Source organism: Benincasa hispida, chromosome 7, assembly GCF_009727055.1.
Source record: "Benincasa hispida cultivar B227 chromosome 7, ASM972705v1, whole genome shotgun sequence".
Lineage (NCBI taxonomy): Eukaryota > Viridiplantae > Streptophyta > Magnoliopsida > Cucurbitales > Cucurbitaceae > Benincasa > Benincasa hispida.
The window spans coordinates 26,928,037-27,072,215 of NC_052355.1; the positions used below are offsets into that span (position 1 = coordinate 26,928,037).

A 144,179-nucleotide genomic window follows, 5' to 3' on the forward strand; every position below is an offset into this window, starting at 1 on the left:
TGAAGTTCGTCTTGCACCCTATGTCCCAAGCTATTTACCCGATCTTACCCCTAAAATGAGAGGCTTATTGAGCCAACGCTGTTGAGCTGCTCTCACCCATGCAGATCTAAGGATAATCCTAAATAAACAGGAGTTCATAGCTAGCTCAGAATTGAGATTGAGTTATCTAAGTCATCAAATTTGAATTAGTCAGTTTTAAACAGTAAACGGTGTTATAAAGTAAAAGTGACTAAGTCGTGGTCCAGTCTTATACAAACTCATTGCATATGATGCCCCCACTCACATATCTCTATATGAACGATTCAAGATCACATCGTTTGTATTAATTACAAGTGGGTCGCATCCATAGTGTCCCCATAACAATGCGTCAACCTTATCCCTATACTATAGACCTTTTTAGACTATATACTCGAACTCGATCCATGTTTTATGTCATCACATAAAGTTCGAGTCTACATTAAATAGCCTCAGGACCTTAGTTTATTGGATTCAATAACAATTTTATCGAAAAACAAAACAGAATATATTTATCAATTTACAAACTACGAGTTTTAGGACATAAAATCCAACAAGCGGTCATTTGAATTATATGGATGAGAGTGGCAAGATCGCCGACTCAACAAGCCTACCATTTTGGGGATTCGTTTGATTGGAGAGTTGGGAATACAACTACACAAGATGAAATTCACTTCTTTCCCAAGGCAGGGGTAAGTAGATAAATTGCTCCCTTAAGGGTTGATTCCCGGTCTTGAACGTTGTGGCGCTACACCCTCTCCTAGCCCGAGAGGGGTTTAGTCATAATGGGACTACGATCTATTATTCATTAGAGGGATCAGTGGTACTTAAGGAGTTAGATGTAATTACAGGGGCAAATCGATAATTTGGCTTAGCTGTACTTATGAGTAATTTGTGAAGGGTCATCGCACTGTTGATTGGTTATATCTAATGGACACAGAAATATATCTGTAGTGCGAAGAGTACAACTGTTGGTCTTTAGTGGAGTGTCAGACAGTTAACGGATGGTGAATAATGTAATTAAAGAGTTTAATTAATTATTCATGTATGGTTGGAGCTTCAAGCTACAGGTCCATGAGGTCCCCTTGGTAGCTCAATAGGATTAAGATGAGAATCCGTTTTTGGATTAATTTGAATTGTTCAAATTAATAAAGGGATTTAATTATATATGATATTATTAAATTGTTTTCAATTATTTGCGATATAATTGTCATAATATCTTTGATACATTATATCTTAATGGGAGGAAATAAATATTTCAATGAGATTCAAATATAGTTTCTATGAATGAGATTCATAGATATTAAATTTAATATAAATATGATTTATATTAAATATCATATAATAGAGAAAAGAAACTATAGTTTATATTGTATGTGATACAATATTAAAACTATAGCTTATGTGTTTAATATGACATATAATTTAATATAAATATAATATAATAAGTTAGTTATCATATTTATTTATATTATTTATTATTATTTGACTAATATTTTCTCTCCGCCCTCTTTAGTGGGGTGGTTATTCTTTATGGCAAGAAGAATAAAAGAAAAATCGTTTCTTCTTCTTCTTCTTCTACAATTTCCATTAAATGATTGAGAGAAAAATTACAAAAGTATTATGTAAATTTTCCTTGTGTGAAAGCTTTCTCAATCTTCTTCCTCCTTCACATTAATCTTCCCCTCTAAACCAAAATAGTTAGAGCCCACCACCCGAGGATTCTATTGTGGTTGTGTCCGATTTTGGTTCGAGTTCCACCTTGAAGAAGATCTTCAAGTTGTACGTGACTGTTCAAGGGAAATTCATGAAGAAAAGGTTCTTCAAAGGTAATGTATCTTGAACTATTTTCTTGTAAAAGCATGCTGTAATTTAATTTTAAATGCATGTTTGTTGTATGTTTACTGTAAACTTTGTATTCGATAATTAATGAAATTTAGTCAAGCTGCTTCCGCTCAATATTCTCCTCACAAAAGTTCCTTTTCCCTCAAAGAGTATTTCTGAAACACCTTTTGAGTTATGGAGAGGAAGTAAAGGTAGTTTATGCCACTTCATAATTTGGGGATGTCCAGACCATGTGCTAATGGCAAACCCCAAAATGTTGGAACCTCGTTCAAAAGTGTGCCTATTTGTAGGCTATCCCAATGAAATGAGAGGTGGATACTTCTATGATCCAAGTGAAAATAAAGTGTTTGAATCGACAAATGCTACCTTCTTGGAAGAAGACCATATGAGGGATCATAAGTCACGAAGCAAAATTATTTTAAGTGAAATTTCTAATGAATCTACTGAGACTTCAACAAGAGTTGTTGAAAGGGCTGATATATCAACAGAAGTTGTTGATGTTAGTTCATCTAGTCATCCATCTCAAGAGTTGAGATTGCCTCGACGTAGTGAGGCGTTTATGAACCCACTTTACGCTACATGGGTTTAACAGAAGCCCAAAGCATCATAATTGATGATGGAGTTGAGAATCCATTGTCTTATAAACAAGCAATAGAAGATGTTGACAAGGATGAATGGATTAAAGCCATGGATCAAGAAATGGAGTCGTTGTACTTCAATTATGTTTGGAGCTTGTAGATCAATCTCATGGGATAAAACCTATAGGTTACAAATGGATCTATGATAGCTCGTAGAAATGCAAGCTATTGTAGCCTTTTGCTTAGAATTATGAGGGCTAATAAGCAGAATATGCGTTGATAATACTAAGAATTCATGTGAAAAGTGAGCTTGCATCAAGTAGCACCGAAAATCCTCACTAACCCTATACCATGCATTATTCCGGGTCAAAGTGACCATTTTTGCAGATATTACAGGAATTGATCGCATGCGTCAGTCCCAGACTACTGCAGGGTTGACCGAATGAATACCAAGACCACAAAAAGGGATTACTTTTTCATAACGGTAAGTAAAGCAAACAAATGTAATTGTTCGATCTTCCATTTTTTTTCTTTTTCTTAGATATCAATAAAGTTCATAGAGATTAAACAAAATATAGAAATTAAACTTGATCTGCTAATTGAATGACTTGCGGATCATAAATCTTAGTCTGGTAATATAATCTATTGAAGACTTGAATGGAACATACCAATATAGAAGTCATCAACCCAAGGGATCCAAATCCTAAAACCATATAGATAAAAGTTAGAAATTAAATGGAGAAAATGCAGGCAAGTATAACTTTTTGAGTGATTTCCTAAACCAATAAAGCAACCACATGAAAGAAATTTCAAAACCAAAAAGCAATGTGCATAAGGTATGTGTTCAATCTTCACACACCTTGAGCTAAGAAATCACTCTGAACATCTCCATCATAGTTCTTGCATGCTCAGACATAACCTCCTTCACTCGTAAGTGCATAAGCCACCATATCATCGATGAGACGATGTTCATACCTTTTGGGTTGATTAGTTCATTACATAGGATGTTGCGTCCACAGAGTGATAATCGTGATAGAAGTCTGCTCGCAAGGTAGATGGAATGCGTTGGCACCTTAGGAGAAATAAGCATGAAATCATACCTTGGAAGTATCAACATGATAAGATGAAGTTGACATTGCCTATACCGGGACAAAGATAGCAGTGAGGCAAAACGTAATCATGAAGACTGTCGGCGTTTAAGCTCTATAAATGGTACCTTGGACCTTCACTCAAGGCATCCGAGCTTCTGCCTTAAGGCAGATGCTTGCGATCACAGATGAGAGCATGAGCGAGATTTTCTTTGAGGATTCTTCACCTCCACAATCCATCGTGTAGCCTAGAGATAGGACGTATGTAGCAACCCACCGAGAGGTGTGCGTTGTGCGAGTATAGTAAGATAATCTTCTTCGCTTAGATGTGAGACGGACAGACAGCAACGCTTTGTCTATGAGCCGTTGCAATGCTTGTCTATGAGCTGATTAGCCGCGATTAACCACCTGAGAGGGTGAGTGGTGGAACACACCAAAGCAAAGTATGCATTGTTCCTAGAGATAGACACGATCTTATGTGACGCAACCATGCATTATAGAGATATAAACATGCGGCTGGCCACCGAGAGGTGTGCGATGCGTTAGTGTGGCGAGCTGGGATTACTCGGGCGGCCTAACATAATGAACATTGGTATGCATTAATGACCGTTGCATCTCTATCAATTCTCATAGTTAAACTTTCATTGCTCAATCTGTTTAGTTAGGAGTAGGAGTAGCACATAATCCCTTAACTTCTGCCTTTTTACTTTTATTCATCGCCTCAAACGCATTGCTTCACAAACACTATTTAGTTACAAGTCCCTGATTCGACTTCAGATTACCCCGAGAAACTTGCGTTCTCGTTATACTTGGCGAGAAAGAAGAAAACTTGTGACGGGAATGCATGGTCATCGCATACATGCTTAAACGCATATTGTATATTTTTCTAGTCGAACGCATGACCATCGACACATGGAGATCAATGTATAGCATAAATTGCATATTTATTTTCCTTTCCTCTTTCGAATAAAAAAATCTACAAGAGGAAAATAGGTATAGATGGAAAGGTACAAACCTTTAAAGTTAGACTTGTGGTAAAGGGTTATACCTAAGTTAAGGGAGTGGACTAAGAAACTTTCTCACCTATTGTCATGTTAAAGTCTATTAGAATTCTCTTGTCCATAGCCACATATTATGACTATGAGATATGAAAATTGGATGTCAAGGCTACCTTTTTGAATGGTAATCTTGAAGAGACCATCTAAATGAGTCAATCGGAAGGATTCATAAAACAATATCAAGAGCAAAAGTTTTGCAAGCTTAATCGGTTCATTTATGGACTGAAACAAACATCTCGATCTTAGAATATAAGGTTTGATGTTTCGATCAAGTCTTATGGTTTTGATCATAATGTTGATGAGCCTTGTGTTTACAAGAAAATCATCAATAGCTGAGTAGCTTTCCTCGTGTTGTATGTGGATGATATCCTACTCATTGGGAATGATGTAGGTTTTCTGATTGATGCAAAAAAATGGTTAGCCGCCTAATTCCAAATGAAATATTTGGGAGAGGCACAATTTGTTCTAGGGATCCAAATTATCAGGGATCGGAAGTACAAAAGGTTGGCCTTGTCTCATGCATCATATATCGGTTATAGGGATTGTCAGTCGATATCAGTTTAATCCAGGATTAGATCACTGGACGACGGTCAAAACGATCCTCAAGTATCTTCTGAAGAACGAGGGACTATATGCTCGTGTATGGAGATAAGAATTTGATCCTTATAGGTTACACAGACTCTGACTTTCAGACTGATCGGGATTCTCAAAAATCCACATCAGGGTCAGTGTTTACTTTATATGGAGGAGTTATAGTATGACGAAGCATCAAGCAAGGATGCATTGCAGACTCCACTACGGAAGCCGAATATGTAGCTACTTATGAAGTTACTAAAGATGTTGTATGGCTTAAGAAGTTCCTTACTGATTTGAATGTTGTTCCAAATATGTCTTTGCCCATCACACTTTATTGTGATAATAGTGGTGTTGTGGCAAATTCTAAGGAACCTAGGAATCACTGAAGAGGTAAACACATAGAGCAGAAATATCATTTGATTCGAGAGATTGTGCATCGAGGTGATGTGACTATCATGAAGATAGCTTCGGAGCAAAACGTTGATGATCCGTTTACGAAGGCTCTCATGGCTAAAGTGTTTGAGGGTCATCTAGAAAGTCTGGATCTACGGGATATGCGATATAGTCTAGGGCAAGCGGGCGATGTTATTGGGGTATAGTGTATACCTAGTTTATTGTGATTTTGTACTTTATTTGTATTATACATTAGGCTCCTTAAGCTTTAGGACAAGTGGGAGATTGTTGGGATTAGTGTCCTAAATCTCTTGTAATCTCGTAGTTTGTAAACTTTATATAAACATATTGTTGTTAATAAAATAAGTGTTATTTTATGAAAATAAGTGATATTTTATAAGCATATACTCAATCTAATAAACTAAAATCCTAGGTTATTTTATGTAATTTAAACAAGTATGTAGAGACATACAAGTGGATAATGTTTAAATAATTACCTAAATGGTCTGTAGTAGATGGATAAGGCTGAGTATCTTATCTTGGTGACACTACGAATACGACCCGTTTTGTAGGTGTTACAAGTGTTATAAAGTAATACAAATGATTTGATCTTGATCATTCTTGTGGAGACATGTGAGTGGGGTATCCTATACAAAGAGTTGTATAAGACCAGACCACAAAATGATTAGTCTTTTTATATAACGCCGTTAATGATAGAGACTTACATTTCATTAGGATGACCATAAGTGACATGACCTAAATCTTGAGTAAGTTGTGAACTCCTACTCATGAAGACGGTCATTTGAGGGTGAAAGTGGCCATATTGCCAACTCAATAAGCCTACCATTTTGAGGATTTGTCTAATTAGGGAGTTGGGAACACAACTACACAAGACGAAATTCACTCCTTCCCCGATGATGGGGTAAGTAGATAAATTGCTTCCTTAGTGGCTGATTCAGGGGCTTAAACATAGTGGCCACACCCTCTCCTAGCCTGAGAGGGACTTTGCATAGAGGGATTATGTCTTATTTCATGTAATCGAGTCTATAATTCTCTGTGTCGTTCGTGATGGAGCTCCGACTTCGAATCGATGAATTTTTGGAGTAGAACAGAGCAAATGAGATGAACAAGCAAAGTAGAGCAGGCTTCTGCCGTGCAGCGTCGCGACGCTTCTATCACGGCGTTGTAACGCAGCGACAACATAAAAGCTAGTGTTGTGACGCTTCGGATGGTCAATGTGTGCATTTGGATTCTACCAAATTGTGGGTTTGAATCTTCCCAGCGGTTTCTTTGCAGTTTTTTCTTTTTATTTAATTATTAATTGTAATAATTACTTATTTATTGTATTTTCATTAATTAAATTAATATAATTGTTATTTTTTGTTGGATTGTATGTCCTAAAACTTGCAGTTTTTAGAATTAAACATTTTCTATTACCAATAAAGATGTTATTCAACATTTCTTCAATAAAGTTGTTATTGAATTTATAAACTACACTTATAAAGACTAAACACAATAAACTAAGATCCATGGCTATTATATGAATATTTGAACTTTATGTGGAGACATGAAAATGGATCAGGTTCGAGTAAATAGTCAAAATGATCTATAGTATACGAATAAAATTGGGTGCCTTAATCTGGTAACACTGCAGTCCACTTTGTAGTTGTTATAATTTGTTATAAGGTACTACAAACAAAGTGATCCTGATTCATTCATATATTGACATGAGGAGTGGGGGCATCCTATGCAGTGAGTTCGCATAAGATCGGACCAAGAAATAAGTCACTCTTACTTTATAACGATGTTTACTGTTTAAGACTGACTATTTCACTTAGATGACCTAGGTAATTCGATCTTAATCCTGAGCTAACTATGAACTCCTATTTATTCGGGATTGTTCTTAGATTTGCATAGGTGAGGGTTGGCTCAGCAACACCGGCTCAATAAGCCTTCCATTTCAGGGGTAAGACTGGGTAGATAACTGGGAACATAAGGTGCAAGACAGAATTCACACCAACCTAATTTAGGGATAGAAGGAAGGTTGTTCTCTTAAGTGCTGAATCCTAGTTTTGAGCAAGGGATCTCACCCTCTCATTGCCCCGAGAGGGATCCGGTTTAATGATTGGATCACAAACCAATTGTTCATTAGAGAATCAGTGGAACTTAAGAAGCAAGACGTAATTTCGGGAGTAAAACAACATTTGACCTAGTCATTATTATGAACAGTCTATAAAGGGTCGACTTACTAATTATGGTTAAATCAAGTGGACAAAAATATATCTACAGTGAGGAGAGTGCAACTATCGAGCTATAGTGGTGTGACTCGATAGTTAAAGAAGATCGATTAGTTCGGTCTAAAGAGTTTTAGCCAATTAATCTCAAATCATTGGAGCTCGTGATTTGTAGGTCCATAAGGTCCATTTACTAGCTCGTAAAACATGAACACCTTGAATTAGTAAATTGAGTGGATTTGGAATGATATCAATTTGGAGTGTTCACATTTAATTTCAATTTGACATGTTCAAATTGAATTTAGGGTTTGAATTTGAATAGTTCAAATTCAAATTAAGGTTTGTATAATTATATTCAATATAATTAATTAACGTTTAATTTATCAAAATTAAACAAAATTTGAGAGTTTATAATATTTAAATATTAATTACATGAATATGATTTATGTTTAAAATTAGGTGTTTGATTAATTTAATATTTAATATTAAATTATTATTTAATTAACTAAATTTTTTTAATTAATTGAAATAAAATTAATTTTCATTTCTTATTCAATTTCAGAAATTGAATATTGTTTTTTTTAGTTTAATTAATTTTGAATGAATTAAAATGAAGATTTAAATTAATTCAAATTAATTTTGGAATTAAATTGAGATAGTGGAAAGATCCACAATTTTGCTTATTTTGGTGGAATGATCTCACTGAAACACCTAATCCTACTTCTTGAGTGTTTCTTGAAGTATCATATTGCTGAAAAATTTAGTAGATGCATGTAATGGTTACGTAAAACTCTTCAATTTTACACAAAATGTAAAGAGAACGAGAGGAAAAAGTTCCTGCTAAGTTCTTCTTCTGCACCTGAAAACTTATCCCTTTCCTTTCACAAATTCAGCTCAATTCTGAGTTCCACTACTCAAATTCAAGGTTGAAAATAGTAGAGAAGATCTATCGACGGTTCACTGAAGATTTGAAGCTGAGAATTTGTGAGGAGCTTAGATTGGAGAGGAATTGTTCTAAGGTATGTGTTTCCTGAAACCATCTTATTATCCGATGAACATGCTAATTTTGATGTCAAAATTAAGAAATTAGAATGTTTAATGATCCTGTTTTCTTCCACTGCATGTTTCTGTATTCCAACAATTTTGGCTCAGCTATACGGACACAGAACAACTGTCGGTCTTTAATGGAATGACCGGCAGTTAATAGATGTTAAGTAATTTAACTAAATAGTTTAATTAATTATCCAAGTACCATTGGAGCTTCAATCTAGAAGTCCATAATGTCCCCTATGTAACTCAGATTTAATTGAGAATTATTTTTGGATTTATTTGAAGTGTTCAAATTAATTGAGGAAATTAGTTATATATGATATAATTAATTAAATTAATTATATGTAACATACTTAATATAATGTCTTTGATACATTATAATATAAGGTAATATGAGAGGAATTGGAATATGATTCAAATACTAATTATACAAATGAGATTCCTGTAATTAAATTTAATATAAATATGATTTATATTAAATACCATAAATAAGTTGAAAAGAATTAAATATTTGAATATGATTCAAATATTAATTATATGAATGAGATTTGTATAAGTGAGTTTAATATAAATGTGATTTATATTAAATGTCATGTATTGTTGAAAGAAAATAGAACTATAGGTTATGTTGTATTTGATACAATATAAAACTATAAGCTATATGTTATATTTGATATAATATATAGTGTATATATATAATCAAGTAGTTATTATATATATTATTCTTATTAATTGAAATTAAATTAATTAAAGGGAAGGAGTTACAACTCCTTTCATCCATTGGGTTGCGGAAGAATGAATGGTCTCGATTTATCTTCTTCCACAATTCTCAGCTTTGGAAAAAGTTTACAGAGAAGAAAAAATCCCCTCTCTTCCTCCTCTCCATCTCCTTCCCTCTTTCAAAACCCTAAAGCATAACCCACACCTCCTATCATTCTTAATCCCTAAGGAGAATACACCATTTGGTGGTGTCCCTTTTGGAGGAAGGATTTGTTTGAGGGAATTCTTGAAGAATCATTCTTGAAAGCTAAAATCTTTCTTCTCCCTTCCATTTAATTAGAAAAGCATGTTGTAGATTAAATTGTAATGCATAATCCTTATCTTTTAATTCTCTAATTCTTGTAAATTCCGTGAAAAACAAAAATTGGGACTGATCCCCACATTATGTTGTGGGAACCTTCGTTGGTTTTCCCTTAAGTTATATCATTATATTACATTTTAAAAATGATAAACTATATAAATGGTAATAATATAAACAAAAAAAATATGCATATCATAACAAAATTTGTAAAAAAATAAAAAAGAATGAGATAAAATAAAATATGATAAGGATATATTCAAATAGATATTGTTGGAGAAAAATAAGGGAGAATCTCTAATCATAAAACATAAAAAATGATGGTTAAAATCGTATAACTTCATATTACAATTAAACTGTATGTGTAAATATATATTAGTTAATCTCATAACTCTACATTACAATTATACTGTATGTGTAATATATATTTAGTTAATTTCCAAAGCCCATCGAAGGCAAACTGGAAATACGTCTTTATATTACATTTTGAATCTAATATTAATATGTTTAAACTAATGAAAAAACATGTAGATAAAAATGAATTTGGTAGCAAAAAGCTAAACTAATTGAAAATGAGTTAGATAAACCAAATTTGATAATAATGTGCTCATAAGGTTTGAGAGAAGGATCTGTTTATACTAAATTATTGTACAAATATAGTGTATTTGCAAGATTCACATATACATTAGAGAGTAATAAACTGCCATAAAAAAATCATGACTCCATGACGTCCACCGCAGCTGTGGAAGTTCTGATTCTCTAAGATAAAGAAGATTTCATCTTCTTTTATCGAAAAATGAAGAATACTGATTATAATAATGAGAACAGATGGATAGGAAAATCAATGGATCGATAGACACATTTAATAAAATAAAAAAACGAGGATGAAAAAAAAATGAAATTAAGAAAGAATAAACAGATGTGTAAATTCAATCTTACTTATGTGTTATTAACAAATACAAGATTTTTAGATAAGAAAGGTAAAATAACTAAAGATATATTTCAAAACATCAACAATTGTATAATAATACAATAATATAATATGAAATAAAAATATACACTAATAACCGTAAAAAAAATGGAAAAATTGAATCTAAAAACAATATGATTAAACAAAGGAAAAAAAGAATAAAATGTGAAATGAAGGTAAACAAATCAATAGAAATATATCTTTAGCTATTAGATTTAGATAAAATTGAATCTTGTGGCAAATAATTAAAGAAATTGAAACATAGGAAGATAAAATCAAATATGAAGAGAAAAGATAGATACCAAACAGATATTTAAGTAAAAAAAAAAAAAGAAGGAAGAATTATATATTTAAATAGAAATCTAATAACTCATAGTTTTACCATCTAGGGTTTTGTTTATTTAGCTTTTTTTATTGCAACAATAGGTTTGAAATCTAATAACTTAATAATTACACTGTATCCATAATTGCTTCCTTACATCAACTTCAACAATTATCGTGTATTTATAAGAACATGAACGACAAAACAAACGGCTCCATTAAAGACAAAACAGGAGTTAAGAAAATATCTGATACGTGATCTACACTTGATTTGTAAAAATTCTTATTATTTATTATTTTTGAGTTTTGAGTTTTGAGTTTTGAGTTTTTACATTTTTTCAAATGAAACCTAAATGGTGTCTATATATTCCAATTAGCCTCAACGGAAGGAGGTGGAAGTTAACAAGTAGGTTGGGCTTGATGGGCCAGTCAAATAAGGAGCCCAGTCCAAATACAGTCGGCCCAAAACATCGGTAGTTTACCCAACCTTCGCTCGGCCTCGGCCAGGCACTTAACTTCACGAAAAGGAAATCAGAAACCCTACCTCTTCGCTATATAATATAAATAAGAAGCCTTCATCGACATTTACAGAACCCTAACTAAACTCTCTCTCTCTATCTTCCGCTTCCCATTGTCTGTCTACGAAGAACGATGAAGATCGTCGCTGCTTATTTGCTCGCCGTTTTGGGAGGCAACTCCAGCCCTTCTGCTAAAGATTTGAAGGATATTCTCGGATCTGGTAAATTCCGTGTATCTCTCTCATTTTCACCCCCATGTTTTTCTTCGATTCAATCGTTTTTGGGGAATTTCTGTGTTGATGTTTGTTTAATATGTATTGTTGGTTTTGTAGAAATATTTTGTTATTTGGTTTCTTGTTCTTTGATTCGCTTCGTTGCGATTTCAAGCTATGGAGTTTCGTCGTCGATGGTTTTGCAGTAGCGATGGTTAATTGTTCCTATCTCATTGTGGGCTGTTCGACTTTAAATTTTGTTTAATGTTCTCTTAATTTTATTTGTCGAGGAAATACCTATCTACGTACTGTTTGTCTTGATTATTGTCGTTCTTTAACGTAGTTCTTTTAAAATAATTATCTCGTGCATGAGAAACAATAAGAAAAATTGGTGGTTATCTGTGGTTGGACATGATTAGATTTGAGTTTTATGAAATTTGTATCTATCCTACTTTTCTCGATGGTTTAAGAGATTGGAGCTGGGTTTTGACTATTTCTTTGGAACAATTCTACGTCACACAGTTATTTGGCGTTAACATGATTATCGTTCTAATTGGTGTTATTTGAAATGGTCATGTTTTAATGCCTTTTATGTTATATTTCCACAGGTTTTTTCTTCTAATGTCATGTTATGTATCTGATTTTCATTTCGCACCTATACGTTGGATATTGAATTACATGGAAGTCAAATGTTTTGAATGGTGTCATAATTTATCTTTCCTGAACCACGAACCATTTTTCAGTTGGAGCTGAAATTGATGAGGAAAGGATCGAGCTTTTGCTGTCTAATGTTAAGGGTAAGGATGTTACAGAGCTCATTGCATCCGGAAGAGAAAAGCTAGCATCTGTTCCTTCTGGTGGAGGTGCTGTTGTGGCAGCTGCTGCCGTAGGTGGTGGCGGCGGTGGTGCCGATGCCCCTGCTGCAGCTGAGTCAAAGAAAGAGGAGAAGGTTGAAGAGAAGGAAGAATCAGACGATGTAAGTTTTCTAAATCTTTATGAATATTGTTGCTTGGAATTGCATTTTAATGGTTGAAGTTCTCATTCTTAACCACTGGAAGCAAAATTCTGTCGAACATATATTGAAGGAAATGCCAAAAGATACTCCACCTTATTGAAAGGCTGAAACATCTGACAGCATGAATGCTCTTTGTTGGTTCTGTAATATGTTTCAGCCTATAAACACCACTTCCATTTAGTTTTTGATAATGAACTGCAATAATCATCTGGTTATCTATCATTGGTTTATGAACGATAAGCTTATAAGCACCAACTCCATCCATAAGCTTCTATGTTATGTTCTACCCTTCGAAAAGAAAATAGTTTAGAGGAAAACCATAATCTGAAAATTTTGGAGGAAACAGGTAAAAATTTTGAAATAAGAAATGGTTATCAAATGGATCTTTTTCTTTATGGACCATCATTTCAGTTCGTGTAATTTCGTCTAACTCCCTCCCTGTTTAATGTTTTGCAGGATATGGGGTTCAGTCTTTTCGATTAAGTATAATGACAAAGTTGAATGTTCAGAGATTTTTCAAGATTTTAGATTGGAATTTTTGTTTTTCACATGTAGTTTTTTAACATTATCGTGGTGTTATGATGAGCCAAATGTTGGTACTTTTTTTTAAGTTAATGAATTTTCGTCGTAATTTTTGGATGCTCTAAAATATCTGTGTTATTATATGAGAAAAAAATGGAATTGCTGCTATGACTTGAGTAAATTGGAGGCCAAATTTTCTGTTGCTGCCGTTCCCTCATTTCCATCGTCTAACCAGAAGGAGAAACTGCAAGGGCTAAGGTTCGGTTTTAATTTTAAAATTCATCAATAATTGTTAGCAACTATCCTTATAGGAAAATAATCAATTGTGAAATGAAGGAAATTAGTTTTGGTAAATAATGTTGAATTATTATTATTATTATTTTTTAAGAAAAATAACGTGTAATTTCGTCTAACTCCCTCCCTGTTTGGATTGTTATGATTAGCAATCACTAAATAGAATTGCTATAGAAAATATTCAATTTGTCCAGTGTAGATTATGAGCAATAGGTGTAAAATTCTTTTTAGAACATGTTATTTAAAGAAAAAACTGACGTTGAGCTACTAATTAATTTAGTATGGGATTTGAAAAGTGAGTTACAATTTACTACTTCAGACTTGAGTTACAATGTTGTTGTGTTCATCAAATAATAAACGTGTAATGGCTATTGAAATTGAAATGGAAAATATTTTTCTTCCATAAATAGGTTTAACAAAATGCAATGACGTAGAAAATTCTTCTTAACTTTATTTTTTCTACAATTTAGACAATCACAAATGGATGAAGGCTAGACCTAACTAAGCAAGGTAATAAAAAAGATTGGGTTGCCATCTTTGTATGTGTTGTTTGGGTTGGAGAACTGACTAACTCAAATCTTAATTGGTCCAAAACATCCTTAATAACCCACCATACTATCAAATTAATTGAGCTGTTCGAAAAATTGAGTTACACCCTACAAGATTTATTTTAATCACGACATAAATTTACATCATCGTATTACAAATTCCACACTGAGGTCTCAATCCTAGGGAGTTACAGAACATCATCAATTAAGTTGATATGTGTATGTTATCTACATATATGTGAATAAGCCTTCTATAAACTCGACTTAACCACTCAACAAATGGTAGATAACAAATCCGCTACGCTACAACTGCCTATATTAAGTATTGAATTTCGATATATGCTACGACTTAAACTATGTAGGTTGGATTTGAGTTTTTCTGGCCACGCTTTCTTTTCGGGCTGGCACTGATCATGCAAGAGAATGCATTGACAAGATCCGAGTCCTCTTCGGTTATTAAAATTTTGGCCTTACTCGGCTCAGCAAGCAGGAGCTTGCCTACAAGGTAACCTGCAATTGACCATGTTTGATATAGGCGTGCTTGTTTCCCAATGAACCTTCCTTTTTTCGTGTCGTAATATTCGGGCCACTTGTCTCTAGCCAGACGTCTCTCAGCAATCTCAATGGCTCTTGCTGCAATTTCTGGTCTGTTCATCTTTATGCATGCAACTGTGAGCTGAAAATGGTAGATAAAAAAAAACTTCCATATTATATTTCACATTCTTGAGTCCAAAGACAACGGAAACAAATGTAAACATACATAGTAACGCCCTTGTTGAGGAGAGTTTCAAAAGAGAGAGAGAGCAAATTTTGAGTTGAAGCAAGGATGAAAATATCCGTCGATATATCGATATATCCATAAATCGAAGAATCCAACATCGATATAATCCATGTACATCTCTAACATCTTTTATAGATGCTCGTAACAAAATGTCATCTATTTAGTCAAACATGGATCTGAGTACTAGTAATAACAATATTTATAGCTTAGTTTGGGAGTAAAATCTACTTAATTATTAATATAAATAAATTTTATAAATTTCGTGATTTACAAAAATATCCGTTAATATTGATATTTTATCGATATATCCGTAAATTGAAATCTTGATATCGATATCAACATCGATATTTTAATCTTTGAGCCAAAGTTTGACTTTGAATAGATCGGTTCGCAAAATGATTGTTATAGAGAATAAAGTGAACTACGTATACTAATTGAGTAATCAAAAGTGATCAAGTTCTTCTAAACTTCAAATTCTAATGGAGTTTTGCTGGATTTTTAAGGGTCGAGCAAAATAGTAAGATCAGAAATTTGAGAGTAACATACCTGCCACAACAATGTTGGCCATGAACCTGCATTGTGGTATGACCATGGCCTGCATTGACAGAAACAAATTTTGATTTCAAGAAAACAGGGAGTATTTTTTTTCTTCTAATGAATCTCAAAAGTACCAAGTCAAGTAAATTACGTGTTCTTGGGATCGCTGCCAGTGATAATCTGCCATTCCTGACCTTCAAGAGCAGGGTAACAAATTTTGAATGGCATGTCTGCAACTAAATCCCCCCATTTGGATTCAATGAGATCCAAAATGGCATGGGATTGGCCTATTGTAGTAAGACTACTTACGATGGACCACAAATTTCCTAGAGAAAAGAACCGGAAATCCATGTGAGCCGGCTGCAAATTTCCAATTAGATAACCTCCTTTACTAGGCATCCATTCCACCAACCAGGAAGGAATTTGATCTGGGTAGATGTTGAATTTGTTGACTGCATCGTATGAATACTCTTCTGTCTTGTAACGATAAATTTCATTTAGTTTTCTCAAATCAACCCAATAATACTCTCTGATATGAAATGAAAGAGCCACCAAACGATTATTAAGCGCACGGATAAGATCAGCTGATCCGTCCTCAGGAGCAAGCATCTCTCGTGCACAAACTAATGCTGAATAAAAAAGTGCCTACAAAGGAGGTAAAAACAAATATGTTTACACTTCTATGTAATTTATAGAGAACAAACCTTAATATAGACATTATGACCAGTGAAATCTAAGGTGTATAAAGTAAAAACATAAACTTCTTAGAATGCAACTGCGAAATCATACTGCATACCGTTAATTCTTTTAACATGTTCACTTTCAAAATGTAAATGGATAAAATGAATCAGTGAATCACAGGCAAGCTCATAGGATTACTTGGCTCAAAAAATTTAACCATGGGCAGCATATCAAAAGGGGGGGAGAATCCACTACAGAAAGGAGTTTGCTTTAATAGTAATGACAAAGTCTTCGAAATTGAAACCCAAAGAGAAATATGAAACCTCACTAAACACTAAACATCACTAGGGTCCCTTCCCTCCACACTTATAAAAACTCTATTGTTTCTCTTCCCCAAAGATCCCATAGCAGAGAACACACCCCATAAACCACAAAAAGCAACCCTTCTCACTGAAAGACGAATGGAGGAGGAACTCCCCGATCGAGGTGATCCCATTGAAAAGGAAGGTATTGTTGTAATATATAGGCTATTCATGGTTACTGAATCCCCTTTTCTCTTCTTACATTCTGATCCCATGGCAGCCATTTAACATATTAATCTCCTTTTCTCTTCTTACATTCCAATCCCATGGCAGCCATTTAACATATTACAGGCACAACTTCTAGATCATAAGCAATTAAAATTGAGAATGCTGAAGAACTTGGTCGCTCCTTACTTGGATTTCTAGAGGGTGACCATGAATTCCCATACGACGATCTATCATACAAGAACCGTCAGTTACCAATAAAGTAGGGAACATATCGAAGCCATCGGCAAGACAAAGCCTCAAGATCATTTTGATCCCAGTTTGGACATCAACTCTCTCCTGAACTGAGAGATCACCAGAGCATTTTCCATATGCACGCAATAAAATTATCCACCACAAGCCTAAGATAAAGAGGTAGATGAGTGACCTTTTGGATATAAAAATACAATGGGTAAACTTTTTTTCTAAAGGAAAAAGGAAATACTTGATGGTCTATGTACCTGAATCGACAGGTGCAACACGGCCAATTGCTGCCTCCCCAAAGTCAGGATCCAAAACCTCTTCTGTTGCTGAGTCATCACCATCTAGAGGAACTGTTCGGACCTTAAAACTAGCAGGCATCAATCCTTGACCAGGACTGTGACAGTCCATAGTTTTCTCCCAGCTCTATTGAATAATGAATCACAAAAATTAATCAGAGACATAAAAATAATGGAAGGTAACTAAACATGACCTTCATGAGTTACCTGATTGATGTACATATACTTAGATTACCTGCAACTGAAGCGTGTGGAGGATAAAATTGCGAACAATATCGTATTCTCCCTTCAATAAAAAAGCTATACCAGAAGGTATGAAATCACGTATAAAGACCTGATCGTAATTCAGTAAATTAGAACTAGTAGGGTCCCTTGCAGCAATCGTTCCAATTGGACTGCCACAGTAATAAACAATGGATTCCCGAAGCAAGTCCCATGCCTCATCCTCAGTCGACTCAATACTAATCTTATGAAAGGAATCTCCAACTGCTCCATTTGTGCCAATAGAAATTGAATTCTTAATTTCAGGTTTTGCAGACTGAACATCTTGAACCTCTAAAGCACTTGATCCATTTGGTATGTCCACAAACCATGTTCCATTTCCACCTTCTTGATTCATACCACTTGCACTTTTTGCTTCTTGGCATCTGCAACTGTATAATAGACGACGACTACATTTTGCTTTCCCACTAAAGCCTGTGTCTATTCCCTGAATTAGCCTACTCGGGCATTTTGACAAATACCTATTTCTCAAGACCCCTTTCTTCACATATTTCACTCGTGATTTAAAAGAAAATTTGCAATCCAAATTGCTCGAATACGGGTTTGAACACACAGCCCGAGGTATGATCCCTGAAAAGATTTGCAGGGCTGCTTCAGATGTGCCCATATCTGAAGAAATTACAGATCCCAAATATCTGATCTAAATTAAAGTTTCTCCAATGCCAACGCTGGGCTATTGGTTTTTCAACTCCACTCGAAGAACAGGAATACTATCTGCACAGAGAGAGATTGAACCCAATCATCATTAAATTAGAAACATCAAAACATTTAAATTACAGGGGACAAATAGAACTTCAAACGAGTGAATCAATCACATCCTAGAAAAGCTTGTCGTAAAATAGCATATATTTCTTCAACTTTCTGCTCCAAAGAAGAAGGAACATAGCTGAGATAATACAAAAATTTAGGGTCAGAAAGTCTAAAAGCTACATATCGAACGATTTTTTAAGTCGACTGAATCCTCAAAATCTGAACTTGTAATATTACTTTCTTCGATCAGGTTAGCTAATATCTAGTAAACGATTCACAATCCATTGTTGAAACACCGAGTCTATAACTGTATAGTAAAAAAAAAAAAACCACGGCATCTTCTGCAATGGAGATTAGATTCGAACAAAATAAGAAATGCTATGAACATGGAAAATAATAAAAGAAACAAATACAATAACCTTCAAAGCTCTAGTTTAATCACCTAAAAAATTTCTAAAACAGAACTCATAGCATTAATCTAATGTGTAAATCAAATTTCGACGAACTAATTAGAAAAGATAGACGATACTTGGGGGCCAGATTGGATACAAAGAAGGAATGAACAGAGGAAAACGAAAACACAGAAAGTTAATTGAACAAAAATCATCGAAGACAGAAGTAGCAACTCACCGAATTAAATGATGCAATAATTTAATTGGAGCAGAAATATGAACAAATTTTCGGAGCTTTCGTGAAAGAAGAACAGAAGAAGAAAAAAAGACGATCAATGTGTTAAGCCCACGAAATATAAAGCATGTTTTTTTCACAAATCCGTCAAGCGGACGAAAGAGGCAAAAATCAACCTGTATTCTTACGTGAACTTTTTTTTTTTTTTTTTTTCTTTCCCGCCCTGTAATCTTCTTGTCCACATCTCCACCATTTTTCTTTTCCAATGCTCTGATTTTTATAATAATAATAATTTTTTTTTTTAACATAGAACCGTTATAAATATAGATATTAGATTTAAAATATTAATGTATATAATATAATATTAAAAAATTTATAAAAATGACCAAATTTAAATAATCTATACCATATTATTGGTAGGAGTCTATCAGTATATGGGAAGAATCGCTGATTGGGATCATAGAAGCGTATTTGTCTATATTTATAATTTTATTTAAATGATGTTACATGGTTATTATTTCTAAAATGCTACTAATTACAATTATTCTAAAAATATAGGTCTGTACCTTTATTTTTGTGTTTTTTAAAAAAAATTAATTATGCCAACAATTTTAAAATCCCGTTTCACTTTCCCAAATTTCTATAAATTCTAAAACCTTTCTTTTTTATGAATTATGTACCCTCGATGAATATCAAACAGCGATGTACATGGGTTGAATTAGGGAGATTTTTTGGACCAACTCAAAAATTCGAATTGATTTGGCTACCCAAATAACCCAAACAGAATCTCCAATCCAACCCTTAAAATTTAGGTTGGATTATCGCGTTATTTATTTACTTTTTTTTTAATTACATTTTTTATTAATTAAAATTCTTAAATTTGTATACATTACATATTAAAAACTAAAATTTCATAAAACCCAAATGTTAAATATCAAAATCCAACATATCTAAAATTTTAAACAAACATCATAAAATATATGAATTATAATATTTATAATTATAGTACATATTTTTTTAATAATATTAAAAATTCGAGTTGGGTTGGATCAACACGAATTTTGAAAATTGTAACCCAAACCCGACCCCGACCCAATCCAATCCAAAAAAATCATAAGAATTTCAACTCAACCCAATCCTAAATTAGAACTAGCCCAACCCAACTCAACCCTTACAATTTGAGTTAGATAATCCGGGTTTCTCGGATTATCGGGTCATTTGAATACCCCTACTTAACACACTATCTTTTCAAGAAAAACACCCAAACACTTTATCATGTACAAAAATATAAATAATAAAAGAAGAAACAGATATAAATATTCCAATAATTGAACTATTAGCTTGACAATAACACATAATTGATCAATAATTATGGTTCAACCAATAATGGCTGTGTTTTACACATTGCAAAACTATGGAGCCTGCATTTGTTTCGAATTGACAATAATTTTACATTTCTTACAATTATGATAGTTTTTGTTTGAATATTTGAAACAAGGATATCATGTTTTGCGTACCAAACACTCACACATGTCCGAAGCTTTACCACTCATTGCCAACAAAAAGCTTCTACTTCTATACATGTTTGACCATAAGCTTATCCAATTGCTCCCCCCTTTCACGTGAGGAACCATAACACTCCTTTTCATTTTTCAAAATTATGAAAATATCTTTAAATTTTGCTTTTATTTGAAAAATACAATATTAACCTTAAACCTCTGATAAAGACTTACAAACTACTAGAATGAGAAATTGAGACTTGAGAGGTATGCCAATGACTTCAAATAATGTGGAGTCTTGAATTCTAATTTTTATTTCAACTTACCATCTTACCATTCAAAGTCCCAATTTTCATCCAACATTTTAATGGATCTATGCTTCAATAGTAGCTTTGAAAAGATGGTAAAAGTTACGGATAATATTGCAACTTTGATAAGAATATAAACACTTTTTCAACAAATAGAAAAATTCAAGAAGATGAAGAAGATGAAGATGAAGATGAAGATTTTATTTTGTTTTAAAAAAAGAAATAATAAAAATGGGGNAATAACTAAGATATGTTTGAAATAACTTTCAAGTGCTTAAAAAATATCTTTTAAGTGAAAAAAAAAAATTAAAAATCAATTTTAATCCATAAACTTTCATATAAGCAACAATTTAGTCCCTGAACTTTAGATTGTAATAATTTAATTCTTATACTTTCAATTTTATAACAATTTAGTCCATAAACTTTACTGTATAACAATCTATTCCTTGAATTTTAAAATTTGTAATGTTAGAAATTAATGTTAAGGTTTAATAAAATTTCATACAAAAATAAACCGTTAAACTAATTAGAGACTTAATATTTTTTACAAAATACAAAGTTTACAGCATAAAGTATTAAAAATTGACGTCAAATTTTGATAAATTTTGTTACGTTAGGAACTAAATTATTACGATGTCAAAAGTACAATGACTAAATTATTATATATTAAAGTTCAGGGATTAAATTGTAGTATAGAGACAAATCGTTACCAATCAAAATTCAGGGACTAAATTGTTACTTTCATGAAAATTCAGGAACCAAAAGTATTTTTTAACCAAAAAAAAAAGTTCTTAAAAGCCTTGAAAAGTCATTCTAAAGAGGTTCAAGATCTCACTTCACCTATACACTAATTCAAGAAAATTGAATAGAACACTTAAAGAAGCAGAATTAGACTGCTAGTGGGGCACACTCACTACAAGCTGAAGATTCAACCAAACAAACAAAGAAACAGATTACAAAGCCTTATTATAGTCCTTAAACCTGGATGCAAAGATTGAAATAAATATGGTTCTCAAACAAAGGCTTATCCATTCCATGGGGCAAAATTTTGGGTAAAGGATAGCTAAGAAGATTACAAGCAGAATCAAGAGTTCTCACATATATGCGTGTATTATATATATATTGAGGCCAAGACATGAAAGAGAGAAGTATAGTTGGGAAAGCCAATGTTCTGTTGAAAGCCACATGTAACAAAACCTGATCTAAGTTTTCAAGAATCAGAGGGGAAAGAAAATTGATAAGAACTTAAACCACTAATAAGCAGATAGCACACTCATTATATTTTTTTATATATATTTTTTCCCTTTTTTTTTTTAAATCACGCAATTAAAACCCATAAAATGCTACACAATAGAGGAGCTATATAAACACTCTCCTTAGGAGGATTGGTAGAAGAATCAGGGAACAAACCCAACATCTTTGAAGTATTCATGCTCAAGGGCACTCCTGGCAGTGACTCTTTTGGTGGGATCCAAGCACAGCATTTTCTGAAACATAATGGACAACTATTTCAAGACAGAGATATAATAGTAAAGGGTACTTGCAATGAGTAGCGGTCTTAAGACTAGTAATTAAGTGTATAACAACATTTTCAAAGAATTGTAAATATAGCAAAATTTATTGATAATAGACTCTATCGTTGATAGACTCTTATCAAAGATAGAGTCTATCACAGATAGACTCCGAAATCTGGATCTAAATTTTACTATATCTACAAATTCTTTTACATTGTGTTACATTTGCCAATACTTTGGATCTGATTGCTATATTTGAAACTGATCCTATAATAAAGCATATACCTTTTACTATTGCATGCAATTAGATATATTGATCATAATCTCTTCGGTAGAAACCAAGAATTTTCTCATTTCTAATAGAAGTAATGTGAACAACAGGAAAGGACCATTCTAGCATCGCATCAGGCATCGAATTTGAAGGTCTTTACACTAGAGATGTTTATATTATATCTTTTCCTAAGGGATAGATTTTGAAAAATAGGATCAGATTGGGGGAGCCAGATACATACTGTCAGCATGTTACAAATTTATGGTTAACAACACTGGCTCTCACTTCCGTCCCTCCTTAAACCAGAAAAACAGAGAACAGCCAAAAAAAGAAAAGGAAATAAAGAAAACATTGACTACCAACACTTTTTGATCCAGATCATGTGATATCATAAATGAAGATTTAAATGAGAAGGAACAAAAAAACAATTTGGTATTACTCCCACTTCCCCAGGCCTCAATGAAAAAGGATATACTTACAGAGAGAAGATCAATGCCCGCGGCTTCAAGATTAGGAACTACAGAAGCCAGGTCCTGTGCGAGTAGAGAAGGAGGAAAGTCAAGCTTGTGACCATGGAATATAGCAAACCGAACAATGATATTTTGGTAAGATAAGAAAAATATGAAATGAAATTATGTGAAATTAATTACCTTGGGAGGCCACTTGGGGAAAGCAGATTTAAAATCAGGCAAGGATGTAACACCAGGCCACGTATCTTCATTTGGAGTACCCAGAACTCTTTGTATCCCCATACAAAGAGGTTGGTTGAAAGCATGAATATGTTAGTATAAACAGACAGAGACTCGGATGAGAAATATTGCTTGGTGCTATCCTAATCTATTTGTTTTAGGTGCTATCCTAATCATACTATTATGAACAAAACTCCGAACCCAATCACTCCTTTTAAGGGCCTAATTTATAGAAACATATTCCATACTCTCCATCATTGCAATTTGCACATACATATAAAGACGCAGTAGCCAGATGAACCAGGTTTTGTTGCTTAGAAACTATTTCATTGGTGAATGAAATTATCCAAAGAGATACAAAAAGATCCCATTTAAAGGGAGTACAAAAGACGTTTTTGTTGCCTTTATTTTTCAATTTCCTATATCCTCTCCCCTTGAGGAAAAGGGGAATTCATACGAAAGAAATGAAAAGAAAATCCAGCCACCAAGAAAACGGAGAACTCCTCCCTCGCCAATGGAATAGAGAGTTTTTATTATTATTATTATTATTATATCCATTAGTGTTTGGATTATCTTGCACGCATCTTGACTATAGGAAAACTACCAACTCTGGTAAGACTAGTCGGATATTTAAATCCTACCTAAGTGATTACCATGGAGAGCTCCCAATTGTAACAATATTATGATACCAACAAAATAGCATGCTAGTGTATAATCCAATTTAAATTTTGTAAATAGATTGGACTATATCCTCGTAATGAGTGGAGGACAGATGCAAAATAAAGCTACTTACCTAAATATCTTAAACAGTTCATCAATCTCAGAGTCTCCAGGGAACAATGGCCGCTGATTAACCATCTCAGCAAATATACAACCCACTGACCACACATCCACGGGGGTGGAATAATGTCGGGAACCAAGTAATATTTCTGGTGCTCTGTACCAAAGGGTCACCACCTAGACAGTTCCTCCAATTATTATTATTAACTTGAGAACACGACAATATAACAGGATGATGCATCAAAGAAAAAAGTCGTAGACAAATTGAATTACGAAGGGAAAAAAATTAAAAAGAAGATGATAAAATGTGGGACCTACACTAACGGAACAGTTATAGATGCCATAAAAAAAAGGAAACTAATACATTTTCCAAACCTTAGTAGAGTTTGGTGTCAGGTCAGGAAAAATGTCCACAACACATTCTACTTTCAGCAACACAAAGAAACCTATTGAGATTGTCCTTTTGACTTCTTTTGGGAGGGTAAGAAAAATCAACAGCTTTATTTTGTCATTATATTTGTTCAACGAGTAAATCTGAATTTTCTCACTAACAAGTTGTTGAAAAGGCGAAACAAAATAAAACCATCAAAATGCATGACTGTGACGTTGCACAGGCTAGAAATCTGAACCCCATGGAGATCATGTTCTCAAGCACACTTGCAGTTCTCTTTCAAACATGAAAAAATAGATGAACCCAATTAGGTTTTCTAGCTTCATTACATTTTACTGTATGACGTCCCATCACTCTTGAACAAAAGCCTACTGAACATTTTTCAAAAAAATTAGATTATATGGCATTTTTGTTCTTCTGATTAATACATAGGCTCAGAAAGTTGCTTCATGATTCAAGGGCTTCTTCTATAGATCGCTGAAGCCAAAGCTAATCATTCCTGCCAATGTTGTCATTAGATGGAAAACTTGCCCTAGACTTACCTAGCCAGTTTCCATATGGCTCGCCTACACCCATTTAATGAAATTCTCCTCATTAATTATGATTATCTGAAAGTACAACCAACTGCACATCATATTAGTGCTCCAACTTATGTTTCCAATATATTTTTTCTGAGAAATAAATTGTAGCACAATGTCAACATTTAAACGAAAAAGAGCCGAGGACACAAATTCAATATCCCAATAAACAATCATGCAATGAAATAAATTCACAATACAAAAATTGAAAAGATTATCATCCAGTGTATATTCATACCTCGTGTGTGAATGTTCTAACAGGAATACCAAATGCTCTTGCCAGTCCAAAGTCAGCCAGCTTCAGGGCATTGGTACGACGATCAATCAGTAGATTTTGGGGTTTTAGATCTCGGTGAAGAACTCTATGAGAATGACAATATGCAATGCCCCGAAGAATTTGATAAAGAAACATCTGCATGACATAAGTGGAAAAGAACTTTTCGTTAGAGTCTTGCTGCACCATTATATTGATAAACCAAGAGTTATAACAAGATCAAAGGAAAATCTCAGGAAACGAATGAATGAAACAAAATAAAACTGAAGAAATAAGCACCATTCTGCATTGATACAAAAAATGTAGCATCAAACCTATTCATGATATCAGTTAGGAAGGAGAGGGTATTGTATATACTAAAAAGGACTACCATGACCAACCTTGACATAGTTATAAGTTGCTCGAAAACTATGAAAATACAAATTATTTTTTCCAAAGAATTCTTTTTAATGATTAAGAAATCCACAAAACTAGGATTTTTTTTTAATATAAGAACAAAACTAGGATGTTAAACGAGATGTGCACCTCATGGAAGATAAAAATACAATATTCTAACCAATCCACCCTCTAATGTTATGTTGAAATATAAATGAGAAGTTACAATCCATATTAATTAACATAGAGGGCAGGTAAATTAAAAATAAAAAATGCAGCCACTCACTTTTACTTGGCGTGGATCCTTTGAAAATTCAGGAGAGGAGTCCATATGCTTCTTCAAATCCAAATCCAGGTACTCAAAAACAAGATACAGGCGCTTCTCGCTATGCACTACATCTTGTAACCTACAGACAGTAAACCAATTGTAGACTACATTGTCATACGTATATAAAAACATCACAGATGGAAATGATTTGGTTTCCAGGACAATTTGATTATACACGGTAACAAGAAGGTAGAGTGCAAGTGCCACTTTAACCGGTGTGATAGACCATAGAAAAGGTACATGACATCAAGCCCATATTTATTTGCCTAATTGCAAACTACTGGAGAATAGGTAATAAATTGACGGTCCCTTTTAATTGAGAACTACATATATATCAGGATTACCTACATGATAGCTATAACAGAAAGAGAAGCTGCATTTGAGATAAATAAATTACACATAGTCCACCCCATCTCCGTGAATTGAACAAATAGTTTCTACATTGGGCTCCTAAGACTAAGAGAAGTTAAAATTGGCAGTGGCAGATGGCATTTTATTGCAACATTGTCTTCAAACACAATAGTTTTCCAATAAAAAGAAAGGCTGCTTTAAAATTCAAACTAAATTGGAAAAAAAAACTCATACATGGAGCAGATTGAAGAAGCATGTTACTTACAATGTTGTGCAAAAATTGGACAGTTATTAGTTGACTGAGGGTAGATAATTAACAGTGACACGTACCTTACAATGTTGCCATGCTGCATTTCCTTCAACAGTGAAATTTCACGAATGGCTGTGCTTGGCACTCCCTCATCTTCTTGCTCCAAACGGATCTTCTTCAAAGCAATAGTCTCATTAGTGACGCGATCGCGTGCCTTGTAAACTACACCATAAGTTCCTTCTCCAATCTTCTCAACTTTCTCATACTACGAAGCCAACCCACATCGCGAATAAGAGCAACAATATTGTGCTAAGAAAAAAAATGAAAAACCAAACAGAAAAACAAGCATTTCAAATCCAAAAAATCATCGCTAACCTGTTCCATCGAGTCGAAGAAAAGTGTCAAAGGCCTCAAAGCTTAAATCCTACAAACAACAAGACAAAGAACGATGTAGATTTAGTGCAATACAGACCATATAACATTATAAATAACAAAATGATGATAAGAAAGCGAGAATGTCAGAAACGGCAACGGACACCACTGAAAAGGCGAAGAAAACAGATTCGCACAGGTCAAGGACCGGATCCGCGTTGAAATGGAGTCAACTCAGTCATAGTAGACTCGGTTGAACTCACTAGGACCACATTGGAAGCAAGCATTTCGAAAACGGAGTTTAACATCGGAATTTCTTCAATCAATCGCTCATTTTCACTTCATTCCTTTATCATCTTTCCTTACTTGGAATTCCAATTACCATTAGACTAAAAAGCAAAGTAGAGCAAAAGCATCTAGGAACCAAATTAAAGAAGGAATAACAGAGAGAGGTGAAATGAAAAACAAGAACCAACCTGCTTGAATCAAAGCCGAACCCGTCGGAATCGGAGACGGTGTCGGAGCGTAGAGAGGCGCAGTAAAAATGGCGCCGCAGAAGAAAGTAGAAGAAGAAGAGGAGGAGGAGGGGAAGGAAGGAGACTGGGTATCTATGTAATTTCACTTTGGCTGAACCTTTTTTTAATTTATTAATCATTCTATTGGCTACGATTATTTTTGGATTTTAAGGACCTAAAATCTTTTTTTTCCCTCAATCTTGTGGATATTTCGATTAATTTTACGGGACAATCTTTTTAGATCTTTATCATAATATCCTTATTTACCATTATATCAATCTATGATGATTAAAAACCTAAAATTTTGAACTTGTATTTATAATTAAAAATGCTATAAATTAGTTTTAAAAAACAGTAAATGATAAAAATCTTGAGTATGATGGTAGTTGTAATTACATATTCAAACATTTTCACAAACTTAAAATAATTGTAGAAATCAAATCATCAAACTTATACAATTGTTACAATTTCTACCATTATAAAGTTTGAGAGTTCTAAGGACTCGTTTTTTATGATTAAAAAATTTGATGATATAATTGTCACTATCACTTTACCTTTTGGGTAGTTTATGCAACTTTAAAATTTAAAATAAAAAACTATCAATTAGTTATCAACTGACTGTCGTTATCATTTTACAGGTCTAAATTTTGGTTTCCATTGTTATTGAACTAAAATAATTATAATTTTATTTTATAAATTACAAACATTATTTTAGTTCTCAAAACATAATTTTGTATTTATTAAAAATAAATACATATAGTTCAATTAAACATTATAAAGTTTGTGTTTGCAGTTTGTTATGAATTTTTCCAATTCACATAGTATATATATATATATAATTGAAAAGTAATATTTTAGTTTGAAAGTTGAAAAATAATCAGCAGAAATTTAGCCATGAAAGTTGAGATAAATACCGTGTAAGATTTCGATTTTTAATTGAAAATATAAGATGTGATATAATAAACCATTTAAGCGCAAAAAAATATATATTTATAAATTAGATTGGAGACCACCTCACTTTTACTTGCGGTCTGGCACGTGCGAGAGCAAATAAGGAAGAAACGAGACAATTAGTACCTAATTTGTCTTAAATTCAAATTTATATCTCTAATTTTTTAAAGAAGTAACGAAACTTTTCATTTAGTTTCTTACTTGCCATGTTTACCCCACGAAAAAAAAAATCATTGATAAATGACGATTTAAAAAGTGGGTCTCAATCAATTCTGTTTGTTGACGTTTATTGTGTATTTTATATTTTTATAGATATAGACATATGAGACCCATTACATAATATATAATAAAAAAATACAAATAGATTGACGAGTGAAATGTGACCAATTCGTGAATGTGTCACATTTACCATTATTGTTATCATTATTGTTCAAAATCAAACTGTAATAGTAAACGTGACAAATCTATTTCCTTAGTTAACGTGATAAAAAACAATCAAATTGCATTTGTGATTCTGACCCGTCACGATTGATCTATCAATGAAATTTCAGTATAAGTGTATCAATTTTCATTATATATTGGTAAACGTGACCTTAATTCTTAGTATTAAGTTACGCTAATCAGAGAGAGGGAAAATCATAGCTCACAAATTAGGTATTGGTAGTTTTTATATAATTTCAAGTTGATATTCATAGTTAATCCAAATATAGCTTAGTAGATAACATATCCATTATCATCTAAAAAATTGATCACTCAATCTTCCATCTCACAATTATTTGAGTTATTTGTTTTTTTTTTCTTCTTTTTAATCTTTATAGTTCTAAAAGCTTCGATATATTTTTTAGTTATAACATTAATTTCAATTCATTCTCGTGATTCTAAAAAGTATCAATTGGATTTTATGAATTGACCATCGCTCTAATTTGGTTAAATTAGAGCTATGGTCTCTAAATTTCATTTTATGCCTAAAAACTTTCTTTGATATATATATATTTTTTTAATTCCCATCCACAAATTAATTCAACCAACATAATTAACAATATGAATGGTTTTCGAAGTTCTGTTAAATTATGAAAACCACCCAGATGAAACTTTTAAGGTTAGTTTTCTTATTTTAGTTAAAAAGATTTGAAATTTGTTATTTGCTTTAAAAGTTACAATATTACCCTTAAATGAATATATGTTTCAAAATCATCCTTATAATAGAATTCCTTTAGAATATTATAGACAAATTGAGACTTTGAACGATGTGGCAATAAGTTCAAACAATATGGTGATTCAAACTTTCGTTCTACATTACCACCACATCATTTCATGTCACAATTTTTATAAAAAAAATCTATAAACATAGTTATGTAACATCTATGAAATTTAGGATTAAGATTAAATTTTTTGAAGATACAAGAGTATTTTTCAAATCAATGGTAAATTCAAAGTTATTATTATTATTATTATTTAACCCACTTTTAAAACCATAAATACTAAATTGAAAACTTCGGTTATATATATAGAGAGAGATAGAGTGAGAAAGGTCAATAAATTTAGCACGAATTGGCATATGTCAATACTTTGGTTTATTCTTTTTTCGTGCTTTTGGTTAAAAAGAGGTAGTGGTGTTCATGCATTGAGTTAGATAGGATTGAAAGACTTTATAGACTTAATCAATTGTTCGAGTTGTAAATTTCTTCAACCTAAATAACCTTTATTAAAAAACAAACTCAACCCAACCCAACCATGAAATATTTGGGTTGGGTTGATTCGGATTAATTAGGTCATTTATTTAAAATTTTGTTATAAAAAGAAGCAAAACGTAAATATGTAAAAATCTAATTTAGTTATCTTCATATATTGAATTAAGATTAACAACTAAATTTCATTTGTTTATCTAAAGTGCAAATAAACTATTTTCAAAAGTTTTTAATTAATAAATTATTAAAAAAATATTGAAATGAAATAAAATTAAAATCAATATATATAAATTTTATATCAGTGAACTCATAAACCAACCCAATCTATAAAATTTTTATTTATTTGAACCCAACCGAATACAAGTCACGGATTGATGGATTTTTTTGAACACTAAAAACAGGTGAAGGGGAGCAACCTCAGCCAAGGAGAGAAGCAGCTTCCATAATGCTCGAGAGTCGAGGTAGTGGGCTGGACCAGAAATGATAGGCCCATATGAGCCCAGATGTTAGCCTTTTAGGCCCACTTTTTCAACTTTCCTTGTCGCTTTAATGCCAAAGGAATTTATTCATGTATTTATTTATTTTTAATTTTCACATTATTAGCTTTCCCATTTCCTTGTGATTTCTGGGTTATTTATTTCTCTCACTCTTTTTATGATCGATTTTTTCTTCCAAAATTTTAAATAATAGTAAAATAGAAGAAGAAGAAAAGAAAGAAAGTTATTGTTGATGTGAACAATTCATATGGCTATGGCCTCCTCGTGATATGCATGATTTTTTTTAAATTCCAATTATAGAAAAAAATGTCAAGACTATCTATCGATAAAATCTAAAAAATAGTGACAAACACTGATTGACTTCTATCGACGTATATCAGTAATAGACTTCTATCAACCTCTATCAAATAAAATTAAAATTTTATTATTTTGTGTAAATAATTCTTTATTTTTCTATTTTTAATTTTTTTTTTTATCTTTTAGATTAAATTATATATTCCTTTCATGTATTTTTCTCCTACTCAAAAAGAAATCAAATAAAAATGAAGACAAAGAGGAATGTTGGCCAAGAAGAGCACAGGAGATTCTACCCCATATTTTGTTGTCATGGTCAAAGTCACTCATCATATACGATTGAAACTTTGGAAAAAAAAAAAAAAAATCAGAAAATTGCAAAGGTGGCTGAAAAGAAGATGGAGAATATATATGTTTGTTTTGAAGTTAATTTGTTTTTGTTTTTAAAGTAAATTAATAGCTTTTGTTTGGTTAGTTTTTTTAGCCACACAATCAACCAAAAGTATAATACTGTCAACAAAATAGAGACTTGATGTGTGTATTAACGTCACATTTATCAATTCATAATAAAAATTGATGATTATAATAGAATTTCGATCAAGTGTAATGGACTAAAATCGCAAATATGATTAAATTATTTTTAATCACGTTTACTTATAATTATAAATTTACCACATTTACTATTACCATTTATAATAACGACAAATTTGACAGATTCATATTGTAGTAGTACACTAATGATGATAATAACAATAATGTAATTTCAAAATGCAAACAAATTGATCGCTTTTTATTCGTCAATCAATTTGTGTTTTTTTATTATAGATTAGACAATGAACCCCACATGTTATGTACGAGTACGAAAAATAGGATAAACAACAATAAACGTAATTCATTGAGGCCTATTTTTTAGATTACCAATCATTTATTCTTTTTTCTTCAGTGTAAATATGACATAAGTTAAAAGCTTGTCTATAATAAATTTTTAAGTGCTTAAAAAATACTTTAAATAAAAACGATGTATTTTTAGATATTCGAAAAGTTATTCCAAACATGACCTAGATTTAACTTTGCGCGAGAACATATAGCAAGAAGGTGATGTCTTTTTCTTGCGTGAAGCAATGTTTTTGGCTCAATCACCAATCAGATGGATTCGTGTTTAATTTATTGACCAAGTGGGGAAAGCTTTCCCTTCAAATTTGACAACCTAACCACTTGCAGCAGAGAAACAGCGACAAATTAAACTTAAAAAGGAAATTCTGAAGGCCTCTCTTCACCATACTCTAGATTTTTTAAGTAATTGTAAACATGACAATCAGGTCTAAAATATTAATAAATATAGTACAATACAAAAGAATATGTCAATATAGCAAAATCTAGATTTGACTCTTGAAGCCTATCAATGATAGACTATACCACCGGTAGGAGTCCATTAGCAACATAGTTCATCACGGATAGATTTTGCTATATTTGCAATTTTTTAAAAATATTGCTATGCGCTTAATTATTAACCTTAAAAGTACTACCCCTTACAATTATCCAAGATTTTTGTTTTTTTTTCTTTTGAAAGTGAAAAAAATTAAGTTTTAATTCTTGATCTCTGTCCAACTTCAATATTAAATAACCTCCCTCCTAGTAGTTTCAAATCTCTAACTTTTGTTTGAACTAAAAAAAGTAATTAATTTATTGAGCAAACTGCGTGTTAAAGATTCAAATTGACTTAATTTCTCCTCATTCTTTTAGGGAGATTTTCAAAAATAAAAATTAAGTAAAACTATTTACACAAAATAACAAAATTTATTATTATTTTTTATAGAAGCTGATAGAAGTGTATCAATGCCTATCAGTGATAAAATTTATAGAAGTCTACCATCCATGCTATGTGATAGACGCCGATATAAGTCTATCTTTTATTTTACCATTTCTTTAAATGGTTTGACAGTTTTGTGAAAAAATTCCTATTTTTTATGTACTATTTTTTCTGGGGATATAACTGCCCATTCATTAACTGTACGACAGTTTTCACTAACATCCTCTAAAACTTAATAAAAAAGAAAACAAATATTCAGACATGCTCAGTGCATTGCACAAGTGTATTCCCTTTCAGACATTTTCCAAGGAAACAAACCTGTAGTTACAAAGAGAGGGAATTTGAAAGAAAGTTTTAAAGCAAAAGCAAAAGGCGAAAAGCTCTGGCCATCTAAAAGCACACAACCAGACCGATCAATATCACTAAAGCAAACATGTACATTCGTATAAAGAAGAAATAGGCTTGCTTTCCGAGGAGCTGCAGAAAAGAAAAGAAAGGCCATTGATTAGGAGACGAAGATTAAAAGAGAAAAGCGAGAAAATTATGACGAGTAAGAACGGAAGCGGAGGAAATGATCGGAACGAAGACGAGATGATGTCTAAACTGACCATATCTACATTGCAAGCTAGGGAAGAGGAGATTGAGAAGAAGAAGATGGAAGTAAAAGAAAAGGTCGAATTTCAATTAACCCGTGCAGAGGAAGAAGCCAAACGCTTGGCACAAATTTGGGAAGTAAGTTTAACAATTACTCTTTCATGTAACATACGTAAAAAGGGTCCAAGTTTTTACCGCCTTTGGTTACAGAATTATAATGTAAATTCTTGTATTGATTACACTTTATTTATTTCTCAAGAAACAAAAGAATTAGTCGCATGTATGAATATACGACGAGATTTATGCTTTATAAAAAAAAATAAATTAATTAAAATACTCAAATTTCTAGGCTGAACAAAAATTTGTTCCTGGAATAAAACTGTAATATAATTAATTCTTGATGCAGAGGGATGAAAGTATATAGTACACTGAATTTATGCCAAGCCTCCATTCTGCAATTACCACCCCAAATTTTGTTTCCCTTTTCTCAATTCTTTATAAACTTCAATAATCTTCATTTGGAGTTCAATTTATATCAAGTGGAAACTGATAGAACTAAGTTCTTAATAGTAGGATCAAAGAAATTACGGAGAAACAAATCATAAAATTAATCCTTATAGTTAGTTTGAATTTTGAGTTAATTTTTGTAAAATTTTATAAAACAATAATAATAATATTCATTTTGAAACTCTTTCCAAAATTTATAGAAGACTACCATGAAACTAAAATTTCTTCGAAAAAGTTAAGTGGGCTAAAATAAACTTAAAAATTTTTAAAACTAGATATACTAAAATTCAGAGATTTAAACATATATAGGCTAAATTGAGCACGATCAAAACTATGGGGAACAAAATGATATTTCTAACCCTATTTTTTTTTTCCAAAAAGAAAAAAGTATCGTACAATTGAATTTCAAATTCTCGGCTATCAAATAAAACCTCCAATGTAATTAAATAGAAAGCAATATGCATTTTCTTAATAAACACAGAAACATGTTACTATAACAATGTTGTGGATAATGAAGGAGCTGGAGGTAATGGGAGATCCAATGGAAAAGGAAGTTGGTAATGTGCGAAAAAGAATCGACACGGTCAAGAGAGAACTGAAATCTCTGGGACAGATTTGCCAAAAGAAGGTGCTTCCTCAATGACCAGAATTCTTTCGACTCATATTTTTAAGATTTCAATAATTTGTATAATTGTTTCAAAGCTAATTTTATAAAGAAAGTTTCAGTAAGAAATGGAAGATATAAGTTAAAAGTCAATTTCCCCCCTAAACAAATGGTAATAGGAAAAAGAGTGTAAGGAAGTCCAGGATATATTCAACGAAAAAAGCAACGAGAAAGCTCAGCTGCTCGCTACACTAATGGAGGTATATAACTTTCATCATCTGTAAATATTCATGCATTTTCTTGGCAACCAAAAGTATTTTATTAATTTGTACATGGCCATAATCTTATCAGCTGCTGGGCCAGAGTGAGAAATGGAGGATGAAAAAGCTCGAGGAGTTGAATAAGAATATAGAATCAACAAACTGATCGATGAGTGCATCAAACGAAAAGATATGAATAACTATAGTCGTATCAGTAGCACGTTACTTTTCTTTTTAACTTTATATTTCTGAAGTGTTTAAAGATAACATTCAGGCCATATTCCCTATGCAAGACTAGTAGAGAGTCTCTGATCAATATCATAATTAGAATCAACAATATTATTATTATTATTTTTTTTTTTGTACATTTTCCCTTCAAATTTTACTTGGTTTTAGGTCTTTGGATTTTGAAAAAGATATATAGAAAGTAGATAACAAAATAAAATAAAATAAATAATAAAACAACAATATAGTGACGAGCATAATGTTCATAAGTATAATTTTCACAAATCCAAAACAAAAAAATTAAGGTCCTATTTGATAATCATTTGAATTTTTGAAAATTAATCCTATAAACACTACTTTCGTATGAGTTTTTTTTTTTTTTTTTTTTGTTTTGTTTTGTTATCTACCTTCTAACAATGTATTCAAAATACATGCCAAGTTTTGAAAACTAAAAAAACACATTGTTTAGCTCCCGTTTGGTAATCATTTGATTTTTTGCTTTTATTTTTTAAAGTTAAGCCTATTTCATCCACATTTCTTATAATGATTTATATCTTTCTTAAATACAATGGTTAAATTCTTAGCTAAATTCCAAAAACAAAAACAATTTTTTGAAAGCTATTTTTTTAGTTCTCAAAATTTGGCCTTGTTTTTTAAACCGTTGGTGAAAGTAGATAACAAATGAACAAATTTGGAGATGAAAATAGTGTGCATAAACTTAATTTTAAAAAACAAGCACAAAAAACAAAATGGTTAACAAACGGAGTCTTAACAACTTATTTTTGTTTTTAAAATTTGGTTAAGAATTCAAGTGTATTATCAGGAAGAAATTGTGACGTTTATCAACCCTTATAGTTTAAAGAACAAACCCCGGGATGGGTGAATGTGTATGGATAAAGTTTTGCTCCGCCCCAAGCAAATTAAACAGATGGCCCATAAGCTATATAACAAATAAAATATGCAAGAAATTGAAGAAAAAAGAAACTATCATTTTTTCCCCTTCCTCTTTTAAACAATCTTTTAAGCATTTTTAATAGAAATTGTACTTAAAATCATGGACTGAATAAAATGATATGCACGACATGGGCCATATTCTGGCTGCAAAAGGCTCTCAGATCATGAGAATATGCATGAACGAAGGGATGACTTACAAAATACGACGGAGAAAGCATCAATCAGGTAGACGTAGCTGCTTGTACTCTGCCAAAAGCTTAGGGATATCGTCCATACGTAACTGTGAATTTAAAAAAAAAAAAAAAAGGAATAAAAAAATATATGATGGCTAAAAATTCAGTGAGAAAAGAATGATGTTTCATAAGAGAAACCTGGATAGAATCAGAATAAACACATACGAAGATTAGAATTGTGTGAGGCGTATATGCTTAGAAACCAATATTTTCGTAGAATTAGAAGTCTTTAACTTCCAAGTCGTTTAAACATTTTTCAGTCATTTGGTCTCTGAACAGCACCTGTTAATTCAACTTCATAGCTCATATCTTTTATACTAACTGAGAAGAGAATCTAGACATAAAGCAAGCTCGAGGCAAAATTCCATCACAAATTCCATCACACCGGAGAATTTTAAGAACCATTCCCTACACCTATCATGAAAATCAAACAGTAGTATATAAAGGACTAAGAGAAAATGAGTTCAATCATTTGTCTCCTACTAGTTTCCTTGACACCCAAATATTATAGGGTCGGACAGGTTGTCTCATGAGATTAGTCGAGGTGTCCATAAGCTGGCTCGGACGCTCGTAGATATAAAAATTTAAGGGGGAAAAAGATCAAATAGTGTGTACTGAGGGTTGGGGGGAAGGCTGGTTTGATTTCCATGTGACTTTGTACCATATGTAAAGTTTCCCCAACAGTGAAAGTGATATCTAAGGTTGAAATATACCAGAAAGGATTACACCTACGGAGTTGAGATACAGACACAAGACATGAACACGATGACACGTCATTTTTTTAAAAATCTAGGATATGATACGACAAGTACACGTTTATTAAAATATATATTTTAAAAAATACATATAATTTTGATGCCATAAAAAAATTCAAAGTGAATGGGTTGACACATTTATATGCTTAAAAAATTAGGTTAATTTATTTTACACTCAATTTATTATTATTGTCATATATGTAATTTCTTAGTCTACTCAACAAGTATTCTATGTATATCTAACACATTTTTTGCACTAATAAGTATCCGATACGTATCCAATTCGTGTTGGAGTATCCAAATTTCTAACACGTGTCGGACACGGACACACTAGCCAAACTACAGTGTCCGTGCTTCTTGGGATAAAGCCACAACAAGAAAATAAGATAAAGTTGACAGCGAACAAAAACATTCACTTGTGAACCACATCATACAATACTTGTTCATACCTGACGGATGTCATTAATATGGTAAAATTGATACGCATCTTTTCCGGGAAGACTGGTACTAATGAATTCTGACTGAGGCCCATCATTTGCACTGTCATTGTATACATGAAGCAAACAATGATCAACAGGCGATTATTAACATGAAAATAAAACTAGGAGTGGAGTTCGTGCTTTTCACACCAAGGATGAAATAAACAATAACCAAATATTATGTATTCAACTTGACAGCATGCTTCAATCAGTTGACCTACCAAGTAACCTAAACCAGATTTTGTGCTAACTTGGAAGAACCATATAGCGTTAATGTTGATAATTACTTTACAGGACAAAGACATGGTTATTTGAAAAAACCAAATACAGTTAAGGTAGATCGACATGGTATATGTATATTTTAATGTTGAGACTTTCTAAACAAAGGCCCTACGTCTTGTTCTACACATCAACAGTCATATAAGGTGGATGCCACTAGAAGTCAAATTAATCAATGTCAGTGCACATATAATGAGGTTTAAGAACAAATAGAAAGAGATAAAACTCATTTATGATTTAATAGATCTGATACATGGTAAGTCTTTATTCTTACAAATAATTATGAGTGATCAAGCGCTGGTAATCACGAAGTAATGGCCCAAGCTCTTTCAGTGGAATTAACCTAGGATTAGAATTCCTCCAATGGTTCCGAAGTGCCTGGATGGCCTTCCACAAAAAAAGGAAAAAGAAAAAAAAACTGTCAGATATACTACTTAGATGCCCTTGCATCAAAATATGCCCAACTCACCTCAATATGCGTGACCTGTCCAGAGCTAGAAGGTTTAACTTCACTTAAACTGTATGCTAGATTAAGGAACTCTTTGTCATCCATCTCGCCTACTACTGGAAGACCTGGATTTGAGAATGAGATGGTAATCCCCAAACTTTTTCCTAACTCTACTACTGCATTGTGCCTCCCACGAGAATCCTGTTTAGAATAATATGAAATATATTACAAAAATATCAACAAGAAACAATTCTGGGTGTAGGTAAAGATAAACATGAATAATAGTGTTAATGTGAGACCAAATAGGAAGAAAACAGTAACCTGAATGATTTGAGATTCTTCAGGACTACTGATTCATTCATTTATTCATCTACTTGTTTTATATACATATATACATATATATATTTTTATTTTTTTATAAGAGAGAAAGTTCTAATTGAAAACGGAGGAGGTACATCAAATAGCTAGGAGATAAGGGTGAATCCATGTTGTTAACAGCAATAGAGTAATTCATTATCAAGCCTACAAACAATAAGCAGAACCAATTACATATGCCTTGAACTTTAAATGTTTCGCTGTAAAATATTTTACTTCATGCGTTGCTATGCAAAGCCTGCACAAAATAATGCAAATTAATATGTAATAGTGACCAAACCATCATCACTTAGTTTTCCTAACTGTTATTTTGCAATTAGATCTTCACCAATCAGAATGCAGGAAAACTTTTGGGAGGAGCATCCAAAAAGAGGAAGCATTTATCGAAGTTTGCAACTTCAAACATTTTGTGGTTTTTTTCGACAAAATATTCTACAGATGATTTTGTATAAGAATATGAACATATTGAGAATGTTTGGACAGGATTATGATTATGATTATCAGAGAAAAACAAGATTTTTGACTTCTGATTACTATCCATTTCCAATGGTGTCGTTTTAATAATTCTCTCTTAGTAAAGAGGAAGTTTATCCTCTTGTTATCTTATGTCATTTTCTCTTTAATAATAAAAGTGCCGTGTTCTCACTAAACATATTTTGCAAATGAACCTACTAGAACTAAGACTGCACATAGGCTATGCGTTCATTAAGTGGGAGGCTTTGTTCCAACCTCATGTGCGGAATTGGAATCTTTGTTCAACGATGATAAGTCGTTATTTTGAAGAAGATCGTTGGATGATGTTGAAAACAACCTCTTTACAATTGGGTCCTCTGTAAGGCAAAATATACTTTATGAGGACTTTTAAACTAATACATCGACAACAAGAAAATTACACAATAATCAATCATGAGCTATTTCACTAGTACCTCCCCAGTTTGAAGGGACACTTCGATCCATATTTTCTCTCGGTTAGCAGAGGAAAAATACAAATTAAGAGACCATCTAAGGAGCATAAAAGTGATAAAACACTTCAAACATTTCACTAAACATTGCAGAGGATTCAATGAACTGATTTCTGAAAATAACTTAACTACCTTCAGTAACTAACCACCACAAATCGCCAAAGGTCGATTTCCCATCAAAACCACCAAATAAAAAATAACGTGATCCAATACAGTTCATTGAATGGTATGCCCGCGCTGAAGGAGCTTCATTTCCAGTAGGCAACCGTTTCCACTGAGCAGTCACTGCATTTCAAAGAGAAAAAGGCTACTCAAGACAGAACAGTAAACCATTCAATAGATGAAGCAAAGATGTATCAATCATATCAGGAAAGTTTGACAGGTTTCAGGTTTTAATGGAGTGCACAACCTGTTCTCCTTCAGATTTCATTTGTTATACTTACGAGTTGGCATATGAAGTTCTAAACTAAAAAATCACCGAGTATTTAATTCACCTCCTTCCTCACCTCTCCATCTTTATGTGGGAACAAAAAAAATCATCGAAGAGATTATCTTTTAGCAGCATAAGGAGGTATTGATGTACTCACCCCTGTCCAACACAATGCAATCATTGTGGTAAACGTCATAGCGACTCAGCCAACCACCAGTCCCATGTCCTCCAAATAACAGTAGCTGCTAAGACAAGGACGGGGTTATATCCAAGTAGAATAGCAATGAGAGAGCGAAAGGTTTTAAACTTAAGGGAAATAATGATAGCCCTCAGCCCTGTAAATTGATGTAATGCACTACTGGAAGAGTGGAAGATAACTGAGAAACAGTTAATAGTGAAAATAGAATTTCAACATCATCACTTCCCCTAATGTCATTTCTCCAAGAGAATTTGGTTAAGGATTTTTGGCATTTTTATTCTCCAGTTGTGAAGCCATAGTAACATTGAGGATTTCCTATATTAACATCTATTCAGTAAAATATTCAGGAGTAGGAGGGTAGATTCATGGATCGACTCACTACATCTCGGTCTGGAAGCTTGTTTGAAACTAATGGGAGATCAATCTTGGTATCTTTTTCTATTTTTAAATCTCTGGAACGGTGGGGGAAGACAACTTATTTTCACCTTGCTCCTTTGTGTCGAGTAAATTGTCCTTGAAACAATTTTGTTCATTAAAAGAAAAACTTCAACGTACACTAATTCAACCAAACTTCTTTCTTCGTCCCATTTTGGATAAAAGATGATATACTAGCTACCAATAGAAGTTTACAACTTGACCGCTTGTTAACAGTTTTCATTTGTGATGAAGCCGATAATAGAAATCACTAACGGGACGAGAAGCTTGAAATATCACGACAATTACACAACAGCCTTTTCAAAGTGAAGTACAAACAAGTAAAGTGAAAAGGGCAACAATTCTGGAAAATGTAATTACATAATGTCCACCCGATGTAATGGTATGGCCACAGCGGGGAGAAGGACCATGACCTGGAAGCTTCAACTGAGTCCATCCAGGGCTTTCATTCTCTGTTACAAAATCGAGAAACATTTCATGAGCTGGTTAAAAAAATGCAAATATACAGGGCCTCAAAAAGAAATTCCATATGGAACCTTAGAGCCTGAACTTCTTGACCTCACGCAAAATAATTTAGAAACAACCAAATCAAGCAGACAATAATACTGCTCCAACAGTGTTTCATCCTTCCATATATCTAAAATGTCCTATAATAGTTTCTATTAAATATACTATAGTCTATGGACACATTGAAGCTGAGAAACAATGACATAACATATACCCATCTATATTTGGGACAAGAAAACAAAAAATAAAGGTATTGAACATACAGGTTACAAAGAAGTAGGATGTAATATCCTTAAAATGAAGCCAAGGATCCACAACTTGAAATTGGACCTTACAACCATGAAAATGAAGTTACAACTTTATAATGAAAGTAAGAAAAACCAAGTCTTAGTGCATATATCTTAACGATGAATCACTCATCGCTACCCTTCAAACACGTATCATTACCCTTGAAACAATAACGTCATAGAAAAATCAGCAAGATCTGAAAAATGACTCCATTTCTCAGATCTAAATGCCATAGAAAAAATAATAATAGAACTTGAGACAATAAAAGCAGAAAACTTCTCTTTTATGAGGTTATGCATAGTTGCATACATATATATTTATTATTAAAAAATAAAATAAACTAAAAAAAATATCTACTGACCTTCTTCAATTAATCCCTTCAGAGCCCATAGGTCACCCAGTATTGGCCCACCACCTCCTATCAATTCAAAAGGGTCAATTAGTTTAGCAGCAAAATGCAAATTTACAGAACCACATTTAAAATGATAAAAAAAGGATGACAAAGTTAAATAGTGCGATATCAATTTATCAGCAACAAGATTATTCAACTATAGATAAGGTATCATACCAAAATAAAAAAGGGTTTTCAATATAGCACAACTAAAGCATAAAATAGTGATTTTCCAGTTTACATACTCTCAACCCCTAGGTTAAGGTAATAAAAACAGCGTCAGACATGTGAGGAATAATAACTATTATATAACATGGTCTGAAACAAGAAAGCAATCCAACTATTAGTCTCCCAGCATAACGATCTCTCACAATGTAAGAAGCTAGTCAATGAAAATGAACCAGCGTCATTCTTAGTAGACATCCTGGAGAACATGGAAGAAAAAATCTTCATGAATTTTGAAAAACCAAAATCCGAAATCTTACAAATTAATATTTTGTAGCCTCCTTTTACAACCTAGAAATAACGACAGTTAAAACTTAACTAAACGATTTAAAGGCATGTTACCAAGTGTCAATACATTCCCAAAGACAGAAAAGTTCTAACGTTTACAATTACTCTTAATTATCTTTAGGCCACCTGATGTGGTGATGCCTAATGCTTGGGGATGGATCGTGGGCTGAACTGTTCTGCAATGCCTGGGGTCCAAAGGGATAATGCCCCTATTCTTAAAGCAATTCACAGATCACCCTAGAAACAACTTTCAACAATTGGTCACAATATCACACTTTTGTAGGTTCAACCATACTCTCATAGAGGAATAAGACAACAAAGGAATGCCCACCGTAAACAATAAATAATTACACATGCTCCTATAACAAGGGCAAACCACCTAATAACAGTAAACACATTCCACCAAACCCACACCCATACATACCACAATAGCAGAAAAGATGACACAATTTAGGACCATGGAATGTTACCCAAGTATTGTTTGAATTTGAGCAGCATAATAAAAAAGATTGGCATAATTGATCCAACAATTGCAACTAGAAGATCAAAGATAAGCATAGACTATCCAAATAAAGCCAAAGCCCCTATACATAAGCTTTGTCTCATTGATGACCATCCATATTATATGCATAACATAAATCAATTGAAAAGGTCCAGATTTTATTTTTTCTAAAAAACCTTCACTTCACAGGTTTTGTCTCTACTATATTTTGCAAGACATAAGTGTTACTAACATGGAAGAGATGAACCAAGCTAGCTAACAACCAAATACGAGGGTCAAAAAACAGATCCATTGCCTCAAAATTACTTGCAATATTCAATGTCATATCAAATCTTTTTCCATTTCTTCTTATCCATGTACAAAATTCATTTTTCAACAAATCTATCATTTCTAAAATCATAGAGAAAAAATTTATACATCACTAGACCACAGTACTCATATATATTGATGAAATATAAATGTGTTAAATGTACAATTGGTAATTAACAGAGAAAAATATCGTTTAGAAAACCCAATAGGACAGAAAATAGTACATGTGAACATACCTCTTCCACCATAGACGAGCAACCTTTTCTCAAGCATAGTTGCTGTATGGCCACATCTTGGAGGAGGCAGTGATCCAGAAACTGAAAGTTCAGTCCATTCAAGTGACACTGCTTACCCAAAAAAAAAAATGAAAAAAAAAAACTTACAGAATAATCATACAATATAACTTAAAAGAAGACGACTAATAGCAAAAGGAGAAAAAACTCTGAAAAAAAAAAAATGGAAGAAGAAAGAAACTAAGAAGTGTAAGCCAAAGAAGTTACTTGTGTCTAGGACATATACATCTGACAACCACTTCTTACCGTCCCAGCCCCCATACCTACACTCAATTCATATTTGAACTTAGGATATAAAAAGAAATGATTAACACCAAAGAAGAATGGAAATATTAATACTCACATGACAATTTTCCGGTTCCCAAAAGAAGAGGCTGCAGCAAAGTCCCTTGGTGAAGGCAAATCACCGAAACTAGTTAGCTCAGACCATTGCCAGATATCTTGAAGACACAAGGGAGCCAAAGGATAGAAAATATAGTTATGCTTCAAACATAAGCAATTTCTATCCATAACAATCGCATGTATTTAATAAGAAACCTTACCAGTGTCTAGAACCCAGAAATCACCCATCCTACACGTACAATGTCAGTATCAGTACAAGTAATGTGAAAATTGCCAGATGAATCAAGAGTAATTTTGAGTACAGATCGGGAGGACTATAAGATAGCTATTACATATAATAAAGTATTCCATGTTCAGCTCCAATTTTTTACCAATAAAAAATGCAAAAAGTCCTCATCGTAGAGGAACAAACTAGATGATGCAGCAGGTTTTTGAACCATGCAAGTGGATAAATACAAATACATCCAAAATCACTAATTCGTTTTTTAATAAAATTATTATTTTTTAAATAAAGTAATTAAGTACAAATAAAAATCAAAAGAAATTATTTGACTAAAAAAGAAAAATCGTAGACTGATTAGTTACTTCCTACACCATCGTAGTTATGAATTTCTGAACTGTCAACTCTCTATTCCGTATATTTCCACCCTGGCTTTATTCCAACTTGAAATTAATGCTACGACTTGCTTTCATTTTTGGCGTTCAACCTGCTCTCAACATGCGTCTTTAGAGTTAGAAGTACTGATCCAGTGCTATGATCAGCCCAAGGTAGATATCGCTTCATTTCAGTCACCTTGAGCCTTGAGGACAGGGTAAAATTCTGAGCAGCAAGAATTGATAAGAAAGAAAGATCACCAATAACAAGTTATATATGTCTATAAAGAATGAAGAATTGTTAGTGAATACCAGGGCTGGCAGTTGTTAAGGGAAGGTAGTTAGTTAGCTGGAATTAGGGGTTGTTATTGACTGTTATAGCTGACAATAGTAGATTCTACTCAGAAAATGTCCAATAGCTTCAATAGAAAAAGGGAGAAGTAAAAGACCGGATATAAAAAACCTGGAGAACGGGAAACCTCATGCCCCAAAAATTCCTGGGAAGCCATTGTAGTAGTAATAATGTAGTCCAATTATACCTCCCAGTCGGGGAAATTTGACCGGAACCTTAATCTTGATTCTTGTAGTTGTTTTCTTTTTGATAAGAAGATTATGCTTCTTTGAAAAAGTAATTCGAACATTACTAAAGAAGCTAAATATTTTCAAATTAGAGTCAAATATAGATGATTGTCCTCATTCTATTACTAAAACAGTACACCTAAACTAGGGCACGGATATTTCCTACATTTTTTTCTTCTTGACGTGAATACCTTTTGCTACCCAAACGTCCACCAAAGACAAACATGTGGCAGTCAATTGCAACAGCAATGTGAAAAGCTCGTGGACTGGGACCAACTTGTTCATCTGAGCCATTTCCCGTGCATTCTGGCTGAAACCATATTTTCTTTTCTGCAATGAATATCAGAGTAAGGATTTAATGAAACGAATAAAAGTAAAACCATTATAGTTTTTCCTCTCTGTAAAATATGATCAGCATGAATACAATAGGAGCATGATTGCTGCGGAGATGAGAATCTACCTCAATCAATTAGCCCATTCAAAGGACCTACATTCTGAAGTAAACAAACCTAAAGACTTCATGACCTGAACTACATAGCTTAATCTCAATCTAGCAACCTAAACTTACTTCCACAGCAAATTACATTAACCATTTTTCTAATTTATTTACTCTAATAAATTTCCGGCCAACATCTAGGTCTTTTTTGAGAGATGATATCCTTATAAAACCATGATCGGAGCTAATGCCTATCCATTTCACTAATGAAAATATCTGATCTAAGAGCAATCAAGGTACTTTCATCCTATAACTCAACATAGTCAAATATGAGTGTAATGTAGATCTTCAATGTGAATTAAAGTTAGTTTTTTAACTTCAAGATTTTCCCAAGCCGTCCATTTGCTTCCTTGAAGAAAAATTTTCCCAAACCAATTTCAGACAAACAGTGCAAAATTGTGTCCTGAATGAAAGAATCGCACACTTGCTTACAAATTTTTATCAGGTATGAAATTCATTTGACCAATTCATCGTTACCCTAAAAGCTACACTAACGAATAGATCTTCTTTCTTGCATTAAAGTTTACACCAGAACTTCATCCTAACCGATCTCTACAGCTATCACAAAAATTCTAGTGAATAAATCTCTGTAAACGAAATGTGGTGACGCATAAGCAATACAGAAATCCGTATCATAATGATCTAACTCCGCACTCAGTAAATATCAAATAACAATATCAGACGTCGGATCAGAACAGCCGGATTAAGAATTGTGTTTACTACTCAAAATACAACTCCAATCCATGCTGATAATAACACAAATAAAAATCGATCAGACTATGGAAATGACGATATAACGAACTACCGGACCAAATTTGAGTACATGGCGATGAAGAAAGTAGCAGAACAGTACAATTCTGTAAATGAGAGAGTAAAAGGCATAAGTACCGATGTCATAAACAGAGACATCGCTTAGAAATTTCTTGTCAACGAGGCCACCAAACACGACGACCTTCGAATTTCCGATGTTAACAGCAGAGTGGCCACTGAAAATCCAGAGGAGCAGTCCATGAAATCATTGTAAAGATAAATCGTAGAGAATTCGTACAGAGAGCTAGATGAATGCCTGCGAGGTCTGGGAAGAGTTCCAGAGAAATCGGAGGGAGAAGCTTTCACCCAGTAATGCATACTTTCTTCTTCCGCTTTCCTCTGTTCACCTGAGACGGCAAACGAGAGGACTTGGTCAACATATAATTACGTCAGGAAAACCCAAGAATAAAAAAAATAATTCTATCAACGATCTGTTTCGAAAAACTTTTTTACCACGGATCTTTTACCATGCAAAATTTCAAAATTACCTCCCATTTTAAAAATCCTTCAACCAAAGCCTTTCATCTTCTCCATTCAACAATTCAATGTGTATCCAATGACACTAACATTCCACCAAAACATTTATTCCTAATTAATATTCTACCAATAGCATTTAATAACATTGGTATTAACAGAATGAAAGGTCACTCCCAGTATTCACTTTTTGTTGAACTCCCCATGAAATTCTCCCATTGTTCTCTCGGAGTGTTCTCTCATAGTTTTAGTCCAACATATTCATTTATCGCTTTCATCATCAGATTCAGAAACGAAGATAATGTAAGTGATATTCTACAATATTTCTTGTCCCAGATCGCTATCATAATAAGTGTTGTTTAACATTAAATGAACGATCGTATAGTAATATATACATAATCGTTCATTACAATATAAGTGTCGTTTAGCATTACTAGACGATCGTATACTAAGTTGTAAACGATCATGTAATAATTTATAAATGATCATTCATTTACAAACGATCGTATAGTAATTTATAAACGACGTGTAGTAATTTATAAATAATTGTATACTTAATATTGTATATGTGATCATATATAAATTTATGAATGATCGTTTATATAGTACTACACGATCGTTTATAAATACTGCACGATCGTTTATAAATTATTACACAATCGTTTATAACTTAGTATACGATTGTGTATATATATAAACGATCGGTCATAAATTACAATATTTGCTAATTCGCATTGGTATGATTTGGTGGGAATTGGGATGAGTCTGGAAGAAATTATTTTGGAGGTCAGAAATGATATAACATTCAGTAAATTAGTGAGTATGATGCACCAACGACTGAATATTGATCCGGATATGTTTGATATACACATCAAATGTTACAATTAATTGGTCCTAGCTCCCCCGATTGACATAATCGACGATGAAGACCTTAAATTTTTCTTAGAAGGCAGTGATGCATCCTGAATGTTGTTATTTGTATCAGTTACACCTTGCAAAAGTCAGACAATATGTACCAGCATTGCGATCCAACCGATCAACCCATTTCCACCAGTCAAAACTTGGGGGATGACTGAAGTGAAGCTTGGTTTGGTCACAACAGTGAACCTAAATGTACTTCATAGTTTGATACTGAATATGGATATGGACAATCTTCAGGATCACAAACTTCTCCAACACCTTACATCTATGTTCCAACTTCACCTGCTCCCGTCCCACCAATTGTGATGCCTTCGGTTCAAATGCACTCCATTATTCCAACCCAACCATTTGTAGATATACCCAGACCATCAGATGGCCCATCATATGACGACCTCATCACAATACCTCATGACTGTTGAATAACGAGGATATAAAGGTCGGTCAAATTTTATTTTCGAAATATGATTTGTCAATTAAATTATTGTTGCTTGCAATAAGAAAGAACTTTAACTATCGTGTAAAAAAATCAACAAAGAGCTTGCTAATTGTCTGGTGTTTGGTGGAGGAATGCAAGTGGAGGGTCCGTGCGAAAAAAATGAAAGAAAGTGATTCCTTCAAAGTGACTAAATATCCAAGCAAACATACATGTTTTCTTGAAATTAGAGCAGGTAATCATTGACAAGCAAAAAGTTGGGTTTATTGGATACTTAATCAAGTCCAAATACGAACAAGTTGGTCAAACATACCGCTTGAGGGATATAATTAATGACGTTTGACAAGATTATGGAGTGAACATAATTTTCGGGCGGACTTATCGTGCTAGAGAGTATAGATTGGTGTTCACATGAGGGTCTTGTTTGCAAATTTAATTTTAATTCAAGATTGAAATAATGCTCTTTATCTTGTTTTGGAATTTAATTTTAATTTGAGATTTAAATTAACTAATTTTAGTGGGTTGAGATTTAAATAGATTTCGGTATTTTAATCCTTTAGTAATTCTGTTTTAATATTAAAGTAATATGTTTTGTCATTTTTACTATAACAAACAAATTTTGTCATTTTTCAAAATACATAATTAAATTTTGTTATTTATCATATTGTCCTTAAAAATTTGAAAACTTAAGGATCAAATCGATACAAATTTCAAAATTCAAAGATAGAAAAATATTGGTCAACACTTACTATATATATGAATTCATATGAGTTTGCATGCAGAGGAGGAGGAACAACGATACTGAAATTATGTGAATTTGTAGTGAAAAATGAAATTGCATCTTATCATGGTGGAATCCTCGGACAAAAGCTCCAAACAAGCCATCATCACCACCATTTCAGCTAATGAATCATAAATTGCCTCAAATTTATATGATATGATTTAATCAGACGAGAGAATCAAGCATAAATATATTGATGATAGGTTTAATTTTTGTATCTCCAGTTTCATTCTTAGTCTATAAAACCTATTCAAATCTATCTCAAAATCTCATTCTCTCGTGATTATTTGATTTGACTCTTTATTCTATTACTATGTCGGCAGTCGCATTTCCCATGGCTCTAGCTGCAGTTGAATTCGAGACCAAGATGATTCCGGTGATTATCATCTCTATGATGGCTGCTCTCAAGTTTGGTTATGACATCAGTCTTCACTCTTTCTCCAGTATATCCTCCTCCTCCAACTCCACCGCCACCTCCGCCTCTCGTGACTCCTCCAACTTAATTTCTATTTTTATTTCTAATTTTAATTAATTTAAAATTAACTAAAATAAAAAATGATATTTCAATTTCTGAAATTGAAATAAAAATGAAAATTAATTTTGAATTTTAATTAATTAAATAATAATTTAATATCAAATATTAAATTAATCACACACCTGATTTTAAACATGAACCCTATTCATGTTATTAATATTTAAATCAATATTTAAATTTTATAAACTCTCCAATTTCGTTTAATTTCAATAAGTTAAACGTTAATTAATTATATCAAATATTATTATACTAACCCTAATTTGAATTTGAACTATTCAAGTTCAAACCCTAAATTCAATTTGAACATTTCAAATTGAAATCATTCCAAATTCACTCAATTTAGTAATTCAAGGTGTTCATATTTTACGAGCTAGTAGAGGGACCTTATGGACCTACTGTTCATGAGCTCCAACGACTTGAGATTAATTGGCTAAAACTCTTTAGACCGAATTAATCAATATCCGTTAACTATCGAGTCACACCACTATAACTTGATAGTTGCACACTTCCTACTATAGATATATTTGTGTCCATTTGATTTAACCATAATCAGTAAATCGACCTTTCACAGGTTTTTCGTAATAACGATTGGGTCAATATGATATTTTACCCCCGAAATTATGTCTTCTCCTTAAGTTCCACTAATCCTCTAATGAACAATTGGTTTGTGATCCAATCACTAAACCGGATCCCTCTCGGACCAATGAGAGGGTGGGGCCCCTTGTTCAAGACTTGGATTCAACACTTTAGAGAACAACCCTCCTCCTATCCCTAAATCGGGTAGGCGTGAATTCCGTCTTGCACCCTATGCCCCAACTATCTACCTGGTCTTACCCCTGAAATGTAACCCCCATCTATGCAAATCTAAGGATAATCTCGAATAAACAGGATTTCATAGTTAGCTCAGGATTAAGATCGAGTTACCTAGGTCATCTAAGCGAAATAGTCAGTCTTAAACAGTAAACAACACTATAAAATAAGAGTGACTTATTTCTTGGTCCAATCTTACGCAAACTCATTGCATAGGATGCCTTTGCTCTTCATGTCAATGCATGAACGAATCAGGATCACTTCGTTTGTAGCACCTTACAACAAATTGTAACAACTACAGAGTGGGTTGTATCCGATATTGTTACTAGAATAAGGCACCCAACCTTATTCATATACTATAGACCATTTTGACTATTTACTCGAATTTGATCCATCTTTGTGTCTCTACATAAAGTTCAAGTATTCGTATAATAGCCATGGATCTTAGTTTATTGGATTTAGTCTTTACAAGTGCAATTAACATATTCAATAACAACTTTATTGAAGAAATATTGAATAACATCTTTATTGATAATAGAATATGTTTAACTTTATAAACTGCAAGTTTTAGGACATACAACCCAACACACCGTTCTTCCAAGCTTCTCTTGTGATAATTGTCTGGGGAGGAAGAAGGAGTTTCTCTAGATCATGCAATCAACATAAAGTAGTCACCATTAAGAGTCTTAAGAAGCAAGAGATTGTCACCTACGTCTTGATTCTTTACTTATCTTTTATTTTTTGCATCATCTGTTCCTTTATATTTGTATTAAGTGTAGTGATTGAAGAATACTATTCTTAATATGAATGTAATTCCTTCCATGTTTCATACATCTCTGTCTTCTTCCACAAGCATGAGTAGCTAAATTATCCATGGGTTGAGGAAAAATAGTTATCATTTTTAACTAAGTCATGCATAAGTAGGCGTTTATCTTGTTTTAACATGTGCTTATCGAATTACTAAGATTAAGTCGAGAGATTGATCTAAATACAAAACAATTAATGTATTGAGAAATGAAGCGATTGTGGAACCTGTTTAACAAGGAAAAAAGTAAACTATAAAGATAAAGATAATCTTTCACAATCAAAATTCATCACATGCATCTAGATAGGATAGTGTGGCATCAAAATCGAGAGGTGAAGTTTGCTAAGTATGAGTTTCTAGCACGAAAGCTTAACTTAATACACTATTTGGGAGAATGTCGATAAATCTTTCTCAACCCTATTCATCTATTTGTATTTCATCCGTTATCGTCGCACACTGCTTTATTTTGAATTGCAATTATCATCACATCTATTTCATCCATCCCATCGCTTAGATTAAATAGGATCATTAGATATATACATTTCCATCGCCTACTTTATAGTCAAAACACTGTGTCAAGATCGAGCAAAACTTTACCGCATATTTTAATCGCATGTCCCTAACTTCGACACTCAGATCGCACTGAGGCATACTCTATTTAGATTTATACTTGGATTTAACTAGAGAAAATATTGCACCTAGATTAAGAAATATTCATATTGAAGAATGACATAAGACATTTCATCACGTCAATCTAGAATGACAACGTCTTTCTACAAAGAATATGTAACCAAATAAAAATTGTTAAACTAAAAAGAGAACAATGTGCATCTAAGAACACAAACAAATGAACAACTAATTCCTTGTTCCAACATTTTGTAAATCGTCAACAATATCATGGATCCATCGCTTCTTAACACTTGCAAAATGTAAGTCACAAAAATCGTACACTACCATTTCGCTAAAAAGTAATTCAAACAAACATAAAAAAGAGGGAAAAAGAACTTAAATTGTCGTTTTAGACTTCAACCTTAATTTTGAAATAGTTTTTTAAGAACAATGCCTAAGAAAAACAAAATTTTGCAAGGACTTTAGTAAATAAATAAATAAGTAGACTAGAGCGGTTGCTGTAGTGAAGGGGTGAAGTTTTTTTGCAAATGGATGTTTTGATTAAAGGTTTCAATTGATAAGGTTTCTGCCAAAAGGTTTTAATGAAGAGATACCATAGGGATAAACAAAAAATTTTAAAAATTGTAAGGGTAAAAAGAAAGGTTAAAATTCTTCCTTATTACTCTTTTAAACATAATATAGATATATTAGCAAGCCGAAAATAAAGTTTTATTTGTCTTCTGAATTTTAGTTATAGGGACAGTTTTTTCTCTCCACTATTATTAATTAGTTTTAATTTTTCAAATATCTCCCGTAAAAGTTGTATTTTATGGATTTTTTTATTTAATTAATTTTTCATTTTACTTTTTAATAACAGAAAAAGAAAATCAAAACTCTTCACAGCCATAATTCTGCCCAAATTCTAGCTCTAACTCCAAACTCATCCCACATCTCAAGGAACATGTTTTCTTGTTATTATTTTTCTTATTTGATTTTAAAAAGTTTCTTTAATATAAAAAATAATAATCGAATTTTAATAAAGATGTTTCTCTTATATTTTTATAAAATGATTTATTTTAACAAAAGAGGAGTTTTGATTTTTCTATCATAATTATATTATTTTTTTATATATAATAAAGATAAATTTTTACGAATAGAAAAAATGTTAAACTATTTACAAAAATAGTAGAAAAAACACCGATAAATTTCTATCAACCTTTATCAACGATAGACTTTTATCAATTTCTATCACTTAATAGTACCAATGATAGACTTCTATCAGTTTCACAGATAGAATTCTATTAGTGTCTATTTGTGATAGACATCGATAATAATATCTATCTCAACTATAATTAAATTTTACTATTTGTATAAATATTTTTTCTTGTTTTTCTATTTTGAAAAATATCCCTGTAATAAAACTTCCCTACTATGGAAATTATAATTTCAAGAGTTTGATTCCCTAATATTCGTGAGCTGATGAATTTAATTTGAAGGTTAAATTAAATTTGAATAAAATTTTACAATTGACTCTGGTCACTCATATTATAGGTAATTGTTTATTTTAACAGTGATCAATAAAACAATGACATTTTAAAACCAGCATAAAAAATCTTCCTTCCCAACATAAAACACGTGACATCACCAACAGATCCACGTAGCAACTAGAGGCACGTGTCCCCCAGATTATCGATTTTTGTATAACATATATATATATACACACATACATATGCATATAAAATTCGATATAATAATCAAAATCTGTGTATAGAGCGGTGATAGGGGGCGCTCTTTGACACTATTGATCGTGGGTTCGTTCGATTATTAGATTTTATGGTTGTAGTTAGTCTATAGGTGCTTCTATTCTGCCCCAGTACAAGGTAGGATTTCACCCACACTAACCAAAAAAAAAAATATATATATTACATATATTTTCGTCCCCATACTTTAAAGTTTGTTCAAATTTAGTCCCAATACTTTCAACAAATCTTAAATCTAGTCTCCAATGTTAGTGTATTGTTGATTTTTACTATAAATTTTGAAAACATATTCACATATTTTATTTTTTTTTGCATGAAAATTATCATTATTATTTAATCAATTTTGATAAAAATTAACTTGAGGGACTAAATTTTATATTTATTGAAAGTATGGGGATTAGAGACTAAAATTGAATAAACTTCAAAGTACAGGTACCAAAATGATATTTTAACTAAAAAGAGAGAGAGAAGGACATTGACTAAAATTTCCAAGTGGTCACCTTAACAAAAGTTTAAAAGAAGAAAAAATCAGCAACAATTTCTATTGTCCATAGATCTCTATTTCAACATAAATTCTCACCTTCAACAATATTCTATTGAAAATATATCATTCATTTCTTAAAGCAATTTTCAGATTCACACTACATATGTATATATTTATTTTAATTAATTTCATAATTAAAGCTGCAAGATAATTTTTTCGTCCCTCATTTGGATATACATATCACATCATTCACCACTCACAAATAACATATTCAGAAAGATTTATTGGATAAATTAGATAATGAAGTTATATTAGATCGATTTTAAAACATGAAAACTCATAGAGAATAGTTGTATAGTCTTTCGGGTGATTGTTTCATGAATTCTTTTTGGGTGGACGAACGACTACGAAAAATGAAAACATTTTTCATTTTAACCCATCGGTTACCAGAACCAATGCTGCCCACTACCCACGTCCGAACGTAGAAAAATGGATTAATTATCATATAATTAATCAATTAATTAATAAATAAATATAATCATATTATATTTATATCCTATAGTTTGATATCACATATCTACTATAGTATTTTCTCGTCTACTTGATATAAATCATATTTATATCTAATTTACTCCAAAATAATGTATCTCATACATTTGCCAATTATATCATATATAATTAACCAGTCCAATTATATCATATATAATCGAACTTCCTCTTGTCAATTTGAACATTTCAAATTACACCAAATACTGGTTCTAGACTTTATCCAAGCTACCCAGGGGACCTAATGGACCTGTGGCTCGAAGCTCCAACAGTACGTGAATAACTGACTAAACTCTTTAGCCACGAGATCCACCATCCGTTAACTATCAGTGATTCCACTAAAGACCAATAGCTGAACTCTTCTTACCACAGATATATTTCTGTGTCCATCAGATATAAACAATCATGAGTACAATGATCCTTCACAGATGCTCGTAAGTACAGCTGGGCCAAATTACCGTTATGCTCCTGTAGTTACATCTCACTCCTTAAGTACCACTGATTCCTCTAATGAACAATACAACATAGTCCAACTATGTGTGAACACCTCTCAGGCCAAGAGAAGGTGTGCGGCGCCACATCGTTCAAGCCTCGGAATCAGCCCTTAAGGAAGCCATCTATATGCTTACGCCTACCTCAGTGAAGGAGTGAATTCCACCTGTATAGCTGAGTTCACAGCTCCCAAATCAGGCGAATCTCCAAAATGGTAGGTTTGAATCGGCAACCTGGTCACTCGCACCCATACAAATCAAAGGACCACCCTCAATGGTAGGAGTTCCTAACTCACTCAGGATTGAGGCCATGTTACCTATGGTCATCCTAGTGAAGTGAAGTCTCTTTCATGAATGGTGTTATATAACGAGACGTTAACACTTCGTGGTCAGATCTTATACAAACTCTTTGTATAGAATGCCCCCGCTCGCATGTCCCCAACACGAATGATCAGGATCAGACCATCTGTGACAAGTCATAACACTTGTGACCATTCCACAAAGCGGGCCGCGTCCATAGCATTACCAGGATAAGGTTTCCCTCCTATATCCATATACTACAGACCATTTTGGTTATCACTCAAGACATGATCCACTTGAATGTCACCACATACATGCTTGAGTCACATATAGATAACCAGGGATTTTATGTTTATTGGTTTGTGGTAATGCAAATAAAACAATTAACCGAGCAAAATACAAGATGTGAAGTAAATATCAATATTAATAACACAAGTGTTCGTACATATTGTTTACAAACTACAGGACACGAGGCTTTAGGGCATCAACCCTAACAATATGTCATTGTCTTTCATGGATTTTATTTTCTCTTCTATAGCATTTATCCACTTTTGAGAGTTAGAACTTTATAGAGTTTGTTGGAAGTCGATTGGATTATCTTCCATTACGCCTACATCATCTTGATGTTCTTGAAGAAATGCAATATAATCATTTGAAATTGCACTGCTTCTTTCTCTAGTGGATCTCCTTAGTGGTACTTCTTGAAGTTGTTTAGTTTGAACTTCATGCTCAATAATCGGGAACGTTAATGTTGTCCTGTTCTGTAATTGGTTTAATAGTGAAGTCAGGAATTGGAGCCTGAACATCATTTATAACTACATTGGGAAAAGAAACTAATTCCTTTTCAAAGACAACTTTCCTTATGTTATCTTCCCCTTAAACTCAACATCCTCAAGGAATCTAGCATTTCTCATTTCAAACAATAATCTAGAACTGGGATCATAAAATTTGAAATCCCGAGAGCGTTCAGAATATCTAACAAAATAACAACTAATAGTTTTTTAGTCTAATTTTCTTTCATTAGGCCTGTAAGGCCTAGCCTCAGATGGACAACTCCAGATGTGAAGATGCCTAATACTAGGCTTCTTTCCTATCCATAACTCATAAGGAGTTTTAGCTACTACTTTACTAGGCACTCTATTAAGGATATATGTTGCAGTCTTTAGTGCCTCACCTTAGAGGGATTCTGGTAAAGAAGAATGACTAATCATACTTCTTACTGTATTCTTAAGTGTTATATTTCGCCTTTCTGCTACACCATTCATGCTGGGTTGTCCCGACATAGTGTATTGCGGGATGATTCCATAATTTAAATTTAAAATTACAAAATTATCAATCAATTCGTAATTAAACAATAATTTACAAGATTGGTTAACTTTGATTGATCCATTATTGAAATATACAAGATCTTCAATAAGATTAATCCTAAAACCCACTTAAATTCACATCATTCATCAAATTAAAACCAACTTAAAATCACCGAATTTATCCAATTAAAAACCCACTTAAAATTACATAATTCATCAAATTAAAAGCCACTCAAATTCATAGTGGACAAGCTCTTTTGATTGAAAAATTCATCGCCGGAAAACCATGATAACCACAATCGGTGGCTTTTGATCAAAACCATCGCCGATGGTTTCTTTAATACTAATTGACCCAAAAAAAAAAAAATAGTGGCCTAAGGTTTTCATGTGTGCTGCGATGCGGATTTTTTCCCTTTTAAATCTTTAATCAACTTTAAAAGAAATCAAAATTGGATCAAATCCCAATGAAAAACAAACATAAACCAACAATCCAACATGAAATTCATGGTCTTATACCACTTATTAGCATATAACTTTATATCTATATTAAATAGATAAATCCTAAAATCATTAATGTCAAATTGTCAAGAATATATACGTATCGGATTCCATTGGCGAATTAATGATGGCTCTAAACTTGCTATTATCTTCCTCAACCAAACTCCGAATGACCTCTCTCTAGATATCTTTTAGTATATTGGGGACCATAGCCTAAGCTTATATTATGATTCCCATTAAATTCTAATTAACTAGAAATGAGCTTCCATTCATATCTAGGCCTTAATTAATTAGATCACACAATATGAACCAATCTAATAAAATAACCCAATGTGATAAATTATTAATCCACATATATAGCTCATACTTTAATTAAACGTATTATTATTTAAATATGTCTAACACTCTGGTCCCATTTTGATCTTTGGTAATTTAGAAAGGGTTGCTTATGAACAATTGATAAAAATAAAATCCTACAAAAACTTAAATAAAAAGAGGTTAGAGGGTTTATTGTAAAAGGGATGGAGCGTCTTGCAAAAGGGTACTTCGATGAAAGGGTTTGATTGATCAGGTGTCTACCAGGAATATAATAGGGACAAAATGGAAATTGTAAAAAATTGTAAGAGTAAAAAGGAAAGAGAAAAATTATCACCTTATTGCCCCTTTTAATATAGAATAGATAGATTATGTTGTACTTTCAAAACAAAATTTAGATAAATAATACTACTGATCCTTGAGATTTGGAGACTTGTGTCAAATTAATCCATAAATTTTAAAATTGAACTATCAAGTCATCAACATTTAGAAAATGCCCAACTCTAATCCCACCATTATCAAAATCCGTTAAATCGTTAACAGTTGCCGATGTGGCATTTCTAAAATTATTATATAATAAAGCTTTTCTCTTTGCCAAATTTTTTTAAAAATAGGTGATATTATTATACAACAACAAGGGGATCCCATAATCCGAGATCAAGGCATCAAAGCAACAAAGCACAGGCAAAGACAGAGTAACAAAACCAAAATGAAGCCAACAAGATAAGACCAAAACATAACCAACACATAAACACAAACTCGCAAACCATTAGGGAGAAAGCCAGAGAAAAGAACCCAAAACCCCATAAACTAGGGACAACAGCAAAACAAAGAACAACAGAAAGTTCAAAAAGAAAAAACTTTCGTAAACACACTAGATAAGACCACGAAGGTCAACCCGCTAGGAAGCAGTATGAGCACGAACCGTAGAGACCATAAGGTGAACCAAAGCAGATACCGACCTCGATCGACCTCCATGCAGCTGCTGATTACGCTCCTACCAGATGTAGTAAATGGAAGCACACCAGAAAACACGGAACAACTTACTACGCACTCCCTTACCCAACCCTACTCGGCACAACCAACTCAACTCTACATCCCAACCCGCCAACTGATACGACGAACCCAACTGATGCAATACACCAGACCACACCTCTCTCCCAAACCTATACTACAAAAATAAATGATCCCGCGACTCCACACCTCCCCCACACAAAAGACACCCCCCCTTTGACAACACACCCCAACTCCTCAACCAATCCCGCATACCCAACCTATCCCTCATAGCTAACCACGCACAGAAAGAGTGACGCAGAATACCACTCCACCTCCTCTCCCCCCCCCACAGAATACCAGCCCAAGACACCCTAGAACAATGAGGACCCAAACTCTCCCGCGCACTAGCAATAAAAAATCGACCACTAGCATCCGGCACCCAAACCTAATAATCCTCCCCCCTCACCCTAGGCCCCACTGCCTGAATAAAACCCCAGATCTCAAGCAGCTCCCAAGACATTGTAGGCCACCTCCAACCTCCCTCACCATCCATGAACTTCGACAACTGCGCCTCCAAACTACTCCCTATATCATAAACCACTGTAGACCTGTATGAATCCAAAATCGCTCCCCCTGATAGCCAAGGATCCCACCAAACAAAACAAGGCCGTCCATCGTCGATCATCAAACGAACCAGATGCTTGAATCTATCTTTACTTCGCAAGATAGCCCTCAAACACCAAGACCTCCCAACCTCACTCTGAACAGCTCACAACGACTGCCCACGCAAAAAATACGCCTCCACCCACGCCACCCATAATGACCCCGATTTAATTAAGAGAAGACAGAGCACCTTCATAATAGCAGAGTTGTTCAAAGAGGCCACATGCTTCACACCGAAACCTCCATCTCCCAACGGCAAGCACACCTCATCCCACGCCACCCGTGCACCACCCCGACTCACCACACTACCCTTCCATAAATAACTACGTAACAGACGATCAACCTCATGAGTTATACACGCAGGTAATACGAAGATGCTACACCAAAACACCTGAAAGGACTGTAAAACAGACCTAACAAGCTGCAACCTCCCAACAAAAGAGAGGGACCACATTGCCCAGCTTCTAATACGAGTTGTAATCCTTCATATCAAAGGCGCACAATCCACAACCTTCAACTGACCCACCAATAAAGGTAAACCCAGAAACCAGGCAGCGAACTAAGAGAGAAACCCATAGACGCAGCTAGTTTCTTTGCCTCCCTAGACTCTACACTTGCAACAAACATGGAACTCTTCTCAACATTTGCAACTAACCCAGATAGTCCTGCAAAATCTGTCAGGACCTGCCTCACAAACTCTAAAGAATCTTTCTCAGCTGCACATAAAATCATCAAATTGTTTGCAAAAACCAAATGAGTCAGGCCCAGACGCTCACACCGATCATAGAACCTAAACCACACAGGAGGTTTATTCAACAGCCTAGATAAGACCTCCATCACCATCACAAACAAAATAAATCATCGGCCACATTATAGCGATTTCACCAAATAATTTATGGTTTTGTTCCAAGTGTTATTCTTCTATATCTACACACCAAAGTTAGTTTATTCTAGTAATAACACTTTTGGTTTATGAAGTTTGGTGATTTATGTCAAATTAACTATCAATTTTGAAAATTGAACTATTAAGTCTTTAATATATATATATATTTAAAAAAATCCTCAACTTTTGTCCTCTATTAACAAAATCTATTAAATAGTTTACCATTTTTCGACATGACATTTCTAAAATAAAAAATATATTCTTTTAACTCAAATTTCTTATTTAAGTTGTCAGTCACATTACAACAGTCTCACCATATAATTTATCAAGTACTCCATTCTTCGATCTCTACACGCCTTTACTTTCCTGCTTGCATAGCTTACAAAACTCATCAACCACTTCATAAATAATCCATTTTTCCCTCTTCCTCAAAGCCTCACCAATCTCTCTCGCTTTCCCTCTCAAAGCCTCTCCTCTCTTCTCAAACATTACTTCTTTAATAGCCTTCAATACCTCTTCTCTCTTAACATTCCCTTCACCATCCCTTTTAGCCTCCACACACAAACCGGCGCACTCGACCACCTTTGCATGGTAAGGTTGGTCGAGCTGCATTGGTAGCGCCATAATCGGCACCCCAAACATGATGCTCTCGACCACAGAGTTCCATCCACAATGACACACGAACCCGCCAATACTCGAATGACTCAGTATTTTCAACTGTGGCGCCCATTCATTGATGATGAGTCCTTTGTCTTCTGTTTGCTTGAGGAAGTTTTTTGGTAATGCTTCTTCGATTGTGAGGTTTTGGCCCTTTGGGAACCGAATGACCCATATGAAATTCACACCGCTTTGGTGTAGACCGTGGGCTAGCTCTTCTGTGTCTTGTTTTGTTAGGTAGTATTCGCTTCCGAATGAAACGTAAATAGTTGATTTTGGTGTTTTTTTGTCGAGCCATTCGAGGATTTCTAATTTCTCATTGGTTGGTTCGATTTGTGGAATTAGAGGAGCGATTGGGAGAACCTGTTAAGAATATGAATTAGAAGATTAATGGGAAGAACAATGTTACTTAAAAAAATTGGCAAAAACAGATGGGTTTAAATAGTTTTTAAAAGCAAGACTAATTCATTTAAACAAAAAAAAAATTGATTACACGGACAACATCCAATAATAATGTGTCATGTGGCAACTTTTTGAAAAATGATTTTATTAATCTTATTTTTAATATATAAGGAAAAAGGGAGTATGAACTTATGTGTTGCATCTAATCATTATCCTTTGAATCAAAGAGGTGATGGTGAAAATAAAGTTGAGTGGAATGTGGCATATTACAAGAAGAAAAATTCTCAACACATTATTCTTTATTATTGTTGTTTTTTTCTTGCTTATTTACTTTAATTTTCATTTGATCACCCACCTTTTTTTTTTTCCTCAAAGAAAGTGCATGTGTAGAATACAAAATAAAAGATTAGACAAAAATAAGTTGAACCAAACTCCATTGAAAAATGTATATCAAAATTTAGAATCCAAAACATATGTATAATTACATGAAATATTTAAAACAATAACAAAAAAAAAAAAAAAAAAAAGAAAAAAAAAATTTTGTCACGTAGAAAAATTATGATTATACTATTATTGAATTGGACTACAGAAAAGAAAGGGAGTAGGGCAAGTATTTTTCAATTAGAAATTAAAATAAACATATTGCTTAGGAAGGTAAAAAAATTGATTAAAAATTATTTACACTACATTTGGAATTGCTTTTGGAGGTCAAAATATATTCTAAAAGAATATTAACTTCTTTGTATGTTTGATTAAACAAATCATTATTTAATTTTTTTAAAAACACTTTTGGATCTTTTTATATGTTTAAAAGCACTTACATACTAGTTTTTAGCTTTTCTAGTCACTCTTTCTAACTTACTATTTTAAATTAAAACCTTATCATTTTATGTGTTGAGGTCATTAATTAAGCTCACGTTTGATAACTATTTTGTTTTTATTTTTTTTTTAAAAATTAAGTCAATAGTTACTAAACGGGTCTAAACAAATTTGAATATTTTAAATTAATTAATCTAGTGATTATAAATTAATTTTTTTTCAAATATAATCCTAAAATTTTAATTATGAGTTCGTCATATTCATGAATTTTAATATATATATATATATATATCTATTTATCTAAAATAAACAAATTTTAATTTATAAAATTTAAATCAAAATATAAACCCTCCATTAGTAACCACTTCATCTTTTGTCTTTTGCTATTGAAAAATATTCTTAAATGTATTGCTTTATCATCTACTTTTACCTAATATTTAAAACAAACAAGCCAAAGTATAAAAACTAAAAATAATTTTGGAAAATAAATTTATTCTTTTAAAAATAAAAAAATAAAATAAAATGGTTAGTAAATAACTAGCTTTCGTTCAAAGAAGCAATAAAAACCAAACCTTTTTCTTCAAGGAGGAAGCAAGAAACTGAATATATTTGGCTTCAAACTCGGGAGAAGTATTAACCAAAGCCACATCACAAGACATTCTCATACACTCAAAAAACCTCATAGCCCAATCACGCCCCACCTCATCACAAACCTTCCTTCCACTACTCTTCGAAACCCAATGCTCACTCAAATCAACTTCCGGAAAGGGAAATTCCCGGCCCTTGTTCCAAAACCCATTCACCAAACCAGCAACAACCGCTACGCCAGTGACCACGAAGCTAACCACCGGAATATTCCTCGACAACGCCGACCGAGCCGCCCATGGCATGAACAGGTCCGAAAGGACCAGGTCCGGCTCGAGCCGGTCCAAGAGAAGCTCGAAACCGGGAGCGGCCATGTCGAAGGCCTTGACCAAAGTGGGCTCAAGGTGCAAGGGAAGGCCTTTGGTGGTGTGCATATGGGCGGGCAGGTCGGGCAGGGATGGGAGATGGAGGGGAATGAGTTGAATGGAGTGATTTGGGGCAGGGTCTGGGTTTATGGCTTGGAGGTTAATGGGGGAAGAACATAAGCAAATTTGGAAGCTTTTTGAGAGTCTTTTGGCTAGCTCAAAGAATGGGGTAATGTGGCCGTGGGCTAACCATGGGAGCATGAGGATTTTTTTGGTGGTTTGTTTATTGCTGGCCATGGTTTGTGTTGGATTTGTGGACAAATGAATGAGAAGATTGATTTAAATATTAAGGAACATTTTTTGGTTTGAGGCTTTGGTGAAAAGAACGTGGAAAACGTGACGCTTTTGTAAGCTTGTTTTGTGTGTGTATATATATATATATATATATTTGGAGGAAACTGAATTCTATTTGTTGCTTCAGTAAGTTTTGATGTTTTTTCCTCTCTCTTGTAAATGTATTTTTAATGTACTTCGAACTTACGTGAAAATTTGATTTGAAAGGTTGTGATGTACTAAGGTTATTGGGAGAAAGGCAGGTATTATTTTGAAATTATTTTAGAATTTGATTATTTTTTCCCTTCTAATTAATGAATCTTTGACTGAAGTTCAAATTACGAGGTTTTAAATTAGATTTTGGGGTATCGCAATTTGAAATACTTGTGAAAGTTTACTTTGTTTCTTTTAATAATTTTAATTTTAGGAAAATACAAGAGAACAACTCTTTAATGCTACAAATGAACAACTATTGACCTAATTGTATATTCACCTTTAGAAAAGTATGTAATGTTTGTTTATTTAATTTCTTGTTTATTACTCATAGATTAGTGAACTACTTTAGATGATTAACAAACTTTTTACAAGTTTCTCATTATGTGATATATTGTATTTTATATTTCCGTGTTGGTAAAGGGTATTAACAATATTAATGCTCCGAAAGTGCAAGTTGCTAGAATCATGTAGTACATGAGAGGTAGTTGTTGAAGGTTGATGGTCTTCAAATGACCAAAAAGTTCTTGTTCGTCATGTTTTCTTTGGTACAAGTAGTAAGACTTGAGGTAGACTTGCCAATAAAACATGATACAATTTTATGGGAGGCCAAACCCAGAAATGACATATATTGAGGATGCCATCGGCAATACAGTTCCATGACCTCATGACAAAGTTTAATTAGTACGTATATCTAATTATTTTATTTCTTTATTTCATATATTATTTCAATAAATTTTACTTGAACCTTTTATAACTTAATATTTTTTTTGTAGGTTGATGAAGGACTATCAAATGCATGCAATGTTTTGACCACAAATACAAATATGTTAGAATTATTTGGAATTTTGATATCAACATATTTTTGTAATTTATAAAGTTTACGTTTTGTTTCATCTCCAAGTGTATAGTACTCATTACTATATCTCATTTTTGTTGGGTCATATGAATTTTGTATGAATGCTTATTTAGATATATACATGTTGGAACGACTACCTCTCGTGGTCAAAAGATAACTCCGATCGAACGACGTGGGACGTCAAAAATTAACCTGGAAAACAAAAATCAGTTCCAAGCTGATTCGTAGAGCTCTCTTTCTTTAAGACATTTCGTGGCTTTGCCCCTTGTGCAAGCAGTTCAACTATGGCTACATCGTCCTCAGGATAAAAACAACCCAAACAAATGATCTCAAACGAAATTACACTGGAACCGATCAGAAAACTCCCCTTCAAAACTAAGTTTCTCGGAAAACGTAAATGAAAGAGAAGTGCGTAAGGGAAGTGTTTTCGTCGAAGAGCAAAGAAGAGAGGGAATGAAATGTTGTGTGAAAACTGGTAGAACTCAACGCAATATATAGGCCTTGAAGGCCAACAGTTATGCAAAACGGATGGAGAGCGAAGCGCGTGGAACCATGAAACGTGCACGCGGGCCACATGTAAGAAGTGTGCGAAAAGACTTTTCCCCTTTTTTCTTTTTAATAATAAATAAATAATTAAAAAAAAATAATTACTCTTTTTAATAAAAAAATTTCCACACACACGCGTGCCCCACCAAGACCGATTGGACGAACGGCGACACGCGCGTGTGGGATATCCACCATACCCATATTTGCCTCCCCCCTCCCCCCAAAACATGGGTACCCTTTCGTGCCCAAACCCACAACTCAAGGTGGGAGTTTATAAAGGAGATTCCACTTCTTAAACTTAGCAATATGGGATTCTCAAAAAGTCATTTTTTTTTCATTTAAAATTAATTTTTTACTAATAATCCCTCGCTTGAAAATTTAAAATCATAAGAAAAACAATTTTTATCGAGTAATATCAGTCTGCACAATACAGTGCATAAGCAAAGATGTCTTACGACTTTAACCTTTACGTAGTATAGATGATTCAGAGTATACTAAAGTAACTCTTGGTTTTGAACTCCATCTCTAACAACATCTCACACACAACATCATTAAGGTATGGATCGAAAGCTCGTGCTTTAAGACCTAACACGTGTATCCCAATTTAGTGGACACTCTAGAAAGTTTGCCTAAAACTCCATAGGAAGTGATCCCCACTTCCATATTCACATAGGTGAGTCTATCAACAGTACTCATGTAGCTAGGTACTCCATTTGACATCAAGTATAGATCTCATTAAGAACTAAGTTCAACCTTTCTTACGCTCCAGGATATCATGCTCAGGCCCTAGGTCATAGGAAGGGAACTCTGTGTTCGTTTTAGCATGATTCACTTCATATCACTTGTTATCAGTTATTACCCGTTGAACTTGTTTCTTGGGATCTCCAGTCTACAGGTTGGGTTTTCCTCACAGTGATTCATCTCTCTATAGGCATGAGTCCTATCCTTTTTGAGGTTTTGAAAACCTTCTCTCTGGCCAGTTCTTTCGTCAAATGATCTATCAAGTTTTCATCAGTTCATATTTGATCCACTCTAACTGTACCAGAGGAATTCTCTAATGATACTGTGCTTACACGTATTTTTCATCTTTTTCCATTGTAATAATGGTTCTAAACTTTTGCGATTGCTGCAATACTATTGCAATGGATCAATATAACTAGTACAAATTTTTCTCATAAGGGAATCTTTAATAGCATATTTCTATGTCAACCTGCTTCTTCACTAGTTGTTGCTAGTGTTATCATTTCTAACTCAATCGTAGATCCAGCTAAAGTAGTATGTTTCTTGGATTTCCGAGAGATAGCTCCGCTTGCTATATTGAAAATATAGCCACTAGTAATCTTTGAATCATCTAAAAGGGAGTTCTAATCAGCATCGCTGAACCCTTCTAGGACAACAGGAAACTTCTATTAATATAATCCTAGGTTCTGGGTTTTCTTCAAGTACCTCATAACTCTTTCTATAGCATTCCAGTGCTCTATACTAGATTTTCTTGTAAACCTACCAAGTAATCCTACAGCATAAGCTATATCATCTAAGACTACCTATGATGCTCGCATACTAGATTGATTAACACTATCACCAGTGTTTTCGAACAACTTAACACTAAGGTCATAAGGAGTACACGTTGGTTTACATTCAAAGTAACTATATTTTTTTAGAATCTTTTCTATATAGTGAGATTGATCTAAAGAAATTCCCTTTTCAGTCCTGGTTACTTTTATGCCTAAGATTAACTCGCTTCTCCTAAGTCTTTCACATCGAAGTTTGTACTTAAAATGGATTTCACATCATTTATAATGTGCCAGTTCAATCCAAATATTAACAAATCATCTACATACAAACATAAGATTGTGCAAAGATTTTTTTTAAACTTATAGTAGATGCATTTGTCACTTTCATTGACTTTGAAACCTTTAAACAAGATTAGGTTATCAAAATTTTCATGCCATTGGTTAAGAGCTTGTTTCAGGCCATAAAGAGATTGATCTAACTTGCAAATCTCATTCTCTTAACCGTGGACTATAAAGCCCTCAGGTTGTTCCATGTAAATCTCTTCTTCAAGTTCACCATTTAGGAAAGTTGCCTTTACATCCATCTAATGTACTATGAGGTTATATAGGGTAGCGAGAGAGAACAATACACGGATTAAGGCAATTCTAGTTACTAGGGAGAATATGTCAAAGAAGTCTATGTTTCTTCTCTGTCTAAAGCCTTTTGCTACTAACTTGGCTTTAAATTTGTCTATTGTTCAATCAGGTCTAAGCTTCTTCCTTAGAATCCACTTGCATCCTATTGCCTTGCAACCTAGGGGGTAGGTCCACTAAGTGCCAAGTCTTATTTGACTCAAGAGAATCCATTTCATTATTTATAGCTTCTCGCCATAAGTTTGCATCTATAGAGGACAAGGTTTCTTTTAGGTCTTTAGGATCTTCTTGTATGTTATAGGTCTGGAAGTCATTCCCAAAGTCCCTGACAGTTCTAGTTCTTTTCCTTCTCCTAGGCTCTGGGTCAGTTTCTTTATTAGAGGTTAGGCTTCTAATAGGTGGCAGACTACTAGAACTCGAGCCCCACTATTCTTAGATTTAAAAGGAAATCTATCCTCAAAGAAGTCGACATCATTTAACTCAATGATCACTTGGTTTACTAGGTCATATAACCTATAGGCTTTACTATTTACAGCATAACCTATAAAGATACACTCATAGACTCTACTAGTAAGCTTTCTTCTTTTAGGGACTGGTATTCTTACAAAGGTTAGACACCCCCAAGTTCTAAAGTATGACAAGTTAGGTTTCTTATTCTTAAGGACTTCGTAGGATGAAGTTGTGTTTTTAGATTTTGGTATTCTATTTAGGACATAACACACGGTAAGGATAATTTCACCTCACCAATAAGACACAACTCCTGAATTAAGCAAAATAACAACTACTAATTCAAATAGAATTCTATTTTTCCTTTCTACTTTTCCGTTCATTTCAGGAGAATAGGGTTAGTCTTTTCATGTATTATTCCATGTGAGTTATAGAATCCACTAAAACTGTCTAAGTCGTACTCAGTTTCCCTATTACTACTAATGAGGAGAAAAATGCACTCTTTTGATATGTGTTGATTTCTATGCGTTAATGATCATGCATTGAACTCAATATACGTTAATCGTGTATGTGGTGACCATGCGTTCCTGTCATAAGTTTTCTTGCTCTCTTGCCAAGTATAACGAGAATGCAAGTTTCTCGGGATGATCCGAGGTCGCATACAGAGACTTGTAACTAAATGATGTTTGTGAAGTAATGTGTTTGAGGCGAAGAATGTAAATAAAAAGAAATAATTTAATTGCTAGGCACTACTCCTACTCCTAATTAAACATATTGAGCAATGGAGGTTTGACTATAAGAATTGGTAGAGATGCGGTAACTGTGAATTGTGTAATAAGATGCATGAAGAAGTAGAATTGTGGAAGGGGTAAATTCACCACATCATTAACCTTGGTCGCAAGGGTAATCCCAGTTCGCCACACTAATGCATCGCACACCTCTCAGTGGTCAGCCACATGCTTATATCTCTATAACGCATGGTTGCGTTGAGCATAAGATTGTTCCTATCTCTAGGAACATTGCTTACTTTGCTTAGTGAATTCTACTACTTACCCTCTCGGGCAGTTGGTTATAGCTACTCAGCTCATAGACAAGCATTGCGATAGCCTCACACTTAAGCAAAGAGGATTGACTCACTATACTCACACAACACACCTCTCGGTAGTTTGTTACATACGTCATATCTCTATGCCGCATGATTGAGAATGCGATGATTCTTACAATCAACACTTAACTAAACGATGGACGTAAATGATGATAAAGAAGAAGAAGATGATGAAGATGGTGGTGAAGAAACTAAATGAATGCATTGATTACAAAATGTATTAATGTCTTAAGCCAAAATGTAATGCAATATAGAGATAAGAAGAAGGGTGGAGGGCTAGATGTAGGTAATCTCTTGCTTCCATCAAATGTACATCAAGACTGCCAGTGGTGCCATGAATGGGTGGTGGAGAAGTATCTCTCGAGCTCTATCTTCGACGAAGCTCCAGTCGTCACTTGGAAAGGGCTGTGGAAGTGAAAAATTCTCAAAGAATGTCTTAGTCATGCTCTCATCTGCGATCACAAGAATTTGCCCAAGGCAGACACTCGGATGGTTTGAAGTTGAGCTTCAAGGCTCTATTTATAGAGCTCAAATGCCGACAGTATTGGTAATCCCATTCTGAATCACTGCCACTTCTGATCCGATAAGTGAAATGTTAGCATCACCTTATCTTGTTGATAATCCCAAAGTATGCGTTTATGATCATTTCTTTTGAAGTATCAACACATTCCACCCACCTTGCGATCAACCTTCCATCATTGTTATTACTTTGTAGCTGCAACATTCCATGCGACGAACTAGTCTTCATGAAGATTAATGCATTCGATCATCTTTGCGATGGTCTAGGATCAACGCATGTGATCGATTTCTGCAATAGCTAGAAGGATAGACATTTTGACGCAGAATAGCTGATATAGGGTTAGCGAGGATTTTCAGTGCTGGTCGACACAAGCTCACTTTTCCACATGAATTCTTAGTATTATCAACACATATTCTGCTCATCAACTCCCATAATTCTAAGTAAAAGGCTACAATAGCTTGTATTTCTACAAGCTATCACACCCCCAAATTTAGAATCTTGTTCTCAAGCATGTCTTATACTAAGGAAATTCAAAACTTGCCCTCTGACTCTTCCTTTGCGTTGACCAGCTTCTAAGAATATTATTCATTTGCACCTCTAACCATGGTAGCAACACTCTCCTCAAACTTAGCCACTTCTTATAAGAAATATTTTCTAAGTTTAATTCTGGAAAGCCTCCGTTAAAAAACTTTTTACTCATCGTAGTCAACTTTGCTTTTAACTTTTTACAATACGATTGTTTAATACGATTCAAAGCTTTGTGATTCATTATTGGATTGGGGCATTGAACCTTGTTACGGTCTTCGTTTTTGCTTTCTCCCATGGGTGTCATGCGAGCATCCAACTTCGGTTGCGTGCCATATTCAACTCAAATCTTGTCTTAGCTAATTCTAGTTTGTGCCAGATAGAAGAGTTGTTATCATGTGTCGATTCTGGTTCCTACTTTCGTTTTGGCTTACCTGCACGGGTATCATGCGAAGTATCCAACTATGGGTAGGTGCCTTTCACAACTTTAACTCTTATCAGCTTAGGTTTCCCCTTTACACTGACAGTGGAGTTTTTATTATGATTTTTTTTAAGAATAATCATCGCAATGTTTAAAATAGATGCATTTGCCCGGACCACTGCCACCCCCAAATTTAGAGAGTGGTAGGGTCCTTGCCAAAAAGTTAAAGACAAACTCATTAGACATGCAGTAAAAGAGGTTTGCACAGAATAAACTTAAAACTGTCAAACTTTGAAAAAACTACTAAAGCAAGGTGACTCATGCGACATTTAGTTATTCGATGTAGTGAATTTACATAAGCATCATCATGGATGTTAATCTATCAACGCAAAAGAAAGCAAGCAGACAAAAGAGAATTTAAAAAAGATAACAAGAAAAGAAACATGTGAGCAGAATATCAATTGTGTCAATACTTAGAATTCATGTAGATGAAATAGCCATGCATTGAATGATGGAGAGGATTCTTCTTTCAAAACAACACAACGAGAGGAAATTATTATCGCATCCACAAGGAGTGAACGTTACACCACATCCAAAAAAAGCAGCTGCAAATACAAAATAACAACAATCAAATAAATAAACTAAAGAAGTTAACTAGGAAAGCAAAGTAAAGATAGAGTAGAACATGTCCCTGGAGAAATTGGAGTGAGGTCATCGCAAGGACTCTTCCATGCAGAAGATTGAACTCGACTGCTTGGGTTAAGGAACTCACCGTCCCGACCATCGGAGCTTCCAGCATTCATTGGCCGCCATGGCAGTTACCATGCTCTTAAGACTGCTTCTAGCTCGTGCAACAGATAACCTTTCGATCTCAGGGTCAATATTGAATTCGGGCACAACACCTTTTGGTTGCATAAGCCACAATATGCCTAAGATCAAAAGGGTGCCTGGGAAAACACAAAACTTAACAAACTATTAGCTGTCAAGTCTCCGACAACGACCCCAAATACTTGATGCGCTGGAAAATGCACTCTTTTGTTATGTGTTGATTTCTATGCATTAATGGTCGCGTTGAACTTAATATGCGTTAATTGTGTATGCGGTGACCATGCATTCCTGTCACAAGTTTTCTTACTTTCTCGCCAAGTATAACGAGAACAAAAGTTTCTCGGGATGATCCGAGGTCGAACATAGGGACTTATAACTAAATGATGTTTGTAAAGTAATGTGTTTAAGGTGGTGAATGTAAATAAAAAGAAAGAAGTTAAAATGTTATGCGCTACTCCTACTCCTAACTAAACAGATTGAGCAATAGAAGTGTGACTATGAGAATTGGTAGAGATACGACAACTGTGAATCATGTAATAAGATGCATGGAGAAGTAGAATTGTGGAGGGGTAAATTCACCGCATCATTAAGCTTGGTCGTAAGAGTAATCCCAGTTCGCCACACTAACGCATTGCACACCTCTCGGTGGTCAGCCACATGCTCATATCTCTATAATGCATGGTTGCATTGAGCATAATATTATTCCTATCTCTAGGAACACTGCTTACTTTGCTTAGTGAGTTCCATTACTTACCCTCTCAGGTAGTTGGTTATAGCTATTCAGCTCATAGACAAGCATTGCGATAGCCTCACACTTAATCAAAGAGGATTGACTCATTATACTCGCGCAACGCACTTCTCGGTGGTTTGCTATATGCGTCATATCTCTATGTCGTATGATTAAGTATTCGATAATTCTTGCAATCAACACTTAACTAAATGATGGACGTAAATGATGATAAAGAAGAAGATGATGATGAAGATGGTGCTGAAAGAACTAAAGAAATGCATTGATTACAAAATGTATTAATGTCTTAAACCAAAATGTAATACAATACGGAGATAAGAAGAAGGGTGGAGGGCTAGATGTAGGCAATCTCTTGCTTCCATCAGATGTACGTCAAGGCTACCAGTGGTGCCATAGATGGGTGGTGGAGAAGTCTCTCTAGAGCTCTATCTCCGGCGAAGCTTCGGTCGTCACTCGGAAAGGGCTATGGAAGTGAAAAAGTCTCAAAGAATGTCTCGCCCATGCTCTCATCTATGCTCACAAGAATTTGCCCAAGGTAGAGACTTAGATGGTTTAAAGTTGGGCTCCAAGGCTCTATTTATAGAGCTCAAACATCGACAGCATTGGTAATCCTACTCTGAATCACTGCCACTTCTGATGCGGTAGGTGAAATGTTAGCATCACCCTATCTTGTTGATACTCCTAAGGTATGTGTTCATGATCGTTTCTTCTGATGTATCAATGCACTCCACCCACCTTGCGATCAACCTTCTATCATGGTTATTACTCTATAGCTGTAGCATTTCATGCGACGAACTAGTCTTCATGAAGATTAACGCATGCGATCATCTTTGCGATGGTCTGGGATCAATGCATGCGATCGATTCCTAGAATAGCTACAAAAATAGACATTTTGATGCATAATAATGCATGATATAGGGTTAATGAGGATTTTCATTGCTGGTCAATGTAAGCTCATGATGCGTGGAAAATGGAGTAAATAAATATGTGATCATTGTTCATTCTCCATGCGTTGCTGGTCATGTGTTGGACTAAGGGATGTGCAATATGCGTCTAAGAATCTATGCGATGACCATGCATTCCTACCACAAGTTTTCTTGCTCTCTCGCCAAGTATAACGAGATTGCAAGTTTCTCGAGGTGATCTGAGGTCAAACTCAAGGACTTATAGCTAAATTTTATGAGGTAATGTGTTTGCGGCGAAGAATAAAAGAATATTGAAGTTTTAAGGACTATGCGTTACTCCTACTCCTAACTAAATAGATTAAGCAATGGAAGTATGACTATGAGAGATGGTGGAGACACGAAAACTGTTAATGTGTATAAGATGCATGGAAAAATAGATAAAATGGTGGAAGGGATGACTTCACTGTAACATTAGGCTTGATCGCAAGGGTAACCCCAACCAACACAAGTTATGTGATTGTGCTATACACAATTGACTAAGATGCATGCGATGCATATGCGATAGTGTCGATAGGACTTATGTCTAAGTCTCTATTCTTGCTCACGCGCTCCCACACATAAACAAGGTGACCACATACCACCGTATCTTACTTCTGGATGCATTCGATGTGACCGTATACTATCATATCCTATCTATAGGGTGCATGCGTTGTGTAATAGCAAATAAAACTTATTCCTAAGCCTCGATTCTTGCTTATATGATCCAATCTGACTCTCCCAAGCCTAGATTTGGTTTTTAGACTACTCTCTCAAGTATGCCCAAATGATGAATGCTGCACTCATAAGACAAGGTAATCACATAAAGCATGGTTGACATAAGATTATTCCTATCCCTAGGAACACTGCTTACTTCGCTTAGTGAGTTCAACTACTTACCCTCTCGGGCAGTTAGTCGCTGCTGATTCTATTCATAGACAGGCATTGCGACCGCTCATGGACAAGCGTTATTACAGCCTCATACTAAGCAAAGAGGATTTTCTCACACCACTCTCGAAACGCACACCTCTCGGTGGTTTGCTATATGCTTCATATGTCTATACCACATGATTAAGTATGTGACACTTTAGCAATCTTACTTAGTCGTTACAATGAAAGTAAAGGATGATAAGAAGAGGTAAATGAAGATGGAATCGAAAGAGATAAAGAAATGCATTGATCACAAAATGTATTAATGTCTTAAGCCACAATGTAATACAATACAGAGATAGAAGAGAGATGGAGGGCCAGATGGGCAATGTCTTGCTTCCATTTGATGTGTGTTAAGGCTGTCGGTGGTGCCATGGATGGGTGGTGGAGTAGTCTCTCTCGAGATCTATCTCCGACGAATCTCCGGTCGTCACTCGGAATGGTTGCAGGAATGAAGAACTCTCAGATAATGTCTTCTCACGCTTTCGTCTGGATCACAAGGATCTACCCTAAGGCAGAAGCTTGGATGATCTGAAGTTGGGCTTCAAGGCTTCTATTTATAGAGCTCAATTGCCGACAACATTAATGGTCGTGCTCTGAATTTCTGCTGCTAACGGCATGATGGACCTGCTCTAAATCTCTGCTACTAACGGGGTGGTAGGTGAAATGTCAACATCATCTTTTGGTACTCTCGAGGTATGCGTTCATGCTTGATTTTCGAAGTATCATCGCATTCCACCACCCTTGCGTTCATCCCCCTATTATGGTTATTTCTCTATAGTCGTAACCTTTTTGCAATGGACGTATGTGGTTAATGGCCGCGACATCCCTGCGATGCATGTATGCGATCGCCTTTTGCGATGGTGGGAACCACCGCATGCAATCGATTCCTACGATAGCTACAAAAATAGACATTTGGACGCAAAATAACGCATAATATTGGGTTAGCCGAGATTTTCATTGCTGAACGACGCTAGCTCACTTTTCTTATGAATTCTTAGTAAAAGGCTACAATAGCTTGTATTTCTACAAGCTATCAACTACAAAGTCTTTTAACCTTTCGATTAAATTGGTTTTCTACTTCAGTCACAGAAAGTTTAAAGGCATCAAAAGCATCATTTTCATTTTTCAACAAGTATATGAATGTGAATTCCGAATAGTCATCAATAAAAGTGAGAAGTATCTTTTACTATTCCTAATCAAGACACCATCGAATTCACATAGGTCAAAATAATTTAACTCTAGAGGCTCAGATTCCCTAAGTACAAATTTATACGAAGTATTAGTTATTTTAGTCTGACTACAATATTCGCAATTATAAAATTCATTCATAGATAACTTAGGAATAATTTCTAACCTAATTATGTTACTAATTAACCTTTTATTAACATGACAAAGTCTAGCATGCCAAACATTAAATGAACACAACATATATAACCAAAAGATTTCATTTTATTCAAGTCAAGATTAATTTAAACATGCCATCAGTTGCATAACATTTCCCTACAAAAACGTTATTCTTAGTGAGAGTATATAAATCTACCTTTATTGTTTGAGTGAAGCCGACCTTGTCGAGGAGATAACCCGAGACCAAATTCTTTCTTATCTCTGAAGTGTGCAGGACTTCTTTTAGAGTGAGAGTCTTCTTGGAGGTAAACTTCAGCTCCACCTTGTCGATTCCAGCAAATTTTGTTCAATGGTGATTCCCCAATAGCATGTTGTTATCCTTAGTTTCAGTATAAGTTTTAAAGAGACTAAGGTCATGATAGACATGGTGCACATCGTCAATGTCTATCCACCACCCCGCAGTGCCATTGATCACATTTACTTCTATGATCATGGCTACTAAAGGCTCTTCTGTCAAGTTTTCCTACTCAGCAGGACAATACCTACACCTACAATTCTTAGCTATATGCCCAGGTTTGTTACAGTTAAAGCAGCAGAACTGTACTATTTCTCCAGAGGAGGGTTTTTGTTTCTTCTGATTGTTCTGGTTATTGGATCCACGGTTCTGACCTTTCCTCTTGGTTCCCTTTTGCTTTTGGTTAGGTTTCACAACAGATGAGGTGGGCTTTCTCGGTACGATGTTTACCTCCTCCTTTTGGTCCTACTTTCGGGCTTCCCCTTCAATTCTCAGGCAGGTGATCAGACTCTCCACAGAGAACTCCTTGGTCTTATGCCTTAAGGTATTCTTAAAGTTCTTCCATAACAAGGGAAATTTGTCAATAATGACAACAATTTGAAATTGTTCATTCAGAGGCATACCTTTGCTTATAATTTCATGGGCTATCTTCTACAGTTGATGGGATTAGGCCTCCATAAATTTGGAGATGCCCAACACATGTGTTGGTGCAAAATCCTAATAAGTTGGAACGTCGTTCTAAGGTATGCCTATTTGTAGGTTACCTTAAAGAGACAAAAGGTGGTTTCTTTTATGATCCTCAGGAAGAAAAGGTATTTGTATCAACAAATGTAACTTTCCTAGAGGAAGACTACATCAAGAATCACCAACCTCGCAGTAGGCTAGTAATGAATGAAATGACCAGAGAAACGACAAAGGACCAACAAGAGTTTTTGATGAAACTGGTACTCCAGGTCCTTTTCAAGAGTTAAGAGTAGCTTGACTAGTTGAAGGGTTGTGCAACAGCCTGACTAGTACATGGGTTTAACTAAAACTCAAGTCATCATACCTGATGATGGCTTAGAGGATCCACTAACTTTCAAATGAGCAATGGAAAATGTGGATAAAAAACAGTGAATTAAAGCCATAGATCTTGAAATGGAGTCAATGTACTTCAATTCAGTATGGGATCTTGTAGATCAACCAGAAGAGATAAAACCCATCGGTTGTAAGTGGATCTACAAGAGAAAAAGAGACCAAGCTAGAAAGGTACAGACCTACAAAGCTAGGCTTGTGGCAAAAGGGGTTACCCAAAGAGAGGGCGTGGACTATGAAGAAACCTTCTCTTTGGTTTCCATGATAAAGTCTATTAGAATACTCTTGTCCATAGCTATATTTTATGATTATGAAATCTGATAAATGGATGTCAAGATAGCCTTCCTAAATGGCTATCTTGAGGAGAGTATCTATATGTCTCAACCATAAGGATTTATTGAACGGGGTCAAGAGCAAAAGGTTTGCAATCTTAATCAATCCATTTATAGATTGAAACAAGCGTCTCGATCCTAGAATATAAAATTTGAAATTTCGATCAAATCTTATGGATTTGACCAAAATGTTGACGAACCATATGTTTACAAGAAAATCGTTAACAAAACTGTCGCTTTTCTAGTTCTATATGTTGATGATATTCTACTCATAGGAAATGAAGTAGCATTTCTGGCTGACGTCAAGAGATGGCTTGCTATGCAATTCCAAATGAAAGATTTGGGTGAAGCGTAGTATGTTCTTGGGATCCAAATAGTTTGGAACCGAAAGAACAAAACTGTAGCATTATCTCAGGCATCTTATATAGACAAGATATTTTCTAGATATAAAATATAAAATTCCAAAAAAGGAATGTTGCCTTTCAAGCATGGAATTCATCTGTCTAAAAAAAAAAGTCCAAAGACACCTCAAGATGTTGAGGTTATGAAACGAATTCCATATGCATCAACAGTAGGGAGCTTAATGTATGCCATGTTGTGTTCTCGTCCCAACATATGCTATGCAGTCGGTATAATTAGCAGATTTCAGTTCAATCCAGGATATGATCATTGGACTGTTGTTAAGAACATTCTCAAGTATCTTCGGAGAACTAAGAATTATATGCTCATGTATGGTGCTAAGGATCTGATCCTTACTGGATACACTAATTTCGACTTCCAGACCGATGTTGATTCAAAGAAATCAATTTCGGGGTCAATATTCACTCTGAATGAAAGAGCAGTAGTGTGGAGGAGTATCAAGCAAAGTTGTATTGCTGACTCCATAATGGAAGCTGAGTATGTAGCTGCAAGTGAAGCAACAAAAGAAGTAGTATGGCTCAAAAAGTTCCTAACTGACTTGGGAGTGGTTCCAAATATGCACCTTCCAGTCACTTTATACTGTGATAACAGTGGAGCAGTTGCAAACTTAAAGGAACATAGAAGCCATAAACATGGAAAACACATCAAACAAAAGTACCATCTCATCAAGGAGATTGTACACAGAGGAGACGTGATTGTCATACAGATAGCCACAAAAGACAACTTAGTTGATCCATTTGCAAAGGCCCTCTCGGCTAAAGTATTCGAGAGTCACCTAGTGGGACTAAGACTATGAGATACTTTCTACTAGGGCAAGTGGGAGAAATAATGGGTATCTGATGCCCTAGTTTATTGTATTTATTCTCTCTCATTGAACTCAACATTATATATATTTATCCACTGGAGTTTCAGTCCAAGTGGGAGTTTGTTGGGTTGTATGTTCTAAAACTCGTAGTTTGTAGAGTTAAACAATTTGTATTATCAGTAAAGATGTTATTCAACATTTCTTCAATAAAGTTGTTATTGAATCTGTAAATTGCACTTGTAAAGACTAAATCCAATAAACTAAGATCCATGACTATTATATGAATACTTGAACTTTATGTGGAGACATAAAAATGGATCAGGTTCAAGTAAATAGTCAAAATAATCTATAGTATACGAATAAGGTTGGGTGCCTTATTCTGTTAACACTATCGGATGCGGCTCACTCTGTAGTTTTTACAATTTGGTGTAAGGTGCTACAAACGAAGTGATCCTGATTCGTTCATGTACTGACATGAGGAGTGGGTCGTCCTATGCAATCAGTTTGCATAAGATCGGACCATGAAATAAGTCACCCTTACATTATAACGCTATTTACTATTTAAGACTGATTATTTCACTTAGATGACCTAGGTAAATCGATCTTAATCCTCAGCTAACTATGAACTCTTGTTTATTCAGGATTATCTTTAGATTTGCATAGGTGAGGGTTGGCTAACCAGTGCCAGCTTAATAAGTCTCCCATTTCAGGGGTAACACTAGAAAGATAGCTAGGGACATAAGGTACCAGACGAAATTCACGCCCACCCAATTGAGGGATAGAAGAGAGATTGTTCTCTTAAGTGCTGAATCCGGGTTTTGAACAAGGGGCCCCACTCTCTCATTAGCCCGAGAGGAATCCAGTTTAGTGATTGAATCACAAACCAATTGTTCATTAGAGGATCAGTGGAACTTAAGGTGCAAGACATAATGATGGGGGTAAAACAGTATTTGACCTAGCCGTTATTACGAACAACCTATGAAGGGTCGACTTACTGATTATAGTTAAATCAAGTGGACACAAATATATCTACAGTGAAGAGAGTGCAACTATCGAGCTATAGTGATGTGACTCGGTAGTTAACGAATATTGATTAATTCGGTCTAAAGAGTTTTACCCAATTATTCTGAAATCGTTGGAGCTCATGACCTGTAGGTCCATAAGGTCCCTCTACTAGCTCGTAAAACATGAGCACCTTGAATTAGTAAATTGAATGATATTAATTTGAAGTGTTCAAATTGAATTTAGGGTTTGTTGAATAGTTCAAATTCAAATTAAGGTTTGTACAGTTATATATAATTAATTAATGTTTAATTTATTGAAATTAAATAAAATTGGAGAGTTTATAATATTTAAATATAGATTTAAATATTAATTACATGAATATGATTCATGTTTAAAATTAGGTTTATGATTAATTTAATATTTGATATTAAATTGTTATTTAATTAATTAAAAATAAACTAATTTACAAATTTAATTCAATTTAAGAAATTGAATTCTGAAATTTTGATTTAAATTAATTTTGATTTAATTGAAATTAAAATTCAAATTGTATTTGCATGGTAGTAGAAAATTCCAAATGTTTCACCAACTAGTGAGTGAAACTCTACAATTCACACATCTATCCCACTAAATCTTCATATTTGAGGTGTCTTTGACTGAATTCACTGATGTTTGCATGTAGTTAAAGAATAAAAACACTCCGATTTGTGAGAATTTGGGAAGAGGAGTATTGAAGAACTAGAGGAAAAAGTTCCTGCTGAGTTTTTCTCCTTCACCTGAAAATTCATCCCTTTCCCTTCACAAATTCAGCTCAACTGTGAGTTTCACCACTCAAATTCAAGGTTTGGAGTAGTAGAGAAGATCTCTTGGTGGTTCACTGAAGATTTGGAGTTGAGAATTCATGAGGAGCAGCTTGGACCGGGGAGGAATTCTTCAAAGGTATGTGTTTCTTGAAACCATCTTGTTACCCTTTGACCATGCTTATTTTAATATCAAAATTAAGAAATTAGAATGCTTAATGATCCTGGTCTCTTCTACTACTTGTTTCTATATTCTAACAAGCCAAATAGCCAGTTGTAGAGTTTCTTTGTTTTCCTATTTCCATATCCATATCGGACGTTTCCCCTACCCTCGTTGCACATCCTCGACATTTCTTCGTTTCCATATTTCCATATCAGATGCTTTTCGGCGAGTCGAATCAGTCAGCCTCAATGATCGAATCCATCAGCCCCAGAACATTTTCCAGCGTTTCTTCGTTTCACTTGTCGTTCTCCACCGATACTCATTGGTCATCCGCTGTTGGTACTCATCGTCGTTCATCACCAGATTTGCGATGGTCATAGTCAAATAATCGGCATCTAGACCAAATTTGCCACTTTAGGAGCCAAACAGTTGTGGTGAAGTAACTATTTTCATTTTATTTTAAACTTTTTTTTTAGATTTTAGTTCTTACCGACTTAATTAGATTTGTGTTGAAATTCGAGATTTCTGGTTTATACACATGTATGTCGTTGTTCAACAGTACATAGTTTATGCATATTTACGTTGTTTTGAAATATATGATTTTTATGGTAATCTTTGACCATGATTATGTATATATTGTGTTGCTTTAGTTTCCATTTTAATAGGTAAGTGTAAGTTGATTGTTATTTGTTTATGTTTAATTTGTGAAAGTTGGAGAATATACTTCCTTCTCATACCAGATTGACAAATAACATTTCGTGCAGTTTTTCTCTTGTTTGGGGGCTAATTACGAAGAACTAAGTTTTCTATTTTTATACAATGGACAAGACATGGATGATGAAAACAGGATGTCTAGCGAATATGAGTTATGAGTGGAAAAGTTCATTGAATTTGGTTTACACCATAGCAATGGTTCTAATACAATCACATGTCCATGTTTGAAATGTGAGAATCGTGTATCCAACAATGTTATAATAGTTAGGTATCACCTGTACGCCAATGGAATCGATCAAAGTTATAAGGTATGATTTTGGCATGGAGAAGATTTGACTACAAAAAATGCTAACAACGAATTAGAGAATAATGTGACTGAAAATTATGAAGAAGATGGTGATTTATTTAATGTACTTGACATGGTGCAATCTGCTCGCGAACAATTTTTTGATGTACCCAATAGGTTTAACACTATATTTGATGATGTTAAGAAGCCTTTATACCTTGGATGTAAAAAATTCACAAGGTTATCGACCCTTGTAAGATTGTACAACTTAAAGGTCAGATTTGGATGGAGTAATTCTAGCTTTTCAAAATTGTTGTCCATAATTAATATAACATATAACAATCACTAGAGTTGGGTAGTTATTGATTACACAAAAGGTGTTGTATTCTGGATGGACCCTTTAAAAAATTGTATCCATGAGGATGCTATGGAAGTAGTTGGAATGTATGTAATACTTACTATATCATTTAGCATATAATGACTAACTATTTTATGTCAATAGTTAATTTTTTTTTCATTCCATGTATGCATACATAGGTCCTTCAGCATCTCAAAAAAGAAAAAGCCAAGTTGGAAGGTCATCAAGATAGGTGAAATGATAATGCAAGTGATAAGTTAGTTCATAAAAATCTTATTTACCATATCTATGTTTCTTATGTTCTATGCACAGTGTCCTAAACAATTGGGCGTGGTTGAATGCGGCTATCATATCATGCGATATATGTGTGATATAATATTGTCCAAGACCACTTCAATTGTAGACATGGTATGTACTGTAGAACTTCAAACAATTTGAACTAGAAATTTAGTGCCATAAATTAAGATCACTTTCTTGTATACAGATGAAAGATGCACCATCTACTTATATACAAGATGACATTGACTGTGTGCGATCTAAATGGGCTAAATTTGTAGGATCGCACATATTATTTTTGCATGATATGTGGTATTTGGTGTTTTTTGTTGCTTTTGGACTACATTTTGTTGTAAATGATTTTTTTGGAGAAAAAAATACATGTACATTCACACAGTAGGGAGAATTAAGACCAATAAAGTGATAAGTTTAGTGCTTGAATGATATATAAGAACACTTAGATTGCTATATATGTAGGCTAATTTGAGAATTGACTTTTTATTCTAGGAAGAATTTGTGATGATTATCCAAATAAATGTATAGGTTGACAGGATCTCTTTTGTTATTTTTTGGGAACTTATTGATGCTCAATAGGTACGTGGTTGTTTTTACCTTATTTACCATGTCCATATTTCTTATGTTTTATGCACAGTGTCCTAAACAATTGGACGTGGTTGAATGCGGCTATTATTGTTGGGATACAAATACATGTAGCGGAAGAAAATAGATCATTAAGCATTCTAATTCCTTAATTTTGACATCAAAATAAGCATGTTCACAGAGAATTAAGAGGGTTTCAACACATACCTTTGAAGAACCTCTGGAATCTTGATCTTCAGCTGCAATCTCCTTTCCCTTTGGTTGTGAACCACCACAAAGTCTTCTCTATTATTCTCTTGGAGCCTTAGATTGAGTTGTGGGACTTAAAACAAGCTTGAATTAGGGAAAAATGGATAGGAGGTCACTGGTTTATCGAGGTTGAAGACCTTCTTCAACCTCCAGAATTTCTCAACAAATTCAGTCAATTGCATGAGAGTCTTTCAGCTGAAGCTTATGTGATATATCCTAGAACAAGCAATCCAATTACATCAAATTCTGCCAACTCCTACTCCAATTTTTGGTAGTGAGAAGTGAATAAGGTGCTTGGTTAGAAAGTGGAAAAATCCCACTTTTTATGGGTTTTTCCATTTTCCAATTTTCTATTAATTATGAATCCATTTTCAAAATTAGATATCATTTTTAAGATTTTTAATTTTATAATTAAAACTGAAAATTTATTAATTTTACAAAAATTAATTCAAAAATAATTTTCTAATAAAATTAATAATTAATTAATTCCAATTAATTCCAATTAATTTAATATTAAATATTAAATTAATTAGTCACCAATTCCACTACCAAGAATTCTTATTCATGAAATTAATATTAAATCATATTTAAATATTAATTGATTCTCCAATTCTGTTTAATTCCAAAATTAAACGTATAATTATATCACATATAATTACTAATTCTCTTAATTCTGATTTGAACGTTTCAAACAAACTTATCATGTTATTCTAAGGCTAATCTGTTTGTGAATTATTAGAGGGACCTAATGGACCTATAGATCATGGGCTCCAACGATCCGAGATTAATTGGCTAAACTCTTTATACTGAATTAACCCCTATTGGTTAACTATTGGGTCACTCCACTAAAGCCTAGAGTTGTACTCCCCTCACTATAGATATATTGTGTCCACTCGATATAACCATGATAGTAAGTTAACCCTTCACAGGTTGTTCGTAATAATGGCTGGGTCAAATGTCTATTTTACTCCCGAGATTACCTATTATTCCTTAAGTCCCACTGATCCTCTAATGAATAATTGGTTTGTGATCCGATCATCAAACCGAGTCCCTCTCAGGCTAATGAGAGGGTGGGGCCTCTTGTTCAAGACCCGAAGTTAGCACTTAAGGGAACAACCTCTTTACTATCCCTGAAAGCGGCTAGGAATGAATTCCATCTTACACCCCATGTCTCCAGTTATCTACCCAATCTTACTCCTGAAATGGAGAGGTTTATTGAGCTGGCACTGTTGAGCCAACCTTCACTTATGCAAATTTAAGGATAATCCCAAATAAACAGGAGTTCATAGTTAACTCAGAAGATTAAGGTTATGTTACCTAGGTCATCGTTATAAGATAGTCAGTCTTAAACAGTAAACAGCGTTATAAAGTAATAGTGACTTATTTCTTGGTCCGATCTTATGCAAACTCATTGCACAGAACACCCCCACTCCTCATGTCACTACATGTACGAAACAGGATCACTTTGTCTGTAGCACTTTATAAATCCTTATAATAACTACGGAGTGGGTCGCATTCGATAGTGTTACCAAAATACACTACAAGAATTTTGGGCTTTAATGTCGGTTGGAAAAAGTAAAATCGGATGTATAATGACGGTTTTCTTTTTTTTAAAAATAGATCTTTAATGTCGATTTTAAACCGACATTGTAGGGGTACCTTTAATATCGATTTTAAACCGACATTAAAGACCCACTTAATTTATCCTTTCACTTTATATTTTCCCCCCATTTTTTTTCATTTCCCTCTTCACTCTCCCCCTATTTTCTTTTTCCTCTCATTCTCACACTTCCCTCTTCAGACCCTCTTCTTTCTCACTTCTCTCTTCCAAACCCTTGCCATTCCTCCGTCGATCGTGGGTGAAGAGTCTATCATGGCATAGATCTGGCCTTCGTGCAGGTCTATTCATCATGCAACCCGTGCCGTTGCACCCAATCGCCTGGATCTGCTGGTCGTTCCGCTCGGATCTACTGGTCGTTCCGTCGGATCTGCTGCTCGTTCTACCTAGCTACTGCTTGTTCTGTCGGATCTGCTGCTCGTTTCGCCCGGATCTACTGCTTGTTTTACCCAGATCTACTGCTCGTTTCGCCGGATCTGCTGCTCATTCCACCAAAGTGCCACAGCTATGCGCCATTGTTCGCGTATCTCTGCCGCATGCGTCGCCAGGTTCGTTCTTAGCTAAATATCCCCGTAATTTTCACTACTCTACTTCTCAGTTTTTAAATTTGATCGAAAATGAATCCCTCGGAAAGAAAAAAGTTAATAAATACCTTTTAACTTTTGTAAATAGAGCTCTAACAAATGAGATCAAAGATCTTTGTGATAGTTGCAAGCCAACAAATTGGGACTTCCACCCAAGCCTTCGACGCTCACACCATCAACGATAAACTAGACCTTCTCTTCTCCTGCTCCGTGATAACTGGTAGAAATGCAGGTTATTATAGCCTTTTATTTAGAATTATGAGGGTTAACAAGTAGAATATGCGGTAATTATACTAAGAATTCATGTGAAAAGTGAGCTTACGTCATTCAGCATCGAAAATCTCGGTTAACCTAATATTATGCATTATTCTGTGTCCAAATGTCTATTTTGTAGCTATCGTAGGAATTGATCGCATACGGTGAATCCCACCATCGCAAAGGCGATCGCATACATTCGTCGCATGGATGTTGTGGCCATTAACCGCATGCGTCCATCGCATAAAGGTTGTGGCTACAGAGTAATAACCATAATAGAGGAATGAATGCAAGGGTGGTGGAATGCGATGGTACTTCGGAATCCAAGCATGAATGCATACCTTGGGAGCATCAAAAGATGATATTGACATTCACCTACCATGCCGTTAGTAGCAGAGATCAGAGCAAGTCCATCACGCCGTTAGTAGCAGAGATTCAGGACAGAACCATTAATGTTGTCGGCGATTGAGCTCTATAAAAGAGCCTTAGAGCCCAACTTCAAATCATCCAAGCTTCTACCTTCAGGCATATCCTTGTGATCACAGATGAGAGCGTGAGAAGACATTTTTTAGAGTTCTTCATTCTTTCAACCATTCCCAGTGATGACCGGAGCTTCGTCGGAGATAGATCTCGAGAAAGACTACTCCATCGCCCATCCATGGCACCACCGGCAGCCTTGACACACATATGATGGAAGCAAGACATTGCTTAAATCTGGCCCTCCATCTCTCTTCTATCTTTGTATTGTATTACATTTTGGCTTAAGACATTAATACATTTTGTAATCAAGGCATCTCTTTATTTCATTCGTTTCCATCTTCATTTACCTCTTCTTTATCATCCTTTACTTTCACTGCAACGACTAAGTAAGATTACCAGAGTATCGCATACTTAATCATGCGACATAGACATATGAAGCATGTAGCAAACCATCGAGAGGTGTGTGTTGCGCGAGTATAGTGAGTAAATCCTCTTTGCTTAGCATGAGGCTATATCAATGCTTGTCTATGAGCGGTCGCAATACTTATTTATGAGCTGATCAACAACGACTAACTGCCCGAGAGGGTAAGTAATGGAACTCACTGAGCAAAGTAAGCAGTGTTCCTAGAGATAGGAATAATCTTATGTCAACCATGTTTTATGTGATCATCTTGTCTTATGAGTGCATCATTCATCATTTGGACATACTTGAGAAAGTAGTCTAAAAATCAAATCTAGGCTTGAGAGAGTCAGATTGGATCACATGAGTAAGAGTAGAGGCTTAGGAATAAGTTCTATTTGCTATTACACAACGCATACGCCCTAAAACTAGGATATGGTGGTATGCGGTCACCTTGTCTTATGTGTGTTAGCTCGCATAAGCAAGAATAGAGACTTAGACATAAGTTCTATCAACATTGTCGCATATGCATCGCATGCGTCCTAGACAATTGTGTATAGTATGATCGCATAACTTGTGTTGGCTGGGGTTACTCTTGCGATCAAGCCTATTGATGCGGTGAAGTCATCCCCTCTACCATTTTATCTATTTTTTTATACATCTTATTACGTGTTAACAGTTGCCGTGTCTCTACCAACTCTCATAGTTATACTTCCATTGCTTAATCTATTTAGATAGAAGTAGGAGTAGCGCATAGTCCTTAAACTTCATTATTCTTTTATTCTTCGTTGCAAACACATCACTTTGCAACATTTAGTTACAAGTCCCTGAGTTCGACCCCGGATCACCTTGAAAAACTTACGATCTTGTTATACTTGGCAAGAGAGCAAGAAAACTTGTGACGAGAACGCATGGCCATTGCATATATTCCTAAACACATATTGCATATCCCTTAGTCCAACGCATGACCAACGACACATGGAGAACGAACGCATATCATGAGACGCACGCATATTTATTTACTCTATTTTCCACCCATCACTCCGAAAAACGTATTTCCATTTTTTTCCCTTTAAAATTTCTAATATTACACACAATATTCAAACTCTCATTCCTAATTCGACTTAAACATTAATTTGATGGGTTGTAAAGAAGTTTTTAGATGAATGAATATATAAGAGCTCCTTTGTTTTTTATGATAGTGTGACAAAATATAGTAGAACTCCTAAAAAGTAATTATTTTACATATATGGGAAGTTGCACTTTTCAGCTTGTCATAGATGAAGCTAAAATGTATAGTGATGTATTTTATTTAGTGAGAACAATTGCTTCAGACTAACTAAAGAAAACGTACAACATATCATCATTTGGTAGCTTTTATTCAAGTTATTGTTGTTAGTTTCTATTGCCTTTTGGTCTTGTCACAATTGAATATTGTTCTGCTGATTTTTTCATGTTTCCTGTTAATACCTTGCCTACTTGTTTTTTTATTATCTATGTGAGTTTCTGTACTATTATTGACTATAGTTCTTCTATGTGTTTCATCTTGAGCAAGCTTTAATGAGTATTCTTTTATGAATTTATCTTTTCCAGTTGATATTGAATAGTGTTCTCTTGCTTGGCTTAAGTAGCCAAACGATTGTAGGTAGGCTAACAGTACCAAGTACAGTTGTGCAACTCCCTTAGTTGGTGGAGTTCAATTGGAGTGTCTCTTTGTTCTTATTCTATCCCTAAAACTTTGCCTATGGATTTTTTTTTTTTTTAGTTTCTATATTGTTTGATTGTAGAGAAAAAGAAATCAAGAAAGAGACAAAATGGATATGTTTCTATAGTGGACATTTTGAACACGTGGAAGAAGAAAGAAGCAAAATGGGTATTTGGGTTTGTTTACTTCAAGACTTTTGTTCTAGTTTAGTACTTCAAAACTCTCCTTAGAGGTTTCTTCATACATTCTTCACGTACGGTAGTGTAGGGATTTGTGGAGTCATTTCGTAATTTTTGAGAAATAGAAGTGTTATGTAGTAGTTTCTATTATTGTTTCAGAACAATTTATGAACTTGAAGAAGCAACAAAATTTAATTTTGTATTAGAGTTCTCGAAATTAATCTTTAGAGTTCTCATTTCTTACTTGATAGATGGTTGTCTTCCCCTTTCTTATGCTAACTACTTTGTGTTTGTTGGCTTTTGAAATCACTTTCTTTTCTGTAGATTTGTGGTTTATGGGATATTTGTTTGGATTAATAGAATTTTTGAACTTTGCTAGTTTTTTTTTTTTTTTTTTTTTTTTTTTTTTTTTTTGGGCTTTTCTTTTCATTGATAGGAACTGAGTCCATGAATCTAGAGGTATAAGATTGAATGCCCATGTGACAACTTTTGAGATTTGAAGTCAAGTAAGTAATCAGATCTGAGTTTTTGTAAATCATTGTTGTTTATGTTTGAACGTTTGAAGAAACCTACAAGGAGAGTGTTTGTAAATCATTGTTGTTTTTGTGACAACTTTTGAGATTTGAAGTACATTGTGAGCTAAATTTGCTTATTGATGTATGTGTTCTTGAATATTCTTTTTTTGGGAATTATGATAGTTTTGTTGAGAACAAGTGGTTGTGGAATATTATTAGGAGTGTGTTTCTTTGAACAAGTTCAAAGTAAATTTTTTGTTTTGTTGTGGTAACGTTATGCTGTTGAAAATTTTTCATCGTCTTATCTAGATAACCAAGCCTCTCTTCTTCAAGATCTTAAAAAAGAAGATTCTCTTATTTATTCAACTATTGAATTTTCTTGTTTTGCAGGTGCAACAAAGGAGTAAAGATTTGGTATCGTAACTTCTTTATGCTTTTTCTTGAGGAACTCTAGATCCAACACATTCACTACAAGAATTTTTCCTTGAATGTACCATTTATGCATATTGGTAATATAAAGAGGTTGTGATTATGAAGGTTTTTTTTTTTTTTTTAATATCAACTTAAGAAATAAACTTGACATGTTTTAAGTCTCAGACACTTTGGTAATGTAAATATGTCAAAGAGAATTATTTAATTTGAAAGGTTGGATAAAAGATAAGGTATGAGTTCCTACCCCATGTTCATACAATGTAACATTTATAGTTGTGCTACTAGTGTGAATGCAGGTTTTTCTATCATGTGAGTGTAGGTTTTTCTATGCTTCATATTTACTTATGTGTTAATGTTTTGAAAACAAAACAACTGTTAGACATGTGCTTATTAAAATTGTGAACATTTGTTTCGTAGCCCAAGATGCTTATGATTTGGAAAAACTTGCTACAGAGGAGTTGTGCAAATATTATACTAAGGATTTTGGTATTGAGTGCCAAATTGGGAGGTTCCACAACATTTATGGTCCATTTGGAACATGGAAAGGTAGATCCAAATGCAAGAAATGGTTATGTTATCTCTGGACAATTCATAATGTAAGATCTAATGCTATTGGTTTATTCATATAGATGGAAGGGAAAAGGCTCTTGCTGCATTCTGCAGAAAGGCCCTCACTTCTGTAGACAAGTTTGAGATGTGGGGAGATGGTCTTCAAACAAGATCTTTCACTTTCATTGATGAATGTGTAGAAGGTGTTCTGAGGTAAGAAAGCTCAATTGATATAAATTTCATGCTTAAAATTTGTTCTTTCTTGGATTTGGTATAATCTTAAGCATCTCAAGAGTGTTCAAAGGTGGAAAGAGTTTGAGACATTTGAAGATACCCTTCAAGGACTTTGGGATTAATTGGGGTGGGCTATGAACATAATGCAAAGGAAAAATAACCTTAGTTTAAGTAGTTTTTGGCTTATTAGTTTCAGCTCAACTCTAGCTAAGGGAAAATAATTAGTGTATATTTTGTGTTAAGAGCAACTTCTGTTGTATAAACTTTGAAAGGTTGGAATTGTATATTAAGTTTGTGAAGATGTGCAATATTGAAGAACAAATGACATATTTTCTTGATGTGCAACATTCTTTAATATGTTTTTATAAGTTCTTATTATATGTTGTTTGTCCATTTTTCTCTGCTTGCAGGAACATGCTTGCGATTTGGATCAAATCTGTGGTGGATGGTGGAGAGAACATAATGAAGGAGCAATTGAAAGACTATTTGGAAAACACTATATCTGTCTCTTATACACATCTAGATGTGTATAAGAGACAGGGGTAATGCTAATGAAATTCCATTTGGCGACTGTAGCGAAGGTTTTGTTTTGGAGATTCACAAGACAATAAAGTTTTAGTTCGTATTTTATAGTTTAAAAGTAAGTTCTCGCTCTTGTTTGGATCAAAACTTTAATTTTGTTATGTAACGCTTATAAGTTTTGGTAATTTGTTGATTACCTTGGTTTTAAAGTTAAATTATCATCTCCAATTCCTCTTTTGTAATTTATTATTATGAATTTGTGAAAGCAATTAAGAATTTATTTTGTGCATGTACAAGTTGATTACCTTGGTTTTAGAGATATGTCGTTTTTAAATTTGTGACAGACATTAAAAATGGATTGGACAATAATGATATTGAATACACGGACAATAATTGAAAAAAACGGACATGATATTTACAAAAAACGGACATTGAACAAAATGGACAATAATTCTGGGCTTTAATGTTGGTTTAACCGACATTAAAGGATTTTAATAACACCATCTTTAATGTTGGTTGTCAACCGACATTAAAGCCCAGAATTCTTGTAGTGATAAGACACCCAACCTTATTCATATACTATAGATCATTTTGACTATTTACTAGAACCTGATCTACTCTTATGTCTCCACATAAAGTTCAAGTACTCATGTAATAGTCATGGATCTTTTTAGTTTATTGGATTTATTTCTAAAACGAAATAAACAATTCATGTATTCAATAACAACTTTATCGATTTACAGAATGAGTTTATTGTTTACAAACCACGAGTTTTAGGACATAAAATCCAACAATTATGTCATGCAGTTTATGCGTGATGTAATATGTCCAAGAATAATTCAATTGTAGACATGATATATACTATAGAACTTCAAACAATTTGAACTAGAAATTTAGTGCCATAAGTTTAGATCTACTTTCTTGTATACAAATAAAAGGTGCACCATCTACTTATACACAAGATGACATTGACTATGTGTGATCTGAATGGGCTGAGTTTATAGGATCACATATATTTTTTGCATGATATGTGGCATTTGGTGTTTTTTGTTGCTTTTGGACTGCATTTTGTTGTAAATGATTTTTTTGGAGAAGAAATACATGTACGAATATACAATAGGGAAAATTAAGACAAAAAAAGTGATGAGTTTAGTGCTTGAATGATATATAAGAACACTTAGATTGCTATATATGTAGATTAATTTGAGTATTGATTTTTTATTCTAGAAAGAATTTGTGATGATTATCCAAAGAAATGTATAGGTTGACGGGATCTCTTTTGTCATTTTTTGGCAACATATTGTTGCTCAGTAGGTAATGTAGTTGTTTTTACATGTATACCTACCCTCCCCCCCAGAAAATAATAATAATAATAAGGTAAAGAAGGATGCTATTTGTTGTCGAGTATTATGTGTTTACTACCGTTTTGGAGAATTTTGTTGAATATTGTTATGATTGTTGATATGGATGAATTGCGAGTGTAGGTTATTATATCAATGTTGTATAAGTAAAACATGTACCCAATTTGATTATGGATATTCATACTCGTGGATATAGGTTATGAACTCGAGCGAGATCAATGTATTGGAAAAACTGTTAACATTGAAAAGATAAAACCTTCTTATATTGTTATTATTGTCAATATTGATGGGTAGAGTTGAAGTCTTGTGTACTTTTTTTTTACCAGCCTTGGGTTGGAACTCTAAAATGATTTTTTATTTTCTTAACAAATTTTGTAAGAATTTGTTGGAGGGAAAAAAAAAAATCATAGAGCATTGATATATTTATATGATTTTTTGTAGGGTTAATAGCTAAACTTTGATTGAAATGTAATTTGATGTGGCTTATTATAAAACATTTATTAATGGTTATTAGTTGATCTTTTATGTAAACATATTATCAACGTTATGCTTATTTCCAATATTTATGAAAGTATTTTATATTGGTATTCTTGGGTTGAAAAGCATTAATTCATTATGGAAATCTTATATGTGATGATAGGGATCACATAAATAATAACTATAAAAAAGTGCATCTTAATGATATTACAAAAGTGTAAAAATATTACATTTCGTGACAGTTAAAATATATAATGATATAATATTTTTTGACATACAAAATTCGTCATGATTCATATTTCGATGACATTGAAATTTTTCATGGTCCATTTATTCTTGACAAGAAAAAAAATATCACTATATATTCCTTTTTGACATTTTAAACTGTGATCATTACCTAACGTACTACATAAATTAGCCAATTTTGAGTTAGTTGATAACAACGATAACATATCATATTAAACTTGACAATGACAGTTTATCATTTCAGTAATTGTTCATTAATGACAATTATTCGTTGTCATTTAAAGCTCAATTACGACACTTTTCATTGAACATCATATTTTTACAGGGGATACCATGACGGAAAATAATTGTTATGAATTCTAAATATGACAGTTTTTAAATGTCATGGTATCACAGTTTTTTTTGTAGTATCTATTGGCTAGCTCGAAGAATGGGGTAATCGGGGGAGCATGAGGATTTCTTTTTGGTGGTTTGTATGTTGGTAGGCATGGTTGTGTTGGATTTGTGGATCAATGAATAAAGAAGATTGGTTTAATATAAGGATCATTTTCTTTTTTCATTTGACACTTTGCTGCATAAGGCGTTGTTCTCTCTTAACTCGTTGGTGAAAAGAACGAGGAAAACGTGACGCTTTTGTAAGCTTGTAAGGTTGTTTTGTAGTGTCATGTGTTTTATGTTCTCAAAGTTTTTGGTTTTATATGTTGCATGCATCTCACTATTTTTTTCAAAAATAATTTTAAAATGAAACTATAAGAGTTGATCTAAGGTAAATTATGATGGAATGATTAGATAAGATGTATAAGTAAGTGTAACCTGAAATGCATCAAGTATTTCTTTTAACAATAGTTTAGAGTATTTTGGAGTATTTAAACTAGACTTATCTTTTTACCACATACTTTTTTTTAAATGAATAAATAAGAGTTTGTTACAAAATAAACTATAGTAGGATTACTCGTAAGCCCATGGTGCAAATGTTTTCTATATCATTTTGGTCTCTACTTCTAAATGTCGAATATTAACGAGACAGTTGTAAATATAGTAATCAGACCCAAAGTATTTTCAGATATAGTACAATGCACAAAAAATTAGATTTTGCTTTCGAATGCTATAAGTGATAGATTATATCACTAGTGAGAGTATCAATGATACACTCTATCATTGATAGATTGTACTACATTTGTAATTATTTAAAATATTGTTATACACTTAATTATTATCTTAAAAGTTCTATCCAATGCAATTACTCATTTTTTTCAATCTACGTAGCTTTAAAAACTTTCTTAAATTGAACCTAGCTTGACTAATTCAAGCATATATTATCGATTAAGACACCAATATTTCAAATGCTTCAAATGTCTCTCCCCTTCCATCTACAGAGAATGTTTAAGATGTTTACTAGCTCAATCAGCATTGTTCTGTTTTACCAACTAAAAAGTACGTGGTTCGAATTTTCCATGACTATCATACTTTAAAAAAAAAAAAAAAAAAAATTACAATTGGTAACATTTTAGGAATAATAACCAAGTGTATAACATCATTTTAAAAAAATTGCAAATATAGCCAATGATAGACTTGTATTGTTGATAGACTCCGGATAGCGATATGGACTATTTAAATTTGGTCATATTTGTAATTTTTTTTATATTAAGTTATATCTACTAATACTTTGGATCTAATGTCTAGAAAAATTTAGAGAAAAAAAACGCCACTGCGAGCAAACATCTTAACACTCTCTATAAATGAACATAGACAGAAGGAAGAAAATTAGAGACATATGCCTAGAAAAGAGATCTTTGGTAGGTAGGCATTTGGCCATGGATGCAAGGCAAGAAAGCTTCAAAGTTTTTATGCTTCCATGGTTAGCCCATGGCCATATATCGCCCTACCTAGAGTTAGCCAAAAGGCTTGCAAAGAGAAAATTTCTAGTTTATTTCTGCTCTACGCCTGTAAATTTAGAAGCCATTAAATCAAATTACCTTTCAGAAACCCACTCTGATTCAATCCAATTAGTGAAAATTCATCTCCATTCAACACCAGAGCTTCCTCCCCATTTTCACACAGCCAAAGGCCTTCCACCGCATTTAATGCCCCAACTCAAAGTCGCCTTTCAAATGGCTGCCCCCAATCTCCAATCTATCATCAAAACCCTAAATCCAGATCTCCTAATCGTCGACATTCTTCAACTATGGATGCTTCCCATTTCTTCATCACTCAACATTCCCTTGATTTTCTTCCCTATTTTTGGCGCTATAACCATCTCTTTCTCGATCAGAATCGTCTCCCACCATGTTCCATTTCCCCAATTTGAGCTTCGTGAGTACTGGAAATCCAAATGCCCCTATTTGGAAATGGACGAAACATCGCGTCAATCGTTTAAACAATCCTTGGATCAATCTTCAGGCATAATTTTATTCAAAAGTTCCAGAGAAATCGAGACAAAGTACTTGGAATTTCTCGCGTCTTCGTTCGTGAATAAGATCGTGACCACCGGTCCTCTGCTTCAGGAACCTGGATGCAGTGAAAACGAGAACCACAGCGAAATCATTGAATGGCTGGACAAGAAGGAGCCATATTCGACGGTGCTGGTTTCATTCGGGAGCGAGTATTACCTTTCCAAGGAAGAAAGTGAAGAAATAGCACACGGACTGGAGATCAGCGAGGCGAATTTCTTATGGATCGTCAGGTTTCCGAAGGGAGAGGAGACGGCGGTGGAAGCGGCGGTGCCGGAAGGATTCATCGAGAGGAGCAGAGAGAGAGGGAAGATCGTTGAAGGTTGGGCTCCACAGGCGGAAATACTGGCTCACCGGAGCACCGGTGGCCACGTGAGCCACTGTGGATGGAGCTCGTTCATGGAGAGCTTGATGTTCGGCGTGCCGGTGATTGGAGCGCCGATGCAACTCGACGGGCCGATTGTGGCGAGATTGGCAGAGGAGATCGGCGTGGGGTTGGAGATCAGGAGAGATGAAGAAGGGAGAATGATGAGGGATGAAATTGCAGGAGCAATCAAGAAGGTTTTGATGGGAAAAACAGGGGAAGTTTTTCGAAAGAAAGCAAAAGAAATTTGCAGCGTTTTGAAGGAGAATGACGAACAAGAGGTTGATAAATTGACAACGGAATTAGTGATGTTGTGCCAAACGAAGAGGAGAAAATAACTCTGTTTTTTTTCTTTTTCCTAACGAAGTTTTTTAACACATCTGTATGGTTATTGAGTTATTTGGAACTACAGAGTTTTTAGTTTACCTTGTATTTGCCATTAAATTTCAAAATATTATAGTTTTACCTGGGTGTTTTGAAAATTTTAATTGATTTTGATAGTGTTGAAAATTATTAATAAAATAATTTAATTATAAGTAATTTAAATATTTTAAGTTATGTAATAGACATTAACACAACTATAATTGACTATTAATAGATGAACAATGAAAGTTAAAAATGTAAATTTTTTTTTTTTTGAAGAAGTATTGTAATTAAAGTGTGAGGTGGAGGAATCGAATTCCAAACCACGAGGTTAATAGTATGAACATTATGTCAGAAATAGAATCCAATCCATATGAAATTCTATGTTCAAAATAAATAATGTTCATACTATCATATGGATTGAAGATTAGCAAGGCGAATCTCATATAGACTATTTTTTTTTTTTTTAATTTTGGACTCGAGTAGTTATTTTGAACATATGATAGTATGAACATTATTTATTTATTTTTCTTTTAGTTTTGGACTTGAGTAGTGAGCTTTTTAAATAAGTTGTCTAATTTTAGATTGGGAAAAATTAGATGAGTTATTTGTCTTTTTTCTTAAAAGAAAAAAGTACGCATAGAAATAGATACGTCAAATCATGTGTCAGATACGTATCTAGAAAGTATCTAGAAGTATCGGTATCCGATACGTGTCTGATACTAATTTTTTGCCTCACATAAAGTATCTGTGCTTCATAGTTTACAGTTTGATAGACATTGATATCAAAGAAGATTAAAATTTTGTTATTTTGTGTAAATAATTTCCTTGTTTTTCTATTTTGAAAATCTCCCAAAATTAATTCTAAAAATTTGTTTAATTTTAGTCTATGTAATTTTAATAAATCTTAAATTTAGTTGGTTGATTTTTTTTTTTTTTTTTTTTTGTTATTTATTAGTATGTTCATTGTCAATTTTAAAAGTATATTCAAGTAATATATATATATTTTAAAAGAATTGATTTATTAATAGTACAAAGATCAAAATTAAGTAAACCTTAAGTATTAACATACTTCTTTTGTGGAGAGATAATGTAGAGAATCAATGTTACAAAAGTATGTAATGAATAATGAATTTCTGAATTTCACGAGTGTTCTTACCCTTTTGATGTCATTTATTTGTACTAAACTCTTTCCATTTGTATTATCATCATTCATTGCAATTTGATCGTTCAACTTCTCGTGAATTCATAGCAGTAGTTGATGGTAAAGAACAAACTTTTTGATGAGGTACTCACAATGTGTGAATAATAATTTTTCACACTTAGATGTAAAGAGAGAAGTAACTCAAATTTATTTTTAAGTTAGACAGATAAATTATTGAATCAACATCCAACTATTATTATAAGACAACAACATTATTACAACCTCATTAAGTTTATTTAATTGATTTCATGATTGTGGATGATATTCTTTCTACAACTTATAGGAGTTTGGTCCTTTTCAAGTGCAGTACAAGTCGTAACCGTTTTCATACATCTCTCTTAATTACATAGTAAACTAGAGTTAAAAAAATAAAATAAAAATAAAACCAAAAGTTTGCCCATGGCAATCACTATTTATCAAATAACTTGATGAGTTAGCTCTTTTTCAGTGACAAATGGTTATAATTACCTTTTTGTATATAGTAATTTAGTAGAAAATTTCTTTAAATACATTATTAAGGTTATACTCATTTTCGTGCAGCACATTTTAATATCCAATCATAAGTCGTTACGGGACCATCTTTTCTTTTTTTTAAAAAATATAATTTTTATATATCTCTTTTGTGATTAAAGAAACTCATGGAGATTGGTCAAGTATTCCTATATTATTAGTATCCTAGTATGTGTTTGGCTTACGTTCTAAAGTACCGAACTAAAAGCGATTTTATTACTAGTGGTAATAAATATTTATTTAAAACTATTAGTCATATCTGCTCTTGTAGCTCAGTTGGTTAGAGCACCCGTTTAGTAAGCGGGAGGTCTTGAGTTCGACTCTCAACGAGAGCAATTAATTTATTTTTCAAACAATACGTGATATTAGACAAATAATTAGATTTTTTTTATTAGTATTAATTATGCTATTGAGAACAAATATATGAAAACTTACATCAAAAAATAAAAATGGAGGATAATGAATACAATAATTAAAACATGATGAGATTCTAGAAATTAAACTAGGAAGATTATATTCTCACCTTTCAACTTCATATCTACTCCATTCCCTAATTTTCTCGAAAAATCCTCTCTATATCTCTCATCCTCTCTCTCTATATATATATTTTTTAATTCTCCATTCACATCTCAACCAACTACTCATCACCCATATACTTCAATCCCAACAATTTTTTTTTGAAAAAAAATGTGACAAAAATTATTTAGAAAGCCAACGAAGAACACAAATTATGAACACAAGAAACATAAAAAAGATTTTTTAAAAAAAAAAACACTAACCAACATAAGAAGATAGATAATTAGTTGATTTCATTAACTATTAAATTACCCAATGGTGGAACAGAAGAAATCGCAATGAACATTTTGTTCTAAAATAAACATACACTCATACCTTTAGTGACATCGCTGAAAAACCTCATATTGAGATCACCCACATTGCACACCAAACAATAATGAAAATCAGAAGAAAAACAATATCAATGACCACCATTCTAAGAAAATGAAATCAAAACAAAGAAATGAAATAAAAGATGATAAATGAACGTACCTGCAAGCAATGAAGAACACAAATTTCGAACACAAGAAACATAAAAAAAACACACTAATGAACATGAGAAGATAAATAATTAGTTGATTTCAATAATTATAATAGCGTGACATGGCCGAAAAATGCGTATTGGAATCGGCCACATTACGCACCAAACAATAATAAAGTTGAGAAAAGAAAAGATATCAATAATTGTCGGTCTAAGAAACCAAAATCAAAACAAAGAAATGAAAGGAAAGATGATAAATAAACCTACATGCACAAGAAGTATTTGGTGAAAAAGTATGTTTTTACGTCGAAATATATTTTGGTGAAAAGATATGTTTTTTTAGTGAGAATAGATTTAAATAACTTACCATTAAAATGGAGGGTTTAATGGACATATATTTAAAAGTGAGGGGCAACTTGAGAATATAAAGATTCTCTCAATTTTGTCCCTTTTATTTATACTAATCAAGAAATACGTACAACCACATGAAATCTCGTAGTTTTAATTAAATTTTTTTAAAAAACCATATTATTATTAATATTATTTTTGAAAATGAGCCTTCTTTCTTATCTTATTTAAAAATTTGTTTGTTTACTACTTTAAAACTTTTCATAAAATCTGTCCAAAGTGTTTTTCATTGAATATGACTTGAGAGGGCAACAACATACTTAAAAGTTAATAAAACTATAATGTATACTATTTTATTAATTCAAAGAAAATTAAAAAAGAGTTTAGATAGTACATAATTGTTTAATTCTAAAAAATGCATAAGATGATTGATTGTTGAAATAAATACCTAAAATTATGAGAATAAAACGATAATGGAGGAAGACAAATTTATTATTCTACATTAAAGTTAAATGAATTTTTTAACTTAATAATTATCTATTTTTCTCAACTTCTCTCCCAATTTTTCACGATTCCTAAATTTACCAAATCTCTTGCTATGTATCTCCAACACCACTATTTTGTTCATCAATAAACTTCTCCCTAATAGAAAAAATGCAATGAACATAGACTAATAACAAAGCCCTTAATTTGAGGCATTAGAAAACAATCGTACATATGTACATATAAAGACAGAAATAACCATGGAACCTTTTGAAATATTAAAACGAAAAATGTGAGATAACATAAAAGCTAAGCGGATGTTAGCAGCAGAAGAAGAATGGGGGAGAATAAAAAGGGATAAGATAAAAGGGAAAGTGAAGAATTGCATAATAAGGATAGTGTGATTGATTTGGCTTCTTGGATCCTAAACTCAGACTGGCATTTGCATGCTCATGTGTGGGGGAAAAGAAATGCCATGAGAGAAATATGAGTGTCTTTAAAAAAAGGGCAAAAAAGAAAGATAAAGATACTCTCTTATTGTTCTATTTAATATAGTATAGATTTGCAAAGCTTGATTTTCTTTAAATCATACTTTTTTTTTATTTTTTTATTTTTACTATTATATTTGTCACATCCGCTATCAGATTACCCCTTTAGCTGGTACTTACGGCCTATAACCGGTATAAAGACCTTGATATGCGTATACAACCTTAACCATCAATATTTATATAAACATAACCATCAGAGTATTCACATTCAACTATAGAGTTTTATCATGTTAACATACAACTCATACAACTGACACATGTATACAGAATCAGATACAGTGGGTCCCAAAATACATTTACTAGTTCTTGAACACCTTCCCAAGTAGTAGCAAGATCAACTTCTGGGAACTTGACCGCTACCTGGGAGTGGAAAAACATTTTAAAACGAGGTGAGCTAATTGCCCAATGAATGACTTAAAGAAAATTGGAAATCTCATGCTTTAAACATTAACATAAAACATCTAAAGTTCAACCTGGAAAACATAACAAGCAACTTTCATAAATCATAAGGCATAAAACATAACATCGTTTTTTTTTTTAATAAAACCAACTAAAACTTAGTTGAGAATGAACATTTATCGCTCTAATTCCCAACGTCAAGCTCTGGCAAGGAGAGACCCCTACTTCGATCTCTTTATACTAAATGTGGCCAGGAGACCCTTATCTTGGTCTCTTCATACTTAACTTGGAGTTTACTAAGTACCTTCGATATCTTAGGTACATTTACTCGGATACCTTCCCTACCTTTGTATCTGGCCCACTCGGGTTATCAAATTCTCAAAAATTATTAGTCAATAAAGTTTTAAAACATAGCATAGAAAACACTGTAGGACACCTTCCCTACCTTCGACATCCCTTATTCATTGTGTTTTAGAAATATCAACACATATACTGATAGCTAGATGTTCAAAACATAGCCAACAAAACATTGTAGAACTTTAAACTCACTTCTAACACAAGCTTCTATCGTTAGAAAACAAGTTAACTTCAATCAAGTGAACTAGCTCGTAGAAGCCTTGGCATGCGTTAAACATTCATAACATACTTAGAAAAATCATACTTTGTTAGATATCATGTGTTGGTTATGTTTATCAATCATAAAGACAAGTTGCTTGGAAATGTATATAAAACTTGGCACGAGAATAGCTTGTATAACATAAACTTTTAAAACATTGAAACATTAGTCACTCACTACTTGTCCCGGCCCTTAATGGTTTATAGGCTTCTTTCAGCTCTTCTTGGCCTAAAATGGTATAATTTCCTTTGTTAGATTCCCTAAGATTCCCACAAAGGTATAACAAATAGATCTTTAGCATTAAAGTTTAGTTTATTGGAGATACCAAATAACTAGCGAGACTAAGAAAAGCCAGCAAGACTCCCAAATTTCACAGTCTAGCTCCTTTTTCGTTCAACAGATAATTCAAAATTTCTCCACCCTACTCCAAACTACCTGAAACGCCAAACTAGTTGTTTCTTCCTATAGTTTCACTTATCTCCCTTCACATTTAGCTCATATATCCTTCACAAAAGTTGTTAAGAACTGAGTGAACCTAAAATTTTCAGCTCCAAACTCGATCTCTAGAGCTTGTTGGCCTTCAAGCATTATACCCTGTCTAGATTGCTCGAATTCCAGACTAGTCACTTCTTCCTATAATTTCACCTGTTTCCCTTCACATTTTCAGGCATCCTTCACAAAAGTTGTTAAGAAATGAGATAACTTACTGACCTCAAATTTACAGCTCCAAACTCGATCTCTATAGCTTGTTATCCTTTGAAAATCATATCCTGTCCAGATTACTCGAATTTCAGACTACCCGAAAGGCCAAACCAGTCGATTCTTCCTACAATTTCACCTATTTTCCTTAACTTAGGAATCCTTCGCAAAAGTTGTTAAAAAATGAGTTAACTTACTAACTTCAAATTTTCAGCTCCAAAATCGATCTTTACAACTTGTTATCCTTCGAACATCATACCATGTCCAGATTACTCGAATTCTAGACTACTCAAAATGCCTAACTGGTCACTTTTTCCTACAATTTCAACTGTTGCCCTTCACATTTAGCTTAGACATCCTTCACAAAAGTTGTTAAGAAATGAGTTTTTTAGGATGTGGTAGGTGTGATTCATAAGATCAAACGAATTATGTTCAGAAAAACGAAGTTATTGTTTCAATGAGGTGCAATTTATTAAGATGAATATAGATAGGCTAAAATATATATAAACTAACAAATTTTGGTGAGACACCTTTTTATTTTCCTAAAAAGACTTGTATTTGTTTGCACTAAGTTTTTGAAAGAATATCTGATTCTCTCTCAATTGAATGCATACGCTTGAAGGAGTGGTTCAGTCTTCAAGAGTCAGGAAGCCTTCTGATTGTGCTTTTTGAAGTCTAAAACTTTCAACCCCCACAAATGAAGAGAACTCTTCTATTTATAGAGTTCTTATGTGGGCTTTGTGGGCTTAAGCTTGGTTGGTTCATGTATCTGGCCCTTGGGCTCAACTAAGTAGATTTGAGTTGACATTTGGTCAAATCAAGCATATTCTTGAACCAAATTCGACTTTAGGCTAACTCTAATATTTAATTGGACCAAAATAATTAATTTAATAAAATGGACAAGACGAAAACACATGGCATCATCGGGATTCACCAATTTATATCTTCAAATTCATTTTGGGATGCATGTCAACTTTTAATTGGTCCCAAATTCAATTATTTGTAATTTCATCATTAATTGGTAAATGACGTGACAATTTGTGACTGATCCAAAATTTCTTATTCAACAAATGTCATTTCTTGAGATTTATGCCCATGTATGGGTGAATGAATCTCAAAACAGGTAAAGTTGTAATCAAAATACAAGCTAGATACTCTTGAATTTAACTCATATTTGATGTGTCAATTTAATCAAGCTATGAATTTGGTACATAAGCTTGACTTGAAGTTTGTCTATATTTGAGACATTTTTTTTATGTCAACTTATCAAAATGTGAATTTAGGTCAAAGTTTTTATTTTCTTTTTTGTCATAAATTTTGATTTGAATTTAATTAGAATTTATGCTCTACATAATTCAAAGTTAAATCTGGAGTAAAATTGAACTTCTACCCAAGATACTTGGTTTGAATTTGGAATGAAACATGAAGATGGGATTTCAACCTCACTTAATTTTACTTATGGATAAAATTATGGATTATGCTCCTTATTTAAATTTGAGATAAATGAACTGTATTATCCACCATTTGATATGACTTGAGATAAAAGCTAAGTTTGGATAAAATTTGGAATATATCCAAACATTAATTTGAGATAAATTTAAAGTTTTATCTGCAATTTAATTTGACTTGAGGATAAACTTGGATGATTTGACTTTGGAGTAAATTTTGGAATATAGCCAAATTTTGATTTGCTCGAGGTCTGACCCACCATTTCATTTGGTTAGAGAATAAGAGCCTAAATTTTGATGATTTGAATTTAGGATAAATTTTGAAATATGGTCAAATTTTAATTTGAGATAATTTCATGATTTTAATCCATTTTAATTTGATTTGAGGATAAACAACTAGACTTTGGATGATTTGAATCAAGATAAAATTTGGAAAAACACTTGAAATATTCCCTAAACTCAAATTATGATAGTTTTAGCCTTTGATTATAAGCTAAACCATACAAATTTACCCTAAGATAACTCGATTCAATTTGAATTAGAATTACCGATTTGAAAAGATTCACTTGAAATCTAAATCAATTTGGAGTGAAGCATATTATAAATAGGATGCACATACATAACTCACACCAACCTTAAGACAGAACCGCACAAATTGGATATATTTCAAATTGCACTACAAAGGCAACCAAATCACCCCACACTAAAAAAAAAACATACTCTCTAGGTGTTGGACTATACTAAGGCAATTTGGAATTTCATCCTTGCAGAAATTCGATTTTCATTTTTTTTTGCCCCCCTTTTTTTGCTGCGCTGCTCACTAGAAGTCGCACCGGAGGTGGGTCTTCGCCAAAACTGAGCGCAAGTCTGCCGCTGCGTCTAGAATCGGAAGGGTCGTCGGATTTGATTCACTGGAGGTGAAAGACTGCGCGTTGGTTGTTGAGGTTTCTGATCGTCCGCCAGCCATAAGGTTCGTCGTTGCTGCTGTCGAAGTCGAGATGATTCGTGAAAGCTGAGAGTGAGAGATGGAGAGCAAATAGTGAGAGATGGAGACCAGAGAGTGAGAGATGGAGAGAGGAACTTGAGAGGAGAGGGGGGCTGTGTGCAAGGGAGAGAAAGATGAGGGAAACTAGGGCTTTCTCTATTTTTAATATATACTTTTTTTCTACTTGTTCCACCTTTTTTCTAAAAAAAAAAATTACTAACTTGTCTCCATTGCATTTTTCTTTTGTAGCTTCTTTTTTTGGGTTCTTGAACACAGAATATTTCACTACTACTCAAAAAGATAAGTCTTAAGGTAATAGAACTTCCTCCAAGAGTGCACTTATATTTTCTTTTGGTCTTTTTTGTCGTTTCTTTGTAGCTATGTTGGGCATGTTGGTGTGCTCCTTTAAGACATCGATGCGTCAACTTAGGATGTGATACATTGGTCGTTCCTTTGTTGTGAAGTTATTGCAACAATTCCAATGGAGGTTATAGGGCATGTTAGGGCATAGATTGACTCTACGTGAATGTGTCCCACGTTACCAACTCTGATAGAGGTTATAGAACACGTCGGGGATATTGGGTTTTATGTTCTAAAACTCGTAGATAGTAAATGTTATCAATTGATTGTCATCAATAAAGAATTATCGATGTTAATTCAATAAATATTATTGATTGTGTTGTATTCTATTTTGTCTTAATAAACCTAAATCCAATAAACTAACATCCAGGGCTGCCTTACGAGTCTTGAACTTTATGCGGAGACATATAGAGATCAATGTTCAAGAAAGAACCTAAAGGGTCTACAGTATAGGGATAAGGCTGGTTACCTTATCTTGGTGACACTATGGATACGACCCACTTTGTATTTGATACAAACAAAATAATCCAACGCATTCGTGTAGGTGACACGCGAGTGAGGAATCCTATGCAATGAGTTTGCATAAGATCGGACCCAAAATAGTAACCACTAGATGTAATGCCGTTGACTAGTTTGGTTCTTATTTCAATTGGATGACCTAAACAACTTAGTCTTAATCTTGAGTCTATTATGAACTCCTGTTCATGAGGGATTGTCCTTTGATTTTTATGGGTGAGAGTGGCTAGTTCATTGACTATTTAAGCCTATCATTTTAGGACAAGACCGGGTGAGGAACTAAGAACATAATAATACAAGATGGAATTCACTCATTCCCAATTTCAGGGTAAGTAGATGAGTGTTCCCTTAAGTGGTGTCTCCGTGACTTGAACAAAGGGTCCTACCCTCTTATTGGTCCGAGAGGGGTTTCTATTTATTGGTTGGACCATAAACAGGTTGTTCATTAGAGGAACACTGGGTACTTAAGGATATAGAGGTAACCAAGGGTAAAACAGTAATTTGATCTAGTTGGTGTTAGGGACACTCATGAAGGACTAACTTACTGTTATTGATCTATAAACGTGGATACAAAAATATATTTGTGTCCGGAGCTAAGTAGGTATCGTTAATTCTACCTAACCCGGAACAAACAATATTTATAAAGCTCGAACAACAACCTAACTAACTCGTAGTTAAAGTGGAAGTAAAAGGTCGATCCACAGTGAAATATTATTTAATCCTTTATTTAACCAAGCTTAACTATGAAAGCTATAAAACGTGGGGTTTTTTTTTTTAATTAAAACATGAAACATGCTAAAAATAAGAAGATAAAGGATAGATGTAACCAAGTTTAGAACAATCTTGCTTATAATCCAAGTTAGACGTTCATTGTAATTCTTATCATTGAATTCTACAAATTTAATTCATAATCAGATTAATCACGCAACTACTTACTTAATCTAGATTAAACTAGTCTCTACAAAGGCGGAGAACTAGCATAACCTAGTCAAGAAAGTGTCCTAATCAACGATTAAGATAGGATAGCCCTAACCCTAATCTATCTACATGCTTCTACCTCTATTGGGTTTCTTAGAGGTCATATAGAAGAGAAAACACATGCATTAAGTTCTAGAATTCAATTACGTCGATTAATTGTTAAGATAGCTTACTCAATTAACCTAATTTTTTTCAAATCTAGTAATTAGTGCATCCTAGGGTAGTCAGCCATTCAACACACAATTACTATTGCCTCTTGGAGATCTTGGCTAGACTTTCTATCGAAAACATTAAAAGCAACGTATTCAATCATGAGTGAATGTGACAAAACCAAGCATCTAGGCTAAACATGCTCAAGATATAGATCATTCAACGTGCTTCAAGAATTAAAATCAGATTCAAGAATGCTTAAATTCAGATTGCTAATGATAAAGAAAAGTAGAAAACTCAAAAGAATTTGCAAGAACTCTTGAAATAGAAACAAGATTCAATTGCTTCATAAACCCATAGACAAATTCATGAAGAATTACAAGTTGTGATTACAAATAAAAAAAAAAAAAAAATCTAAATCTAACCTAGGTAGGAAACAAAATTACCATAGAGACTAATTGATACAGAGAGAAATTCCAGCCTCCATTGAAATCGCGCTTCCTCCCCAGAAATGGGTTTTTCATTTCCGAAGTTTCTCTTAAAAAATGATTTCTTAAAATGATATCCTCTTCTTTGTTGACGAACTGAACCAAAAATTTATACCAACGGAAAATCGTCGTGAGGCGTGGGGATGAATCGCGTCAAAATCCAGAAAAAAGAACGGACGCATCTGTTGGGATTGATGTCTTAATTCTCCTGGAGTCTCGTAGTTTGTAAACAGTTAGTACACATTGTTAATAATAAAATAAGAGTTATTTTATTTGCATTTACTCAAATTCAATAAACTAAAATTTGTGGTTATTTTATATAAACTTAAGCATGTATGTGAGACATACAAGTGGATCATGTCTTAAGTAATAATCTAAATGGTCTGTAGTATAAGGATAAATGAGGGATACCTTATCCTGGTAACACTATGGATATGGTCCACTTTGTAGATAATTTCAATTGTTGTAACGTGCTACAAATGGTTTGATACTAACCATTTATGTGAAGACATGCGAATGAGGGTGACCTATACAAGGAGTTTGTATAAGATCGAAGCACGAGATGATTAGTCTCTTTATATAATGTCGTTGATAATTGAGACTTACATCTCACTAAAACCACCATAGGTGATATGACCTTAATCCTGAGTGTTTTGGGAACTCCTATCTATGAGGGTGGTCCTTTGATTAGTATGGGTGAGAGTGGCCAAATTGCCAACTCAACAAGCCTACCTTTTTGGGGATTTATCTGATTGGGGAGCTGTAACTGAGATGGAATTCACTTCTTCTTTGAAGCAGGGGTAAGTAGATAAATTACTCCCTTAAAGGCTGATTCCGAATCTTGAACATAGTAGCCACATCCTCTCTTTGTAAGAGAGGACACAGTCATAGTAGGACTATGACTTATTGTTCATTAGAAGAATTAGTGGTACTGAAGGAGTTAGATGTAACTACAGGGGCAAAACGGTAAATTGGTCCAGCTGTACTTACGAGCGATTTGTGAAGGGTTATCGCACTGTTGATTGGTTAATATGGACAAAGAAATATATCTGTAGTGAGAAGCACTGTCGGTCTTTAGTGGAGTGCCTGACAGTTAATGGATGGTGGATCTCGTGACTAAAGAGTTTAGTCAGCTATCAAGCACTGTCGGTCTTCAAGCTACATGTTTATAAGATCCCCTTGGTAGCTCAATGAGTTCAAGTTGAGAATCAGATTTTGGGTTAGTTTGAAGTGTTCAAATTAACAAGAGGAAATTCAACTATATGTGATATAATTGGTGTGATGTATAAGATACATTATTTGGAGGAATTAATATAAATATGATTTATATTAAGTACCATAAAATAGAAAAAGAACTATGGTTTATATGTTTCATGAGATGAAATATTAAAACTATAAGTTATAAATATAATATGATAAGTGAGTTATCATATTTATTTATAATATATTATTATATGATGATTAATTATTTTTCTCTAATAACCGATTGAGTTGGAGGTTATTGGATATTTTATGGTAACTGTGAGATAAAAGAAAAATTGTTTTCCTAAATATAGTAGTTGCTTCATTTGGAAATTACTCACGGAAAAAGCTATCAAGTAAAAGAGTTTTATTAAGCGATAGCGTTGACAGAAACTAAACGATCGTGTAGAGTTGACTATACGATAGTCATTCAGCTGATCGTTGCTACATGATCGAGTAGAAAAATCTATGCGATAGGCTTCATTTTACTAAACGATCGAGTACATCGTCTATGCGATAGACAGTGTTTCATCTCCCACTTACTTGATCGTCTACTCGATCGCATACCTCCTCTCTTCCTCAAGCTAAGATCATACAAAGCCCACAACTTCTGGATTCTCATACCGAGAATACCAAGGTAACACTTGTGGCAGTGTTCTGACTCAGTTCTTGAATCGAGTGAGACTCGATTGGGTTTGAGGAGCTGTTGGTCGTTTTTTGTGTTCATGTTCATGTTTATTGGCTGTACCGGTTGTTGCGTTTGAGTGCCTTGTTGGACGCATTGGACTGATCGAGGGATTCTTGAAGAATAGTTCTTTAAAGGTACGCATATTCTATCCCTTGATTTTAAGCATGCTGTAATTTCTATTGATGCATAACTTGTTAGTTTCCGTTTAAGACTGTAATTGTTTGTGTTCAATCTGAATAGAATTTGGAACAATCCCTTCCGCTACTCATGGAGATCCTTGTGTTTTGATTTCCTTCAGCATCAAGTTTTCTGCAGTTTAAAAAGTGAGTTTTCTGTTTCATACTCGATCCTTAATGTTCGATGGTACTTTACTTGATGCTCGACACTAGATGGCCTTTTTACTCGATGACAATTTGCTAAATGAAATTTGATGATACTCAATGAATAAGAAGGAACTTGATAGTACTCGATGACTCGATAGTTGATTACTTGATGGCCCTTATTCGATTATACACGATAGTATTCTGCTAAATACTCGATGTTCGATTATTCAACAACCTTACTCGATGGAATTTTGGTGTTTACTCGATTCTCTTCAATTTGTTGATTTTCTTGGTTATTTTTTTTTTTATCCTTTTGGCCTAATTTTCTCTTAATGACTCCTAAATGCCTCGATGACCGTTTTACCTATAAAATTAGCATTTAAAACAAATAATCAACACAATTTTGGGAAAATTAACATAGAAAATATACATCCTTTAAAAATCTAATAAAACACCCTAAACTTAACTCTTGGTCATCTCGAGAAAGTCTAAACTAGAAATATGCATACATTCAAGCAAAAACATGAATATCAATCGTGCGTTCATTCAGAGAGCTCATTCAAAAATGTTAATATGTTCATGTGGTTTACTAAAAAATTTGATTCATATCTCTCTTTTCAACAATCAAGCAAACGAATCATACAAATGGGCATTTAAACCTTTAAAATTTTTCCAGCAAAGAATTGAAGCCTATTTTTGAAAAGAAAACGTCTTTTTCTTGTAAAGCCATAAAAGAAAAGACTACTAAGTTTTAGTTTATTTAAAGGCTAAAACTAGTAGAAAGGTATATCCAACTCTCAATTCCTCTTCGACCTACATTGGCTCAGTTATCGATCTATGATATACCTAACTTGCATTGGATAGAGACAAACAATTCTAATACAAGGGTGCCTTTAAAAAAGAAAAAAAAAAAAACTCACACACACAAAACGTAAATCGCATTTCTTTTACCTAGAGGGATAGCTTTCACACTCACACTGCAGGGAACCTATCGTTCTTTTCTCGCAGGCCCTAACTAACACGATAGAGGTAGCTCTTTTCACCTCTTTCCATGCATACACACACATGTTAGTGAAAGTTATGTTAAATTGGAAAATTTGCTTTATTTTTAAGCTAGCAAATTTTTTTATACACTAGGCTCTTTTTATTCCTCTATGTCTAGACTTGCCTCTAAAACAAGATGGTTGTTCTTAGACCAAAATTTGTCCTATCGGGGTAACAAAGAAAATTAAGTAGATATGACATTTCTAAGAGTTTAAGATTCTAAATAAATCTAAAGACTAAGTATTCAAATTTTTATGAAGTTAAAAGGAAAAGAAAGTTTCTTTTGAAAAATGAGTTTCAAATTTTGTTTGAAAAGATTTTAACAAGTTTAAAATTGATTTGTATCATTGCTTGAGAGAATGTGTCATCAAAGTTCTTTGATAAGAATAAAAAATTGAGAAAAACAAATGATCATGCCTAACAAAGTGAATGTTATTCTTGAATGAATGAACATACTTAGATGAAACATGCATTGAAAGCAAAAATGAGTCATATAAAGGAAAAATGATGTCAAGATAATAATATTGTGTTTCTTAAGAGAATAAAAAAAATGCCATAGGAATGTAATAGAGCCTAATCGATATTTCATCAAGATCATAAAATCCACATAACTCGAGCTTAGGTGCTCAAAGGTTCCAGACATGCAAAGATAATAGAGATAATAGAGCAAATAGAGAAATTTTTTTTGTAAGGCTCATTTTTAACAACCCTAAAAAAATATTAAGAACATGCAATGTATTCTCACTCCCAACTTAAAAACTAAACATTGTCCTTAATGTTTATAAAACTAAAATATGAGTGAGTTGACAAAAAGAAAAGGGAACAGAGAACTCCCTGATTTCATGCAATGAGTAGTGGTAGAAATTTTTCCTTGTTTGTTTTTGTTATTCTGATGTTCGTTTCCTGCATCAAATTTTTGTCTTTTTTTTTTTGTTCCTGCAAAAAAGAGAAAAGAAAAGAAAAGAAAAAGAAAGGAAAAGAATAGTTACAAGAAAATAAAGAAAGTTAGTCTAAAAATTTCTAAACTTAGAAAGCTAATAAAGAAAGCAAGTAAAAGTTGTTTTATTTTTGACGCCTGGCTACCTCAAGGAAGGGAAAATTCTTAACGTCGATTGCTCGACACGATCAGTCTTTTATGCTTTTCAAGGTACATAAAAATTCTCACATTCTCGGGTCTTCTCTTGGATGAATCTATATAGCCGGGAAGGGCTATAAAAGAACTCATCCTCTTTCGAGAACCAGACAGGTCGAATTTGAATTTTCTAATATTTGGTAAAAAAAAAAAGATAACGAAAGAATCAAAAGACTCAAATGACTCAAAAGAGTTGAAAGAAAGAAAAGACTCAACAACAGACTCAGACTCATAAGGAAAATACGAGCAATAATCGAAGATGCAAGAAATTCCAGGACAAAGTATGGTTCTAGGCTTAGAAGCCTCTAACTGTTTTACCTAAGATTCCTTAAGATGTGGTGCAGACTTATACTTATCCCAACTTACTTGTTCTGAATATTGCATGGAATAAACATCATCTTTACTGTCAGTCCAAGGAAACTCCCTAATTAGATTGACTTTAGTGACATAAGGCTCTAAATGATTCTCCAATGTAGGCATGGAGTGTGCAAGCTTAGACGTTTGATGGACCTCAGCTGGCACGGGGGCTTGAGTTTTTAGGTGTAACTCAATTGAATCCTGCTCACAATCAGAAAAGCCATTAGTAAGTTAACACATTACTAAATCCAACGTCTTACCTTGATAGGAATTTCAAAGAATTGGCAGCTCTACTGGATTGTCGATGTGAATTCCTCCACCGCTTAACTCAATATTCTCAGAAAATGTATCTTTCCAAGACTCCTCGATTCTCCTAACCGAATCGGTAATCTGGGCAATGTCACAAAAATTTTGAACATCGGCTCTAACTTCTTGTCCAGAATAAAACCCATTCTATTAGAAATTCGATGGTTCTTGAAAGATAAGAATGTTCCTACACAAACTCACAAGAGTAGTCAGAAAGTTCATCAACTAAATTTCCTAAGGAATTACCTAAATTGGTAGTAGAATACGGCATCGATGATGGAATTCGGTCGGGCTCATCCAAAATTGGGTAGTACTCGCGTTCAGGACCACGCGAAACTTGTATCTGTTCAGTAAGCACAACTCAAACAAGAAAGGTTAGTTCATTTACTTCACTTTTAAGCAAATTGAATTTTCTTACCTCTTGTTCTCTCTGGTGGGCCGTATACATCGCTTGAAGCGCGTAATATATGTTCACATTCGACATATTAAAACAAGTAGACACTAAAAGAAGAAAATATTTTTGGTGTTTTAAAGTTTTCTAGTTAAGTTTAGCTAAGAAAAAGATTGAATGGTTAGCCATTTCCCCGACAACGGTGCCAGTTTGTCTGGAGCTAAGTAGGTGTCGTTAATTCTACCTAACCCAAAACAAACAATATTTATAAAGCTCAAACAACAACCTAAGTAACTCGAAGTTAAAGTGGAAGTAAGAGGTCGATCCATAGGGAAATGTTATTTAATCATTTCTTTAACCAAGCTTAACTATGAAAGTTATAAAACGAGGGTTTTTTTTATTAAAACAAAAAACATGCTAAAAATAAGAAGAGAAAGGATAGATGTAAGCAAGTTTAGAAAAATCTTGCTTCTAATCCAAGTTTATACGTTCATTGCAATTCTTATCATTGAATTCTACAAATTTAATTCACAATCGGATTAATCACGCAACTACTTACTTAATCTAGATTAAACTAGTCTCTACAAAGGCGGAGAACTAGTATAACCTAGTCAAGAAAGCATCCTAATTAACAACTAAGGTAGGATAGCCCTAACCCTAATCTATCTACATGCTTCTACCTCTATTGGGTTCTTTAGCTGTCATATAGAAGAGAAAACACGTGCATTAAGTTCTAGGATTCAATTGCATCGATTAATTGTTAAGATAACTTACTCAATTAACCGAATTTTCTACAAATCTAGAATTAGTGCATCCTAGGTTAGTCAGCCATTCAACACACAATTACTATTGCCTCTTGGAGATCTTGGCTAGACTTTCTATCGAAAACATTAAAAGCAACGTATTCAATCATGAGTGAATGTGACAAAACCAAGCATCTAGGCTAAACATGCTCAAGATATAGATCATTCAACATGCTTCAAGAATTAAAATCAGATTCAAGAATGCTTAAATTCAGATTGCTAATAATAAAGAAAAGTAGAAAACTCAAAATAATTTTCAAGAACTCTTGAAATAGAAATAAGATTCAATTACTTCATAAACCCATAGACAAATTCATGAAGAATTACAAGTTGTTGATTACAAATAAAAAAAGACATCAAAATCTAACCTAGGTAGGAAACAAAATTATCATAGAGACTAATTGATACAAAGAGAAATTCTAGCCTCCATCGAAATCGTGTTTCCTCCCCAGAAATGGGTTTTTCCTTTCCGAAGTTTCTCTTCAAAAATATTTATCAAAATGATATCCTCTTCTTTGCTGACGAAATGAACCAAAATTTATACCAACATCAAATCATTGTGAGGCATGGGGATGAATCGCGTCAAAATCTGGAAAAAAGAACGAACGCATCGAGTTTCTTTGCAGTTTAAAAAGCGAGTTTTCTGTTTCATACTCGATCCTCGATGCTCAATGGTACTTTACTCGATGCTCGACGCTGGATGGCCTTTTTACTTGATGACAATTTGCTCGATGAAATTTGATGATACTCGATGAATAAGAAGGAACTCGATAGTACTCGATGACTCGATAGTTGATTACTCGATGGCCTTTATTCGATTATACACGATAGTATTCTGTTAAATACTCGATGGAGTTTTGGTGTTTACTCGATTCTCTTCAATTTGTTGATTTTCTTGGTTATTTTTTATCCTTTAGGCCTAATTCTCTTAATGACTCCTAAATGCCTCGAGGACCATTTTACCTACAAAATTAACATTTAAAGCAAATAATCAACATAATTTTGGGAAAATTAACATATAAAATATACATCCTTTAAAAACCTAACAATTTACAATGAGAAGAATGCAGTTGTGGGTTTTTAGTGGAGTGTGAAGGAACCTTAAGGTCTACATCAGTAGCGAAGATCATCCTAGTTTCAATTTTATCACAAAATACAAACTTTACAGAACAAAAATTATGCAATTCAATAAAAAAAATATTTTACAGCATGCAAGAAGAAAAGAATTAGGGTTAGAAATTGCTTACCTTTAAAGAATCCTTCTTCATGTAATCCTTATTCTTCACGAACCTTCATCGAAAAACACAGGACACCACCACAAGTGAGACCTTTATATTCTCTATAGGGGATGAGAATTCTCAAGAGGTGTGGACTCTGTGTTTTGGGAGAGAGAATGAAAATTGAGAGAGGAATTTTCACTAAGATAAAAATACTATCACAACTCACAGAGACCTCTCTTCTTGAAGAAGATTAAAAACCAGATCTATCGAACTAACTTCCCCACTCTCCACGTAAAAAATTGAGAGAGAGAATTAAGGGGAGGAAATTTATTTCCCTTCCTTTAAATTCAAAATTAAATTAAAAAAAATCATTTAAATAATAGTTATATATATATATATATAATAACTAACTTATTATATCTATATATATAACTATACGTTATATCAAATAAAACACATAACATATAGTTTATATTGTATCAAATACAATATAACCTATAGTTTTTAATTCTCTCAATCATTTGTTGTATTTAATATAAATCACATTTATACTAAATTTAATTATACGAATCCAATCCATATAATTAATATTTGAATCATATTCAAATATTTAATTCCTCTCAAAATAAACTTTATACTACAATGTATCGAATACATTATGTTAATTATATCACATATAATTAATTTAAATTAATTATATCATATTTAGTTAATTCTCTTTATTAATTTGAACAATTCAAATTAATCCAAAATTAATTCTCAATAATCCCAGTTGAGCTATGATGCGATCATACCATGCGATAAAAGGAATGTTAATTGTGAGGTTATATCACATTGTTTTATCTAGTTGAACCCAAGTGCAAGTTCAACTAGAGTCCTGGTAAGTCAAGGGTCGAACTCAGAGATTACTTTACAAATATGCAATGAAAACTAATGCTTTGATCTTGAAGCGATTGGAATATTAATTAGATGATTGATTTTGGTACTACTCTAACGCTAAGTTATGTGTAATGGGGTTTACACTTCGAGTGAAACATTATATGTGATGGTTGTGAAATGCAGATGTGTGATGATAAGGTTGAGAAGAATATTCACTAACTATCCCTAAGCAAATATATGAATCATGCGTTCAAGCAGTGCACTCGAAATTATAACTTACACTTCTCAGTGTACATAGCCACACTATCCTTAATATTTATTGAAATTAAAAGGTTTTAATTTTAACATTTTGCAAGTTTTAGGACTAGAGGAGACTAACATCCCAAATAAAGAATCAAAATGGTATTTTATTTTATTTTATTTTTAGAAAATAAATGTGGTAGTGGAAGTTTCAACCTTCCATCTTAAGGTAAATAATAATAATAATAATAATAATAATAATATTTTAATTGTTGATCCATTCTTATGTTTGTCGATTTTTTATTTGTTGGTTTTGTTGAGTTTAATATAATCTGGAGACATATAATGATAATATATCTATTTTTAATATATGAATATAAATGTGTATATTTAAATGAGTAGTTTAGAAAATTAACATTTCAATGCTATTTTTAATAATTTAACTCTCTTAATTAATTTAACACTGAATGCACCAAGGCACATAATTTAGTGGAGATGTCTGAGGTACCAAGTCTTTATATATATATCTGAAGCAGTTACTACAGTAGTTTCTTTGCTTACACTTAAAATTAGGTACACTCAAAAATATTATTTCAAAGCTCATAATTTCCTATAAGAGACCTCTCATTTTTCTTTTAGCATAAGTTGAGGGTGAAAGATTTGAACTACGGATCTTTTGATCCTCAATACATATACATGTTAGTTGAGCTAAGCTCTCGTTGGCGACAACTCATTTTTTTAGACAATAATTGAGAAATCAAACTTCGAACTTATAGATAGGAAAATCATGTCAATTACTGTTGAACTAAGCGTGCATTGGCAAGACAACTCAACTTTAATATTCTAAAATTGTTATCCTCGATCATCTAGTGTCAATGTTAATTTTTTTCATTAAAATGTTGAATTTTGTTCTTGGAGTAGGTTAAAATTCTCCTAAATAGACTCTATAATAGAGATTATTTATGAGAAGTTTATCAAATTAGAGACAAAATTGGCATAGAAACTAGAGTCTACTAATTTTAACTTTTCAAATCCCAGGACCAAATTATAACTTTCTTCTAATTGAAAATGACCAAATTTGTAATTTCTAAAGAATTTCTTTTAAATAAAAAAACAAGAATAAAATTTCAGATCAAAGTACACTTACTCGAGTTGATTATATATCAGCTAAAATAAAATAATTGAATAGAAGAGATGAGAAGATGGATAAATTTTCATTTTTAATTTCTTGAATGGGTCACCATGGTCCATGGGACCATATTTTATAAACTTATCATAGTTAAGATATCAAGTTTTGAAGGATCTACAACCTAGACAATGCCATGAATGAAGTCCACCCTCCGACCATTTTCTTGACCACAAACAAACAAATTAAAAGGAAAGATGCATAAATTCAAACCAAATTTGTCTAATTTCGTACTAATAAGTAGAGTACTATATGACTTTATTATTAAAAAAATTAAAATATTTAGATGCATCTTAAGTTATATTTATCTTGATGCAGTTCATTTAAATGTTAGATCACAAAGGTAATTTTTTTTTAAAATATATATTTTTATTTTTTTTCATTTGTAATTGAAGAGAATGCATAAAGATTGGTACATCATAGAACACCCAAATATTACAGTATTATTTTTTCTATAATATATAGGATAGAAAAATCGAACCTCAAATTTCGAGATTGATAATCTAAATGCTATACTAGTTAAATCAAGTACATTTTTACATTACATTATTGTTAAAGTCCATAAAATTCAAAAAATAAATTATAATTTAATATGGCCATATGTTGATTTTCTAATAGTAGATCAAAATCTATATTGATATTACTAATAAATAAACTCTTTTTTTTTTTTTCGTTTTCTTTTGATCCCACATTCCAAGTTTTTTTTTTTTTTTTTTAAAAAAAAACTTTAAAATTGTATGTACTAAGATTAAATTGAAATCAAATTTAAAATTTAAAAATTAAAAATATAACACATTTTGAAATATGATATCTAAACTAGATCTGAAATTTAGAAACCAAAAACATCATATTTATTTATCTGGTTATAATTCCAAACCACATAATTCATATATATCATCTCAGAAAAAAAATAAAGTTACTCGCAAAAGCAACATAATTATAAAACCCGATGTATTTTAAATTATTGCTTCTATAATTTGGAAACTATCTCATATCCATTTGAAATTATTTATTCACATATAAGTCAATTTTGCTTAACGTGATGTATTTAATTTATGTCTCATTTAATAATCATTTGACTTTTTATTTGTTGTTCTTTAAAACTACTTCCATATCTTCGAATTTCTTTATTTGTTATCTATTTCTTTTCAATGATTTAAAAAAAAGTGAAATTTTGAACACTAAAAAAAATAACTTTTAAAAACTTGTTTTTATTATTGGAATTTAGCTAAGAATTCAACCATTATATTTAAGAAATATGCAAATCATTATAAGAAATTAAGAGGAAATGAATTTAATTTTCAAAAACTAAAATAAAAAACAAAATGGTAACCAAATTTTGATAGAATAAGTGTACCTAACTGTAATTAACAAACTAATGAATCACATATAGTAAGTTTAGTACAGTCAACCACATTGTTTAATTGATTATATATATATTTGAGTCAATATGTACATAAATAAATTGCCGTAAAATTTATCCGAAAGTTACTTTTTTTTTTATTAGATATAACTTAATTCGCACCTAATAATTATTCAATTTATATTATCAACCTCAAAGTCCATCAACAAAAATTTTGTTATATATTTGACTAAAAGGTTAAGGATGAATATCTACTCTCCTAACAAAAGCTTTAATTGAACCTCACCTGAAATTTCATGCTTCTCTCTCTTTTTATGCCCAACTTTTTTCCCTTCACCCATTCATCTTTTAACTATAATTCCACTCTCTTTCTCACACCCAACATCTCAATGGCTTCTTTCTCCCTCATTGCCTTTTTCCTTTCCGGTTTAATCTTCTTCCTCACCAGAAAACCCATTAAAAACCGCCCCAAACTCCCTCCTGGACCGCCCGGTTGGCCCCTCGTCGGCAACCTCTTCCAAGTCGCCCGGTCCAGAAAACCCTTCTTCGAATACATCGAAGATCAACGCCGAATTTATGGCCCAATTTTTACCTTAAAAATGGGCACTAGAACAATGGTTGTGTTGAGCGATTCGAATCTCATTCACGAAGCTCTAATTAAAAAGGGGGCAGTTTTTGCTAACCGGCCCAGAGAAAATCCTACCCGGATTATATTCAGTAGCAACAAATTTTCCGTCAATGCAGCGGTTTACGGCCCTATATGGCGGTCCCTCCGCCGCAACATGGTGGAAAATATGCTCAGCTCCAGCAAGGTAAAGGAGTTCCGTGGCGTGAGAGAAAAAGCAATGGAAAAATTCGTTAAGCGGTTAAGAGATGAAGCAGAGGCTAATAACGGCGTCGTTTCGGTCCTTAAAAGCGCGCGTTTTGCGGTGTTTTGGATTCTGTTGACAATGTGTTTCGGATTCGAGATGGAAGAAGAAACGGTTGTGAAAATGGACGAGATTCTCAAATCCGTTTTGCTCACTCTCGATCCGAGAATCGACGATTATTTCCCCATTTTAACTCCTTTTTTCTCTAGAGAAAGAAATCAAGCGAATCTAGTTCGGAAAGAACAAGTCGAATTCGTCGTTGAGTTGATTAATCGGCGGCGGCGGGCGCTGGAGAATACGGCGTCCGACGGCGCAGCGACGTCGTTTTCGTACCTCGACACCCTTTTCGATTTGAAAATCGACGGCCGTGGAGGCGGAGTAAAGTCGTCGGCGACGGAAGAGGAATTGGTGACACTTTGTTCGGAGTTTTTGAACGGAGGGACGGACACGACGGCAACGGTGATAGAGTGGGGGATGGCGGAACTGATAGGAAATCCGGAAGTTCAGAGGAAGGTTGTGGAAGAAATAAAAGAGACAGTTGGTGAGAGAAAAGTAGAGGAAAAAGATGTAGAGAAAATGGAATATTTACAAGCGGTTGTGAAAGAAGTGCTGCGGAAACATCCTCCGACGTTCTTTGCTTTGACGCACTCCGTGACGGAGCCGGCGAAATTGGCAGGTTATCTCAAAACTATCTTGCTGCATCTGTCTAAAAAGAACTGAGCTACATCCAGTTTAAGCCCCACTTAATTCTTGTTCACAATTTTTTTGGATTTTTTTTGAAAAACTTAAATCAAACTAAATTTTAAGATTTATCGAAAATACTAAAATTACGATAAATTATTTTAATTGACAAAATAAACTGTTTATCATTATTTTCATATATAGTAAAAATTAATAGAAATTAATTTATCCTCACTCTACATTTGACACAGACTACTTTATATATATATTTTTAACTATTTGGGTTTTAGATTTTTGGTTTAAAACGTTTGAATTCGTATAATTATTTTCTTCATTTTTTCGAAGTCCAAAGTTAAAATTTTCAAAATCCAAATTAAATATTTAAATTTTAAATTAACTATTCTAAAACTTTTTTTTTCCTTTAGAATTTTACTATTTATTCAAATGTTTCTACTAATAGAAAATTATTATTTGTGTCTATCATGACACAAATAAACACAAATAATAGTCTATCGTTGTCCATTGCAAATAGATAATAAAATTTTATTATATTTATAAATATTTTGATTTATTTTCCTATATTTAACCGATTCATACTTTTAAAAATTACAATAATAAAATACTTTTTAGAGTTTTCAATACATATGATTTAAAATCATGCTTTTGAAAAACAATAATATGTAGGAGTCTCCTAACTTTTACCACCTCAAGGTTTTTCCTCGTGAATGATCTGACAAGTAAAAATGTTCTCTTTAAACCTTCACCAAAATTCCTCGGGCATCTAAACGGAGTTCTTTAAAATAATTTCAATAAGTGTTTACCATTTTTCTTTTAAAAAAATTAATGCAGGTCCGATAACATTACCAAATTACTTATAGAAAAATTAATTATCTTAAGAACAAGTTAGAACATAACTACAAATAGTAAGTGAAGTAAATATTTAAAGTGCAATATATTGACGTACCTTGTTACACTCATCTCGTTATAGTTCACTCAAAAAACTTTAAAATAAAAAATATATATATATGTATTTAGAAGAAAAAAAGAAAGAAAGAACACTTAATTGAATAATTTGATAAGTTGCAAAAAGATACATCATACAATGGATAATGTACTTATTTTTGTACTGTACTATATCATGCAACCCTATTTTGTAAGTGAGTAAAATAAATAATAATAACAATTTATTTTTAAAAAACAGAAAAAAAAAAAAAAAACTTGGGTGTAGCATCTCTATTAGGCTGGCTGTAAAAAGAAAAAGTCAAATAACAATTTATAAATTTTTAATTAGGTAACTCGTGGATGCATAAGGTGCACCTGGCACATAACTTTTTTCTTTAAATATTTAAGATAATAATATATAAGTTTAAATACTACTTTGATCTCTGTACTTTTGACTTTTGTTTATTTTAGTTGTACTTAACTTTCAATTTTTGATTTATTTTCGTCTATATATTTTTAAAATGTTTACTTTGGTCATTGTATTTTCAATTTTTATTCATTTTGATTCTTTTAACTTTAAAAAAGTAATCATTTTGATCCTTTAAAATGAAGTAAAAATGGAAATTAAGAAACCAAAATGATTATTTTGAAAGTATAAGAACCAAAATAAACTTTTTTAAAGCGATCAAAATGAAAAAAAAAAATTACGAATATAATTACTAGAATAAATATTTTAAATGTATGGAAACAAAGGTGAATAGTATTGACGAAAATAGTATTAAAACCTAATATCTATTTATTTATAGTTTTATTTTTTTTGAAAAAAAAAAAAACAACAGGATACGACATCCCAAAAGACACGAACGTGGAATTCTTCTTACCGGCGATCGGAAGGGATCCGAAGCTGTGGAAGAATCCAGAGAAATTCAAACCGGAAAGATTTCACTCCGGTGAGGAAGAAGCCGACATTACCGGCGTCACTGGCGTCAGAATGATGCCGTTCGGCGTAGGGCGGCGGATCTGCCCGGGCTTAGGAATGGCCACCGTCCACATTCATTTAATGCTTGCCAGAATGCTGCAGGAATTTGAATGGACCGCCTATCCGCCGTCGAGCGCCGTCGACTTTTCATGGAAGATGGAGTTCACCGTCGTTATGAAGAATCCTCTTAGGGCTGTTGTCAAATCAAGGGTTTAAGCTCAAACNTTTTATAAATATTTTACAATAGCTTTGATCAGTGTAAAATTTTTTAGTAATTGTCTATTATATTTTATACTGTGATCAGAAATGGAGTTCAAGCCTCTAATTGATTTCATCTCAATCTCAATTAAATTTAGATTCATTTAAATTTCATGAAGTTATGAAATTATAAATTATTAAACCAAATATTAAAAATTTAAATATTTTTTTTATTTGTTTAAAAAATATTTGTTAGATACTTTTTAGTTTAGAAGTATATTAGTTATAAACATTAAATGTATGGAATGAAATTTTTAAAAATTTAGTGACATTTATTGAATACAAATTTTAAAATTTTATAGTCAACATAGCTCCGATTCTATGCTCTCGCTTCCACATTTGTTGTATTAAAAATTGTGAATTTTTATATTCCTTTTCCCAAAGAAATGTGAAAAGGAATTAAGAGAAGATATTATATGTTGTTTGTATGTTTTGCAAGGATAGAAAATCCACTCAAGTTTTAAAGAAAAGCTAAACTCACTTAAAAAAATATATCTAATAATATAATTACTCCGGGCAAGTATTTGTTAAGTTAAAGAAAAAAAACAAATGCCTAAACACAATTCATTGACTAATGAAGATATTAAGAAATTTTCTTCTATATTTAATGTATTTTTTTTTTTTTTGCAATGATATTGATTTAAAGTGTGGATGAGAATAATCGAATCTCAAACATCGAGATTGATAATACAAATACTATGTCAATCGAGTTACTCATTTTAATTTAATGTTTGAATTCCTGCTTTGTTATATGTGTATCTAAAAAATTGAAATACGTAAGAATTTATGGAAACAATCCTACGAAAGTATACTAACCACTATTGGAGGTGATTTATTACAAGCTTTTAATTAAATGACCTAACCAAAGCCAACTGAAAAGGAAAAGAGATTACTTATAAAAAAAAATGAATAAATGAATAAAGGGAAAATAGAATAATGATCCCCAATAAATGTGTTGAAGTTATGTAATTTTCATAAAGCATGGTCACATGAATAGATTCTTGAAATGGGTGTTAAGTAGCTGTACTATAATTAAATACTATTGATATTTATGTATAAAATTGCTTCAAGAGTTTTTTCTTCTTTTTGTTTTTTTAAGATTATCATAATTGCTTCATGAGAAAATTTCTTTTAATGGATACTCTTGAATGAAAAATTTTGGATCAACTACAAATTATCATATCATTTATCAAATTAATTACGAAATTACAAATAATTAGATTTGAGACCAATTAAAAGTTGATATGCGTCTCAAACTAAAGTTGAAGACATAAATTGGCGAATCCCAATGATACCATGTGTTTTCGTCTTGTCCACAGATTAAATTAACTATTTTGATTCAATTAAAGATTAGGGTATGGACTAAAGTCAAATTGTGTTCAAGAATATGGTTGATTTGACCCAAATGTCAAATAAGACCCAAATTTAATTAGTTGGGCTCAGGGGCTAAGTCCATGAACCAACCAATCCCAAGTCCACAAAGCCCACCAAAGAATTTTATAAATAGAGAAGTTCTTTCCATTTGTTGGGGTTAGAAATTTTAGACTTCAAAGACCCTAGAGAGAATTCTATACAATTAGAAGACTCCCTGGCTCCTGAAGACTAGCTCCTGAAGACTGAATCGCTCCTTAAAGCTCAACTGCTGAAGATACAAAGATTCTTCCAAGACATCAATTTCAAGAACATCACACGCTTCGCTTCCTCAAGTCAAGCGTACACATTTAACTGAGAGAGAATTAGAAGATCAAGTACTAGAAATCAAATCATATCTACATCAAATCAATATCGACATAAGTTCATCTCCATGAAACACGTTTCTCCAGAAACCTCGTGTGAACAAATTAGCATACTCAGTCGGACCTCTCTACCTCTCATCTCTCTCTCGACATTCAAACAAACTAATAGCACCAAAGAAAGCTACATCCAGAACTATTGATGCAAGCGACACCTACATGAGATCTATCACACGTAGCTGCTCAAAGAGAATCATGCAGGAGCAAGAGTAAGGTTATGCCATCGTGAAGAGAATTTGGGAACAATTGAAGGGATCTCTAAAAGTGGGATTATTATCAAGGAAAATCTCTTGTTTAATAACTCTGCTCCTGCTCCTGATTGATATAGGAAATAGTCACATTGATGTGGTGTCTGTTATGATGGAGGACATAATGACCGAAGCCACCATGGCAGAGATGGAGAGAAAGATCAACCTTCTAATGAAAGTTGTTGAGGAGCGAGATCATGAGATCACTACTTTAAAAGATCAAATGTTGCCTTGAAAAACAGTTGAGTGACAGGTCCCGAAAGCCTACGTCTTTAATAAGCCTCGAATCTGGTCAAAAGAAACTCTACAAAACACCGAACTACTTCTATTACTACTAAAACGTAGCAACAGTAGTAAGCGCGGGGTCGAACCACAGAGAAGTGAGGAATTAATTTCTTTTTGTGTTAGATTTTGACTGCGGGAAAAATAGTAAAAACGGGGTTTTGGTTTTGATTTATAAAGATGCAAGAAAAGTAAATTGTAAGGGATGTATGGAATAGTAAAGGACTCGTTAGTTCTCAGATCAAGTGCTCATTCGATGTAAATTAAGTCATTGTTATATGCCAATTGACTAATATTCAATTATGCATGCATAGCTACTTAATTTGATAAGAATTAATTAATCTCTACAAATGCCCAACTAATCCAAACCAAATCAAGCGTCTTAATCCGTAGTTGAGGCTAGAAAGACCGTGCCCTAACTAGCCTACATGCTTCTAGATGCAATTGGGTCCTTAGCGGCCATAAAGAACTAGAAACACATGCATGAAAATCAAGGAATCAACTATGTTGATTAAGTGTCAGGAAAACCATGTTCAAATAATCAAAGTATTTCTTTAAGTCTAGATTAAATGTACGATGCAAAGATTCAAGGTTAGCCTATACACTTAAGCATGCTCATCTAATTTGTGCTACAGGGGTAAATTCAAAGCATGGACGATTACAAGGATACGTGCGAGCCTGAACTTAACTAGCAAAGACATGCAATCGTGATAGGGTCGTCAGTCCAACACACAAAAGCAAGTCAAATTCATGCAAGATTAAAGAAAAACACAATTTTTAATTAAAGCACAAAATTGAACACGTAACTCATTAAATTACAAGAACACTTAGTCCAAGAACTAATAAAAAATTACCTCATTGATTCATAGACAAAGAAATGGGATATAATTTGATATAAAGCCATAATCCAAAAAAAAATAATAATAATAAATAAATCTAACCTATGATACTGAATACATAGAGGAAAAAGAGAAAATCAAGGCCTCTCCTCAGCCTTCATGAAGAGTTTGGCGTTTTTAGGGCCTTTTTCTATACAATTCAGCATATTTTTGACCTAGAAAAAGGAAATATTTATAGAAAATTTTAGGGCAGCGTTGCAATGCTATAGTAGAGCGTTGTAATGCTTACTCACGCGCGCGCTTCTCATTCGTCCGTCAAATGTCGTAGCGTCGCGACGCTCTAAAGGAGTGTTGCAACGCTATGCTACCGTCTTACAGTGTTGGGCTGAAGCGTTGCACGATGTTGTGACGCTGATGCTAGGGGTATTTTGGTCTTTTCACGTCCCTTGAAGCTTGAACACTTCAAATCTACTCCATATCATTTCAAATTAGTCCCGATCAGCTTCAAATCCCTGATTCTACCTCTTGATTGCTCGTTATCTACAAAATAGAGAAATAAACACATAAAATCCATTAATGAGCTCAAATTAAGCTAGGAATAATAGCTTTTTTTTAGAGCTATCACTGAGTCAAGTCAAACTCCCACAGCTAAAACCAACGACAAAAAGAAAATTGTGTTGCATGAGAACCAACCATAACAATCAACTTCTGTTGCCTCCTTGTTGGTCCAGCAACTGCAAGATATGATCAAAAACTTCATCAGAGCTTAGTATAGAGGTCTGTTTCAGAATTCTTTTATATACTCCAAGCCATACACTAAGAGAATCGACAACTTGAGAATGCCTATTGAGTACCAATATTGGATTTAGTGTCCTAAATCTTGTGAATCTTGTAGTTTGTAATTTGTAAATACAAATTATTTATTTAATAAAATAATAAGTATTTTATTCTACATTTAAATTTCATTAACTCGATCCAATAACCTAAGATCCATGGTTATTTAATGAAGCTTTAACAGTATGTAGTAGACAAACACGTGGATCATGTTCAAGTAATAACCTAAAAGGTCTGCAGTATATGGATAAGGTTGGATGTCTTATCATGGTGACACTGTGAATACGGGCCACGTTGTAACTATTACATGAGTTGTAAATATTATAGACAATATGATCCATATTGTTCATGTAGAGACATGTGAGTGAGGGTATCCTATATAAAAAGTTTATATAAAACCAAACAATGAAATTGTTGGTTTCTCTTTATTACACGTTACTAGAATAAACTAACATTTCACTAGGATGACCATAAGTGACTTGACCTTAATCTTGAATGAGTTGTAAACTCATGTTTATAAAGGCAATCCTTTGATCTGTATAGATGAAAACGATCGGTTTAGTTGACTCAATAAGCCTACCATTTAGGGAATTTGTCAGAGTAGGAAGTTGAAAACATAGTTACACAAGATAGAATTCGCTCATTCCCGTCTTTAGGAAAAGTAGATGAATTGCTCTCTTAATAGCTGATCCGGGTCTTGAACAATGAGGCCTCAACCTTTCATTAGCTCAAGAGGGATTAGTTTATAGTTGGACTATAAACTATTTGTTCATTAGAGGAATCAGTGGTACTTAAGAAGTTAGATGTAACTATAGGGGTAAAATGATATTTTGATCCAACTATAGTTATGAGAAATTCGTGAAGTGTCAACTTACTGTTGATTTAGTTATATCTATGGATTACAAAAATATATGTGAATAGTGCAATTATCGAGAATGTTTAGTGGAGTGACCGGTAGTTAATGGATATTGATTAATTAATTAATTAATCTCTGTCATTGAAACTTTTAATCCGTAGGTCCATAAGATCCCTTGTGATCCCACTAAAGATAAAAACAATGAATAATTGTTTTTGGAATAATTTAAATTGTTCAAATGATTTAAGGGAATTTAAGCTATTAATTATATCAATGTATATAGATACATTATAACATATATATTTAATTATAAGTATGATTTATAATTAAAATTATGTTATATGTGAGAGATAAATATTTGAATGAGATTCAATTATATAAATAAGATTTTAATAAATACTACAGATTAAATTGAATGTGAATATGATTCATATTAAAACTATAGTTATAAGAGAGAATTGCATTTTAATGCATATTATATGGTTTGTTAATCTGTTAATTAACCATATAATATAAATATTATATTATTAAGATTTTAATAATATAAGATTCAATAACTCTCCATGGTAGGGAAATTATTCTTGTTGATCGTGAGAGAGAGTTATCGTAACCCCCTCACCCTCACCCTTATCTTTTTATCTGTTTTTGAAAAATGGAGTAATGGTGTGAGGCTTAAACACAACAAAGCAAAAGGGAAAAAAAGCTCTCTTCCTTTCTTCTTCTCTTGCAAAATCCTTCTTCCAAAAAGGTTTTTGGAGTCCACACATCCATCAGTCCTCGTGTTTTGATAATAAGAAGGCAATTGAATGGTCGTGTCCTCAAGAATTTATTTTTTCTAAGATCGTGTTCTTGCCGATTTAATGAGATACTTTCATGTTCAACCAAAAAAGTTGCAGTTAGTGTTCAATAGAGGGGATTAACGTGAAGAGGGGATACTTCAAGGGTAAGTTTTCTATTCTTCACATTCTAAGAAGTTTTCTATTCTTCACATTCTCAGTAGAAAGCATGCTTAGGTTTCTTGTGTTTATCCTGTATACTTGCTTCTCTATTTTTTTTCAGTGTTTTTCAAATTAAATTTCAATCGCATGATCATTCACTTTCGCAAGGAATTCAATTCCTTCAATTGGTATTAGAGCCAAATCGTATGATTTGTTTTTTCATTTTAAAAACAAAATTAGAGAAAATGTGTGTTTATTGCATTGTGAATGTTGGTTTGCAAAAATGAATAATTTCAAGTTTTGGCACTTAGATTTACTGCTTCAATGTTGATTCAAGTTGTAAGAACTTATTGTTTTGGACATTTATTATCGCTATCGAATCTGTATTAGTCTATTTCGTTCGTGGTAAAGCATTTGTCGTGATGGAGACCATAATTTAGAGCAAAATTGATGAAAAGCGAAGAAGAAAGAAGTTTCTGGACCAGAGCATCGCTGACGCCCTGCCGCAGCGCAGCAACACTCGGAAGAAATCATATGGAGCGTTGTGACACTCTTCTTGTGCATAGCGTGATGCTGCAATTTCTGCCCGATGCCGCAGCGCCTTGCCGTAGCACCGAGCTACACTTTGGAAAGAAGACCAAAGCGTAGTGGCACTTCCCACCAGCATAGCTGCGCTCTGACGTGCTACAGTTGCTGTCCATTGATCGTGGGATCAAGCCTTCTGGAGTAGTTTTCTTCAGTTTTTTCATTTAAAATTCGAATTATGTAATTTTATTTTCTTTTAATTAATTAAATTAATATAATTGTTATATTGATTTAATTAATTTTTTATTTAATTTTACATTTGATGTATAATTAAATTTTATATGTTGCATAATGTATGCCATATAGTTTTAAAAATTTCACCTTACGATAAACATTATTCATGCATCATATTTAATATAAATGTTATATTCTATAGTTGCATGATATTATTAGCATGCACATGCATCATAATCAATATAATTGTTGTATTATATGATTGCATGCATTATTAAGTATATCCATGCATCATACTATAGTATAATTGTTATATATGCGAAGGATATGTTTTATTTTCATTAATGAATAATATAAGTGTTATATTACATGATGAAAATGAAATTGCATTGAGCATGACATTACTTCGTAAATATAAATGCTATATTTAATTAATGTCATTAGATGCATGATTATAAGTGTTAATATGTCATTATTTTATAAAAGTTATAAGTTTAATGAATTAGATTAAAATCTATAATCAAGAGTTGCATGCAAACATAGGTCATAATTAATTTTAAATGGTTTAAAATCAATTCACCTAGACTTATATTATATTATTTCTAATATGATTAGAAATAAGTTCACTACTTAAAAATTGGCCTTTGTTGATGGGCAAAAAATGTCAAAAAATATCTACTTTGATGACCAAAAAACGTCAAGATAACCAACATCAAGAAAACCTGACCATTAAGAAAACTGGTTCTCTTGATGGTAAAAAAAGTCACCAGAAACTCTTTCTTGACCTTTCTGACTATCAAGAAAGGGTACTTTGATGTGTTTTTCCCATCAACTATATGGAAAAAAATGTCAAGAAAAACACTTTTGTTGATACGCTTCGAATGTTAAAGTAAGATAATATTGGCATTTTTTGTCCATCAACTATTTTTTAAGAACGTCAAGAAAACCCTTTTTATTGACGTGTTTTGAAGGTCAAGAAAATGTTTTTATTGACGGCTTTTAAGCGTCAACTATACACTTTTGTTGACGTGTTTTACTTGTCAACTATATCAATTTGAAAAAAAAAATCTTGATCATTGGGACCCCTTATATACAACCTGTAATTGACCTCAAACAAGCTTTTGATATGCAATTTGCATTTACACTCATGGTATCTAACTTGTGCTTCATACACAAACAACAAAATACACCATATCACTTACATAAAGTTTGTAGTAGAACAACTTTACACAACTTCACTCTACTCCTGCAAACCTGCCAGCTACACAGATCTCTTGCAATCTACTAACTATACACAACTTTAAATATTTAATACCACATATCTAAATTCATATCATCAAACCATCTCATTGAAAAGAGTAACATATATAATAAACTTACTATCCAACGAACCAAACAAGTATTTTTATGTAATCAACTAGTAAAACAACCAATATCTAAAAATAAGATCATATAATACCTAATCCTATCAAAAATTGATATTGTATCTCATATCGTAAACTCATTGTACTAAACTATTGATGCATCGTATAACAATGATTCATCAGATGTAGCGTCCTATAAAGTCACAATACTTAACCCTCACCGCATCTAACTCCATTTGACTGTAAGGTGTTTGTCTCACCAATTGCAAACAAATAAATAAATGTGTTTATTAACAAAATTGTAAAAAGTGTAAACATTATAGCTAAAAAAGATAGTCTAAGAAAATGTATACCACGTCTTTAATTATTTTGCTCGTGTGTTTTACTATGTCGCACATGAACTTCATAATATAGTATCCACACTTCGTACTACTTTTTTTTTTAGCACACATATATTTCCACTCACGGTATTATCATTTAATCAAAATTAAAACGCTTACCTTAACAGGAACCCAAGTAAGAGGTCGAGCTCTCATATTTGTTCGAGCATAAAACAATCTTATGGCCTTAGAAAAATAAACACACAAGATATCATAATGTTTGCATAATATACATAATGTGAAATAACTATTAAAAATGATGGAGGAAAATATTTTTCAAACATACACAATATTACCACAATCTTTTGTTCCAAGATAGTTAACTGTGTGACATCTACAACCTTACTACATATAGCATTGAAAAACAAACAGAATCGTGTGATAGCATTTCTCACGTGCTTAGGTAGTGTAGCACGAAGTGCAACTGTAAGTAGTTGTTGAGCACGTGACAATCATGAGACTTTAACCCAGTAACTTTTAGAATGTCAAGTGATACACAATTTTTTATGCTAGAAGAATACCCTTCTGGAACTTTAATTTTGGACAATGATTGAAAAACTGTATGCTTTTCATTTTTGGATAGCGTGTAACAAGTTGGAGGTATGTATGTCCTTCTCCCCACAACCTTTGGTGCCAACTTAGGATGAATGTGTCACACCCCTTTCCAGATTACCCTCTTAATCTGGAAAGAGATGTGACAATAGCAGTTACTAGCCCTACTGCCAACACTTAACTAAGCCTTCTAACCTAAACACCAACCTGTTAAACATTATTAATGTACGCATACAATATGCCTCCATAAGGTTCTACATAAGTTTATATAATCATATGCAAATAGTCATGACACAACATCTACAGATAAAATATTTACAGTTGGGCCCAAACATCACTAACAAAGCCCTAGTCCCTCTCAAAACATGTGTACATAGGCAGACCATTAACCTAAGTTCTTTTTGACAAGCCGGGTCTTTCAGTGGCAAGTAGCAGCAGGATCAATCTTGAGGAATCTGACCGCTACCTGGAAAAGGAAAACATAGAAAATCTGTGAGCTAGTAGCCTAGTGAGTGATTATAGAATCATACTACACCATGCATTACATCACTATAAACATGTAAATATACCGATGGGCATCTCAAGCAACTTCCTCTAAACATAAACATTGATAACTACTCTTAAACATCATTAAACATCATTATTCCCTAGTTGAGAACGAGCATACATCGCTCTAGCTCCCAACGTTTGTTATCGGCCAAGAGACCCATACTTCGGCTTCACTTTGCTGGTATATGGGCTAGGAGACCCATACTTCGGCCTCTCATTCAGAACTATCTACGTGCACGTGGAGTTTTCTAAGTACCATCAACACCTTAGGTACTATTACCCAGATACCTTCCCCGTGTCCTTCAGTACTGGGTTATTTCCAAGCATCAAATTAAGTTTCATTGCATGCCATTTACACAAGACTCATTCCATCATAGCCTTCCTCCAGAATGCATGCTTCAACATAGGAACTTAACTTTTGTAATGAATTCACAACATATCTTGGCATGCGTTAAAACATATACAAGCTGGAGAAGATACGCTATGCTATTCATTAAACATTTGTTGCTTGAGGAAGTATAAATTCATCATCAACATCACTGAAACTTACATGGTCTTTTATGCATATGTATTGAAAGAATTAAGTTTATTTTAGTCACTCATAGCTTGTCGGGGCTCTTAACGGTTTATATGCCTCTCCTAGCTCTTCTTGGCCTGAAAGGACATAATTCCGGGTTAGATTCCTTAGAATTCTCAGCAAAATGCCTCAGATAGTTCAATTACTAATGAAATTTTTATCAACAAAATCAACATTACTAGTGAGATGATCATCAGGAGTGAGATGATCATCATGAGCGAGATCACCCTCATGAGAAGATCATCCTTATGAGCGAGATTTACCATTCCCAGCGAAATTTGGCACTTTCCAGCGAAATTTGGCACTTCCAGCAAGATTCGGTGCAAAACCAGCGAGATTTGCGTCCTTAGCGAGATCCACCTCTCACTCTCACTCTCTCTCGCTCTCTCTCACTCTCGCTCACTCTCGCTCTCTCTCGCTCTCGCTCTCTCTCGTGAGCTGCTTGCTTAATCTTCCTAAGCAGCTGCTTGTTTATGCACAAATTTTCTATTTTAATTTCAAAAATTCATAACTCAAAATCCAGAACTCTTTTTAAGAAACTTTCTTTTACAAACTTGTTTAGAATTGAGTTAACTTTCTTATTTTAAAATATCAGCTTAAAATTCTTTGTAGTGTGGCCGAGAGCTTCCAAGCTTCACCCCGGGCCCTGATTGATCCGAGAATCTGCCTCTTCTGCAAATTCTTCACTTTTTATTCTTCTCCTTCTGAGATCTTTCTCCGGAAAAACAACCTCGAAAACTAGATTCTCTCAGCTTTCAAATGGCATCAATCTCACTTAATTTTCTCATGTAATTTTCCAAAACTGAGCTTTTGAAATTCCACTTCCATTTATTCTTCCTGCCACCTCTCGTGTTCAATGGTCAAGCCGCCACCTCATCCCGCACTTTTCCGCGTAACCTCTCCGCAATCTAGCGCCTCGATCGTTGCAAGAAAAATAAAGAGTGGGTCAAATTCTTTTAAACAAAATAAAACTTGCTATCGCATTTTTTTTTGTAGAAATAAAGATAGTAACAGTAAAATAAAGGTGGATCATGATTTGAAAAGATAGTAAAAATTCTGAGTAGTGGAGAAAAGAGTTGAAGAATTGAGGTTTCCCAAACTTGCATCCTTGATAAGTTGCGATCATTTGATAACGCGGGGACCACCTACTTCTTTCTTCATTCAAAGTTCTTTAGTTCCACGGAGTCGACTTGGCGATGCCAGTCTTCTCCATGGTATGCCTTTATTCGCTGCCTATTGACTTTGAATATGTTGGTTCCGTTGTCATTTGATAATTCCACTGCGCCATGCAGAAGTACTTGTCGAATTACGAACGGTCCGGACTAATGTGACTTTTGCTTTCCCGGGAAAGGTCGCAGACGTGAATTGAAGAGCAAGACCTTTTGCCTAACTTGGAGGTTCTTACCACATATGCGTTGATCATGCTAGCGCTTGGTGTGCTCTTTATAAATCTTTGCATTTTCATATGCGTTGTTCCTCCATTCTTTTAGCTCGACCAATTGTATTTTTCGCGCTTCTCCTGCCTTCTCCAAATCAAAATTCAGCTTTTTTACCGCCCACAGTGCTTTATACTCCAGCTCTAAAGGCAAATGACACGCCTTACCAAATACCAGCGCATAGGGGGACATACCTATAGGTGTTTTAAATACGGTCTGGTATGCCTACAATGCATCATCAAGCTTTGTTGCCCAGTCTTTCCGTGAAGGCTTTACCACCTTCTCAAGTATCAACTTAATTTCTCGATTGGACACTTCAGCTTGACCATTCGTTTGCGAATGGTATGTGGTGGCCACTTTGTGGTGCCCAGTCTTTCCGTGAAGGCTTTACTACCTTCTCAAGTATCAACTTAATTTCTCGATTGGACACTTCAGCTTGACCATTCGTTTGCGAATGGTATGTGGTGGCCACTTTGTGGTGGATATTGCACTTACGCAGCAACTTCTTGATATTGTGATTGACAAAGTGTGATCCTTCATCAGTTATGATGGCATGGGGAGTGCCAAAACGAGTGAAAATATTTCTCTTGAGGAACTGGGAGACTACCGCCCATCACTTGTGGCGCATGCTGTTGCCTCTATCCACTTGGAGACATAGTCAACGGTTAATAAAATATAGTGTTTACCGTTCAAAGGAGGGAATGGTCCCATGAAATCAGTCCCCCATACATCAAATAGTTCCAGTTCCAAGATAGTGTTCATTAGCATTGCGTTCTTCCATGCAATAGTTGCCTGTGTGCTAGCACTGATCACATTTCATTGCGTAGTCAGCCACATCGTTGAATAATGAAGGCCAAAAGAATCCACCTTGCAAAACTTTGGCTGCGGTGCGCTGCCCTCCGAAGTGCCCACCATATGGTGAGTCGTGGCATTGCGACAATATGCATTGTTGAGTAGCATTTGGTACGCATAATCGAATAATCTGGTATGCACCTCTTTTATACAGATTCGGCTCATCCCAATAATAGTGTCTGCATTCATTTTTGAGCTTCTTCTGTTGATGATAGGTGTACTTATCAGGAAATTGCTCACAAATCAAATAATCAACGATGTCCGCATACTAGGGCAATTCTTCTATGTGGAACAGCTGCTCATCCGAAAACATGACACTCACCTCAGATTCATTGCGGTCAACTTTGGGATTTTCCGATCTGGACAAGTGATCTGCAACTTGATTCTCTGTCTCCTTTCGATCAATTATTTCGATATCAAATTCTTGAAGGAGAAGAACCCATCTGATCAACCTCGACTTTGCGTCCTTCTTTATCATTAAATATTTGATTGCCGAGTGATCAGTGTGAATGAGTACCTTGGTTCCCAACAGACATGCCTTGAATTTTTCCAACGCAAAAATCACAGTCAAGAGTTCTTTCTCTGTAGTGTCAAATAAAACATGAGCAGACTGTGCACATAATATGACATTACCGATCACAACATCTGGAGACTCTGCTGCCTCCTGGTGTGTCATGACATACACTCGCCCCTGTTGCTGGGGTTGACCTACGATACCCTTCTGCTTGGCACCACTTAACCTTTCGCCTTGATTTCCCTTCAGTTGGTTAACTGCTGGGAGGTTGTCTGCTATACTGTTAGGGCTTCCCTGTTGACTCGGGGGCAGTCTCTCTTGAAATGCCCTGCTTGTCCGCATTGGAAACATACCCCTTTGCCACTATAGCATACTCCAAAATGCCTCTTACCACAACTAGGGCACATCGGTTTTCTGTCTGTGCTAGCTATCGACTCACCAGCTCGTGGCATCTCTGGTCGGCTGACTACACTGGCCAAGGGTCTCGATTTCCTCTTCTTGGATCCCTGCCAACTGATACCCTCTTTCCTCAGTAATAATCGGTAGAGCATACTGTGATAACTCTGTAAATTTCTGCTCATATTCTGCCACTGACATCATTCCCTACGTCAGTCTGAGGAACTCATCCCTTTTCACATTCGAACCGAGTTTGGGGTAATACTTGTCTTCAAAGGCCTTCTTGAACTCAAGCCATAACATCGCATCTGTACTAGCTCGTCTGGCGGATATCACCTTCCACCATTTCTCCGCTTCTTTCTGTAGTAGAAAGGTGGCTAATCTTTACCTTCCCGTCCTATGGACAGCTCATAACATTGAAACATTTTTCAACTACATCCAGCCATAACTCGGCTTCAGCTGGGTCCGCTGTACTTTCAAATGTTACAGCCCCTAGGGCTTTAAACCTCTCAATGCCATATTTCTTCTCTGGGTTGGCTCATACTGAGCCCACACTGGCTGCTAACCTCTGTGCTATCCTGTCAAAAACTATATCTTCTAGCTGGGAATCTGCCCTTGCTTGGGGAGTACTAGACTCTCCCTCAGATGTCACTTCCTGGCCCACTGGATTGTTCATTTTCCTCTTTCCACCCGGTGGGCTCTTTCTAACCTCCGGACCTCTATTGGTAGGGTCAGTATTCCTGCCTTCTATCTGTCTACTCTGTCTGCAGCTTTGCCTCAACATTCCACCTATTACAATGTACACATGTTAGGGACTCACACTTTAGGGACTTAGACTTATGCATTAACTTTCCCTCTTATTCTCAAAACCTTATGCTCTGATACCAACTTGTCACACCCCTTCCCAGATTACCCTCTTAATCTGGAAAGAGATATGACGGTAGCAGTTACTAGCCCTACTGCCAGCACTTACCACCTAAGCCTTCTAACCTAAACACCAACCTGTTAAACATTATTAATGTACGCATACAACATGCCTTCATAAGGTTCTACATAAGTTTATATAATCACATGCAAACAGTCATGACACAACATCTACAGGTAAAATATTTACAGTTGGGCCCAAACATCACTAACAAAGCCCTAGTCCCTCTCAAAACATGTGTACATAGGCAGGCCATCAACCTAAGTTCTTCTTGACAAGCCGTGCCTTTCAGTGGCAAGCAGCAGCAGGATCAATCTGGAGGAATCTGACCGCTACCTGAAAAAGGAAAACATAGAAAATCTGTGAGCTAGTAGCCTAGTGAGTGACTATAGAATCATATTACACCATGCATTATATCACTATAAACATGTAAATATACCGATGGTCATCTCAAGCAACTTCCTCTAAACATAAACATTGATAACTACTCTTAAACATCATTAAACATCATTATTCCCTAGTTGAGAACGAGCATACATAGCTCTAGCTCCCAAGTCTATTACTGGCCAAGAGACCCATACTTCAACCTCCCTTTACTGGTATATGGCCTAGAAGACCCATACTTAGGCCTCTCATTTAGAACTACCTACGTGCACGTGGAGTTTTCTAAGTATCGTCAACACTCTAGGTACTATTACCTAGATACCTTCTCCGTGTCCTACAGTACCGGGTTATTTCCTAGCAACAAATTAAGTTTCATTACATACCATTTACACAAGACTCATTCCATCATAGCCTTCCTCCAGAACACATGCTTCAACATAGTAACTTAACTTTTGTAATGAATTCACAACATACCTTGGCATGCGTTAAAACATATACAAGCTGGAGAAGATACACTATGCTAATCATTAAACATTTGTTGCTTGAGGAAGTATAAATTCATCATCAACATCACTGTAACTTACATGGTCTTTTATTCATAAGTATTGAAAGCATTAAGTTTATTTTAGTCACTCATAGCTTGTCGGGGCTCTTATCGGTTTATATGCCTCTCCTAGCTCTTCTTGGCCTGAAAGAACATAATTCCGGGTTAGATTCCTTAGAATTCTTAGCAAAATGCCTCAGATAGTTCGTTTACTAATGAAACTTTTATAAAAAAAATCAGCATTACTAGCGAGATGATCATCATGAGCGAGATCACCCTCATGAGTGAGATCATCCTTATAAGCGAGATTAACCATTCCAAGCGAGATTTGGCACTTCCAACGAGATTCAGTACAAAACTAGCGAGATTTTCGTCCTTAGCAAGATCCACCTCTCGCTCTCGCTCTCGCTCTCTCTCGTGAGCTACCTGCTTAATCTTCCTAAGCAGCTGCTTGTTTACGCACAAATTTCCTGTTTTAACTTCAAAAATTCATAACTCAAAATCCAGGACTCTTTTTAAGAAACTACAAACTTGTTTTGAATTGAGTTGACTTTCTTACTTTAAACTATCAGCCAAAAATTCCTTGTAGTTTGGCCTGGAGATTCCAATCTTCACCCTGATCCCTAATTAATTAGAGAATCTGCTCCTTCTGCAAATTCTTAACTTTTTGTTCTTCTCCTTCTGAGATCTTTCTCCGAAAAAACAACCTTGAAAACTAGATTCTCTCAGCTTTCAAATGGCATTACTCTCACTTAATTTGCTCATGTCATTTGCCAAAACCGAGCTTGTGAAGTTCTGCTTCCATTTATTCTTCCTGCTGCCTCCCATGTTCAATGGTCAAGCCACCACCTCATCCCACACTTAGTGTTTCCGGCCAATTCTAATTAGTGAGTTCCTTCAATTAATTTGTTTTTCCTTCCCTTCCTTCATAACCCCTGTAAGTAACCATGGATCTTTACTTATCAAATAATTAATATAACATTACTTTGGCTAAAGATGCTTATATAGGAAACTTGGAGTTTGGGGTTTACAATTAGTTGTTCTAAGTCAAGGTACCCAACAAGTTCATACATACATTCTTCTCAATGTGCATACATCTAATGAAGTATAAAATAAGCTCAAGCATTCAAAACAAATCTTCAACAGCTTTTTACATTTTTCTTTACAATTTGTTATGTAACTACTTGTATCAGCTAAAAAAAGTATAAGTATATATCATTTACAATTTGTAGTACAATCTTTAGAAGCTTACAAGAAAGCTACAAGATTTGTAAAGAAAAATGTGACTTAACTCTTGAAATAAAGTTTATTCTCCTTCCCGTGGATGTAGGCACTGTATTGCCAAACCACGTACATCTCCGTGTAGATTTTCTTCTCTTTTTTCTCTTTATCATATTGCATGTTCTTCTTCTTCTTCATTCACACAGCAAAACTCATGCAAACAATCAGGAAGAAAAAGGGTGAGAAAGAGTTTTCTGCAAACAGAGGAGAGAACGAGAGAGAGAAAGAAAAATAATTTGTTTGTAAATTTTCTTTTCCCATCAGAGCAGAGTGGTATCATTTCCATCAGGCAGAAGTACGTGGATCTATCCACGTGTTGCACATCAACTGGAAGATCGTGGAGCAACCAGGACCAAGTTATCTACCTACCAAAATATTTGGTGCAAATTAACCAGGCTTGATCACGGTTTGGATCAGCAAAAGGCTAGCTTCATCATTTGGGCTTTTATTCAAGAAAATTCAATTGTACAGGCCCAACAAAGTGGTATCAGAGAAAAAAACTTACAAGATTGCAGTTCTTGAAGATTCAAGATTCAAGTTTTCACTCCAAGATGTTAGTAGCAAGATTTGAAGTAGAGAAGTTCAATGGTAAAGGAGATTTTGGCCTATGGAAGGCCAAAATCAAAGCAATTCTCGGCCAACAGAAGGCTCACAAAGCTCTCCTTGACCCATGTACACTCTCAGCCTCAGTAACAGCTCAAGAAAAAGAAGATTGGGTGCTGGCAGCTTATGGTACGTTAGTCCTAAACCTTAGTGGTAATGTTTTAAGGCAAGTTTTAGATCAAGAAACAACCTATAGGATATGGACTAAATTGGAAGAATTATATGCTACAAAATATCTTCTTAGTAAAATGTACCTTAGGGAGAAATTCTTTACATTTAAAATGGATTCATCAAAATCTTTAACTGATAATCTAGATGAATTCAAGAAAATTGTTGCTAAATTCAAAACCTTAGGAGAGAAACTTGGGGATGAAAATGAGGCCTATGTGCTTCTTAATTCTCTGCCTGAACCCTATAGGGAGATTAAAAATGCTCTAAAATACGGAAGGGATAATATAAGTACTGATACAATAATATCAACCTTAAGAACTAGAGAGCTAGAGTTACAAACTGACAAAAAGAATCATCCTAGTGGTGAAGGGTTATTTGCTAAAGGAAATTTTAAACCAAATCACTCAAAGGACAGAAAACCACATAATTCAAAAGAAAACAAGCCTAAACAGAAATTAAAATGCAAATACTGCAAAAAGAAAGGACATTTAATCAAAGATTATTTTATTCTTAAAAGGAAGAACCAAGAGAAAGAAAAGGACTCTAAAGGTAAGCAACCTGAAGCTTCTGTGGTAGAAGGTTCTTATATCTACTCAGATGCTCTAGCCTCAACCTTAGATAAATCCAACCATATAAATCCCCTAGGAAAACATGATTGGGTCCTAGATTTTGGATGCACCTATCACATGACCTCTATGAGACCATGGTTTAACACCTTTAAAGAAATTGAAGGAGAAATGGTTTACATGGGAAATAACCAAGGCTGTAAGATAGAAGGCATTGTCTCTGTTTCTATGAAACTTAAGGATGGAACTATTAAACTTCTTAGAAATGTGAGATATGTTCCACTTCTTAAGAGAAACCTACTTTCCAGGAATGCTTGATGCAATTGGGTGTGAATACATGGGTAAAAGAGGAATCCTTGAGGTGCTAAAAGATTCTAAAGTAATACTAGTTGGGGAAAATATATATGACTTATTTGTGGTTAAAGGAGTTGAAATGATGACAGGGGCATATATTGCCACCACAAATGAGATCACTGAGGCCGATGTTTGGCACAAGAGATTGTCTCACATTAGTGCTAAAGGCCTAGAAGTCCTATCTAAGCAAGGGATTCTACCTAAAGGTCTCTTAGAAAATCTAACTTTTTGTGAACATTGTGTTTTAGGAAAGGCTACAAGACAAAGTTTCACTAAAGCACAACACACCACAAGGCTATCCTAGATTATATTCACTCAGACCTATGGGGTCCAGCTCTTACACCTAGCCTAAGTGGCTCAAGGTATTTACTCTCTTTCACTGATGACTTCTCTAGAAAAAGCTGGGTTTACTTCCTTAAAACTAAAGACCAAGTGTTTGATAAGTTTAAGGAATGGAAACTCATGATAGAGAAGCAAACTTCTAAAGAAATTAAATACCTGAGAATTGATAAGGACTGGAATTCTGTAGTGAAGAGTTTAATAAGTTATGTAAAGAAACAAGCATAACTAGGCATAGGACTGTTAGATTTACTCCTCAACAAAATGGAGTTGCTGAAAGACTTAATAGAGCAATCATGGAAAGGGTTAGATGTCTTCTTTCCGATGCAATTCTTAGTGAAAGGTATTGGGCTGAGGCAACAAGCTACACTGTTTTCACCTTAAATAAATGTCCTTATTCCTCCCTAAACTTCCTAACTCCTAAAGAAAAATGGACAAAACATCCTCCTAACCTAGAAAATCTAAGGGTATTTGGATGTGTTGGCTATATTCACCAAAGTTAGAGGAAACTAAAGTCTAGGGCAGTGAAGTGTTTCTTTGTTGGGATCTCAGAAGGTGTTAAAGGTTTTAAGATGTGGAATCCTATTGAGAAAAGATTTGTTGTAATTAGGGATGCCACTTTTAAAGAGAAAGAGATGTTTATACAAAATGAAAAGACAACTTGTGAAGTTTCTAAAAGCCCTAGTACAGCTAGGATTGAGGTGGAGGCACCTAAAGATTCATCCACTAGTCATAACCCTCCTAGTGAAATTGAAGAAGAAGAAGAGGAAAACTCAAGTGAGCCTATTGAGCATACTGAAACTCAACCTGATTTGAGTCAGTACTCATCAGCAAGGGATAGACAAAGAAGAGTGATAGTTCCTTCAGCTAGGTATACTGAAACTAATCACATAAACCTAGTTCTAAATACCACAATAGCTTCTAATGACCAAGGACCTACTACTTTTGAAGAGGCAGTGAACTACCCTAATGCTAGGTCTTGGATTGAAGCTATGTGTGAAAAAATGGAATCACTCACTGTCAATAATACTTGGACCCTAGCCTCTCTTCCTAAAGGATGCAAGCCTATAGCTTCCAGGTGGATATATACTAAAGAAGGGTTCTACTAAAGAAGAAAAGCCTAGGTATAAGGCTAGGTTAGTGGCTAAGGGGTTTACCTAAAGGGAAGGCATAGACTACTCTGAAATGTTTTCACCAGTAACCTCTGTTAGACTTCTACTATCTCTAGTTGCTCATTACAACCTTGAATTAGATCAACTCGATGTTAAAACAACTTTCCTTCATGGAAATCTAGAAGAGGTTATCTATATGGTTCAACCTAAAGGGTTTGAAGAAAGAGGAAAGGAAGACCTTTACTGTCTCCTAAAAAAATCTATATATGGTCTTAAACAATCCCCTAAATGCTGGTACAAAAGATTCAATGATTACATAGAGAGTATTGGGTTTCAAAGAAGTACCTATGACATTTGTTCTTATGTTAATTCAACTACCTATAAGAATAAAGTCTATTTACTACTCTATGTGGATGATATGTTGCAAGCTGGGAAATCTAAGGAGCATTTAAAACATATCAAAGATGTCCTAAAGAGAGAGTTTGACATGAAGGACTTGGGTCAGTCTAAAAAGAGTCTTGGGATTGAAATAAGTAGAAACAGGGTGTCCTTTATCCTCACATTAGTCAATTAAACTACTGTGAAAAAGTTTTTAAAAGATTTAATATGTCTAATGCTAAATCTATCACTATACCCATTGCTAGTCATTTTAAACTTTCTTCAGATAATTCACCTAAGGAAAATATATAGAACATTTGACTCAAATGCAATTAATTCCTTACAACCAAGCAGTAGGTAGTCTAATGTATCTAATGATATCAACTAGACCAGACTCATCCTATTTTACTAGTCTTGTTAGTAGATACATGTCTAACCCTGGAAAAAGGAATTGGGAAGCAACAAAATGGATATTAAGATAGTTAATATGGTCTAAACAGTTTAAATTAACATATCAAAGTACAAAAGAAACAGAATTAGAGCTATATAGATATGTTGATTCAGATTTTGCAGGTGACGAAGACAAAAGGAGATCATTAACAGGTTATCTATTCTTATATGGTCCAAATTTATTACGTTGGAAAGAAAATCTTCAGTCAATCACAGCCCTATCGACTACTGAAGCAGAATACATGGCATTATCAGAAGCAATAAAAGAAGCATTGTGGTTTAAAGGGGTTGATGGAGAACTTTGGTATCAATCAAACAGTAGTTAAGATCTACTGTGATAACCAAAGTGCCATTCATCTTTCCAAAAACCCCCAATACCACTCAAGGACCAAACACCTAGATATTAAATATCACTTCGTAAGGGACAAAATAGAAAAATGTGAAGTCGAAATTCTCAAAGTTCATACCAGTGAGAATGCCGCTGATATGCTTACCAAACCAGTTTCAAAGCTCAAGCTCTCCAACTATCTTGGTTAGATTGACTTCCAGCTTCTTGAAAAAGAGTGAAGACAAGTTAGATCTAGAAGGAGGAAAAGCTTGCATGTTGAGCTTAAGGTGGAGATTTGAAGTATAAAATAAGCTCAAGAATTCAAAACAAATCTTCAACAGCTTTTTACATTTTTCTTTACAGTTTATTATGTAACTACTTGTATCAGCTAAAAAAAAGTATAAATATGCATCATTTACAATTTGTAGTACAATCTTTAGAAGCTTACAAGAAAGCTACAAGATATGTAAAGAAAAGTGTGACTTAGCTCTTGAAATAAAAGTTCTTTTCCTTCCCGTGGATGTAGGCACTGTAAATGGTTGTCTATGAGTAAAGTCAGCAACAATCAACTGCCTAGGAGGGTAATGGTTGGTCGCATTAAGCAATGTAAGTCATTGTTCACTAGAGATAGGAATAATCTTGCGTCAGCCGAGTTTGTGTGGTTACCTTATCTTATGTATGCGCCCATCACACCTTTAGAGCTACTCGATAGAGAGTCTAAAGAAAGAACCTAAGACTCGAGAGAGCTAGGTTAGAATCGATGCTCGAGAGGGATAGATTAGGTTTGCATAAGCAAGAATGGAGCCTCTGGAAAATCAAAGGAATGGTCTGGCAATGGCTCGTCTAGCCTCCCAACGGAAGTTGCAAGTCGAGCAACAAGGTCACTCAGGCTTTGCTAGTCAAATTTGGCCTCTTCCTTGGGGCAAAGACTCTCCTGCTAGATGCGCTTGAACTCTTGTTTCCTACGGAGGTTGTCTTGCTCAAACTTAAAAGCTCTGTCAGCAAGCTCCACAACCAAAGCCTCTAAAGATTTACCTGACCCTGAAGACTAAGCGTGAGTCGACTGGTGTGTGCTGTGAAATATTGGTTGCCAAAACTCTGTTGCCATCCTAAGTATCCATGGTCAAAGGATTTCCCTCACCCAGAATGGTGAGGCTCATAGTCCCAGGGGCCATAATACCCCTCCTCGGCGAATCCACATAGTGCTAGCATCCACTGCAACCTCGGGCATGCTTGAGTGGGATGCCCTTCGAGTAGGCAACTCCTGCAGACCTCTACTTGCTGGAATCTCCTTTTCACCAAGTGGCCAACCAAGGAAGTCAACTCGATAAGCTCGTGGCAAAGGCCACTTACCTCGTCATCAAAATTTGCAACTTGACCTTCAGACATCCAAGATTGATTCGAAAATCTTGCCATGCTTCAATAACACAAAAAGAAAAAAAATCAAAGCAAAAGAAACTTTAACTAAAAACTAACTAAGAAGAACTAATTGGCTTCCCCGAGAATGGCGAAAATTTGGCCGCGTCGAGTTTACCATCACCTGTAAACCCACACCTATGCAAATAATATTTATAAATCATTGAACTAACTATTTAGACTAACTAGTAGTATAAGCGGCATGTCTGGGGTCGAACCTTTGGGAACCGCGGAAAGTTGTTTTCAGTTAAAGAGATGAATTTGGGGGGGGAGGGGTGGATGGATAATTGAAATTGCATAAAATAAAGTGTGAGAAAATAAAAGTTAAAAGCGCAATTAATCGAAATATTTTGCTTGGAGGAATGGATTCACCCAATGTAGTTTAGATCATTAAACCAATTTATGACTTAAACTTCTTGTTTATGCTTAGCCCAATTAATTAGAATCCCAATCAATGGTCCTAATTATCTAATTAATCAAAATTCACAAAAAACGAATTCGCTCCATACAAATTAACGAATCACATTAAGTTCTAGGGATTACGCTAAAATGAGTGTTTAACTTCCAACGTCTAATTAACAATCAATATGGTTTTTCTCTAGGTTCCTAGGAGCTGTCCTTTTTGCCTAATTAACCTATTGCTTCCAATGTGCTTAACTTATAAATATGTTTCAAATATTACAACTTAATCATAAAGCATTAGAATCATACAACAAAATTATTGGGCATCAATCAACAATTAAAATCATGCAATTCATGAATATAAATTCAGATTAAAACCCATTGACAAGTTTGTATACATCAATAAATCGAAATCTCAAGAAATTCGAGTTCCTTCGAATCCCTAAACTAAGAAACCAAAATCTTACCTTCCCATGGAGGATGAGAAACTACAATCCGACATCTACTCAATAAATTACTAAAGAAATGCCTAAAATACAAAGTGGAAGAGAAAAGAGAGGGGAAATTCAACTGGAGGCCGAAGGTGGGCATATATTTCTGACCTAAAGGGAAGAAACATATATATAGGGGTTGGTCGCAGCGTCGCAACGCTGCCCTGCCTTTCACACACGTCAGTCATGATGTTCGTAGCGTTGCAACGTTACATTCAACATTGCAACGCTGTCTAAAATAGGCAGCTACTACCTTATAGCATTGCAACGATCCGTTCGGGGTTTTTTTTCATCTGTTCATATCCCTTTGAAGCCTGGTTGCTCAAATTAACTCTTAATTGCTCCAAATTAACCCCAATTAGCTCGTAACAATTGATTTTACCTCACATCCTTAATACCTACAAAATCATGAAATAAACACATTAAACATAGTAACGACCTCGAATTAAGAAGAGGAAAATAACATATTTTTTTATGCTACTATTCTGTCAATCCTGTTAAGATTTATGTGACCAAGTCTTAGGTTCCAAAGATAGGCATTGGGAGAAATCTTTCATTTTTCATTTTAAGTTTCTGCTGTTTTAAACATCTCTATATTTAAAATGGTTTTTGCATTAGTCAGTTTTAATATATACAAATTATTTTCGAGTTTAGCAGAAAAAATATGAACACCTCTTGAACTAATTAACCCTTCATTGATATCAAAAGTTACTTTGTACATATTTTCTATTAAACAAGAAATGGAGATTAGGTTCCTTTTTATTTTGGATATGCAATATTCATTTTCAAGCAAATTGTAAGAATCTCCAAAATATAACTTGACATCTCCCACTGCTTCTTCTGAAATGACTTCACCCATTCCTACCTTGAAAGACATTTCATTTTCTAAAAGCTGAGTCCAAGAACTAGTTTCCTAAAGAAAAGTGCAAATATGGATTGCTGCGACTGAATCTAACATCCAGGTTAAGTGAGAACTTTCCACTACACATGTTTCAATT

The 144,179-nt window shown here is 33.8% G+C and overlaps 9 protein-coding genes, 1 long non-coding RNA gene and 1 other non-coding gene across 13 annotated transcripts; 6 read left to right on the plus strand and 5 right to left on the minus strand.

The window, feature by feature from the left end:
* Positions 1 to 11,778: 11,778 nt before the first annotated feature.
* On the plus strand, positions 11,779 to 13,675 carry LOC120080766 (60S acidic ribosomal protein P2-2-like). The gene is made up of 3 exons (XM_039035391.1): positions 11,779 to 11,945; positions 12,680 to 12,912; positions 13,408 to 13,675. The coding sequence occupies exons 1-3, from the start codon at positions 11,858 to 11,860 to the stop codon at positions 13,432 to 13,434; spliced, it is 348 nt and encodes a 115-aa protein (XP_038891319.1). The 5' UTR covers positions 11,779 to 11,857; the 3' UTR covers positions 13,435 to 13,675.
* Positions 13,676 to 14,363: 688 nt separating this feature from the next.
* LOC120081572 (neutral/alkaline invertase 3, chloroplastic) lies at positions 14,364 to 19,201 on the minus strand. The gene is made up of 7 exons (XM_039036577.1): positions 19,043 to 19,201; positions 17,616 to 18,376; positions 17,342 to 17,507; positions 17,031 to 17,242; positions 15,785 to 16,278; positions 15,643 to 15,691; positions 14,364 to 14,991 (listed from the first exon to the last, which is right to left on the minus strand). Exons 2-7 carry the CDS (start codon positions 18,267 to 18,269, stop codon positions 14,665 to 14,667), a joined length of 1,902 nt encoding a protein of 633 aa, XP_038892505.1. The 5' UTR covers positions 18,270 to 18,376; positions 19,043 to 19,201; the 3' UTR covers positions 14,364 to 14,664.
* Positions 19,202 to 21,926: 2,725 nt separating this feature from the next.
* Positions 21,927 to 27,646, minus strand: LOC120081966 (cell division control protein 2 homolog A). Its single transcript, XM_039037151.1, has 9 exons — positions 27,496 to 27,646; positions 27,023 to 27,071; positions 26,728 to 26,912; positions 26,005 to 26,125; positions 25,308 to 25,481; positions 24,114 to 24,277; positions 23,282 to 23,369; positions 23,111 to 23,164; positions 21,927 to 22,333 (listed from the first exon to the last, which is right to left on the minus strand). Exons 2-9 carry the CDS (start codon positions 27,029 to 27,031, stop codon positions 22,244 to 22,246), a joined length of 885 nt encoding a protein of 294 aa, XP_038893079.1. The 5' UTR covers positions 27,032 to 27,071; positions 27,496 to 27,646; the 3' UTR covers positions 21,927 to 22,243.
* A 5,337-nt stretch (positions 27,647 to 32,983) lies between these two features.
* On the minus strand, positions 32,984 to 46,525 carry LOC120081506 (protein GLUTELIN PRECURSOR ACCUMULATION 3). Of its 3 annotated transcripts, none has more exons than XM_039036455.1 (17): positions 46,394 to 46,525; positions 46,216 to 46,313; positions 45,023 to 45,161; positions 43,859 to 43,887; positions 43,660 to 43,756; positions 43,524 to 43,579; positions 43,260 to 43,367; positions 41,670 to 41,726; positions 40,874 to 40,965; positions 40,037 to 40,121; positions 39,582 to 39,734; positions 39,217 to 39,317; positions 38,134 to 38,313; positions 37,939 to 38,042; positions 37,356 to 37,446; positions 36,116 to 36,198; positions 32,984 to 33,251 (listed from the first exon to the last, which is right to left on the minus strand). In XM_039036455.1, exons 1-16 carry the CDS (start codon positions 46,453 to 46,455, stop codon positions 36,136 to 36,138), a joined length of 1,515 nt encoding a protein of 504 aa, XP_038892383.1. In that variant the 5' UTR covers positions 46,456 to 46,525; the 3' UTR covers positions 32,984 to 33,251; positions 36,116 to 36,135. The 3 variants fall into 3 exon arrangements, with proteins under 3 accessions (XP_038892383.1, XP_038892382.1, XP_038892384.1); XM_039036454.1 differs by having other exon boundaries at positions 37,939 to 38,051; XM_039036456.1 differs by lacking the exons at positions 45,023 to 45,161; positions 46,216 to 46,313; positions 46,394 to 46,525 and adding an exon at positions 44,244 to 45,012 and having other exon boundaries at positions 37,939 to 38,051.
* LOC120081508 lies at positions 33,258 to 36,136 on the plus strand. Its single transcript, XM_039036457.1, has 4 exons — positions 33,258 to 33,506; positions 34,393 to 34,503; positions 34,659 to 34,739; positions 34,831 to 36,136. Exons 1-4 carry the CDS (start codon positions 33,318 to 33,320, stop codon positions 34,903 to 34,905), a joined length of 456 nt encoding a protein of 151 aa, XP_038892385.1. The 5' UTR covers positions 33,258 to 33,317; the 3' UTR covers positions 34,906 to 36,136.
* An 11,338-nt stretch (positions 46,526 to 57,863) lies between the features above and the next one.
* LOC120081037 lies at positions 57,864 to 59,702 on the minus strand. The gene is made up of 5 exons (XM_039035716.1): positions 59,388 to 59,702; positions 59,056 to 59,286; positions 58,669 to 58,962; positions 58,132 to 58,203; positions 57,864 to 58,016 (listed from the first exon to the last, which is right to left on the minus strand). Exons 1-5 carry the CDS (start codon positions 59,700 to 59,702, stop codon positions 57,864 to 57,866), a joined length of 1,065 nt encoding a protein of 354 aa, XP_038891644.1.
* Positions 59,703 to 60,007: 305 nt separating this feature from the next.
* LOC120081263 (beta-D-glucosyl crocetin beta-1,6-glucosyltransferase-like) lies at positions 60,008 to 62,900 on the minus strand. Its single transcript, XM_039035990.1, has 2 exons — positions 62,199 to 62,900; positions 60,008 to 60,768 (listed from the first exon to the last, which is right to left on the minus strand). Exons 1-2 carry the CDS (start codon positions 62,871 to 62,873, stop codon positions 60,097 to 60,099), a joined length of 1,347 nt encoding a protein of 448 aa, XP_038891918.1. The 5' UTR covers positions 62,874 to 62,900; the 3' UTR covers positions 60,008 to 60,096.
* Positions 62,901 to 62,967: 67 nt separating this feature from the next.
* LOC120081264 lies at positions 62,968 to 64,026 on the plus strand. Its single transcript, XR_005482747.1, has 3 exons — positions 62,968 to 63,172; positions 63,546 to 63,806; positions 63,899 to 64,026. It is a non-coding gene; the product is annotated as an uncharacterized LOC120081264 (long non-coding RNA).
* Positions 64,027 to 93,234: 29,208 nt separating this feature from the next.
* Positions 93,235 to 94,572, plus strand: LOC120081038 (UDP-glucosyltransferase 29-like). Its single transcript, XM_039035717.1, has one exon. It carries the CDS (start codon positions 93,235 to 93,237, stop codon positions 94,570 to 94,572), a length of 1,338 nt encoding a protein of 445 aa, XP_038891645.1.
* Positions 94,573 to 96,572: 2,000 nt separating this feature from the next.
* On the plus strand, positions 96,573 to 96,646 carry TRNAT-AGU. Its single transcript has one exon. It is a non-coding gene; the product is annotated as a tRNA-Thr (tRNA).
* Positions 96,647 to 116,723: 20,077 nt separating this feature from the next.
* Positions 116,724 to 120,228, plus strand: LOC120081849 (cytochrome P450 77A3-like). Its single transcript, XM_039037023.1, has 2 exons — positions 116,724 to 118,084; positions 119,871 to 120,228. The coding sequence occupies exons 1-2, from the start codon at positions 116,836 to 116,838 to the stop codon at positions 120,224 to 120,226; spliced, it is 1,605 nt and encodes a 534-aa protein (XP_038892951.1). The 5' UTR covers positions 116,724 to 116,835; the 3' UTR covers positions 120,227 to 120,228.
* The last annotated feature ends 23,951 nt before the right edge of the window (positions 120,229 to 144,179 follow it).

Bases quoted from the DNA above. Each gene is read 5' to 3' on its own strand.
- LOC120080766 (XM_039035391.1), top strand. From the start codon at position 11,858: ATGAAGATCGTCGCTGCTTATTTGCTCGCCGTTTTGGGAGGCAACTCC. The intron at 11,946-12,679 runs GTAAATTCCGTG...ACCATTTTTCAG, and splicing joins GAAGGATATTCTCGGATCTG to TTGGAGCTGAAATTGATGAG. The intron at 12,913-13,407 runs GTAAGTTTTCTA...AATGTTTTGCAG, and splicing joins AGAAGGAAGAATCAGACGAT to GATATGGGGTTCAGTCTTTT.
- LOC120081038 (XM_039035717.1), top strand. From the start codon at position 93,235: ATGGATGCAAGGCAAGAAAGCTTCAAAGTTTTTATGCTTCCATGGTTA.
- LOC120081849 (XM_039037023.1), top strand. From the start codon at position 116,836: ATGCTTCTCTCTCTTTTTATGCCCAACTTTTTTCCCTTCACCCATTCA. The intron at 118,085-119,870 runs GTTATCTCAAAA...AAAAAACAACAG, and splicing joins GGAGCCGGCGAAATTGGCAG to GATACGACATCCCAAAAGAC.
- LOC120081508 (XM_039036457.1), top strand. From the start codon at position 33,318: ATGACGAGTAAGAACGGAAGCGGAGGAAATGATCGGAACGAAGACGAG. The intron at 33,507-34,392 runs GTAAGTTTAACA...TGGATAATGAAG, and splicing joins GCTTGGCACAAATTTGGGAA to GAGCTGGAGGTAATGGGAGA. The intron at 34,504-34,658 runs GTGCTTCCTCAA...AAATGGTAATAG, and splicing joins GACAGATTTGCCAAAAGAAG to GAAAAAGAGTGTAAGGAAGT.
- LOC120081263 (XM_039035990.1), bottom strand. From the start codon at position 62,873: ATGGCCAGCAATAAACAAACCACCAAAAAAATCCTCATGCTCCCATGG. The intron at 60,769-62,198 runs GTTTGGTTTTTA...TATTCTTAACAG, and splicing joins CTTCCTCCTTGAAGAAAAAG to GTTCTCCCAATCGCTCCTCT.
- LOC120081966 (XM_039037151.1), bottom strand. The intron at 25,482-26,004 runs GTGAGTGGCTGC...TATGTCATGCAG, and splicing joins AGGATCCACGCCAAGTAAAA to ATGTTTCTTTATCAAATTCT. The intron at 23,370-24,113 runs GTAAGTAGCTTT...GGGGATACAAAG, and splicing joins GAACTGTTTAAGATATTTAG to AGTTCTGGGTACTCCAAATG.
- LOC120081572 (XM_039036577.1), bottom strand. From the start codon at position 18,269: ATGGGCACATCTGAAGCAGCCCTGCAAATCTTTTCAGGGATCATACCT. The intron at 17,243-17,341 runs GTACATAGACCA...TCTTTATCTTAG, and splicing joins TGTTGCACCTGTCGATTCAG to GCTTGTGGTGGATAATTTTA. The intron at 15,692-15,784 runs GTAATTTACTTG...CTGTCAATGCAG, and splicing joins GGCAGCGATCCCAAGAACAC to GCCATGGTCATACCACAATG.
- LOC120081037 (XM_039035716.1), bottom strand. From the start codon at position 59,702: ATGGAGGTCTTATCTAGGCTGTTGAATAAACCTCCTGTGTGGTTTAGG. The intron at 59,287-59,387 runs GTCAGTTGAAGG...GGGAGGTTGCAG, and splicing joins GGGTTTACCTTTATTGGTGG to CTTGTTAGGTCTGTTTTACA. The intron at 58,204-58,668 runs GTGAGGGGGGAG...TACATCTGGTAG, and splicing joins TTCAGGCAGTGGGGCCTAGG to GAGCGTAATCAGCAGCTGCA.
- LOC120081506 (XM_039036454.1), bottom strand. From the start codon at position 46,455: ATGCATTACTGGGTGAAAGCTTCTCCCTCCGATTTCTCTGGAACTCTT. The intron at 43,368-43,523 runs GTAACTTCTTTG...TTGGGTAAGCAG, and splicing joins TGTATATGTCCTAGACACAA to TGTCACTTGAATGGACTGAA. The intron at 40,966-41,669 runs GTCAGTAGATAT...ATTTTGTAACAG, and splicing joins GAAGGGATTAATTGAAGAAG to AGAATGAAAGCCCTGGATGG.